At 47.1% G+C, this 138,957-nt stretch overlaps 8 protein-coding genes and 1 long non-coding RNA gene across 18 annotated transcripts; 3 read left to right on the plus strand and 6 right to left on the minus strand.

The window, feature by feature from the left end:
• The first annotated feature begins 1,913 nt into the window (after positions 1–1,913).
• Positions 1,914–17,680, plus strand: BTBD18 (BTB domain containing 18). Its single transcript, XM_074231469.1, has 3 exons — positions 1,914–2,010; positions 4,273–4,453; positions 15,801–17,680. The coding sequence occupies exons 2-3, from the start codon at positions 4,330–4,332 to the stop codon at positions 17,603–17,605; spliced, it is 1,929 nt and encodes a 642-aa protein (XP_074087570.1). The 5' UTR covers positions 1,914–2,010; positions 4,273–4,329; the 3' UTR covers positions 17,606–17,680.
• A 62-nt stretch (positions 17,681–17,742) lies between these two features.
• Positions 17,743–18,545, minus strand: SELENOH (selenoprotein H). Its single transcript, XM_074231470.1, has 3 exons — positions 18,350–18,545; positions 18,083–18,228; positions 17,743–17,946 (listed from the first exon to the last, which is right to left on the minus strand). The coding sequence occupies exons 1-3, from the start codon at positions 18,469–18,471 to the stop codon at positions 17,849–17,851; spliced, it is 366 nt and encodes a 121-aa protein (XP_074087571.1). The 5' UTR covers positions 18,472–18,545; the 3' UTR covers positions 17,743–17,848.
• Positions 18,546–18,934: 389 nt separating this feature from the next.
• TMX2 (thioredoxin related transmembrane protein 2) lies at positions 18,935–24,151 on the minus strand. Of its 2 annotated transcripts, none has more exons than XM_074231479.1 (8): positions 23,586–24,151; positions 22,376–22,436; positions 21,914–22,027; positions 21,589–21,665; positions 21,254–21,360; positions 20,966–21,031; positions 20,759–20,888; positions 18,935–19,869 (listed from the first exon to the last, which is right to left on the minus strand). In XM_074231479.1, exons 1-8 carry the CDS (start codon positions 24,075–24,077, stop codon positions 19,720–19,722), a joined length of 1,197 nt encoding a protein of 398 aa, XP_074087580.1. In that variant the 5' UTR covers positions 24,078–24,151; the 3' UTR covers positions 18,935–19,719. The 2 variants fall into 2 exon arrangements, with proteins under 2 accessions (XP_074087580.1, XP_074087581.1); XM_074231480.1 differs by having other exon boundaries at positions 23,661–24,150.
• MED19 (mediator complex subunit 19) lies at positions 24,110–33,225 on the plus strand. Its single transcript, XM_074231481.1, has 5 exons — positions 24,110–24,440; positions 29,798–30,054; positions 30,149–30,245; positions 30,730–30,824; positions 32,811–33,225. The coding sequence occupies exons 1-5, from the start codon at positions 24,134–24,136 to the stop codon at positions 32,877–32,879; spliced, it is 825 nt and encodes a 274-aa protein (XP_074087582.1). The 5' UTR covers positions 24,110–24,133; the 3' UTR covers positions 32,880–33,225.
• Positions 33,226–34,293: 1,068 nt separating this feature from the next.
• ZDHHC5 (zDHHC palmitoyltransferase 5) lies at positions 34,294–56,727 on the minus strand. 3 transcript variants are annotated; one of them, XM_074231472.1, is made up of 12 exons: positions 56,646–56,727; positions 51,240–52,434; positions 44,003–44,124; positions 42,992–43,149; positions 41,614–41,786; positions 41,361–41,463; positions 41,087–41,178; positions 40,171–40,303; positions 37,243–37,366; positions 36,738–36,847; positions 35,728–36,587; positions 34,294–35,377 (listed from the first exon to the last, which is right to left on the minus strand). In XM_074231472.1, exons 2-12 carry the CDS (start codon positions 51,341–51,343, stop codon positions 35,212–35,214), a joined length of 2,145 nt encoding a protein of 714 aa, XP_074087573.1. In that variant the 5' UTR covers positions 51,344–52,434; positions 56,646–56,727; the 3' UTR covers positions 34,294–35,211. The 3 variants fall into 3 exon arrangements, with proteins under 3 accessions (XP_074087573.1, XP_074087572.1, XP_074087574.1); XM_074231471.1 differs by lacking the exon at positions 56,646–56,727 and adding an exon at positions 54,935–55,015; XM_074231473.1 differs by lacking the exon at positions 56,646–56,727 and adding an exon at positions 53,753–54,131.
• Positions 56,728–56,738: 11 nt separating this feature from the next.
• Positions 56,739–62,598, minus strand: CLP1 (cleavage factor polyribonucleotide kinase subunit 1). 5 transcript variants are annotated; one of them, XM_074231475.1, is made up of 4 exons: positions 62,492–62,598; positions 59,163–59,793; positions 57,533–58,200; positions 56,739–56,829 (listed from the first exon to the last, which is right to left on the minus strand). In XM_074231475.1, exons 2-4 carry the CDS (start codon positions 59,766–59,768, stop codon positions 56,823–56,825), a joined length of 1,281 nt encoding a protein of 426 aa, XP_074087576.1. In that variant the 5' UTR covers positions 59,769–59,793; positions 62,492–62,598; the 3' UTR covers positions 56,739–56,822. The 5 variants fall into 5 exon arrangements, with proteins under 5 accessions (XP_074087576.1, XP_074087575.1, XP_074087578.1 ...); XM_074231474.1 differs by lacking the exon at positions 62,492–62,598 and adding an exon at positions 62,177–62,450; XM_074231477.1 differs by lacking the exon at positions 62,492–62,598 and adding an exon at positions 61,607–61,969.
• Positions 62,599–75,790: 13,192 nt separating this feature from the next.
• YPEL4 (yippee like 4) lies at positions 75,791–81,412 on the plus strand. 2 transcript variants are annotated; one of them, XM_074231483.1, is made up of 5 exons: positions 75,839–76,298; positions 79,042–79,366; positions 79,580–79,623; positions 80,026–80,134; positions 80,372–81,412. In XM_074231483.1, the coding sequence occupies exons 2-5, from the start codon at positions 79,226–79,228 to the stop codon at positions 80,459–80,461; spliced, it is 384 nt and encodes a 127-aa protein (XP_074087584.1). In that variant the 5' UTR covers positions 75,839–76,298; positions 79,042–79,225; the 3' UTR covers positions 80,462–81,412. The 2 variants fall into 2 exon arrangements, with proteins under 2 accessions (XP_074087583.1, XP_074087584.1); XM_074231482.1 differs by lacking the exon at positions 80,372–81,412 and having other exon boundaries at positions 75,791–76,298; positions 80,026–80,278.
• A 2,687-nt stretch (positions 81,413–84,099) lies between these two features.
• LOC141519028 (uncharacterized) lies at positions 84,100–86,888 on the minus strand. The gene is made up of 2 exons (XR_012477340.1): positions 86,840–86,888; positions 84,100–85,821 (listed from the first exon to the last, which is right to left on the minus strand). It is a non-coding gene; the product is annotated as an uncharacterized LOC141519028 (long non-coding RNA).
• Positions 86,889–99,923: 13,035 nt separating this feature from the next.
• Positions 99,924–114,728, minus strand: SERPING1 (serpin family G member 1). Of its 2 annotated transcripts, none has more exons than XM_074231484.1 (7): positions 114,628–114,728; positions 112,775–113,327; positions 108,883–109,017; positions 107,533–107,736; positions 106,268–106,410; positions 103,746–103,965; positions 99,924–100,366 (listed from the first exon to the last, which is right to left on the minus strand). In XM_074231484.1, the coding sequence occupies exons 1-7, from the start codon at positions 114,688–114,690 to the stop codon at positions 100,113–100,115; spliced, it is 1,572 nt and encodes a 523-aa protein (XP_074087585.1). In that variant the 5' UTR covers positions 114,691–114,728; the 3' UTR covers positions 99,924–100,112. The 2 variants fall into 2 exon arrangements, with proteins under 2 accessions (XP_074087585.1, XP_074087586.1); XM_074231485.1 differs by lacking the exon at positions 114,628–114,728 and adding an exon at positions 114,163–114,303.
• Between the last annotated feature and the right edge of the window lie 24,229 nt (positions 114,729–138,957).

Raw genomic sequence — 138,957 nt, forward strand, 5'->3', positions numbered from 1 at the left:
GAGGATGGGAGCAAGGTGGGGCCAGCCAAGTTCATGGCTAAGATAGAGAAGGGGAATGGCCCTGGATGCAGGGGGAAGCTCCTGGAGGGCAGAGACCACCTTGTTTGCTTCTACCTGCATCTCCATCCTCATCTTAAAGTGCAAATTCAATTTTCTTCCCCTTGGAGTAAGCTGCCTCTAACTGACACTTTCAAATCCTCCTATTTCCATCTTATTGTGGCTTCAAATCTATGCCTTTCTCAACCACTTGTTCCAATGCTGTATCACTCACTTTCTATTTGTCTTCCTGCTTCCGGACCTGCTCTGTCTCTGGAGATCTTCCTTTAGGATGAGTTCTCTGGGCCTGAAACTGCACCCCTGGCCATCACGGAATTGGACCTGTTTGGGCTTTAACTTTACTGAATTAGACAGAATCACAGAATGTCAGACCTGAGGGCATCCTGGAGTCAGAGGGCCAGCTATTAAGGATGCCAGACTGTGGGAGCTCAGAAATCAGCCGCCAACTGGAAAACTGCTAGAGACTGGCGCGGACTGTGAAAATCCAGAAAGGCCATCTGCCTGATCACAAAGACCAAGGCCAGATCGATTGCCCAGCGGACTCCCTTACCTTAGAAAGAGGCCAATCTTTTCCCTTCCCTCAGGGCTGAAGGAAGGGAGGGAGAAATCCTGGGGAGGGGGAATGGTTGGAGGATGGGGTCTGCCAAGGGGTGGGGGGGATGGGGGGCAGAAAAATGCAAAGCTTATACATTTGCAAATGGGTCAATGTTGAAAAACTTCCCTAGCATGTGGGAAAATAAAATATCAATGAAAAATATCCATTAAAATAATAAAACATGCGTTACACATAAAATCAATTTATTTTTAAAAAGGGATCTAATACAACCCCCTCATTTTACAGGAGGCAAACTGGTAAGAGGCACAGTGGTAACCGAAATAATCGTCATAATGCAATAATCATCTTGAGCAATAGATGCACAAGGACCTCCTCAGTTTGCAGCACAACCATCCCAGGAGGGGCACACTATTTGTTATTTTTGTTATTATTATTATTATTATTATTAATAATAATTCCAATTTTCGGAAGTCAAACAGTCCCCGTGCCTCGTGAGGTGGGCCGCATCTACTGCGTCTTGTAACAAGGATGATCCCTTTGGGCCGTGGGGGTCAAGGGGCTGGCAGGTGAGGGGCAGGATTTGCGGTCCAGTGTGGCGCGCCCCCGCTGCCCGAGACCAAGGCCCGGCCCGGCCCATCTCCCACTAAGCCCCCCAGGAGGCGGTCATCTTCCCAGAGCCCGGCGGTGGTTTGGGGGCTTCCAAGCCCTCACCCCGGGGGCGGGCCTCTGGGTCTGGCTTCCCAGCCCCTCCCCCCATGGACTAGGCCACGGAGGCCCCGGGTACAGCCCGCGCTGACCCCGCGGCGACGCCCCTGACGCCGTCCCGCCGCGGCCACTCGCCTCGAAGGCCTGAGAAACGGAGCCTCCTTCCTCCCGCCCAAACCTGCTCTCCTCTCGCGATTGGGCCTTGGCGAGCCCCCGAGCCAATGGAAACGGCGTTGCCGGGCAGACTGGGAGGGGGCGGGTCTCGACGGAAGCCCCGCGAAGACTATTGGGTAGCGCCACTCCGGTCCCCGCTCCAATCGAGTGGCGAGGCGTCGGCGGCGGCGGCGGGGAGAGGGGGGAGGAAGGCACGTGGCCACCCCGAGCCGCGTGGCCCGCCCCCCCCCCGGCCTGCAGCCCCCCCCGCCCCCCCGCCCCCCCGCCGCCCCTGCACCATGTGAGCCGGCCCACGTGGCCGCGACGCCCCGCCCCGCCCCCGGCCGCGCCCGCACCATGTGAGCGCCCCCCGGCCGCGACGCCGCCGAGCGCCCGCCCCCGCCGGCCTCCCAGGCGCCCCCGCGCGCCGGGGCCGCGCTCCCTACCGCGCCCGGCGTGGCTCCCGGGCCCCGCGGCGCCCCGGGGCGGCAGGCGGAGCGCGAGCGGCGCCCCAGGAGGAGCGGGCCCGGGCCCTCGAGGTGAAGCGCCCGCCGGACCGGGGGAGGGAGCTGGGGGAGCGCGAGGCGGCCGGGGCCCGGGGGGGGGGCGGGGGCGGCGCCCGGAGGCCCGGCGGAGGCCTCGCGCCCCAGGGACGGGGCAGCAGCGCGGGCGGGGCCGGGGGGGCGGGGTGAGCAGCGCCGGGAGGTGCCGAGCCGCCTGTGGAGCAGGGGCTGCCCCCGCGGGCGTGCGCCCCACCGACGTGCGCCCCACCGACGTGCACCCCCCCACACAGACGTGCACCCACACACACAGACGTGCACCCCCACACACAGACGTGCACCCCCCCACACAGACGTGCACCCCCCCACACAGACGTGCACCCACACACACAGACGTGCACCCCCCCACACAGACGTGCACCCCCGCTCAGTGCGCCCCCGCTCACGTGCGCCCCCACAGACGTGCACCCCCGCTCACGTGCACCTCACACACAGACGTGCACCCCTGCTCAGTGCACCCCCCGCTCACGTGCGCCCCCACAGATGTGCACCCCCGCTCACGTGCACCTCACACACAGATGTGCACCCCCGCTCAGTGCACCCCCGCTCACGTGCGCCCCCGCTCACGTGCGCCCCCACAGACGTGCACCCCCACTCACGTGCACCCCACCGACATGCACCCCAGAGAGCACACATGCACCCCAGAGACCAGACTTGCACCCCCACACACAGACATGCACCCCAGAGACCAGATGTGCACCCACACACACACAGACATGCACCCCAGAGACCAGAGTGCACCCCCACTCACATGCACCCCCACAGACATGTACCCCCACTCACATGCATCCCACCGACATGCACCCCAGAAAGCACACATGCACCCGAGACCAGACATGCACCCCCCACAGAATGCACCCCCACAGGTACGCCCCCAGCACATAGACACGCAGTCACACCCCCACGTGACACCCCCCCAGAAGCTCATGCTCAAACTCACATGGGGACACCCCACCTAGACACCCAGACTCATCCAGGCCCTACCCAAAGGCGGCCCCCCATCCCGTCACCCACAGCCCTCTGGCCTCTGGGGAGCAGCTGCGCCTTTTCATTCCGTCCCCCAACAAGCCTCTGGAACTTAGATGTCAGTTGGCACGGGCCCCCTGGGGGGTGGAGGTGCCAATAGAAGAGTCGGGGACACTTGGGAGGTCTGTGTCTATGACTGTCTGGGTGTGAGGGAGACGGGACCTGAGCCTGGTATACAGTAAGTGCATAATGTCTGAGTGGCCTCCCGAGCTAGAGCAGAATGGGGACGTTGGAGACTGGCACTGGACAGTGACTTCTTAAGTGGAGAACCAGTCAAGAGGACGGTGGGCAGAGCAGCCTCTTTGCTGTCGGCCCGTGGGGAGCAGCCCCGTTCCTTCCTGGCAGGGTCTTAGCTGTTTCTGTGCCTCAGAGCAGGCCGGGGAAGCCTCGGGATGAACCTCTTCCCAGAAGAATGGCTTTAAATGCCCCAAATGAGAGACATGGGATTCTAAAGTTATTAGTGAAATACAGTGATCAAATATCGTATCTAAGCAGATGTGTGGACCCTGGATAAAGATTGGTGCCCGCTAACATTCCAGGTGACTCCTCCTGGGACTTGCTTGGCTTGGCCCAAACACCCTGCACCCCCTGCTGGCTCGTGCAGACATGCCAGGCTGAACCCACCCAAGGGCAGGGCTGGCTCTTAGGACAATTCAAGTGGCCTTTCCAAAGATTCCTTTAAGGTCCATTTGTTTGGAAAGGCTGCCGGGTACCCAGGGACTTCTTTGTGAAGGATGAGGTGGTCGAAGCCCAGGGTGGTCAGATCGGGAGTTGAGTTTATTTCCTGCCGTGTATGTTGGTGAGGGGCATCTCCGGCAGCTGGACCCAATCCCACTGATTGTAGACCACCAAGCAATCTCTTATCTTTAGAGGCCATTGGAATTAGTGGAGTTCGGATTCAGGAGAGAAACCCTGATTCGATTCCCGGGTTGGGGGGGGGGGCAGAGGACAAAACTTTTATCTGATATCTGACTGGGTTGTTGTAGGGGAACAGCAGTACATTGCGAGTTGTTTTCTCCCCTCAGTGCTTCTTAATTAAAAAAAAATAGATGAAGCCTAACCAAATCTCTGAAGTACCATGTGTGGGAACAATATAAAGACTGACAAATTGCCTTCTGTTGGGGGTGGGGGAAGGGAAGTAAGAATACGGGGAAAATGGTAAAACTCAAAAACTGAAAATAAATAAAATCTGAAGTACCGTGTCTTATTCACCAGGTACTTGATTTGTGAACAGAGACAAACAGACAGACACGTGTGCTTGGGGTTATCACCATGTGCTCTCTTGAGAATCCCAAAATCCTCTACAGGAACCCCAGGCTCCTCCGCTTAGCTTTTCTGCAACTCCATCACCAGCAGAGGAGTGGTATTTTCTGTGATGTTCTTTTGCAAGCAGAAGGTAAGAGGCTGGTTGGTAGGGTAGAAAAACCCTTTGGGGATGAACTTTGGGCAAAGGAGGACTCTGGGCAAAATCACTGAATTGGAAAGTTGGAAGGGACCTCAGTGGCCATCTAGTTTGTCTTGTATCTGAAGATGCTTGGCACATGACCCCTAAAGACCTCTAGTGAGAGGCACCCACACTTCCTGAGGCAGCCCATTTCATTTGGGGTTAGCTCTAATTATTACAATGTTTTTTCTAGTTTTCTTCCCAGCTTCTACCTAGTTCTAATTTGGCCCTTGGGGTCAAGCAGAACAAGTGATACCTGTAGATGACTTTTGTACCTGCCCATCCAGCCCCCTAAACGCCCCATTTTTTTTTCCTCTTCTAGATAAGCATCCTTGTTTCTTCCACTGATCTTCATTAGATTAAGTTGAGCTTGAGTAGAGCCCTGAGATTTAGATATAAAAACAAAGATAGTCCTGGTCCTTAAACCACATTTTACATTTTAATGGGAAAGAGATCCCTTTGTCCACAGTTAGAGAATAGGGAATGAGGGGCGGCTAGGTGACGAAGTGGATAAAAAAAAAGAGAGAGAGAGAGAATAGGGAATGGTGCCATAGGAGAATAGGTTACCACACTCTCTCCAGGGAACAGTTTTGATCCTGGATCTAGAACCAGTGGGGGAAAAAAAGAAAGGCTCAGAATATGGAGAGGAGGCCTTGGCCGGAGATGAAAGAGTCAGCGGCTAGGTGGCATAGTGGATAAAGCACCGGCCCTGGAGTCAGGAGTACCTGAGTTCAAATCTGGCCTCAGACACTTAATAATTACCTAGCTGTGTGGCCTTGGGCAAGCCACTTAACCCCATTTGCCTTGCAAAAAAATCTAAAAAAAAAGTGAATCATGGGGCAGCTAGGTGGCATAGTGAATAGAGAACTGGCCTTGGAATCAGGAGTTCAAATCAGACACTTAGTAATTACCTAACTGTGTGACCTTGGGCAAGTCACTTAGCTCCATTGCTTTGTTAATGAAGAAAATCTGCCCTTATACAGATCTGTAGTTGGAAAAGGGAGTATTTTAATAGGCAGATCATATCTTAACATTTATTATAAAAATACTTTTGAAATTAGCACCCTTTCCCCCCGCCAGGGTTTTTTGAACCCTTGAAAGAGGTCCACCAACCATGCTGCTCTAGGGGATGGTCTAACTAATGGGCTGTGAGTCTGACCCAAGCTGCATCCAGTGGGGCTGACCCCTTCCTGGAGGCCACACTCAAGTAGCCCAAGATAGCCTTAGCACTTTGGACTGCCACATCACCCTGCTGACTCAGCCTCAGCTTGTGGTCCACTAAAATCCTCAGATCTTCCGTAGAACAATTGCTGCCTAATTACATATCTTCCTCCCCTTGGACTTGTGAAATTGGTTTATTGAATCCAATTATGAGAGTTTCCATTGAATTTCACCTTATTAGAGCCACCTGAAGACTCTAGCCTATTAAAAATCATTTTTGAGCTTGACTTTTAGCTGTGTTAATTTTCCCAGCTTTGTTGTTATCTACAAGTTTGAAAAGGCATGCTATCTTGCCTTTATCCATGGCATTAATAAGTATGTTCAACATCCCAGGGTATGGCAGAATGGAACAAATTGAGGATTGGAATCAGAAAATCTGGCTTTAAATCCTAGCTCTGCTACTCAATGCCTTTAAGCTTTCTCTAATAGCTTAGCCTAAACTAAGATTTTGGGACACTCTGAATATGAAATGAAGGGCCTAGCAAAGACGACCCACAGCACTCCACTGGAGACCTCTTGCCAAGAGACACCAAACCATCAACTGTTGTGATTCTTTGATTCCAGTCATTCAATCAATTACAGGTCTGCCACAAGAATCAGATGAAATATTTTATCAAATGCATTGCTCAGTACAATGGACGAACTGGGATTTGGAGTCAAGAAAACCTGAGTTCAAATCCAGTCTGAGACCCTCATAGATTAATAAAACCTTAAACACCACCTTCATCTGTAAGAGAATATTCATAGCCCCTTTCTCCCTAGATTGGTGGGAGGATAAAATGAGATGCCATTGGACCAGCCCTGTAGAAATGTTAGTGAGAGGGGCGGCTAGGTGGCATAGTGGATAGAGCACCAGCCTTGGAGTCAGGCATACCTGGGTTCATATCTGACCTCAGACACTTAATAATTATCTAGCTGTGTGGCCTTGGGCAAGCCAGTTAACCCCACTGTCTTGAAAAATCTTAAAAAAAAATGAAAAAAGAAGAAATGTTAGTGAGAGCTACAAAATCTAGGTAAAGGCCAGTTCTAGCATTCTTTTGTTTTCCTAGTCCTGACAGAAAAGGGAAGATGGTGAACATAACATAGTTTGTTCTTAATGAAGCCCTGCTGGCTCTTTGGATCTGCCCATTCCTTTTGCAGATGCTCATTAACCATCTCTTTAATGACCCTTTCTAGAATATTCCCAGGACTCAAAGTCAAGTCACTGACCTCGAGTTTGTTGGCTGTTCTCTTCTCTGTTTTGAAGAGACCGTTGCCCTTCTCCAGGACTTCAGTTTCTCCATTCTCACCAGTCTTTCAGAGATTACTGACATTGGCTCAGGAATTATATGACTTTCCTGAGTTTCAATTCCCTCTTAGACGTGTTTGTTCCTTCCTCTCCAATCTAGAGGTCATTCATTCTCCTTCGCAGAGAAAAACAAGCAAAATCTTCATTTTGTCTTTCTTGCTATCAGGTAGCATCTTTGCACCCATCCCAAGCAGCTCAGCTATCTCTTCTCTCTCTTTCATGACAGCTCAAAAACAACAACAAAACCCCTTTTTGTTTTTGTCAGTACTCAAACTGGCAACCTCAATTCTTTCTGCGCTTTAGCACCCTAGAGACTATTGACAGAACCTTTTGTGTGCATTCTCTGGGACCTTTCCTTACTTCTTTCCTCTAAACAGCCATTTTCAAAAGTTAATTTTTTAAACTAATTAATTTTGGAAATTGTTAAGTGGATATGTTCCCAGTATTTTTACATTGGTCTCTTCACACAGCTCCTAATTTTCCTCCTTATTTGAATTTTTTTCCCTTTCTATCCACAGAATTTCCTAATCTTCCTTCCCAGGCTGACTATAAAATTTGAGTCCTTGGGATGCTACCTATATTTGCCCTGAAAACTGCTAGCAGATTTTGCTGGTAGAGTATGGCTATCTTTCTTCTCCTTCCTCGTCAGCTCTAGGGAAAAAAAGTGGTCAGGTAGTTTCCTAAGGTTCCCACATCTCCACCTCCTTAAATCTAAACAGCCCTGATTGAACACCAAATCCAGAGTAGAATTTTCCTTTTGGTGAACCCTCTACTTTTGAAGACAGGCTAAGAAAGGTGGCCTGCTAAAAACTGATATCCTATTGTCTGATTCTTGCTATCTCTTATACTTTATGTTTCTTCCTTAAGGATATGATTTCTCTCTCATCACATTCAGTTTGGATCAATGTATACCATGGAAACAATGTAAAGACTGACAAATTGCCTTCTGTGGGGGAGGGAAGTAAGATTAGGGGAAAACTCAAAATAAATAAAATCTTCAAGCAAACAAAAAAAAAAGAAGAAAGGTAGCCTGCTTTTCGTAGAGAGAGAGATGTCTGGATAAGTAAAGTCACCCATAGCTCAACTTGAGGCCAGACTTCTCTTCTTTCTCTATGTGTGTATGTGTGTCTAGGATGCCTGTAGCTTGCTTTAAAGATAAAATTGCCAGTTTCTTCAATCTGATGATCATTGACAAATGTTTTATTTTTGTTGTTTGCAAATTGCTGACTTTCTCTGATTCCCTCCCCCAATAGTAACAGCAACAATAATAATGATAATGTTATCTAGTGTTTTAAGGTTTATAAAGAAGTTCATCTTTTCTCATTTGATACTCAACAATCCTGTGAGAAAAGTTATATATTTTGTTCATTTTTACAGATGAGGAAACTGAGTTACCAAAAAATTAAATGCTTTCCTAGGGCCTCTCAGCTAATAAGCATCTTAAGTCATGAGTTGACCTCAGGTCTCCCTTTCTCCAAGCCCAGCCCCCCATCCATTAAAACACAAATTATATCATTTCAGTTTGCCCCTACATTCATTTTAAAGCAATTTTATTTTTAAAACTTTTAATATAAAAACCAAAACAAGCATTTCCATGTACATAACAACACAAAAATATCCCATTTCATTTTGCTTCTTTTTTAAAAGTATGTCCATACCAACTTTCAAAACTATCCTGTTTGTCTGTTTCCTTCTGAACTTTGTTCTATTCTATCCATTTAAGAAATGTTTACTGTTTGTTGTTTTGATATTGAACAAATCCAATTCCCCCTTGTTCCCTTATTCCCATTTCATTGCCCCCACTTCAGCATGCCCACCCCTCCCTTTGTGTTCTCTGGAAAGACTGCTTCCTAAATAAGAAACTTGTTTTTATCTTAACCCTTTTCCTTTCTCACAGAGTCCATCTTCTTGTCCTCATGGACATTTGGGGCCCTCTTGATAGAGCATCATTGGTCCTCCTTTGCTGCACTGATCCCCTTTCAGGCTCCCTGATGATATTCAAGATGGCAACATCAGATGCTCCTTGCTCCCCTTTGCCATGTCCCTCTACACTCTTCCTTTACCAACATTAACCTGTCCTGGGAAGCTTATTCAGTCCATATATATATATATAGGTGACCGTGGGCAAGTCACTTAACCCCACTGCCTTGCAAAAACTAAAAAAACCAAACCCTAAAACACATGAAACTAGACTCATTGTAAAATAAATACCCCTAAATCATGGAAGAGTGGTGGGTTTTCAGCATTAAAAGTATCTGTCTTTTAAAAGTCAATTTATAAAATTACCAAACTGTATGTATTAACAGGAACCCACATATATATATATATATATGGACTGAATAAGCTTGATATATATATATATATATATCACCCAATTAAGAGTCTAAGATTCTTAGACCTCTTACCTACCAACCTACTAGACATTTTCCTTCCTCAGTGAGTTCATCTTTTTGTCTTTTCCTCACTTCCTACTCTCAGACTGAAGGACTTCAAAATACAAGTTTATAAACATCCAAACTCTTGAATTTGATGTAATTCTACATCATCCTGTTTACATTTTATGTAAGACTGAGGTTACAGCTCATGTTCACTCTCTTCCCATTCCTTCCTCCATACTTTTTAGACTTTTTCCCATACACCCCAGTTAGGAGAAATGTCAGGTACTACCTTATTTCTCCTTTTTGAAGTAGTGTATTCCTTTTATTCACCCTTTTCTTTCTCCTTTTCAGAACAGAACCAACCCTCCATCTCTCCTTCCCAGGTCCTCTGTTCTTCAGATTTTACTTTCTCAATACCCTTTTAAAGACTCCAAAGTTCTAAAGTTTCTTTTCCCCATTCCAGTCTTAGCATTATGTTCTGTAACGCCCTTTTTGATGCTCCAGTTACTTTCCCTTTCTAGATTCCTTCAGACTTTCTGTTTGGGTTTCAGAATGCTACTTTTCTTGAGAAAGTTCTCTATTCCAAAGGGCATTTCCTGTGTATGGAGAATTATATTTAATTCTGCAGGTTAAGTTAGAAAATAACCTGTAAGCTTGTCTCTTGCCTTTTAAAACATTGTACTTACAACATCTCTCTTTTTTAAAGTGGGAGCTGCCAGGTTTCATGATGGCCCTGCCTAGCTCCTTGATTCTAGAACTGTTGACTTCTGGCTGCTGAGAGCTCTGGATTTTGGCAGGGAGGTCTCTTTCAGGCGGTGATGAGTGGGTTCCTTTGCTCTGTTTCTGATCCATCTAGGCAGTTTTCAGATGTGGTTTCTTGGATTAGAATCTCAGTTTTTCTTTTAAGATGATGCATGGCTTTTAGGAAGAATATTGATTCATAAATTATTTCCTTTTGATCTTTTTTTTAGGTCACCTTTTTTAATATCAGTTATTTTACTTTTTCTTTTTTCACTCACTTAGTTTAATTCCAATATTTCTTGCTGTCGCTGGAGTGGATAATTTCCTGTTTAACACTTGGTTTTCAGGGAGTCCATCCATCACTTGGCTAAAGTTTACCACTTTTTCTTCTAAGCTATTTGTTTTTTATCTCTCACTTCTTTTGGATATTAATTGTTAAAATTAATTATTTTACTCTACTGTTATAACAGAATTGTTTATTTTTATTTTTATAGAATTTTTAGATTTTTGCAGTCTTTGGTTTACTTACCTCTCAAGTTTTCTGGTTTTGTAGAAGGCAGGCTTTGCCTCATGTGTACTTTTGGATAGAATGGTTGATCCTCCTTGGTCTTATTCTAGTTACCCAACCTCTGAACAGGGACCTTAGAGCCCTGGGGTCATCTGTTCTGACCCGGAGTACTGATTGGTACTATTCCCTGAGACTTCAGAAAGAGAACCTTGCAGCCCTGAAATGTTTCTGCTCTTGCTCTGGGAGGCCGTGCTTGCCTAAGCCGACTCTAGGCTTATGTTCCCCTTCCCTCTTCCCTATTGCCCAGGGGTTGCTAGTTGATTTTTTTTCTCAAGTTCTTGGGGAGACATACTCACTTGGAATAGTTGTGAATTTAACAATCAACAAGAAATTGATAAACGCTTCAGTATATAAAGAACAATAAAGAAGTATAAAAGACTGTGGGTTCCTGTTAATACATACAATTTGGTAATTTTATAAATTGACTTTTAAAAGACAGATACTTTTAATGCTGAAAACCCACCACTCTTCCATGATTTAGGGGTATTTATTTTACAATGAGTCTAGTTTCATGTGTTTTAGGGTTTGGTTTTTTTAGTTTTTGCAAGGTAATGGGGTTAAGTGACTTGCCCACAGTCAGCCAGCTAAGTATTAAGTGTCAGTGGCTGAATTTGAACTCAAATCCTCCAGACTCAAGGACCTATGCTCCATCCACCATGCCCCTTAGCTGTCCCATCTAGTTTCATATGTTAAGATGAAAACTTAAACTTTAGTGAATAGTAACATACAGTTACACAAATGCCTTCCCTCAAGTCTGCATGTACCTTTGCTCTTTTTTTAAGAATTTTTTTTTAATTTCATGAAGATTATACCTTCTTTTCCTCCTTCCACATTGAAAAAGTAAGAAAAACAATACCCTGGTTACATACATTTCACTGGATTTCTTGATTATTATTTGGTGTGGATTTTGCTGGAGTAGGTCTGTGGGAACCTAGTTGACCAAACCCCATTCAGGCTGCCATTTTGGCTGGAATTGCCTACCTCATTAATCTCTAGTCAGTTATTCGCACTATTCTTATTCCTTTAATTCTAAAATTTTCCCTCATGTGATCATAAGATCATAGATCTTGGGTTGAAAGGGACTTCAGAGATGATCTTGTCTAACCCCCTTATTTTACATATAAGGAAACTAAGGCCTAGGGAAGTTAAATGAGTTGCCCAAGGTTACAAAAGTACTAAGTGTTGGAGATGAGATTCCACTGAATCACAGAATATGATGATTGGAAAGAACTTCAGGGGCCATCTCATCCAACCTACAACCATTTTCATATCCAACTTATTATTCAATCATTTTTCAGATGTATCTAACCCTCTGTGACCCCGCTTGGGTTTTCTTGGCAAAGATATTGGAGTGGTTGACTATTTTCTTCTCCAGCTCATTTGACAGATGAGGAAACTGAGGCAAAGAGGGTGAAGTGACTTGTCCAGAGTCACACAGCTAGGAAGTGAAGCTGAATTTGAACTCAGGAATCCGCAGTCTTCCCAACTCTCTAGGCCTGGTGTTTTGTGCTCTCTGCCACCACCTGGTGGCCACAACTTCTAATTCCTGAGCTGCTACAGACCTCTCTCCAGTGACTGGAACCTTCCATCTCGGGAGGCATCATTCCACTTTTGGATAGCTCCAGGAGTTTAAATGATTGGACCACTAACCAAATTTTCTTCTCCATTTTCTACCTTAATTGTTCCTCATTCTGCCTACTGGGGCCATGTGGAATAGATCTCATGCTTCTTTTTCATGAACACAATGAAATATCCCCCCAATTCTTCCCTTGTTCTTCATAAAATGAGGTTGAGCCTTCATTTTCTTGGTTACCCTTCAAATGTAGAACCAAGGTATCTCCTCCAAGCTTAGATCCTTGACCTTAGTTTATCTTCTAGTGCTGGCCTACTCTCTTCCTTTTATGCTATCCTCCAGTACCATACCTTAGTTATGGGCATCATCATACCATGCCTCAATGAGACCTTTGAGGGCAAAATTCCTTTTCTTGCTTTAGGGCTTTTAGTTCCTTGTAGTGATTGCCCAAACTTTGTGCATTTATGTACTGATACTGGAGGCCAGGGATTTTTCTACTAGTTTCTTTCTTAAATTTTATCTCCTGCAAACTTCTGGGGATCTCAATGTTCTTCTTTTGTTATAATTACTTTTTTTGTGGTAGATATGTATACATATGTATGGTTTTCTCCTGATCCATCTTTTTTTTGCTTAAAACCTTTCTGCTTATATTTGTAGGATACCAGACAAATGTTCTTACCAACTCTTTCTAGGTCCCTCCATCCCTGGACAGAAACCTTTTTTGATGTGTTAAGCCATGATCCAGAAATCCACATCCCTTTGTCATACACCATCATCTTAGCCAACTGTTCACTTTACAAATAAGTTTTCCTCTTCTTTATCTCTTGCTTTCAGTAGCCAGAAGTGAGGTAAACACCACCTGTGTCCCCTGTGGTCCCCAGTTTCTTGCCCAAGACTTTGTAATCTTTATGATCATTTGTGCCCACAAGAATCACCAGGGGTGGGGAATAGTCACGTTTGTACAAGTCTTGGAAAGTTCTCTATTATGACGTAGATGAGTGCCCCAGGAAGACAACAGACTTCTCAGTTGTTCTTATGTCAATAGATGATTGTTTGAGTTTCCTTCAGTAGGTAGTCACCAACCAGATTTCTTTTTTTTACCTGACAGCTTCTGCAGCTCATCATTCATAGGAGTAAAAGTTGCTGCTTCTTCATCCATTTCCCTCCTCTTCAGGAAGAGGGTTCAATTTTATTTTTTAAGATATGAGGTATATAGTTATCTCTTCCAGTTTGCAACTTTCTCCATTGGGCCAGTATAAAAAATTAAATGGGAATTTTTTGGAAATCTTATAGAAGCCCTGGATGACACATGAAGCCCAGTACACAGCACAGAAGTTTAGAAACTCAGAACTGCATAAAATATATGATATCATACAGCTGTAAGGAGTTCCTACTTCGTATAGGTTAATGACTAATAATGATAGTTGATGTTTCTGTATCCCTTTAAAGTTGACAGAGAACTTCAGCTTTCAATCTCATTTGATCCCCTGGTAGGTCTTTGAAGTTGTCCCACAGCTAATTTGTGAAGCAGATTTCAAATCCAGATCTTCTGACTTTACACAGACACTGAGGATACTGCATTGCCTATTTTTACATTAAATTATATATATATATATATATACACACATATATATATTATTTAGCCTCACTATATTAATTACATTTCAAAATAATGTTGTAATGAAAGAAACATAAGCCTACGAGGCAAGAGTTTCAAATTTGGGTCAAAGTGAAGTCCTTTTTGAGTGACCTCACTGACCATCTATCTAGTCCAATCCATAGCCCAAGAATCCTCTCTAAAGCCTATTGCAATGGCTGTTTACCCATTGTTTTTATTTGTTTAATTTCAGTTTTTTATTGAACAAAATTTTTATTTTCTCTCCTTTCTGTTTCCATTCCTGTTCATTGGCAAAAATGAAAAAGAAAATTCTTATAATAAATAAGCAGTCAAGTAAAACAAATTCCTCATTTTGATGATCTTCCTATACTTGCAAGACAGATCAACTTCCTTAAGTCCTTCAGGTAAATTTTGGGGGGGGATATTTCTCTTTTTAGTTTTTGCAAGGCAAGAGGTTGTGATTTTCCCAGGGTCACAGAGTCAGGTAATTATTAAGTGTCTGAGACAGGATTTGAACCCCAGTCCTCCAAGATTGATATCCACTGCGCCACCTAGCTGCCCCTGGGGGGACATTTCTTTAAGCAACCTCTCATTACATGAGCTCAGGGCAGGTCACTGTCCAGGTCACCCTCCTCAGGATGTGCTCTAACTTGTCAATGACCTTTCTAAAACATGGCTGGGACTGTACACTACTCCAGGTGTGATCTGAGCCGGGTAAAGTCCATCCTCCCATCTGGATACTGGACCTGTCAGTACACCCTTTCTTAATCACCTATTAACAGACAAGCTTTTCACAGAGGTAGTCAGATTTGAGTTTGTGTCAGGCCTTCAAACTCTCCTAGGACCCTGGGCAGGGCACTGGACCTGTCACCTGTACAGTGGAGGTGATGATAATAATAGAACCACTCTCCCTGGGTTCTTGGCAGCTCCTTTATAAATGGGCTGCTCTCTCACCAAGTTGCCCCCATCCATTCCTTGGGAAGCTTGTGTTTGAATCCAGATTTAAGACTTACATTTTTCAGGGAGGAAGAGAAGCAGAAAAGAGGTGGAGTAGAAGGTATCTGGTAGGAAGTAGATAGATGAGTTAGTAATAAGTAAGGAGTCTTGGCAAGTAGAATTATTTATTTATACACATATTTATTATCTTGAGTTACAGTGAATAACAACAAAAGTCTCATAAGCATGCATGGTTCAGCAAAAACTTGTCTGAAAACGTCTGTCCTGTTAAACTGGTCATCCCTCTGGCAGGAAGTGAGTGGTGGTTCTCCAAGTTCTCGGCTTGGCATTTGTCCTTGAATTGACAGTCTTTCAAAAACTATTTTTCCCTTTATTACTGTTACATCACATAAGGTGTTCTTAGTTCTGCTCACTTCCCTGTTTCAGTTTGTACATCTGCTGAGTTTCCTCTGAACCCCTTTTGTCATTTTCTTTAGCTCAATAATATTCCATTATGTTCATCGTACCGTAATTTAAATGGTCCCAGAGAAAGCCCCTAAGTTCCCATTTTCTACTACTTTGAAAACAGATGTTAACAATATTTTTTGTTGACATGTGGGTGGGCTCTACTTTCTTTGATGTCATGGGGGTGGGCTCACAGTGGATGGGTTTTCCTGAGAGTTGTGTCTCTAAACAGCCTGGTCATGACTGGAGAGATGGTCTTGGGTGGTTCTCTCTGACCTCGGTGGTCCAGTTTTGTTCTGTTTGGCTCAGGGCTTTCCTTAGAAGGTTTGGGATGTGATGGGAGTGCTGGCCAGGAGTCAGCCAACCCGGGGCCCCACAAGTGTGCCTCCCTTCCAGCAGTGCAGGTCCTAGTGACTCCAGCGCCCCTTCCGCTTAAGACTCGTGGATGGGGTGTGTGCTGCCCACTGGCCAGCCCCGGCCCGGTGACACTGACCTGTCGCTTCCCCTGCAGGTGAGGCGGTCCCGGCTCACTGCTGCATCCTCTCGGCCTGCAGCCCCTTCTTCACCGAGCGCCTGCAGCGGGAGTGGCCGGCCCAGGGCCAGAAGGTGGTGTTGGAGCTGGGGGGCCTCAAGATCGCGACGCTGCGGAAGCTGGTGGACTTCCTCTACACCTCGGAGATGGAGGTCTCCCGGGAAGAAGCCCAGGACGTCCTCCTGGCCGCCCGCCAGCTCCGCGTGTCGGAGCTGGAGTCGCTGCAGCTGGAAGGTGGGAAGCTGGTTCGAGCGGCGCAGGGGCGACGCTTAAATCGGGAATGCTTGCAGCCTCCCGCCGGCGCCCCGATCTCTGCCCGGGTGGTGGGGCCCAGCCCCCCGCCCCGAACTCCGCAGCCCCCTCCCCAGGCAGCTCCTGCCCCCGGGGCTGGAAAGCCGAAGCTCCTGGGGAAAGAGGAGGGTCCTCGGGAGAAGAGCAGAGTGCAGGCCGCGGAGCCCGGGGCAGCGGCAGCGGGCCCTCTGGTCAAGGCGAAGGCCAGGATCTGCCCCCCACCCCAAGCCCAAAGCGCCTCGCCAAAGAGCCAGGCCCCCGGCCCCAAAGAGAACAGGCCGCCGGGCCCCGTGGCGGCCGAGCTGTTGCCGGCCAGCCCGCCGGTGGACGAGCCTCTGCTGCCCAGGAAGATCAGGCTGAGTCGCCCCAGGCTGTCCCCCGACGTGTGTCCGGCCCGGCCCCTGGGCGCCCTGCCCAGCGCGGCCCCCGCCGGCCGGCGTCTCTGGCGGCAGAAGACCTTCAACAAGGAGGCGGCGGAGGAGGAGCGGGGCCCGGGGAGAGCCGGCCTGGCGGCGGGGGTCCGCAGCCCTCCCCTGCCCCCCCAGAAGCGGAGCCCCGAGGCCCGGGCCCCCGGCCCGGACGCCGCCGAGGAGGGCCAGGTGGGCCGCGTCAAGCTGCGCAAGATCGTCAACGGGAGCTGCTGGGAGGTGGTGCAGGAGTGTCCGTCCCGGGCCGCCCTCGGGGGCCAGCGGGCCGCGGGGCCGGGCTGCGGACAGGACACAAGGGCCGCCGCGGACACGGACGCGGCCCCCGGCCCGCCGGCCGCCCCCGCGCCCCCGGAGCCGCAGCCCCCCGCCGGGGAGGGGTCGGGGCCCGCGCCGGGCCCGGGCCCCGGGGGGCCCTACGAGCCCCTGCCCCCGCTGCTGGGCGCGCCCCGAGAGCCCGAGGAGTCGGAGGAGTACCGGCTGAGCGGCGCCGCCGCGGCCAGCGAGCTGGAGGAGATCCTGGACTTCATGCTGTGCGGCTCGGACATGGGCCCCGCCGCGGGCTCCCTCGGGAGCACCCCCAGCTACGGCCTGCCGGGCACCGACAAGAGCTGGGCCGAAGCGGACGAGTGGTGCCTGCCCGACCTGCAGCTCTGGCCCGCCGACAAGGACCCGGGCCTCAGCCCCCTGGCGGCGCCCCGCGCGGCCGGGCCCCCCGCGTGGGCCTCGGGGCCCGGGGCCGGCAGCCCCCCGCCGGGCGGCCGGGGGGACACGCTGCTCTGCCCGCCGTCCCCCGGCTGTTTCCACGCGCCTTACGGGGGCCTGTCGCCCCCCTGCCCCGCCTGGGGGGACCCCGGCTACGAGAAGCCCCCCGTCCTGGCGGACGCGCCGTCCCCGGAGCCCGACGGCTCGGAGCAGCCGGGCCCTTCCCCCCGGAGCCCCGAGGAAGAGGGGGACATCGACGTGGGGGACTGGGCGGCCCAGGTGGAGCGGGCGCCCTGGCGCGGGCCCTCGGTGCGCCCCGATCCGTCCTCGGAGTCGGAGACGGAGGTGGACGTGCTGACGTAGCGGGGCCCCGGACCGGGGGGCTCGGGGGGCCCCGCTGCGGGGGGGCTGGCTTCAATAAACCCTGCGCGCCCCAGCCCTGTGCCTCGTCCTTGGGGGGGGGGGGTCGGGGCCCCAAAGAACCACGCGCTCACACCGGACCGAGGGGAAAGCCTTTATTGGCGCCGGGGCGGGGCGGGGGCTTCGGGGCCGCGGCGGGGCTTGGGCCGCGGCCCGTCATGGGCGCCCCGGGCCGGCGGGGCCCCCTCAGCCCAGGCGGGACAGCTCCTCCAGCACGCGGCCCGGCTCCGGGAACTTGAGCTTCCGCGGGGGGCCCTTGTGGAGGCCGCTCCACAGCTCCGCGCCTGCGGGGAGAGAGAGGGGCAAGAGTGGGGGCGCGCCGGCCCGGACCCCCCGGCCCCAGCCCCGCCCCGCGCCCAAGCCTAGCCCCGCCCCGAGCCCGGCCCGGACCCCCCCCCCCCCCCCCCCCGCCCCACTCACGGCTGCCGTCCGGCCGCTGCAGCGTCACCTCGAAGCTGCCCCTCCGGGGCGGGCCGGGGTTCAGCAGCACCGCCAGCCGCGGCCGGGCCTGGCTCAGCGCCTGGCTCAGCGCCTCGGCGTGGCGGGCGTACACGCGTCAGCTGCGGCTGCGGGGAGCGGGGCGTGAGCCGGGCCGGGGCCGTGGCCGTGGCCGTGACCGCGCCCCCGCCCGCCGCCCGCCCCGCGCCCCCCGCCCGCCCCGCGCCCCCGCCCGCCCCCCGCGCGCACCAGTGCTCGATGACCACGCGGGCCTCCGCCTCGCCGGCCCGGGCCGCCTTCTCGGGCCCCGCCGCCTCCGCCTCCCCCTCCGCCGCCGCGGCGGCCTTGCGCTTCCTCCCGCGAGGAGCCATGACACGTGCAGGCGGCCGGGCCGGGACGCGGCGCGCGCTCGGGGCCTCGCGGTCCGGGCCGCTGTGCGCAGGCTCCGGCCCCGCCTCCCCGGGCCAGGGGGCGGGCCTTCCGGGCGCTACCACCTCGTGCGGAGCGCGGGGGCCGAGCCGGCCCCACCGCTTGTGTCCCCCCACGGACATGGCACGGGCGGGGGCCGCGGGCGGGCGCGCGCTGCACGCTGGGAGCGCGGCGGGGCGGGGCGGGGCCGGCGGCAGGGCGCAGGCGCGGGCCCCTTTGGAGCCGCTCTTGGAGCGACGGGACCCCCACAGACTGTGCGGAGCCGAGCCGAGGCCGCCCTTCCGGTGCTGTAGCTGTGGAAGACCAGGCGCTCTGGCCCCCCCGCGACAAACCCCGCAGCCCCCCTCGCAGACGAGGCCCACATTCTCAGCCCAAGATCGGAACTCGATAGACTGGGCCCAGGAGTGAAGTCTTGACGTTTGTTTTTATTTACTCAGTATTGGGACGCGTGGTACAGATGGGTTTTGGGGGGAGGAAAAAAATAAAGTTGATCAAGAACTAAAGACATCAGTAGAACGTGCCAAGGGAACGCTTGTACCGCCCCAACCTCTAATACAGAAACGCCCTACACTCTCGGTTCTCCTTGGCTCACAGCCATCTGTACCCCGTCTTTCCACACTTCCCTAAGGCAGACCTGTTGCACATGGATTTAAAACGAGTCCCCCAATCAAAGTTAAGCTTCAACTCTTTATGAAATGTTAATTAGCAGTAAGAGAGGCCAGAGAGACCTAAGGGAAGTAGAGTCAACGATCCTGAAGATGTTAGTCGTGGTGCCTCTGACCTGAAGGGTTCTCTCTCTTATTTGCCCCCTGGAAGGAGTATTGAAAATTACAGGATGGGGAAAACGGGTAATTTCTGAATTAACCCATTCTCTGTTCTTCCAGGCCCCCAGTCAGGATAAAATCATTCACATTCAGAAGGAAAGCTCCTCCTTCACAAAAATAAGAAATTGGATTTTTTTCCCTTGGTGAAATGGTTCACCAAATTGGGGACAAGCGCTTGGCCACAAAGGTCATTTTTGTGTGTGCCATTGTTAATTCCTCCCATTCAGCCTTGGGCCAGCTCTATTCCAAATGAGGAATAAATATAACTACTAAAAGGCAGCAGTCTATCAAGTCCCTCAGTCACCATAAGGGCTGGGCCTGGAAAGGCAAGCTTGAGGAACAGAGAGCTTGGGGAGAGCAGCACTCCTATTTGTCCTTCTTGCTTTCCTTGCTTTCCTCCTGCAGGTGAGGAGCTTCGGACTCTGGAGGCTCCTCAGGGATGGTGTCTCGGGTCTTGGTCTGCTTCTTGGCACGCTGGTACAGCTCATTCAGGCTGAACTCCCGGATCACGTTCTCCTAGGAAAGGAGATGGACACATTCAACCACACACCAATTCAGATTAGGTGAGAAAAGATTATCAAATAGCCAATCAGTGGGGAGATTCGGGTTTTTTTTTCCCTTTCCCATCTCCTCATTCTCCACTGGGTCAAGTCAGCATCAGAAGGATACTGCTGATAAAAATGACTGGATTTAACCTTTTCCTGAGTCTTGTTCGAATCCCATCCAAGTGGTTAAGCCTGAGATGTTCCTCTCAGGCTTGGGTGGGAGGTAGATCCCTTGTCTAGAATGCTGGGGTCCAGGCTGGAGTTGGATCAAGGAGACAGAATGATCCGAGTCATGTCCCCCAGCCCCTCATTAAAATGAGTCTGCCTCTCCCACTCTTCTTATTGTTATCCAATCAGTCAATTGCCAGCCTCAGGAACTCCAACTCTTTTCCAAGGACATATAAACCCTAGGGTGGGTTCCACAGAGGGTCTTTGGCATTTGGTAGTGCCAGTGTGCCAGTGACCCTATTATCTGCTAGCATAATCAATAAAATGATTAATTACTCAGAAGCTATGTTAATTGAAATTTTTATATATCACGCTTGTATTTGGACAGTGCTTAAAGAAAGAATGTAGGGGTGGCTAGGTAGCACAGTGGATAGAGCACTGGCCTCGGAGTCAGGAGTACCTGGGTTCAAATCCAGCCTCAGACACTTAATAATTACGTAGCTGTGTGGCCTTGGGTAAGTCATTTAACCACATTGCCTTCAAAAATCTTAAAAAAGAAAGAATGTAGAAGTCTCAAAAACTGTTTCAGATGAAAATTGTGGAAATGAAAGATCTTCGCCTCTTCTACCCTTCTTAAGTATCAAAAGAGACAGCTCTTCTTCCCCTCCAGCACCCTCATCCCTACTTAGTACCTCAGAGAAAGTCCACGAGACAGCTCGACTTTTCTTGTCAATCTGGGGTCTCCGCATCACCTCTTTCCCCCCCTGGAACAGGATCAGGGTGGGAAGCTGCTTGGTGAGAGGCGAGGTGCTCACTTTGTACCTGGAAGGGAAATAATGGGTTTGTGAGCTCATCTCCAGCCACGTCATCTTCATTCCTTTGTTGAGAGCACCATATACCTCGTGCTGACGTCAGGATAGCGTCCGACGTCCACCTTCCCAAAGTTCAGTCCTGTGCAGTTGTACCTGGCAGGGGGACAGCATTAACATACTGAGAAAGACACAAAGAAAACAGACTCCAGGGTGGGAAGGGTAGGGACAAAAGGAAGGGCCCTCTGTAAGTTTTCATGTTCAATCTACTTTCCTAATTCAAGGGCTTTGGATGGAGCAGCATGTGCATCACTCAAGGCTAAAAAACTGTGAGGAGGGGCAAGCTGTTTCCACAGACCCTCCTGCTGTGCTACTCACTTGAGGGAAAGGTCAGCATAGATAGGAGCAAATGACTGGCACTCATTAGACCAATTGGCAAAGAACTCCACGATCCAAGTGACTCGCTTGTCCCGCTCCAGCTCTTCCTGCCGTATACAAAGTATGTCAGACCCTCCCTCAGGGGTCTCAGACCCCAATGCCTAGTTTCTCAACCTCTTTGCCATACAAACACACAGCCCCATCACACATCTCTGATTCAGTGACACAAGTCCCCAAACATACTTGTTCCTCCTGGAAAAAATAAGGAAACTGCAGATTTCACCCCTCCTTCTTAACCACTCCCACCTCGGCGTAAAGAAAGAAGGATAACTCACGTCGATTGTCTTGTCGTTAAAGTATTTGATATATTCAGGGCCCATGTAGAGGGGGGGTTTGCAAGTCATGAGGAATACTAAATACAAAAAGAGAGTGGAAAAACAACTAGAACTTCTCTGGGGACCTTAGAGCCCTTGTGCTCTCCAAACACCCAGGCATTTTGCTTTAGGGCTCAGCTTGAGTCAACTGAAGGGCTCAAAGAATTAGGGCAAAGAAAGGGAAATCTGGTTTTTGATTAGGACTAGGTCCCCAGAGTCAAGTCCATGCCCAACCCAAAAGAAATCTGCCCATTTCCCCAGAGTTTTAAAAAGCCAGGACCCTCACCGATGCACAGCGTGATGTAGAGTAGGCCCATACGAATGTCCAGTCGGAAAAAGAGGATGGCGTTGGCAACTTTACTGAACATGAAGATGTTACCAATATGCTGCTCCACGGTGACTGAAATGCAGGTGTCAAAGGTCAGGCTGGAGCTGAAGGAGCCCTGACCACTTTCCCTGTCCCTATCCCCCAAACAACTTGAGGCCACTTTGGAAAGCTTCTTCCATAAGGCCTCAGGTCCAAGGAGCTGGGCTCCACCCCAGCAAGCAGTGCTCTTCCAATAGAAGAAAGTAAATAGAGAGAAAACAGTAACTTAAACCATATAATCCCAGTTGGAAGAGTTCTTGACCCACAATGAAATCACTGGGTTTTCCCCAATGGCTCTTGAGGCAGGCAAGGCAAGAAGGAGAAACGGGCGCTAAGAGTGAATGAGCCCGACTCCCCCCACCCCCCAGACTCAACACTCACTTGATCTCCGGTTCTTCATCATTACAATGGCACTGAGGAACATTAAGATCTCCACCTCTCTCTGAAAGAGAAGCAAGTGACTGCGTATGAAAAGCCAAGGCAGAGTGGCCAAGAAATCCCAAATGGTAGAAAAACTGATACAACAGAAATTAATTCATAGGTATATATATTTAAACCACATTATCTTTCTCCCTCATATAGTAATAGAGTGTTTCTCGCAGGTTTGCAAAGCAAAGTAGTACCTTTTCCTGTGCCTGTGTGTGTGTGTGTGTGTGTGTGTGTGTGTGTGTGTGTGTAATTTGCCAGTGTTTCATGCTATAATCCCCTTCAGTTATTTCCTAGGAGTTTGGGGAGATCATGAGTCTGTTTGCTGACTAATATGTTTCAAAGATTTGGGAAACTGAGAAACTGTCTATGAATCCCGTCAGTACCATCTCCTCAACAAAAGGTACTCAACTATTTTATATGGAGGCCCTTAGCCTCTTTGAATAGTTGAACACCAGGCATCACTAAATTGCCAGCAGTCCATCCAGGATGAATTCTAAAAAGATACTTTGACACTAAAACACAATTCAGTTTCATTATAGGGAAACCAAGTCGTTCTAGCATGAGGAATGAGCATTTTCCCAGGGCACCTTATTATCCTGCCTCTTTTAGGATCAGCAGAGTAGTATTCAACTTAAGTCACTTAGAGATGAGCAAATGATCCCACCCAACCTGCACCACACCAGGAAGGCATGGCCTTCACTGTGCACGAACACACTGCATTTTTGCCCCAATTCCCCATCATCCACGAAGGCAGAAACCAGAAGAGGCCTGGGTGTGGGCCCGCCATCTCCTATGTACCCGGGCGAGCGTGCTCGGGCTGGGGCACAAAGCAAGGTCAAAGTCTCCCGGGGTGGGGGTGGGGTGCAGGAAAAAGCGAGGCGGGGCGGGGACGGGCCTGGGGCTCCGGCTCGGGGGTCGCGGCGGCCGCGGCCCCTCTTCTGCCTCCGGGCGCTTGTGGGGCGGGAGAGCTGCGCGGGGAACTGGGCGCCTCGCCGAGGGCACGGTGCCCCCGTGCCCCCCGTGCCCCGGGCAGGGCCTTCCCGCGGGGCGGCCCGGAACCCGCTAGAGGCCTGGCTTCTGGGCCGCGGAGGGGCCGGTTTTCTCCGAGACGCCGCGCGGGCAGGGCCCGGGGGAAGAGCCCGGGCCGCGCCGCGCCGCTCACCCAGTCGAAGTCGCAGGGGTTGCCGTCCTCGCGCTGCGTGGGGAGGCCGAGGCACAGCGGCGGCAGCTTCCTCACCAGCAGGAAGGCCGCCGACAGCAGCGCCGACAGCAGGTAGTAGGGCCTGGCCAGCCAGCGCGACAGCCGCGGCACCGAGTACAGCAGCGCCAGCAGCGGGGCCAGCACCGCCATCTTGCCCGGCCCGAGTCCCCGCCGGCCGCCGGCCGGGCCCTCGGCCTCCGGCCGCCCGGGCCTCCCGATTGGGCCGCGCCTCTGTCGCTCCGGAATCTGCGCCGGGGGCTGAGTGGCGATTGGACGGAGCCGAAGGAAGGGCCTTCCGGAGAGGCCGGCCTCCGGCGACTTCCCTCGACGATTGGATGCCGTGAGCGGGGGAGGCGGGGGAAACGGGGGTTGGCCGGGGCCCGAGCGACGCTTCCTCCCCGCCACGCCATCTCCGAGCGACGGAAGTCCTTCGTCCGGCGGAGCCAGACGCATCCAATAAGGAGAGGCTCCGGGGAGAGGAGGGAGGGGCCGCGCGAGAAGCCTGTCCAATGGGAGGCCGCGGCGGCGCCAGACTCCGAGGGGGCGGAGGCGGCAGCGGCGGCGGCAGCGGCGGCGGCGGCACAGGGCTCGACGCGATGGAGAACTTCACGGCGCTCTTCGGTGCCCAGACCGAGCCGCCGCCGCCGCCCCCGAGCGCGCTGGGCTTCGGGCCGGGCAAGCCGCCCCCTCCGCCGCCTCCTCCTCCGGGCGGCGGCCCCGGCCCCGTGCCGCCGCCCGCCGCGGCCCCGGCCGCCCCCGGCGCGGACAAGGCCGCCGCCGGCTGCGGGCCCTTCTACCTGATGCGGGAGCTCCCGGGTGAGTCCGAGGCTCCCGGGAAGCGGCCAATCCCCTCCCAGGGGCGGTGAGGGGCCGGGCTGTGGGCCAATGAGCGGCCGCGGCGGGGCCTGCCGGGGGGCGGGGCCGGGGGGCGGCTCGGCCAATGAGCGGCCCGGGAGCCCGGACCCGGGTTCGACCCTCGCTCCTGGCGGCGCCCGGCGCGGAATAGCGGCGGGGCAGCTGAGGGGTCAGGGGTCGGGGGTCGGGGGTCGGGGGTCCCGGGTCCCGGCGGCGCGCAGCCTGTGCCCGCCTCAGGGGACGCGGCAGGCGGAACGGAGCTAGAGGCGCCCCCAGAGGGCGAGCCCCGAGGTGGCCTGGGCCCCCGAGGTGGACTGGGCCCCGCGGGCAGGGCGAGCCCCGAGGTGGCCTGGGCCCCCGAGGTGGACTGGGCCCCGCGGGCAGGGCGAGCCCCGAGGTGGACTGGGCCCCGAGGTGGACTGAGCCCGGCGGGCAGGGCGAGCCCCGAGGTGGACTGGGCCCCGCGGCAGGGCGAGCCCCGAGGTGGACTGGGCCCCGGCAGGACGAGCCCCGAGGTGGACTGAGCCCCGAGGTGGACTGGGCCCCGAGGTGGACTGAGCCCGGCGGGCAGGGCGAGCCCCGAGGTGGACTGAGCCCGGCGGGCAGGGCGAGCCCCGAGGTGGACTGGGCCCCGGCAGGGCGAGCCCCGAGGTGGACTGGGCCCCGGCAGGGCGAGCCCCGAGGTGGACTGAGCCCCGGCAGGGCGAGCCCCGAGGTGGACTGGGCCCCGCGGCAGGGCGAGCCCCGAGGTGGACTGGGCCCCGGCAGGGTGAGCCCCGAGGTGGACTGGGCCCCGCGGCAGGGCGAGCCCCGAGGTGGACTGGGCCCCGGCAGGGCGAGCCCCGAGGTGGACTGGGCCCCGAGGTGGACTGGGCCCTGGGGTGGACTGGGCCCCGCGGCGGGGCTGCCTCTGGAACTTAAGGAGGCGGAGCACGTGCTCAGAACCGCTCTCGAAAGTAGTGGGGGGCGCTGGGGGCGCAGTGGGAGGGCCCAGACACTTCATAATGACCTAACGGGTCACCGCCTCACAGCCTCCCAAAAGTCACGGGAACCGTTTGCAACCATATGAACCATTACACTTCACTAACTCAGTAAACGAGAGAATGCACACCAAAACCATCCTGAGGAGCCTCGTACCCTGAAAAGAGGCGGGGGTCCCCGCCGGTGCTTGGGGAAGCAGTGGGAAGTCACGCTGGTGCGGGTGCCTTGTACCCCAATACGGTTATTGATCAGAGGCGGCTGGGTGGCACAGTGGATAGAGCCCCGGCCCTGCAGTCAGGAGGACCCGGGTTCAAGGTCGGCCTCAGACACTTCATGACCTAGCTGTGTGGCCTTGGGCAAGCCGCTTAACCCCATTGCCTTGCAAAAACCTAGCAAAAGAAAGATTATTGATAAGAAGAAAGCCCCTTATATACCAAAATATTTATAGTAATTTTTGTGATAGCAAAGAATTAGAAACCAATGACATACCTATTCATTGGCAAAATGCCTAAACAAAACTGGTACGTGAATATACCACAATATAAGGCTGTAAGAAGCGAGGACTATGAAAAACAGAAGCATAGAAAAATCTACAGGAATTAGTGCAGAATGTAAGCAGAAGCACAGAAACTGGTATGTCCACAGTGACCGGAGCAATATAAACAGAACTGTCACCAAACAATTCAAAACTGAATGTTGCAAAATTATAAAGAAGTGTGGCGTGGAAGAAGAGATAGAAGAAACACTCCCACCTCATCCCATAGATAGACTATGTATATACTGTCAAACTTTTTCAAGGTATTGATCTTTTGTACAGATTTTTTCCGTGAATTTTTTCTTTTAAAAATGCTAATTGTTATATGGCTTGGCTTTCTGAGGGAAGAAGGAGAAGAGGAATACTGGGGGAAATGATGGTGATGTAAAAAGAAGGGATAGGGAAAGTGAATGGAATCAGCATTTAAATAATGCCTACTATATGTGCATGGATGGCACTGTACTTTTTCTTTAATTATCTCATTTGATCCTCACAATAACTCTGAGATAGATGCTATTATTGTCCTCATTACAGTTGAAGAAACTAAAGTAAGCAGAGGTTAAATGACTCACCTAGGGACACACAGCTAGTAATTGTCTGAAGCTAAACTATTGATTCTAAAAAGTTATTTTTACTTTTACAAAAATTACAAAGAAAAAAAAATGTTGAACTTACATAGAGCAGAGGGACCAGGGAAAACTGTCGAGCTGTAAGTTGGAGTTGGAGACATAACTGAGGTTTGGAGATAGGATGTGCCCATCATTCTCTGAGGTGATAGTAGAAACAAAGCTGTCGAAACAAATAAGATCTCCAGGGGAAAAGGAGAAAATCAGAGGCTAAGACCTGAAGTCTGATGTGAATACCTTGAGTCACATCCAGCAGGTGGATAAAATGGACTAGAGAAATAAGAAGGGAACTAGGATGGCAAGGGGTTACGGAGGCCAATAGAGAGAAATCCTGAAGGGCAGAAAAGTCAAGGAGGGGGGCAGCTAGGTGGTGCAGTGGATAGAGCACCAGCCTTGGAGTCAGGAGGACCTGAGTTCAAATCCACCCTCAGACGCTTAATAATTACCTAGCTGTGTGGCCTTGGGCAAGCCACTTAACCCCATTGCCTTGCAAAAACATAAAAAAAAAAAGTCAAGGAAGAAGAAAAAAGCAGTTTATAATGTCTCAGAAAAAGGACTTTGGAGACTAGTGGCCAGCCCAAGCTTGGGCAGTGGAGCTTTTCAGGTAGGCTTTTGTTGCATTGAGTTGTTTTTCAGTCATGTTTTTGTGACCCCTTCTGAGGTTTTCTTGGCAAAGATACTGGAGGACTTGGCCAATTCCTTCTCCAGCTCATTTTAGAGATGAGGAAACTGAGGCAGGCAGGGTGGAGCGACTTGATAGTGCCTGTCTTAAAACTAGGGTCTTACTGGTCCAGAGCCACTGTTCCCTCCACTGTGTCACCCAGCCAATTTTCTCTCTGATCGATTAAGGTAAAGAGAGGTTAGGGGCCTTGCTCAGGGTCATTCAGCTGGAGAGTATCTATCTAAGGTCAGATTTGAACTCAGGTCTTCCTGACTTTGCCCTTCACTCTATCCATCGAGCCACCTTTGTGCTACTGCTGTGTGTCCTACTTTTTGTGCCCTTATTTGGGATTTTCTTCACAAGATACAGGAGTGGTTTTTGCCATTTCCTTCTCCCACTCATTTTACAGAGGAAAAACTGAGGCAGTCAGAGTTAAGGGACTTGCCCGGGGTCCTACAGTTAGTGGTCAGGTGTCTGAGGCCAGATTTCATCTCAAATAAGTCTTCCCGTTTCCAAGCCCAGAACTCTGTCTATACTTCACCACTTAGCTGCCCCCAGGTATCCATAAGAAGACAGTATTTAGTATGCAGTGAAGTGGGGGGGGGGGGGAATATTGCATTATTTGGAATTAAGATTAAGAAGTTACTGGTGAGCTTTGAAAAAACTGAAGTCAATATAGAGTCTTGGCTGAAGAGAGTTGCCTGGGAATTGTAGGAAATGGACCTGTTTGACCTTAAAAGGAAGGAAAAAATACCCAGAGGAATTCAGACTAAATAATGCCTGTAAACTCCTTTGGAAGTTTCAGATGAAAGGCCCGTGTGGTAGCGCACTCTATTGACCTATGGTACTCTTGTCTCAAGTTATCTGATCACACACAATCAGAACTGTAGCTAACCATCCCCACCTCTGTCAGCATTCGAATAAGTGACCCACTTTTGAGGAAGAACTCAGAGACGACACAGGAGTCAGAGCACAGTGGTGACTGGACATCCTCTTAAAAACGACATGTCCAGAATGGAACTCATTCTCTTCCCCGCAAAAACCTCCTCTAACTTCCCTGTTGCTCTCAGGCCCACTGTCCTGCCAGTCCCCCGACTCACAGCCTGGCTGCAATCCTGGCTCCTCACTCTCACTCACTGCCCAGTTGACAGACCCGTCCAAATGACCTTCCCAACACCTCTGGTTTGCACCCTCCTTTCTCATCTGACGAAGCCCCGGCTTGCTGCAGGAGCCGCCGGTGGGACTGCGTGACCCATGTCTGCCCACCACTGACTGCCTTGGACCAGAGTGGCAAAAAGTGAGCTTCCCAAAGCACGGGTCTGACCGGCCCTCCGCCACCCAGCAGCCTGCAGTAGCTCTCTTTTACCACCAGGGTCACATATGGAAACCTCTCTGGATTTAAAGACCCTTCATAACTTGATAACTCTCACCCCCACTTTTCCCAGTGCAGTGACTTCCCTAAGGGCAGATATTGTGGTGCTGACAGCAAAGTCAGGAAAATCATCATACCACTGATCTTTTTACAATGCCAGAGCCTCTGGTACCCACTGATAAAAGGCAGTCCCACCCCCAAAGAAACTGAAAATGAACTTGGTGAAATGTTTGTTGTTTCTTAGTCTTGAATAAGAAGCTGAAAGTTCCTCAGGAAGTAAACCAAGAGTAGAGAAGCTTTAAATTCAGCCTTTAGGTCCATTGCTAGACTCGGTGGGTTGCTTTGCTTAATACAGTGAGAATAAAGCCTTATTCTAAAGGTTTCTCAGAGCAACTGAAGAGCCGCACAGTGTTAATAAAGGTCGAGACTTCAGGGTTGCTAACCCTGAAGCCCACTGCCCAAGGGCAGCTGTGTGCAGACCTCTGACCTCCAAGACTCTCTCAGCCTTCTTGGCTTCTTCCCAGCAGGCATCCCTCCCATCTCTCTCTCTCTCTCTTGTACTTGGATCTCCTCATTCTTCTCTTGGGTCTGTCTTCCCATTGGAACCAGACCATGACATGGAAACTGGTTTGAAGTTCCATGAAGATGAAGGCATTTTTTTTATTTTTTTTAAAAAAATGGGTGTGGCTAGGTGGATAGAGCACTGGCCCTGGAGTCAGGAGTACCTGAGTTCAAATCCGGCCTCAGTCACTTAATAATTACCTAGCTGTGTGGCCTTGGGCAAGCCACTTAACCCCATTGCCTTGCAAAAACTAAAAAAAAAAATAAAAATAAAAAAAATTTAAAAAGTCTGCTGCTCTAGTTAGGAATTGTATCATTTGAGAGTTAGTACAGTAGAGTTTACCTACTCTAACCTTTTATTTAAGAAACTGAGGCTAAGAGGGACAAGGGACTGCAGGGTAGTTTGCTGAGCTGAAACTCATTCTTGGGCTTTGTGGTCTCCCCTCCTCATTTACAAATGGGTGAATTCAACATTTTATGTTTCTCTTAAGGAAGCAAACAGGCGGAGTAGCTCACGCTCCTCATCCGGCCTGCCTGGAAGCTGCAGCCCTTGAATCCTCCTCCCTTGCCCTTTCTCTGCAGGCAGCACAGAACTGACAGGTAGCACCAATTTGATCACACACTACAACTTGGAGCACGCCTACAATAAATTCTGTGGGAAGAAGGTGAAGGAGAAGCTGAGTAATTTCCTGCCCGACTTGCCCGGGATGATCGACCTGCCTGGCTCCCACGACAACAGCGGCCTCCGTTCTCTCATTGAGAAGCCCCCCATCCTCGGGGGCTCTTTCAATCCCATCACCGGCACCATGCTGGCGGGCTTCCGCCTGCACGCTGGCCCGGTGAGTCCTGCGACCGGGGTTGAGGGGAGGGGGACTGGCGACGGGGGGCACGGCCTCCACCTCTACTCATGGCACCTCTGGGCCCTTCTTCCAGCTGCCGGAGCAGTGTCGACTGATGCATATCCAGCCCCCCAAGAAGAAGAATAAGCACAAGCACAAACAGAGCCGAACCCAGGACCCCGTCCCCCCAGGTAAGAAGCTGCTCCTGAAGGCCAGAAAGCTTTCTCATCTTCTGCATCTGATTCTTGCTGCCCTCCAGCAGTCTGAAACCAGTAGGCACTCACATTCCTCGAACGAGCGCTGTCCTCACACCACCCCGTAGTAAGTTAGCTAGCGCCAGGAGGACAATCCCTGTTTTATAGCGGAGAAGGAAAGTGACTTGCCCAAGGCCACACAGCCAGGAAGCCTCTGAGTCGGGATTTGAACTCAGGTTTCCCGATTCCAAGTCTAGGGCTTTTTTTCACTGTACCAGGCTGGCCATTCTCTTAACACAAAGCTCCTGCCGAGTCCAGGAAGAACCAGTGCCCTGGGGGGTACTTGATACGGAGTCCCTGGTAGAGCCTGAGGCCCCTTTCAAGCCACTTGGAAAGTAACAGTTGTCCTTGACTCAGTTTTCATGTTGGCTTTTGAGTTCATAAGCAGTAGGAACTCTACAGGTGATACTGTCTCCTATAGAAACTCCATCCGATTCGGATCACAAGAAAAAGAAAAAGAAAAAGGAAGAAGATCCTGAGCGGAAAAGGAAGAAGAAAGAAAAGAAGAAGAAGAAGGTAGGATAGTGGTCTCTTCCTGTAACCCAGTGAGGTCCTGTGTATCTTGTTTTTATCTTAAGGCGAATCCAAGTCCTTTCCCTCAGGTGGTGGACCTGCGGCTGGAACCCCCTGGGATCGTAGGCCACTCACATTTGTGTAGGGCTCTAAGGGTCACCCACCGCTTTCCTCACAGCAGCCCTGGCACCTAGTGTTAGGGAGAGTGTTGATATGCCCGTTTGACAGTTGAGGGGCCTGCCTGTGGCGGCAGCGGCAGACTTCTCTCAAGTCTCCTGCCCTCCTCCTTCCCCGCTTGCTCTCAGAGAGGACTTTGCGTCCTCCTTTCCTGAGGACACTGAGGCAGTCTGTCCCTCAGAACCCTGCTGCCTTAGGCCTCCTTCCTTCCTTGCTCGTGTCTCTGCCAGAGAGGGCCCATCTCTTTGCCAAGGCTGCCCCCTCCTCGGGCCCCCAGCCCCACCTTGGAGCTCTCCTGTCTCTCTTCTTCATCTCCAGCCTCTCCTCGGTTGCCCAGAGATAAGGCCCCGGTCGCCCCCAGCCTCAGGAAACCTGTACTCGATCAGCTCCCCATCTCTCTTCCTTTTCACAGTCAGACTCCAAGCAGAGGCCGTCTTCCTTCGTGGCCTCCACTTCCTCCCCGCTTCCCAGGCCCCGGCGGCCTGCCTTGTGACCCTGCACTCAGTTCAAGTCGTGCTCTTTTGGTCCCCAGCCAGCTCTTAAATGCCGGGGCTGGAGGCCTCCGCTCTGTCCCCTTCCTGGGGTTCTCCCACCTGCTTGGCTAGTCCTCGGCCTCCTTTGCCAGGCTTTGTCTGCCCTGCTTCCTCCTCCAAGACCGCCCCTTCTCTCTTTCCACCCTTTCTCACGGGTTCAATGAGCATCCTGAGGGAGACAGCTCCCTCCTCTATCCAGCCGTGATCTCTCTGAGCTCCCGACCAGCCTCTTCTCTCCCTGGATGTCCCTTCAGCCTCTCGACCGTGGCATCTCGTGACCTTCCTCTCTGACACCGCCCCTGGTGCAGACTGCCCTGCTTTCTGTAGCTGGCACTGCCATCCTTTAGCCATCCCTGTGGTTGTGGCCCTTGGCTCTACCATCTCCACTCCTCACATCTGGTCAGCAGTTGAGTCTTGTCATTCTGCCTCCACTTCTCTCCCATCCATCCCTTCTCTCTGCTCATAGTCACGACCGACGTCCGGGCCCGGGCCCCCGTCGCCTCTTGTCCGAACGGCCGGGATCCCGGCTTCTCTCCTCTGCACCGTCTTCCTCACCTACCACAATAGTTTAAATGCACAGGTAGGTCCACGCCTCGTGTCCGATTCCTTGATCGGAAACCTACAGTGGGAGAAGACAAGCTTCTCAGCTCGGCCTCTCTTTGTAGACTTCTCCCCCGCGCTCCCCTTCCCACACGAGCTGCCTCTCAGCCTCTTGAGGGTCCCCACGCTCGGCTTTCCCGGTTCGGCGGCCTCGACGGAGTCTGGCCGTGCCTCGAATCCTCTCCTTCCCACTTTCGCCTCGGAGAATCCTTAGCTCGCTCCCCGCGAGGCTCAGCTTCGGTTCGACCTCCTCCAGGAAGCGCTTTCTCATCAGAGCGGTTCAGGCTTTCTCCCTCTTCCAGTTACACTGTACTTGTTCCCATCCCCGTAGAATGGAAGCTCCTCGAGGGCAGGGCCTGTTTTCTTTGTTTCCAGCATCCAGCAGAGTGCCTCGCTCAGAGCTGGCCCTTGCCACATGCTGGTGAGGCGAGGCGAGGCTCAGAAGTGAAGGGAGGCCACAGGGCTACAGGAGCTAGTGAGCGGCCGAGCAGGGAGACACAGACCCAGCCTCCTGAGGCCCAGGCCAGGCCTCAGCCACTCTACCCACGCTGCCTCTCTCTAGCCTCTTGCCTACTTGTCCTTTAAGGTGGGACAAGACAGGTGGGGTAGTTTACCACCTGTGGTGAGCTTCCCGAGAACTGAGATGGCCTCCCTCCATTTGCTTCTGTTTTTTCCCCAGAACCGCCACAGTCCAGAGCACCCCGGTATGGGCAGCTCCCAGGCCAGCAGCAGCAGTAGCCTCCGCTAAGACCAGTGGACAACGGACGGGCCGGGGGAGCTCTCTTCTCCTGCACTGAACTTGGCCACCGAAGCGGCTCTGGAGGCTAGAGGACACGCTGCCCTTGAAGCGTTCCCCTGTGATGGGGGAGAATGCGGGCCAGGCCAGCTCCGGCTGGGGACGAATGAGGCGGATTCATTAGGGGTGGGAAGGGCAGTGCCTGGGAAAGGCGCCCAACTGGCTCTCCCGGTGGAGCCGCTTTTTCCCTTCCCAAGGAGCCTTCTCTCCGTGTGTTTTTGTACAGTTTGTCTGCTTTAAGATTTGGATTGGTTTATTAGGACTTGGTTTCTTTTTTAAAACTTCACATTATACCAAACTGGCTGAATTGTGACACTAGGGTATCGGGAACCAATGAGATTCTTTCCTCGAAGGACAGGTTTGAACATCCTGCTGTTACTGTCTTTTTTTTTTTTCCCTTTTCATCAGGAAGCAGCTAGAATGATACTGGGCGAGGTTACTGAGGCAAAGGTACCCCCCCCCAATGCCACCCCCCAAATACTGACATTGCTAAACCTCCTATTCCCACTGATGGAAAACCCAGGCAGGGGTCAGGTCTGGCAACAAGACAGAGCATCCTGCGAAGGACCTAAGGCATCCTTCCCACCAGCTAAATGATGAGCCTAGCCCCAAAGAGGGTCCCCTGTATCCCAGTTTCTTCAGCTGAGGAAAAAAGCTCAGGGAGGTTGTCTAATGTCACACAGGAGAAACAACCTTGCTATTGGGGGGGGGGTCACCAGTTCTAATTCAGATGGAGATAGCTGCAGCCAGAGAGATCTCTGGCTACTCTAGACTTGGGTTCCAGTAGAAACCAGGATGGGGCCTGGAGTAGAGAGCTTTTGAGGGTGAGGCAGGTTAAAGCTGGCCCAGGGCAGCAGGTGGTACTCGGCCACACTTGACAAGGTGGGGGGGTGTCTCCCTTGGCTGCTGTTGCCCCCACCTCCTTTCCAAAGGCATAATCAACACAGCCCCCTAACAACACTTGGCCTATGGCTTACCCTGGTTTTCAGCTGACTTCACCCAGCTCTTTGGGCCCCCTCTATCTATCTAATCCCGCTGCCCATACAGGCTGGCCTGAAGGCCAGGGCCTCCCACGAGGTCAAAGGTAGAACTGCAGCTTGGCCTGAGACAAGCAAAGAACACAAATCCAGGGGAGCAGATTAGATCAGGATTTCATTTTATTCCTTGTTGGTTTAAAATGGCTAATCAGAATAAAAAATAAAAGGGTCTCTGCCAAGAGGGAGGTGGGTCCCCCTTACAGAGGCCAGGACCCAGGCATCCCCTGCCACCCAGAAGAGTTGGGCTAAAGGTAATCCCCCAAGGAAGCTGGAGAGGCTGGGACCAAGGTCTGCCCCTCTCACTGTTTTTTGGCATGTGATGAGAAATATTGCTTTTTGGATTCTTCTCTCCTGGCCTTGAATTTGAAAACTCAACTGTGAGAGTTAGGGGGAGGCACTGAGGGGCTGCTTGTCTCCGGCCCCCTCGGGGGTTGGTTGGGAGCCAATGGTGTGATGGTTGGGTCAGGCCAACTCCCTTCCTGGGGGTAGGCAGCGGCAGGGCCTGGCCCACTGAGAAATCAAGTGCCAATGAGACTAGAAAACTAACTGCATCATCCCCCAAGCCCTCCCTTCCTTTGACCAAGGCCGGTGGAGAGTGGCTGCACTCTCCTCTCCTCTCCTCTCCCCTCCCCAGGCTCCCAGCCACAACTGAGGGGGAGGAAAGAGGAGAAGCCCCAGGGAAGGGCAGAGCATGAGTTAGAACCTCTCATGCCTCAACCCTTTTCCTGTTGGTCTGAGGAGCAGGAACAAGTGGGGCTGGGGGAGCTCCCCTTTCTCTCCTGATGCTCTCCCCTCTCCTCCCCTTTCCCCATCCCAGGGTAGATATAGAATTTCTTTGATATTTATAATATATATATAATATATATATATATATATATATGTACACACACACCTGGTAACGCAGAAGAGGAAAAAAATAGAATCCGTAACAATAATAAAAAAAATTATTTCTGGTTTAAAAACGATCCGGTTCCCTCCAGGGCAAGCAATTGCACAAATGTCCACTGAGTCTGGCCCAGGGGTGGGGAGGGCTGGGGAGGGAGGAGGATTCGCAGAGAGGGGTTAGTGCCATAGTTGGTAGGGGCCAGCTCTCCCCCACATCCCCGGCCTCCAATAGGGTGGTTTTAAAAAGCTCATCCTCTTGGGCTCTGTGGTTTGAAAAGTGTCCATGCGGGGGAGGGGAGCCCCTTGGGGGAGCCAGGGAGCCCCTTGGGGCCCTTTGGTGTAGGCACGGAGGGGCCGAGGGCTCACACCGAGATCTCGTAGGTGGTGCCCCCCACCCCCGACACCTTCTTGACTCCTCCTCGGGTGGGACTGCTGAGTGGGGGCTGGCCCGGCCCCGGGGAGGCAGAACCCAGGGTCTTGGGCTGCCCGTTGGATTTGCTGTAGGCAATCTTCAGCTGCACCTCATCTCTGGGGAAGGAAGGAAGGACAGATGGGGATCAGAAAAGGAGGCTGGGGTGGCACAAGACAGAAGCGGACTAGAAGGGATGGGGGCAAGGCACACAATCCCCTCTCCCTTTTCTCTCCTGGCTCTTCGGCCCCTCAAAATGCAATGGGCTCCCCGACAACCCAACCCAACCTTTATCTCTCTTGACCACTCACTTCCTCTGGCCCCCCCCCAAAGCAATCCTACTACTTCCTGAGAAAAAAGATGGACAGGCGCTAGGGCTGGCTAGACAGGGCCAGGAGAAAATTACAACTCCAATCTCCTGGGTTCCCTCCGGCTAGAAGGTGCCAGATTGAGGCACTCCCATACTCACTTGGGTGCCAGTAACGGCTGCAAGGCAACTTCCTCTGTCTCGGGGACACCAGATGGGGCTTTTTGGCTGCTATACGACATGGATCGGCCCAGGTAAGGGGCGGGGGGGGCTGGCTCAGGGGACCCTAGTCCCCGGCCCCGAAGCCCTTCTGGCTTGCCAAAACGAGGGGCGGCCGGTCGGCCCAGTGGGGTCTTGCCCAAGGGCGAGCGCTTCGAATCGTCCGAAGATGAGCTGGTTCGGGGGGCGTGGCCAGAGCCTGGGGTTGACTGGATGCCCGAGTCTCCCAGTCCGGGCTCCTCTTCCCGACCAGAAATAGGAGGTGACTGGCGCAGCAGCTTCTCCCGCTCCTGAAGGGAAGCCACAATGTGGCGCGACAGATTGTCGTAGCGTACGGGCGAGGGCTCACGCGGCGGAGGGCCGGCCGGCACCAGGCGTGGGTGCCTGTCGGCTTCCCGCTGCTGGGCCAGCCGGGCTGACAGGAAGGGAGAGGTGTAGCCCAAGGGGGGGTCTGGCTCTGGCCCGGCCTGCACCGACTCAAAATCGGGGCTATCAGAAGGGGTGAGCAGGCTGTCGTAGGAGAGGCTCCCGTTGCGCGTCTGGTTGGCCAGACTCTTGTAGGAGGTGGACGTCGTGCCCTCCGAACGGATCGACTGCAGCTGGCCCATCTCAAAGCCCGTGCCTTGGGCCGACTTGAGGCTGGAGGACCGGGAGCCGCTCGACAGAGGGTCAAAGTGAAAGCTCTTGCCGAAAGTGGGGGAGCGGAAGCTCTCCGGTTCCAGGCTGGGCTCCGAGCGGTAGCTGGGCTGGCGGCTGCTCTCAGCAATCGAGGCAGGCTCCTTCAGGCTGTCCCCTCGACTCAACTGAGGAAAGAAGCCCAAGAGCATATCGAGCCCTGGCCCAGGGGTAGCCCAACGTGGGACCCTCCAGAGTCACCGCCCTTCCCTCTCACCGGGTCCTCAGGCCTCTCTGGGCCAGGGTCCCTCCCATCCCCGTGGGGGCAGGTCCGGTACCTTAGCGCTTGAGGAGTGAGGGATGGCAGCGGAGGCGCTGCTGCTGCTGTAGCCGGGCCTGTACTTGTACATGGTGGGCGTGGGGGGGTTGTCCTTGCTCACCAGACTATCTGCAAAGAGGAAATGCATAAGCACAATCACACACACAAACTTTTAGGGTTACAGAGCCCATTTCCTAATTATCCCGGTTGAGTCTCACAGTAGGAAGGGAGAATTAGGTAACCATGCCCAGGTCAAGACTGGTACACACCCCACTGTGCCACCCACTGCTATTCCCTCTCTGAAAGACCTGAGGATCTGAAGATCACTGAGTAAAAGAGAGGAGGCCACCGTCTCAGACAAGGGCACGACTCCACCACCTGGCATGGCAGGAGGATGCAGAGAACAATAGGGGTCCCCATTTCAAGGGAGCCTTGGGGCCCCTACAGCCAACCTCATCTCGAATCTCCCTCACTTATAGAAGCTTCTCCCCCCCCCCCCCCCATGGCTCTCTGCCAGCTCTTACCCTCAGTGGTGGCCAGGCTGAGGTGGGTCCGGAGGCCCGTGTAGCGACTCAGGTCTGGCTTCGGAGGTGGTGGAGGCTCGGCATCTGCAGACTGGCTCTCTGTTACCTCGAGGCTTCCTTTGGACTAAAATTTGCAGAAAGGAAGAGGTTTTGTAAAACTGAAGGTTATCTGGGAAGAGGCAGAAGCAAAAGTCACAACCGATATCTTTCTACACAGGGGTGATCCAAAAAGCTCACCCGTCCTAGAGGTCAAAAATTGAATACTAATTCCTTCCCCCCCCCCACTTCTTTTTTCTCTTACTGAACATCAGTCCTGCCTATGCCCCCCCCACTGCTGCCAGTCCCCCAAAATGTGTGTGGTCTTCAGGAGCCACTATCAGCAGAGCAGCAGGCCATCTACCCCGTGGCTCTGAGCAGGGGATAAATTCTTTTTTTTTTTAGGTTGTTTTTTTTTGCAAGGCAAACAGGGTTAAGTGTCTTGCCCAAGGCCACACAGCTAGATAATTATTAGGTGTCTGAGACCGGATTTGAACCCAGGTACTCCTGAGTCCAAGGCTGGTGCTTTATCCACTAGGCCACCTAGCCGCCCCCAGGGGATAAATTCTTAACAAAGATCGAGGCAGTTACAAAAAAAAGAAAAGTCCATTGTGATTACATGGAACTAAAAAGCTTCCATACAAACAATGTCTCCACTACAAAAAGGTAAGGAAGCCATTAACTAGGTACAAAACTCTGCTGTCAAATATCTCTGAATAGGTTTCCTATGGAAGATACACAGACAACACAAATGTAAGCCTCAAATCCATTCCTTAACAGAAGTGGGTGGGTCAAAGATAGGAATGGGGGGGGGGGCAGCTAGATGGTGCAGCAGATAGAGCATGTGCCCTGGTGCCAGGAGGACCTGAGTTCAAATTCGGCCTCAGACACTTAATAACTGCCTAGCTGTGTGGCCTTGGGCAAGCCACTTAACCCCATTTACCTTGCAAAAAAAAAAAAATTCCACCAAAGATATGAACAGGTAGTTAGGTGAAGCACTGAGTTCTAATCTGGTCTCAGATTCTTACTAATTGTGACCCTCTATTTCACCCTGTTTGCCTCAGTTTCCTCATCCGTCAAATGAGCTGGAGAAGGCAATGGCAAACCACTCCAGTATCATGGCCAAGAAAACCCCAAATGAGGTCACAAAGAGTCAACTGTGGGGGCAACTAGGTATCAGGAGGACCTGAGTTCAAATCCGGCCTCAGACACTTAATAAATGCCTGTGAACTTGAGGAAGTCACAATTCCATTGCCTTAAATAAAACTTGGGGTCTTGCAGGGGCTTTTTTAAGAGTCAAATGTCTGAAAATTATTGAACAACAAAAAGATACTAGTTTTCAAAAGCATTACTAATAATTAATAACCATATTTAACAGAAAAAATGCTACAAACCACCTAGAATGAGGAAAAAGCAAATCAAAACAATCCAGTTTTCCCCTCTTAGCCGACAAACTGATAAAGATGAAGAGATGCCAAGAATCACCATCAGAGGGGCAGCAAAGGTGGTACAGTGGATAGAGCACCAGTCCTGGAGTCAAGAGGACCCCAGTTCAAATCTGGCCTCGGACACTTAATAACTGCCTAATTGTGTGACCTTGGGCAAGTCACTTAACCCCACTGCCTTAAAATAAAAAAAAAAGAATCACCATCAGAGATGTTAGGAGGTGGCACACTGCTTGTAGACACATGAAATGGAACAACTCATTGAAAAGCAATCTGGAATTATATGCAAATAAAGTACTAAATGAAATGTGCCTCTCCTCTGATCCAGAGATTCTCCTGCTAGGCTGCTACTACCAAGGAGGTCACTGTCAAAAAGAAATCTTTTGCCAGCTGCACTTTCTGTGGGTAGCAAAGAACCAGAAACACAGTAGAGGCCCTCTGGGCACCAGCCAGACAAACTGGTATGGGAATCACAGAGGATCCCAGAGCTTGAAAAAAAAACACACTAAAATGAGCCTCCCACCTTGTTTGCAGAAGTTGGGGGGTGGGGAGCAATTGGGGGGATTTGGACTTTTCTGGATTTTTTTTCTTTTTAAAAATTTTTTTTTAATAAATTCGAAATACAATTCTCTGGGAAGAGTGCAAGGGAAAGACAGAAAGAAAAATCTAGATAAAAAAAGATCAATAAAACTAGATATATATAATTTCCCCCTCCCTGCCAAGGTCAGCTACTTTAAGGTAGCAGCTGTCTCAATGGCCTGGCATCTGACAGTGCCCAACAATGACAGAGTGCCGTCAAAAGCTTTCATGGAAACCACAGATATACAGACCTCCCCACCCCACACCAGGGCACCACTGGCTGCTACCTTCCTGCTCCAACTCAAGCTTCACAAACCTGCCATCATTCTCACTGGCTCATCATTCAGAGGCATGCTGACTGTTTGACATTCAAGATCACCCACCATCAGGCATCAGTTGCCAACCTTGCAGAAGACTAACCATATAGCACTCTAGTCTCCAGCCAACTTGGACTATATCTCCCATCTCTAAAACACTTTTCCTTTGGCTGCCAGAAATTGACTTAAGCAATTATGCTTAAAATATTAATATTAAATATAAAACCAAGTATTTCTAGTTATCCTTTTAAAATCTTTTGTTTCTTTTTCAAAGAACCTAAACATAAACACTCATGATAAAAGAACTGACTGTCTTCATCCACTGTGCCAACCAGGTGCATGAGCTGAGAAGGGTTCTTCTCTACGTTTCACCACAAGGGGTCCAAGACACACAAAAATGGTTTTTAGGAACTTCTTGTCTAGCCTTAGAGCTAACATAAAGGGAGTCGGGTAATTTTAGAACAGCAGAAAGTGACAAGACATAGAAGGGACAGGCCAAGGACATGACAAACATTTTTCCTCATCACTTGCCCCCCTCCCCAACCCCTCACCTTGGTTCTCTTAAGCTCCCCTTGGATACCATTGTCCATAATTTTCACAGCAATCTGTCCATCTGATATTTCTGGTCGAAGAAAAGGAGGCCGAATCACAATTGTCTGCTCTCGTTTTGGTCTCCCCAAGTACCTGGTAGTCAAAGCAAGGGCAACTCTTTAGTCAACGGATCCTTTCTGAGCACTCCCCATGAGGACAAGGCCCGGGGCCTCCAAAGAAGCACTAGAAACCAGTGTTGTTTCAGAATGAAGGACTAATAGGAGTTCTTCATTCTCAGAAAAGTGGGAAGATGGAGCCCCTGAAGGTGAACCCCAGCTCAGTCACTAAAGGTGAAAGCTGACTCCTCGACAGAAAAAAACAGATCCATCCAAGTGACCATTTATTGATTAGGCACTAACTACTGTGACAACAGATCAAAATCCAACAGTCCTGGCCCGAAGGATTCAAATAAAATGACACTACTGGGTCGGGGAAGAAAATGCAGAGGGGAAGTGGGAGGGTCTTGGAGGTCTAGGGGGTGGCCCGACCTAGGCCCAGCAGAGTGACAGTCTGCACATAATCTGAAGTGGGGTGGGCTCAGGCTGTGGAGGACTTGCAAAGCCCAAAAGAAGAGCTTCTACTTGCTTTTTTTACAGGTAACAGAAAAGCACCAGAGTTGAGGGAGTGAGGCAGTGATATGGTCAGACCCACTGTCACCACCAGGGCTTGGGTGGATCTGAGAGGAGAGACTTGAGGCAGAGACCACTTAGAGCCCCAAGTCCATGGGGGCAGCCCCTTTGGCTTACATATACTCCAGGCAGGCATCTCTCCTCCCCTGACAGCCCCTTCTGAATTCTATCTCCACCATCACTAGCCTCCACCCAACCAGAATGAACTCTCAGAAGCCCCAGGCTGGAGCCAGGGGCCCGGATTTACCGAGGAGCCGAAGAGCTGCAGAGCACACGGCTGACGTTGTTGCAGCAGCCATTGGTGAAAGGGTTGACGCCGCCTCGGAATTTACCCGTAACCTGCAGAGAGGAGACCACGGTGAGCAGATGGACGGAAGGGCTGCTGTGGAACAGGCCATGATCCCAAAAGACAAGGTATCCCCCAGGGTCAGGAGAGCCCTTTATCAATAGGATTAAACTAAAGAACCCTGCCCCACTGGCCTTCAGCAACCCTCCCTCGTGGCCTCCCCATGTCTTCATACCTGTTCATTAGTTGTGCGACCCCTGGCCACCAACACTACGTGAAATCCTGTGAGACCGGCTACAGGAATGAAGAACAAGCCGGCCACACACATTACTGCCAGGCTGCAGCCTCAGAGTCAAGGAAACCACGAGAGTGACATGACCTAAGGTACCAGGCCCACCGAAAGGGGATTCCTCCTCTCGCCTCCCCAGCCCCCAGCCTCAGTCCCTCGGGGTCAGTTCTCCCCAACCCTGAGCAGTCTGGAAGGATACGTGACAGCCATGCAGACCCCTGAGAGTTCCTCCATGTGATAGAGGACATAGAGCAGGCCAAAGCCAAACACCCCCATGATGTGGGCAGTGAGGGAGAGGAGGAAGAGGAAGAAGTAGCGATAGTTCCGTCTCCCAATGCAGTTGTTCACCCAGGGGCAGTGGTGGTCAAATTCCTAGAGGAAAAGAGAGAAAGCCTCAAACCTGTCATCAGCCTTCTCCTATCAAGAGCAAAAGGGAACAACCCCAAGTTTGGCCTTTGCTTTTGTCCTGGTACCTGTCTCAGATAACAGAGAGGACTTCAGGAAGACCCATTAAAGGGAAACTTTCCTTCCAGAAGCTCAAGAAGCGGGGCAGCTGGGTGGTGCAGTGGATAGAGCACCAGCCCTGCAGTCAGGAGTACCTAAGTTCAAATCTGGCCTCAGACACTTCATAATTACCTAGCTGTGTGGCCTTGGGCAAGCCACTTAACCCCACTGCCTTGCAAAAACATTAAAAAAAAAAAAAAGAAAAAAAAAAGAAACACAAGCTCAAGAAGCCCCATAGAGTCCTGTGCTCCTTCTCAAGGAGCTGAGGGGGCTTTCTCTACTGCAATGGTTGTCTCAGCCTCACCTACTATGGGGCTCAGAACCCCTGGGATCAGCCTGTTCCCTTCTGCAGAAAGGAAAGGAGGCTCAGATGAAATCAGAGCCCGAGGGGGAAAATGGAGGAATTAGGAGGCAACAGTTAAGGAGAGAAAGACAGCAAACAGGAGGCATCATGTAATTGGAATCAGAGAACCTAAGCAGGATACAGGCTTGAGATGATGAAATGGGAACAAGAGGTAATTTAGAAATGGGCAGGAGACAAAAAAAAAAAGTGAGGAGGGAGGAGGATGGAGTTCAGAATCTCCATCCTAGTGAGCCTGGGATCCAGTCAGTGTTTCTTTTCTGAGGGTGTGTGTGTGTGGTGCTATAGGGGTATGAACTACAGTAGAAGAAACAATGAATGGGACATGGGAGAGGCCTGAGTTCAGATCTCAGTTCTGACACTTACTAGGTTCAGTGACTATGGGCAAGTCACAATCTTTTTGAGCCTTGGTTTGCTCAACTGTAAAATGAAGACAATCAAACCCATAGCATCTACTTGACAGGCTGACTGTGAGGGGGGATAAAACATGGATACACAATGATTTGTAAACCTTAAAACCTGATATAAATGTCATTTACTATTATGGCCTCTGATACGCAACTGGAATACCCAGCAGACATCCTCAAGCTCCAGGATGGAGCCAGGAAGGCACAAAGACCCCTGGAGCTGCTCTGATCACAGCCCCTTATCCAAGTCCAGAAGGCTGGAGCCTTGTGGCCTGCTGCTCTGGCCTAGGCGGAACCTTACTTACCTCCACACAGTTGTCACAGACACTGCAGTGTGAGCATCGAGGGGGACGGTAGAAGCGGCAGGTGGCACACCATTTCATTCGAACCTGGATCCCTTTAATTTCTACAGTTTTATAAAGGGGGGCTCGGAAGTCATCCTCCTTATCCTCATCCTCTTCAGCTGTAGCAGGAGGAAAAATAGTCAGGAGGACTTGAACCCCGACAAATTTGTGCACAATGGGGGAGACTGCCTTTCCCTTTCCAGTCCTGTTCCTAGCCTGTTCAGTGCCCTTTACACAGTCAAGCTGAAGTTTTTTCCATTCTACAAACAAGTTTTGTTCTCTTTTTCCAACTCTTTGCTCACACTGTTTCTTCAATATAGAATCACCTCACTATCCCATGAATGAAAAGCCTAGCCACCTTTCAAGAGTTAACTCAAAAGCCATGTCCTTCAAGCATCCCTAAGCCCCTGAGTAAGATGATCTCTCCCTTTGCTGAATTCCTAGGGCACGCTCCACATATATCTTTGTGATGACACACAAATAACTATAACACAAGGGAGAAGCAAGCACGTGCCTTGTTTGTCCTAGTAGCCTAAATGTTCTAAGGGGAAATGGGTTTTAAAAAATCTTTATACTCTCAACATCGACTAGCGGTGTCTCATAGGTAGCTGACCCTCATCAAAGAATAAAGGAATTCATGAACAACCCTCCTGCCGCAGTCCAAAGACTCAATTCCTTCTACCATTTATTAAGAAACCAGTTAAAGGGGTGGGGAAGGGTGTGGCAAGGAAGTGACCTTTGCCAATACAAAGAATCACTGGATTTACAGTGTCTTCTGTCACAAAGGAAGGTCAGGAGAATACAGTTCTCGTCAATCCTGAACTAAGAGCTACACCAACCTGAGAATACTTTTCCATGGAGACCTGAGACCCAACCCTATTTCTAGTCCATAAATAAATCCCCTAATTCCCAAACCCCTAAGGCCTAGGGATGAACTGTGTTTGCTGCCCAAAGGGAAGAGGGAGGTCTTACCTCGAGGGAAAATGCCTGGGTCCATGAAGGTGGCCATGCTGAAGTTGGCCAGCACAAAGAGGAAGATGACAGCATTATAGATGGGCACTGCAGGTGATACATAGAGGCTCAACCCTGGGCACCTGTGCAGAGACGAGGAAAAGGGAATAATAAGAGAAGCGCCCCCCCAGGGGCAGACTTAGCAGCCACATTCTGTAGAGTACAACAAAGCTTCTCAGAGACCCGGCTGATGGTCCTTGTCTACCACCTGTAGGCTGGTAGCCTGGGAGATAACTACTGAGGCTCAGGGCTTCTCCTTGCCATTTCTCCGGGAGGAGAACCAGGAGACACAGAGCTTCTTTGGCTCAGCACCCAGAATCACACACAAGGCAGCAGGTTCTCCTGACATTCTCAAAGCCCTGTTCCTATTTCTTGACCTCTGGGTGAGTGAGGATAATTTCCCATAGGGTAACAAAAGACTTAGAGAAGCACTCCCACATCAGAAACACTAAAGGGCAAATTCCTTTTGAGGACCAGTGGAACATTCTGGACCCTTCCCTCCCTCCTGTCCAAGCAGAAGTGAGCACCAAAACCAGACTGGGTTACCCACACCAACCACATCCCTTTCCAGAGCTGCCTAAAGATTCTGGATCCCCGACAGGTCCCCCCGATTTGCACATTGGTTCAAAGCAGTGACACCAGCTGCTTCTCCTCCTCCTCCTCGCCCCCACTCCCAGGTGACTGAGCCCAAGGGCTATGCTTCCCACTCTATTCTCAGGGGCCCACAGTTTCTTCAAGGACTGAACTGAGTTTTCTTCCAGAGGTTGACAAAACAGCAAAGAATTACCCCCCCCCCGACTCTTCAGGCCTAAAAATGAATCAGAGCAAATGGGGCTTAGACTAAAGAACCCCTAATTGAATAATGACAGGGAGAAGGAAACTAGAAAAACCTACCCAGCCAACTCACAACAGAATTAAAATATCTGCCAGAAGGGAATGGTCTGGCTTAAGACCGAGCCGGGGTACCCAGCTCAGTTCCTTCCTTGAGGACAGCCTTTCCTCTACACTCCGTGCAGCTGAGAGCTCAGGGGGCTGCGCAGGCTACTACTTTCTGGGCGGCAGAATACGCAAGTTCCAATTCAGCCTCAGACACTTAGCAGTATGATCCTGGATGACTCACTGAACTTCTCTCTAACCTGGTTTCTTCAACTGTAAAATGAAGATAATCACAGTGCCCACCTTGTAGGGATGTGGTGAGGATCAAGGAGTTCATTTGTAAAAGCAAGAAGCACAACATCTGGCCCTCAGTATGATGCTCATTCCCGTCCCTTCCCCCTTCCCTTCTGACCGTCTCAGCAGCAGGAGTGGGCTCTGAACCCAGCTTTGACTTCTCTGCAGCAAAGAGAAGGGCCTCCCCCTACTCAGTTCAAGGGGTCTTCCCTGACACTGCACTAATCTACTTTGTGGCTAAAAACTTAATCCCCAAACTAGGGCAGTATGTGTCCTTGTCCCCTTTTCCTAGCCTAGTCTGAAGTAGAGAACGAAGAAGCCAGAGAACAAGGTGCCAGATGGCCTCAGGGGATTAGTCCGAAGCAGCCAAGGATTCCATCGTAAGGGAAGGCTTCTCAGTGGGCAAGGGAGGCCCCCCAAGAAAAGCATCCCAGAGGACCTGAAGGAAGGAGGCTCTGCTGAGGCCTGGGAGCAGAGTTGTCCAAGTCCCTGGGACCAATGAGAGAATAACCTCTGGCTCACTCTCTAGGGCCTTCTGCCCTCACCATACCTGAGATGGCAAGAGGGCCCCCTACACCAGAAGTGCAGAGTTCCCTGCTCCTCTGGGAAGGCACCGGCACTCTACTCTCGGGGGGCCTGGGGTTTTCCAAGGCAAGAATAAGGAGTGAGGAGGGATGGGAAAACCAGTCAAAGGAGAGCCCTGAAGGCTGGCCTTCTCCATTAGCTGGAGGGAGGGAGGAAGAAGTCAGTCCCCCACGTTGGAACCTGTCCCCAGCAGTGCTCGGTCTCTTCTGTTTCTGGGGAAAGAAGGTGACTCACTAGACTCATGCTGCGTATTCCTATAGCCTCTTCCTAAGGAAGAACACTGAAAAGGCAGGGGGTAAAAATCAATCAACTCCCATGGATTTCATGGGAGACAACCAAGTTTAAAAAAAAGGAAAGTCGTTTCTCAGGAGAGACGAGACCTTCTTAATTTTCTGTTTTTGGTAAAAGAAACAAGGGTTTCCCTCAAGTTCATGGGAAGTTATTAAATAAGCCCCCATGGGTTTGTGCCAATTTTCCTAATCCCTTTCATTACTGGATTTCCTTATTCCTGGACCAAAGTAATTCATTCACTTCTCAAACCTCTTAAGGACCCCTTTTCCAGATGATGAACTTTATTCTCCTCAGAATATTTTTGAATTTAACGTTTCTCTAGTCAAAGTGTATGGGGCTAAATCCTAATCTAGCATCAAGAGAAACCACCCTCTCACAGTGACTGGCTCTAGGGAGCTGATACCAATAACCCTCCTTCACCAAAGCAAGGATTCCTGCTTCCAGATTGCAAAGATCCCCAGCTGCCAAAATACTCTCCAAAGGAGAGGCCTGCGAGCAGCGTCGACGCCTGCCTCCCTGCATCTTCTTCCTGGTCTGGGGAGGGGCTGGGTTGCTATGGTGTCCAACAGGGTTGCTGGGTGATCACCCTAAGCAGCCTGTCTGAATCTGCTCCCTTGGACAGAGGGAGGGAGGCAGGAGCTGGGAGAGGAGTTGTTAGGACTCGCTCTGCTCTCAGCCCGTGGCAATGAGCTCTAGAGGTCTGGGGAGTGGCCTAAGCCCAGAAGGTTGGCTGACTCACCGACAGGACTCCTCGACCTGCACCACCCTGGGAAAAACAGGTTCCTCTGCCCACTCTGTCAAGCAAGGCCAAATGGGACGAGTGGGTGGAGGATGGGTTCTGATGCCCACTTTCCTCAAGTCTTATGAGAGGCCAGACAAAGGAGCAGACAGTAAATTGAACGGGGCCCCAGGAGGATCTGGGGGAGTCAACCCATCACTGCCTGGCTACATGGCCCTGGTGAGTTAAGTCACTGAACCTCTCCCATGCTTTGGTGTTTCTTCAGCTGTTAATCTAGTCTAAGAATGAATAAGAGAATGTTTACAAAGATCTTGGAATTCTTCTTAAAAGCACCTGCCCAACACTGAACACTCATTGGCTAAAAGGAACAAGAAAACATTATTATCCACCATCATCATTATTAATTATCATTCCAGTCCGTTCATATCCAATTCCACTCTTCCTGTCTGAGGTTCCAAGGACCAAAGGCTTCTGGTAAGCAGGAGAGCACACTTCAAGAGAATAAGGGTTGGGCTCTTCAGGACATTCCACCAATGCCTGGCATAACAGAAGCGTCGGATTCCCTGTGTTAGGTAGCAGTGGGAGAAGCCTGTGATGAAGGCACTTCCCGCACCCCCTGGGAGCTGCTCATGTCCTCTGCTCTCCAAAACCTCTTCCCCCTTCCTTGGTGCAGCTCTCCTTTTCCCTTTCCAAAAGGCCAGAAGAAAAGCAGTTTCATTTCTTTGAGGAAGTCACCCTCTTGCCTCCAAACTTGATTGATTTGTGCTCCTTCCTTGCAAACTCAGACTTCAAAGAGTTGCCTTTTAGCCAGAACACCTCTACAGAACCCAGGTATTCTGTCAGGAATAGGTGCAATGGGGGAGGGGGGACCAACTATTACTCAATCAGTCAGATAAAGGGGAACCCTAACCTCTGCATAGATAAGAAAGACACCAAGGGACCAGGAACACACAGAACCATCTGACTTCCCAACTGTTTCCTGGGCTGACAACTGCGACAATGGCCCTTGGCTATCCCTTAGAAGAACAAGGAAGCAGAGATGGGTCTCTTCCCACTTGATTTTACAAATGGCTAGCTGAGCAATTTACAAATGGGCTTTGGAGCCTAAAAGGGACCTGGGAGCCAACCCTTTCATTTGAAAGGTAACTGAGGTCCAAACCAGGTGTGCCAACTCGTCCAGAGCTGGCCAGCTTGTTGGGGCAGAGTTGAGACAGGAAGCCTGCTCCGATTACCTGACTTCTGACCTTGGACCAGCACTCTCTCCACTACTACATGGTCTCTTTGCTCAGGGATATTAGAATTCATTCTAATTCTTTAGAATCGATTAACATTAGAACTCAGGCCTCCTGCAGTAAGAAAGCAGAAGAGGAGTCCATTCTTCTACCAGGCAGGTTCCCTTTGGTAAAGTGTAGAAAGTAAAACAGGCTCAAATTTCTAACACAACCACTTGGCTTCAGAATGTGAGAAAACACGGTGTGGGAAAAGGGCAGAAGAGACAGAGGAGTGGGAAGAATGGCACTTATAGCCCAGCTCCCAGTGGGCCGGAGGGGCTTCTAAATCCACCCCATCTTTTACCCCAGGACAGATCAGTGCTTTATATTCATGGCATCTCCTTGCTTGATGAAGCAAATGAAAGGGAAAATTATTTCTAATAAGTTGAAACCCACATGCTTCTGCCAATTAAATCTGTTTGTTAAAAAGGCTTCTTCCTCCCACTCCCATCCCCCTAGGTCCCACAAATGGGTCTTATACAGTAGGAATATAAAGAACAGACTTAAGATTGGAGGGGAGGGGGGAAGGGAATTAAAAGCAAAGATGACTACGGTCAAGATAAAACTAAGGAAAGGGTTGGTCAGCTTTGATCTCCCCTTCCTGCTTTTCAAACCATGAAATGTTCTCTTTGGTTTCATAGTGGACTTGAGAGGAGTTTGGGGATGGGAAGAAAAACTTGTGGAGAACAGTAATTCTAGAATATTGATGGCTTGGTTCATTATCTAGTGTCTGTAGGGGAAATGCTATGGTCAGATGACCAAGAGATGAGAGTTACTGATGAACAACGAGATGGGTAACCAGGGGAAGAGAAATAGGGAGGAATGCCTCTCTAAAATTTGAAGAAAGGAGATAAAAAGTTAAGACACTAGCCCTATGGTAGTAGCCTTTCATTGCAAATTAAGGCAATCTCGCCTGCCCAAAGTTTCTGCTCCTAGACTAAAAGTGCCTCCAGTGTCAACTAAGATTATTTTCCAAAGCTCATCCTTTCTCTGTCTAAGGAAGAGGAAATTATGGACCACTAAGGGTCCCTATATTGCTGGTACTAAGGAAAGGAGAAAGTTTTAACAGAATGTAGGAAAGTAGGTTAAACAGTTTCAACCATCAGTTGAGGAAACGCCTATCTCAGAACATTTCTGTTCTGGGTAAACTGGTGTAACCAGGCAAACCCTTCACTGGTTCCTGGTGAGCATGTCAGGAAATGGGAGAGATGGAGCTTCTTGCTCAGTCTAGCTCAACAACAGTCTGATTCCAGAGAATACACACACACACACACACACACACACACACACACACACACACACACACACCCTTGCTCCTTGATATCTCTGCTTCTATGTCTGTTCAAGGATGCCATGATGGATTGTCCCATTACTGCTGTTAATGCTGCTGCTAGCATGCATATTCAGATTTCCATATTAAGATCTCTGGGTCAAAGGATGACTCTACACACTGGATGAAGCAGCAGAAACTACAAGGAGTTCTTTCACTGTGGCCCCAGCCCTCTTTCCTGGTGGCCAGTGCATGAAGAACAACATTTGCAGACTACAGAGAGCTCATATAGGAGGTGAAGGCTAAGCAGACCCCACTACTTTCTAGAGAACACTGGGTCCCCCCCTCCCCAACTCTCCTCTCCTCTCCGGTGGGGCCTCACTGTCCTGCTAAGGCTGCTGAGCTGGGACCCCAATAAGTAGATCAATTCCGTCCTCACTTGATTCTCCCACTTTTCAGACAGAAACAATGCAAACAGGAGAGGACTCTACAACTCTATCAACTTAAAAATAACTCATGTTATAAAAAGCATTTTAAGGTTTAAGAAAAAGGGGGGAGGGGGAGGCAGCAGGAGGTGGTGAGAAAAATGATGGAGCAGGAGGAAGGAAGAGCCCAGATGAGAAATCACCCAGCTTGGAGCCTTAGGCTCCTCAGTCTTATCTCAGATGGGTTTCACGGGCTTGGGTGGAGTGTGTTCTCACACCCACAAATCCCGGTAACACAACACCTTGACACCCCAAAGAGGCTGGGATGACAGGCTGGGGAGGGGCTCAGCAGAGCTAGGGGCCTCCCTGGAGCCCTGGGATTTAAGCCTCTAGACTAGTCACTTTTAGGTGGCAGTTTCTTTACTGGCATCCCTCTCTCCCCACCAAACAAAGGCTCCAGAGGAAAGTTAAACCAAGATTCCTCCACTGTCTTCAAAAACAGTCTCTCCCATTTTTACTCTCTATCTCTTTATCTAGTTCAAGATACTCCTTATTTCTCTTCCAGGAAGCATCTTACTGTGGAAAAGAGTTCCGCATATTTCATTGGTTTGGTTCAGTGAGGGACAAACAAACAAGCAGGGCAAAGAGCAGCTCTCAGAGAGCTCATATCTTCAGTGGGAGCTGGGTAGTGGGCAGGAACATACTGGGCACAAGGAAGGGCTGGTTCCTGTGGTCTCCTGGATCCCAGCAACAGAACAAGAAGCAAGTTAACACTCCACAGCCCAACTTTCCAAACTGAACCCAAGAGGAGCATGATGCCAACCCCTCTCAGGGCAGTTCTACTGGAGTCCTCTTCTCTGAGACAGAAGCCTTTCCAACACCCTCTCAGACATCTTGAGTCTAAGAACTGGACCATCAGAGTGACAGTAGGTGAAACACTTAGCAAAACCTGACTCTGTGGTTGTGGTACAAAACCAATCGATTTGGAAAACTCACAGTCTGACCCCGCCCCAGTCCAAGGACTCAAGATATGGGGCAAGAGACGTTCCCATTTATGGTCTCAGAGAGCCCCAAGCTCCCTGGTTCCCTCACACAGCTATCTCTATTCACAACTAACTACTTCAATCTCTTCAGGTCTCTGACAGATTCTTTCCATAGGCCAAGCCCTTGGCCCTTCCTGGATTATCTAATGATGGGACTCTCTGGCATAATAGAAAGACATAAAGGATTCCATGGAATGGGATCGAACTATGGAATGGTTTGAAAGGCACTGGAAAGTCAGACAAAAGACAAGATGCCAGCTGTAATTCCACTTATTCCCTCCTTTTATCCCCTTCTCTCTGGGGACCTAATGGCCCCCATTACTGCTAGCAAACATTCCCAGCCTAACTACACAGAAGGCCCACCGCCCTGCTTCCCTTTAAGAACACCATTGGGTCAAACTCACGTGAAGGCAAAGAAGAGTGTGGTGGCTCCCACTAGGAAGATGGCAGCTGCCGAGACGGGTACATACTTGCTGGGTTTGAATCTCTTTCCAGACTCTGCGGGCATGTTGGAGCTTTGGTGGGAGATCTGCCTTGCCGCATAGCCCAGGCCCACACAGTGGCAGAACGGGTAAGAAAATGGGATGTGGAGCCAATGGGGACAGGGAAGGAGAGAGCACAGAAGGAAACCTGGGGACTAGAGTTTACAACTACCACCCTTCCCCCTCCCAAAGAAAAGTAAAGGTCAGAGGATTTCAAAAGAAACAAAAAGCATGGGAGGGGGAAAGGAGAAACCAACAGGTAAATAACCCCCTCCCCAGGATGAGACAGGAGGGGGGGATTAAGCAGCACAATTTATACAGTTCAAAAGGTAAAAAGGACTTGGAGACTGTATACATGCAAATGGCTGCAGGCTGAGGACTGGGGCAGGCAGACAGAGCAGAGTGGAGCTCATGGGTGGAGACGGATCTCAGAAGGTAAAAAGAACAGAAGCGGGCAGAAAGGTCCCCAGGACAGGGGGGAAGAGCTGCTGACAGGGCTCCTTTCAGGAGCCCCAAACGCCCCTTCAACTGATACCAAGTCTATCACTTCCAAACGTGTGCGCGCGACCTATTCAGATTATGTCTTGCTCAACTTTAATCCAAAGGAGAAATTTCAGGTGGGTCCCCTCTTCCAACTTCAAAGAGAGTCTGTTTCCATGGCAAGCTCTGCCCCTCTTGAGTAGTCTCCTCGGTGCCACATCCCCCACACCTCAACTTCACCAGGACTGGCGGTCTGGCAATGGTGCTTTAATTTTATTTATTTCCCTCTTGGCGGCTAAAGCTGAGCAACAGCTGCTGCAAGGTTGAGCTGTAAATCCTTCCCTTTGAGGGGGTTGGGGGAAGGGAACAGGGAGGGAGAGCCTATCTATCCCAGGTCTCTTTCTTAGATTCCAAAGCCCGTCAAGGGCCACCGTTTCTATAGCGTTCATGTAAAACAAAGAGTAAATCTGAAATCCCAGAAGCCATACTCTCCACTTGGTCAAAGGAGTTGGTTTCTACTCGACCGTTTTGGCAGATAACGCTGGATGCGGGAGGTTCAGTACTTCTTCGGTAGCGGGGCTCTCTCCTCTTCCCACTTTGGCTCTTGGGGAAGTCCAGCCGGGTCACTGGCAGTCACCTAGAGAACACAAGTGGCTGGGTCAGAAAGATTCCCAAGACAGGGTAGTAGCACTCAGACTGACAGGCTGCTCTCTGAGGGAGAACTCTGTGCTTCACACAGACGCAAAGAGAAGAGGAAGAGACTTTTCCTGTCTCCAGCCCCTAACTACGATCCAGATGGGAGGGGAATGGGCTTGTTCCCCAGCTCACTGAGCAGAAATAATTAGCCCTGGAGAGGGACTGCCAAGTCCAACCAGATACAAATGGGCAGGCACAGACTTCATGGATGTAAACTCCCAAATCCACCCAAGGGCCTACCAGACAGAAAGGAATTAACCTTTAAGCTAACAGCTAATTGCTATTATTACTGCTACAATGGACAAAGAAAATAACCAGCTCCAAATGAAAATAAGACACTCCAACCTCCATTTCTTTTATTTCATCGATTTATTTATATTTTTTGCTTTTGAGTAGCCTCTCTAAAGGGTTAATTACCTTAGAAAAGCCAGAGTCTTCTAGTTGGGAAACCAGAACTTTGTATTGAAAAGTGACAAAGGAATTCAGGATTCTAAATTAATTTGAACTGAAACAAACTTCAACAGTTCTTCCTTAAAAAAACGACCCATTAGGAAGTAAACTTGGCTCCACCTAGTTAATTGTGATTAACAGTAACAATTATTACTGTTTATGACAGCAGCAATGTAACATTAGCCCTCCAGAGTTTATAGGATGCTTTTCATCTGGTGATCTCAAAGCACTTTACTCACATTAGGTGATGACACACTGCCTCCCTCCCTACTCCGTCAAAGTTAAACCTAGAGAGGTGCTTGAGGCCATTTCATGAGTCACTGGATCAGAACCTGGGAGTATACACACTCCCTGACCTCCCACAAATACATACATAGTCTTCTTCATTCACCACTCGATCAGATAGGGGAGAACAATTCTGGAATCATCACGGGTCAAGAATTTGACTTCTTCAAGTCCAGGATTGCTAAGGAGGTTCTCATTTCCTTCCGAAAGCCAGAGCCCTCCTTTATCACCCCAGAGATCCAAAGATAATGGCAACTAGGTCACCAACTGGAATCTACACTTCCTCTCCCACCTCAAGAGGCGGGAAGAGGCCCTCCAGGGTCAATTCCTACTACTTCCAGGAGTTACTACCTAAACTAGGAGTCGACTTGTTTTTAAACTTAAAAGGTTTATTTAGCTTTCCACTGAAAGATGAGTTTAAAAATAAATAGCAATTAAAACAGGCCCACACTTCAAGGAAAACGGTCTTGGCTACTGTGAATCTCCAAGTTTTTCAGCTAACTGATGATCTGATGAAAATCTACCTTTCTCAGGTCTAGGAACATCCATGAAGAAGAGGGATAGGAGTTGGGATGTCACCGATGAAGAGAACCGGAAAACTCCCCCCTCCAAAGCAGACTGGGCACTTCTTGGCAATTTAGAGTCTTCAAGATTTGCCCGCAGCATCGAGAGGTTAATAGCCTTGCCCAGAGTCACAAAGTCAGTATGTGTCGGAGGCAGGACTTGAACCCAGAGCTCACTGACCCCAAAGTCAGCTCTCATTTCCCTCCAACAAGCTATGCCAAGCTAGTCCTGACTGGCCCCCTTTCAGCACCTCTCCCTCACCTTCGGAGGAAATGGCTGAAAGATCCATGGCCCCGGGATTGGAAACAGAGGCCGGGCTTCTGGGGAGGAAGCAATGGCATTGGCGGCGCAGGTGGTGGGGCTGGGGGCAGAGGGGGCCAGGGGCCAAGTCTGGCCTTGTCATGTCCAGGAGGACCCGCGCCGCACGGACCCCGGCCTGGGGGGCCCGGTCTGGGGCCCGGCGTCAGGGTGTCCGTGCGGGCCCCAGACCAGGGTCCGTGCGGACGCGGGACCCCCAGACCGGGAACCGTGCGGGCCCCAGACCCCCAGAACAGGGTCTGTGTGGACGCGGGACCCCCAGATCAGGGTCCGTGTGGACGCGGGACCCCCAGGCCAGGGTCCCTGCGGGCGCCGGACCCCCAGCCCAGGACCCCCAGGCCGGGGTCGGTGCGGACCCGGACCCCAGGCCAGGACCCCCAGGCCCGGCGCTGCCGGGGGCCGTGACCGTGACCGTGGCCGGAGCGGCTCCGAGCGGGCGCTCCACGGCCGGTCCCCCGAGCTCCTCGGGGGGCTCTGGGGGTGCCGGGGCCGGGCCAGACCGCTGCGCCCGGATGGGAGCGAGTGGCCCCCGCGGCTGGGCCGGCGGCCCCGGGCCCCGGCTGCCCCCCGCCCCTCGGGGCCCCGCGGTGCCCGGCTCCGGGCCCGGGCGGGACGTGCCCGGCCGAGGGCCCGAGGGGCGGCGGTGCCCGCTCCCCCTGCCCGGCCCCGCCCGCCTCAGCGCCCTCCCCGCCGGGCAGCCCGGGGTGGCAGCGGGCCGGGGGGGGGGCTCGGCCCCGGGGTGGGGGGGGCCCTGCCCCGGAGGTCACCCGCCCCCCCCTCCCGGCACTTCCGGTTCCGCAGGGGCCGGTGTCTCCGGTACTCACCCCGTGCGCCGTGCCCGCCGCCGTGCCCGCCGCCGCCCCCCGGCCGCGCCGCCCGCCGGCCAGGCCGTCCGTCCGCCCGTCCGCCCGGGCAGTGAGAGGCAGCGCGCGGCCCCCGCACGCTCCACGCCCGCCCCGCTCCGCTCCGCGCGGCCCCCGCTCCCCGCGCGCTCCCGAGCCCGGCGCCGCTCCTTGTCGGCCGCAGGCGCGCGGCCGTTGGCCCTCGGAGGCGGGTCCCGAGCCTCGCCGCGTTCCCATTGGCTGCCCGAGCCGCGGCGCGCGCCGGGCGTCGCGCGGGGCGCGTCTCGCCCATTCATGCGGCTCGCACCGCCCGCCCGCCCGCCCACTTTCCCATTCACTGACCGCCCTCCGCTCGCCCCCGCCCACCTCGCTCTCAGGCGCGCGCGCGCACGCACGGTCCTCTCCCCTTCCTCCCGCCCCGCCCCCAGGGGTCGCGGCTCCCTCGCTTCCCGATTGGCCGCCAGGGCAGAGCGCCGCGCGCGCATGCGCCCAGGCTCCCGCAGCCGACTGGGGAGGGTGCGCAGACCGCGCAGGTGTTGGGGAAGCAGGAAGTGGCGCGGGCGGCTGCCCTCGGGCCCGGCTCCGGCTCCGGCTCCGGCACCGTCCGTCCGTCCGTCCGTCCGCGCCCGCCCAGCTCTCAGCCCCCAGCCCCCGAAGCGACCTTCCGCCGCAGGAACCTTGGGCAGGAGCCGCGGCCCCGCCCGAAGGGGACGTTCGGGGTCACTGCTGCCCCTGGGGAAGCCCCCTCGGGGGCCGGGGCCGCGCCGCCCCGCCAGCCTGCCAGCTCCACGGAAAGCCGAGTGCCCAAGTGCCGGGCACGTCGCGCTTCGGAAGGCGTCCCGCCCCCCGAGCCCGGTACAGGTCCCCCATTTCTGTGATTCTCTGCCGCTTGTAGGCTCAAGCCCCGAGGGGAAGAGGGAGGGCTGCATTCGGGATGGAAGTGACAGAAACAAGAAGCGCCCTAAGGGTGTAAGCGCTCGCACCCCCTCCGCTCCTCACTTTTCTGTGAGTGCCGAGGCGCACATCTTCAGGCCAGACGGAAAAACGAGTCCAATTCGCCCCCCAGCCCAGAGCCAAGATTCCCTGAGGACACCGAGCCCCCGGGGTACACACCCGAGCCCTCGGGAGGATGGCTAGCGGCTCAGTGTTAGAGGGCCTAAAGGGAATGACCGGCTTAATGACCGAAATGGCTACGGGAAAAAAATCCTCCGCCAAAATTTATTGAGCACCAGTTAGGTAGCTAGCATGGAAAGTTTACTCACAGTAGTTCATAAATAACCTGTAAACTTCTAGCAGCCTCGGGGGGGGTATGGACACGCCACAAATGTTATGAAATATTCTAGAGATGAGTCTAGGCTTCAGCCTTACATTTTAACCTAAGTAGCAAAGCAATCCAATGATCCTTGAACTAAGTAGCAACTTTGTTACAAGGGCATCAAAGAATAATGCTGTACAACACACTTTATATTGTGCTTTCAAAGTGCATTCCCTCACAACCATGTACGGCAAGGTCCGGACCCCTCTGACATCAAGGGGTGGGGAACTGTAGGGATGACCAAGGCGTGCCTACATATGATTTCGGGTTTGAGGGAATAGCATCACTTGTCGACTTGTCTGTCCTACCTAGGAACGAAGCTGTCTCTCCGAGGGGAATGGGCTGCCTGGCTCTTTGCCACACTAAGGCTTAAATTACCTTGAAGTCTGAAGCAAGGATTGGCTCCAAGTATCAAGATAGGCAACAGGGGAGATAGTTTGTTTACTCTCCTCTGCAGCTCTCTCTTGAAGATGATGGACACATCTGACACTTTGCCCCCACATTTATTGCCTGCCTCTTGAATTGTCCTCGGTAAGGCTGGTGTCGACAGCAGATTCAGCGCCTGGCCAAGTGCAAAGGAAAAGAGAACCAACACAATAAACTCACCAACCAGACTCCAAGGGGATCTACAGGTCCAAAGCTAAGAGCTTCTGTGCCCAGAAGGCAGAGAATCAGGTCTCTTGCAGGACCTTCCCATGTCTCTTGCTATTAGTTCTGAGCTGTTACAATCTTAACCAAATAGACACATACCCTCTTATCTTTTTGCCCCTCTCAAGAACTTAAGAATCAATCACACACTCTGGGGTGAAGGGCTGCAAAAATATTTATTAAAACTAGAAAAATCTTTTGTTAAAAGCTCGAACTCCCCTGAAAGATGTCTCTCAATTTGTATTCCCACCATGGACAAAGATTAAAGGATAGTGTGTGAAGTATAAGTTAAGGATAAAAAGCCAAAAGGAAGAAAATAAGTGGACCACCTAGTGACATAGTGAAACAGGGTCAGTTTCCCAGGGTCTCTGAAAAATCCTAGCTGGCATCCCAAATCTACTCTGAGGTCAAGACACCTGTCAGGAACCAAGAGGAAAACACAATTTCAAAGGGTCAGGTTACCATCAGTTCTCCAAGGTGGCCTTTCTGCTTCCCACTAAACCCATTTTAGCCAGGAGTTTCCGGCCACCAGAGCCTCTAACCCTCTAACCACCTGTGCCCCCCCCCCCCCCCCGGATGTATGTGGAGGGTCCCTGTGACACATGCAGAATCCCTACTTGAGATCCATGAAGCGGATGTCCATGATGAGGAGGATGTTCTTAGGCAGTGGGCGAGGGGCTGGAGAGAGCACAGTAAAAAAATGGTGCTCCAGGTTCACACTAGTCACCACAATGAAGCCAGCCACACTGGTCTCAGAGATGTTCTCCTCTGTGCCCTCCGCCGTGCTGACACTAAGGAGGTGGTGAACCATGTCTCGCCCAGGGGTGACAGGCACCAGCTTCAGCTGATTGTCCTCCTGCGACATGCCCAAAGGGAGACAGGAGTCTGGGATGGTGGGAGCCCCCACCTTGTAGATTTTGACATCGGAGAACTTGACATCGAAGGCATGAGGATAGAAACAACCCCGGAAACCATAGAAATACTCCCGGATGCGCTCGTCCCTATATTCCCGGCGGAAGTCCTTGGACCGCTCCACCACTCCTCCCGACTTGGGGAGGAGCACTGTACGCACAAAGTGGGGCAGGTCCCGCTTCAACTCATTGTAGAGGCGCTCCTGGTCCAGCACCACCACCACGTCCACCTCAAAGGCAGAAGCGGCATGCACCAAGGCCTGGTAACCCGAGCCCTTGACCCACCCACAGGTGTTAATGACACAGCCGCTGACAGAGGCACGGCGGTTCACCTCACAACGTTGATTGAAGACGTCGGCTAGGCGTGACGTAATCTGTAGAAGAAAGGATCACTGTGAGAAGTGGAACAGGGTGTTGATAATATTTTTCTGTTTTTATTTCAATCTAGTTCAGATCCCATCCAATGTGTTTGACATCTCTACTCTAGCCCAACTGGTACACTGAGAGCTTTCTGTAACTGCTTTCTCCCTGTCCTGCTGTAATCTTCCATCTGCAAGGAAACTCAGCCCCAAATACCTTAAGACTTAGCACAAGTATTCCATGAAAGAGCTAAGAGTCAAACATTGTCTCCTATTTGATACCCAGTGTCCTTTCTACCCTTCATCAAGTCTTGGAATCCATGATTTTACTGGTATGGGAACACTGCCTTCACTGGCCATGTTCTAATAATTTGACATTCCCGAGGCCTGCCTCCTCATCTCTCAAAACCTGACTCTGACTGGACCTCAGACAAGAGACAAATTGTGCATTTATAAGCACACCCCCTCTTCTCTTCCCATCTCCCCCCCCCCACCTCAAGCCTATTCTTAAAGGCATTCTAGATTGGTAAGAACATGCCAGAGCATTCAAAAAGCCCAGGATGCTTCCATGCAATGATAATGTGGCACCAGAGTGTGGTTTTTACAAGAGTATTATAAAAAATGTAAAAAATTGACTATTAATTTCTCTGCAGTAATAGTCTGGGTTAATTATTACATATATAGTTGGAAATCAAGGTATTTTATGAATTATTCTCTGGTTTCTCCACTCCAAAGTTTTATCTGTGTAAAAACTATCAATCAACAAAATATGCTTATTAAAACTTTCAGCAAAATTCTGATGTATATGAACATACACATCTGTTCATACATTGTGCAAATAGGTACAGATAATAAAATGTAAACTAAATAGCAATAATGGAAGCAATGGAATGATAGCAGGTTTTAACCAGCCTGAAAACACCCCTCGTTTTCTCCCCAAACAGCAGCCCCTTTCTCTATTCCAACCTAGATCTTACCTTATTGTATAGCTTGATGTTGGTACCAGGTGTAGTGGAGCCAAAATGATAGACAAGTGGGGCCTGGATAGAGAAACCCTCTTCTACGTCAGCCGGTCGCTCAATATAAAGGGCTCCCATAGTTCCAGGAATGGACACAGAGCCTTGGCCGACATCCAGCTCCACATAGGTGGGTCTCCGGCCTAGTCGTACAGCATAGTTGAGTAAAAGGCGGCATACTGTGGATTTGCCCACATCTGTAGGGCCAACTACCATCACTCGAGGACCTCGCTCTTCCTCTCGCTCTGCTTGCCGTCTCATTTGTTCCAGGGCTGTGTGAGTGTTAAGATAAAGGAGCATGGGAGTGTCCTTGGAGACATAAGCTACCTCAGTTCGACCACTCAGCTGGAGTGAACAGCCATGCCAAGTGAAGACAGCAACTTTGGCACCTGCATCAAAAGTGAATTTTTTGTTTCGAGTCAGTTCTGTGCCAAAGATCTCTGCCATTCCAGCCAGTAGTTCCAACTGGGCTGACTGGGAAGCCTCTACCTCAAAACGTAGTTCCGTCTCCCTTTCTAACTCGAACTTAGCCAGTGGCTTCTTCTCATCATTGGATTCTTCTGTCATCTTCTCTTCTTCGTGGACACTATCTCTGAAGCACGAAAGTTATAAAGATGAGAGAACAAGGAAAAAACCGTCATTTATTTTGGGAAAAAAAAGTTATTAAGCACCTATGCATGTAAACTATTATGCTAGGTTCTGGGGAAGAAATAAATTTTACTTAAGATGTGGTCTCTGCCCTCATAAAATTCAGTCAAGTAGAGGGAAACAAACAGATAAATTATAAACATAATCTTTCATATTTTTATTTTACAGTTGTCAAACAAGGTTCTGTGGGATCCAAAGTTGAATGTCATTACTGAGAGCAGTAATTAGGGAAATTTGTTTTAGAGATGGTGACAAATATTATTTGGATTTTAAAGGTGAATAGGAATTCAGCAGGATAGAAAAGAAAGGACATTCTGGCCAAGGGAAGAATGTGAGTAAAGTCCTAACAGCAGGAAAATTGTAAACACTAGAGGTAAAGCTCTCAGTGTACCAGTGTAGCTAGAGCAGAGATGTCAAACACGCTGGGTGGGGGCTGAACTAGATTGAAATAGAAATGGAAAAAATTTATCAAAATAATAAAGAACAAAGATAATGTTAATTGTGGTTTTCTAAGTCAATATGCACCCTCAGAGATCATTAAGTATGGTTTAGTGGCCTGGGCTAGAGCAGAGAATGCACAGAATGTACTGAGATAAAGCAGGAAAGGCAAATTGAGGCCAAACTATTAGAGGGCCTTACAGTCCAGGAAAAGGGTCTGAACTAGACTGAAATTAATAAAGATTTCAGTGCCTGCTATCTGCAAAGCTCCAGTTTACAAAGGGCTTAGGAAACTGGGTGTCAAGAAAGTCCAGAGTTCAAATTCTAACTCAGATATTTACTGTGTGATCCTGGACAAGTCACTGGAGTGACTGCTGGAGTCTTAGTTTCCTCCATCTGTAAATTTTGGATAATAATATTATCTACTTCATAATGGTGTTGGAAGGATCAAATCACCTGTGCCAAATACTGTGTAAATCTCAAAATGCCACATAAATGTTAGCTATGGTTATTAAAGCAGAAGAGAAGGAAACAAGGGCCAGTTCTGGAATTGGGAACACTTGGCTTCAGAAATCTGACTCTTGACACTTATTAGCTGTGGAACCTGAGTAAGTCCCATAAATTTTCTCTGGATCAGTTTCTTCATCTGTAAAATAGATGATAATGATGATGATTATTCTAATAACCTTACATGTCTGTTTTGAAGATCCAATTAGATCAAAGGAAACAGCTTTGTTAGCCCTAAGTCATCATACAAATTTTGGTGGCAGTGATGGTGACGGTTATCTTTCTCATGCACAACCTACCATGTATACACTTCCTTGTGTACTTGTCTTATTTTCCATTACAGAATGTGAGCTCATGGAGAAGGCCTACATAATTCTCCATCTTTGTCTACACAAAACGGGACTGTTTCAAAGGAAATGTCACAGAATTGAAAACTGTGAGAATGAGAAGAAATCTTAAGAGAATGAACCCTCTCATTTTATGGCTGAGTGACTTATGAAGATGAAGTGACTTCCCCAAAATTATACAGAAAGTTATAACTAGATCCCCAGACTTCCACTACGGGACATTCCACCGCTATCATCGAAAGATTCAAAGCTATGAAGATACGTCGGCTGAGGCCTGAAAAGATGAGATGACTTAAAAAGTTATATAGTCTGAGGCAGAATTTGAACTTAGGTCTTCCTGACCACAATTCTGGCCCCGCACTGGCACAATTCCGATTCAAACACAGTTCCCTAATCTGAACTAGTGTTTTTCCCACCCCATGAGCAATGACATTAATAAAGGGGTCTCTCAATTCTGACAGTTACCTCAGAACTCCCGAGGGCAGGAAGGAGTAGGCATGGTACCTCTCGGTAGAAGTTCCCGGAGCGGGCACCCAGGGAGGGGTCCGGGTTCTCCCACAAGTGCGGCTCACTGCTAACTTTCCTCCCCCAGGACTTCGAGATCCCTTTTAGAGAGGAGGCTCTCCAGTGGGAAGCCCTGCGGCCCGCGATCAAACCCCGCCGCGGCCTCCCCGGCCGCACGGCAGCGCTGCGGACACTGACCTCAACTCTCTCTCGTTCCTCACTAGTAAAACGGGGGGCAGCTCCTCGCGGGGCACCCCGCCTGCGCCTGGGGGAACACAGCGCAGAGCTGCCTCTGTCCGTGCGGGCCGGCCGGCTCCATTCTGGCATTTGCGGTGGGGGGCGGCCGCCCCGCGCCCCTTCCACCCCTCCCCCAAGGCGAGGGCCGGGTCAGAAGCCAAACGGATGGGCCGCTCCCCGGCCCGGCCCCGCTCCCCGCCCCGCTCCCCGCCCCGGCCCCGCTCCCCGCCCCGCTCCCCGGCCCGGCCCGGCCCCGCTCCCCGGCCCCGCTCCCCGGCCCGGCCCGCCGCTCACCTGGCCACGGCTCCGGGCCTCAGTGCCGCATCTGCCGGGGCCCTGGGCCGGTCCCTCTCGAGCCCCGAAGCTCTAGGCCAGGCCCGTCCCCGGGCCCGCCCGCCCGGCAGATCCCCGCGTCCCCGGGGGGGGGTGGGGGCGGGGATCACGTGACAGTCAGTGCTCACGTGAGCACGCAGGAGCCCCCTCCTCCTCCCGGGAGCTGCCGCTCACTGGCGCACGGAGCCGTCCTTCTCCGCTGCCCCCGGCGTCCCCACCACCTCCGGCCTCTGCCCCACCGGAAGAACCCTATGCGCCCGAGGGGAAGCCACTTACCAGGCGCCCCGCCGGAAACCGGAGCCCTCGCGGCCCTTCCGAGGGAAGAGGAAGTCGGGCCGGGCGGAGGACCAAGCGCTTCCGGGCGTCCGCGCGGAGCCTCCTGGGAAAGGGCCGCCTCCGGCCGCGGCCTCGAGGGGCGGGCGGGGCACGTGACGGGGCGGGGCCCATGCCCCGGTCCCGATTGGCCGCCGTGGCCGGGCCCCCCGCGCCCCGCCCCCGCCTGAGGCCCCGCCTGTGTGCTTGCAGCCCCGGGCCGCCGCGCCTGGCTCCCCGGTTCTCCGGCCGCGGGGCCGAGCCCGGGGGGCCACTGCGCAGGCGCCGAGCCCGCAGCCTCGGACGAGCCGGGCAGCGGCGCTTCCTCAAGGGCGCGGAGCCCAGGGCGGCTTCGCCCGCGAGTGAACAAGCTCGGGCCGCCGGCGACGAGCGGCCTTGCGCGGCCGGAGCCCTCGCCCCCGAAGCGCACCGGCCGGGACGTGCCCGCAGCCCCGCTTCAGAAGGCGGGGCGCGGCCAGGCGGCGCGGTGCAGTCAGCGGGGCCCGAGTTCAGATCCGCCCGGCTGGGCCCGGGCCTGGCAAAACATGAAGAAGTGCATTGCAGAGGATCGTTAAGAGGGTGAAGCAAAGGACGTGAAATCCTAGCTCCCACCCCTGCCGTCCACTCCGGAATCGGGCAGATCGCTCCACCGCGGGGCCTCGGTGTCTTCCTCTGCAAAACGATCCAAAAAGAGGAGCTAATATTTGCGGGGTGTTGACTGCGGAGCGAGAACACGCCTCGTCCACACAGCCTGGCCCCCCACGAGGGAGATGGGCGCCGCCACCTGCTTCTTACACGCGAGAGCAAACGCGCGGCATCTGGGGCCGGATGCCCCCGACTCCGGGCCCGGCCCTTTGCCCACTCTGCCCCCTCCGCCCCTGCCCGATGGGGCGGGCGCGCTGGGCCGGCTGAGCACGCTGCCCCTCCCCCCAGACTGTTCTTCAGGCACCTTCTATTTGGTCTGTTTGATGCTTCCCCCTGTTGGGGCCCTTAGCCGATCAGTCACCTTGGGCTGAAGGGGCTCTCCTGTATGGAAGGGGTGGAGGAGAGGCGGAGAGGAATTGAGGACTGCTGAGCACCCGTGTGGGAAGGACCCCGGCGGGGCTGGGTCCATGGATCAAAGTCTAAGAAAACCGGGACATTTCTGAATGTCTCAAGACACTGATCGCTTTAGAAAAATACGGCTTGCCATAAACATTAGTCTCTGAGATTTTCAGAGGAAGCATCTCATACCTTTTTATTTTGGCATTAGAAAATAAACTGAAATGTCCCCAGGCAGATGAAAGAGGGAAAGGATCCCTTATGTACAGAAATATTATACCAGCTCATCACTGCCTATCCTTTCAATAACCATCGATCCAGTGACACTGACTCATTGCTGTTCCTGGACCAAAATTCTATTTCCAAACCCCAGGTATTTTCACTGGCTCTCCCCCCCCATGCCTCAGCTCCACCCTCTGGCTACCCTTGCTTCCTTCAAATCCCAACTAAGCATTCCATTTTCTACAAGAAGCCATTCCTGGAATTACCCCGAATTCTCTCTTCCTTCTATTGTTTACTCCCTATTTATCCTCTATATAGATTAAATATAATTGTTTGTATGAAGTCTCTTCCATTAGACAAAAGTCTTGAGAGCAGAGATTTCTTTGTTTGCCCACTTAACGTAGAATCTGGCACATAATAGAAGATTAATAAAATTGTATTGACTGACTAGAAACTGAGGAGATGTCCATCAACTGGGGAATGGATGAACAAATTATGACATATGATTATAATGGAAAGTTACTCTGCTGCAAGAAATGAGAAAAGGGATTATTTCAGAGAATCCTGGGAAGATTGGGCCAAACCTGCTAAATGAAATGGGCAGAATTAGGAGAATAATTTAAACAATAAAAACCTTATAAAGAAAAACAACTTTGAAAGGTAAAGATTTATAAGCAATGCAGGGACTGACCAGGATTCCAGTTATCAATGATGAAACATGCTACTTACCTCCTGAGTGCCTCCAAGCTTTCTTTTTTCTTAAGGTTTTGCAAGGCAAATGGGGTTAAGTGGCTTGCCCAAGGCCACACAGCTAGGTCATTATTAAGTGTCTGAGGTCAGATTTGAACTCAGGTACTCCTGACTCTAGAGCCAGTGCTCTATCCACTGCACCACCTAGCCACCCCCTCCATAGCTTTCTTAACAACTATAGGTGCTTTCTAAGTGTTTATTGACTGATGGACTCATGATATAGGGCATAGCCAAGTGGGAATTTTCTTTTGTTCCACCATGCATATTTGTTATGGTGATTTAGTTCTTGTTTTTATTTTCTCAATGACAGTGCAGAAAGATGGGAGAAAAAGTAGATTTTTGTTCATTCTTAGAAAATAATAGTAGTATTTTATTTTTTCCAATTATATGTAATGACAATTTTTAGCATTCATTTTTACAAGATTTTAAGTTCCAAATTTTTCTCCATCCCTTTTCCTAAAATAAGCAATTTGATATATATTATTATGTGTAATCATACAAAATATATTTCCATACTAGTCACAGTTGTGAAAGAAACAGACCAAAAGGGGAAAAATAAGGCAAATAAAAATAGTCTACTTTAAAGATTCTATCAATTCTTCCTCTGGAAATGGATGGCATCTACTTTTTTTTTGCAAGGCAAATGGGGTTAAGTGGCTTGCCCAAGGCCACACAGCTGTGTCTGAGACCAGATTTGAACCGAGGTACTCCTGACTCCAGGGCCAGTGCTTTATCCGCTGCACCACCTAGCCACCCCTTGGATCAAATTTTCTTTCATGAGTCCTTTGTGATTATCTTGGATCCTTGTAATGCTGAGAAAAGTTAAATCATTGACAGTTGGTCATCACACAATGTTTCTGTAACTGTATACAATTAGTGCTGTTTATTAAATATATCTTTTTTTAAAAAGGTCAGGGAAACTGAGGCTCAAAGAAAGCATTTTATCTTTAAATTTCACTTGATGATACAAAGCCAGGTATAATACAGTATAATAGAATTGAAGTCAGAGATGTGGAATTGGAATCCTGTCACTTTTTCATCACCTTGGTCAAGTCGCTTCCTCTCTGAACTCTCATAAAGGAGTTCAGACTAGATAAGGCTTGGGTGCTTTCCAAATCACCATTCTGTAATGCCATTCTCTCTGTCACTCTCACTATTTTGTGGGATGGCTTTGCTAGAGACAAAACATAGTAACATTGATGTCACTTGTAAATTTTTCCCAATTGTAGGAGGAAACCTGGCATGGTAGATAGAGAGCAGATCTCCAAACTAGGAAAAAGACACTAAACCTTTTTGTACTCTATGTATAACTTGTGTTGGTAAAGGGAATTTCCTCACCTGAATTTTCTATACTTCATTCCATATTCTTTAAAGTGATTGGACTGGAATTAGAATGAACTGGATTTGAATCATGCCTGAGGATGTTTGTTAGCTGTATGCCCCTGATAATCTCTCTGTTCATCAGAAATCTCATCTGTAAAAGGAAGAGATAGGACTAGATGGCTTCTAAAATCTATTTTAGGTTTAATCAGTGATACTATGATCTTATTGTAGCTATATAACAACCTTTTTTTTATCAAGGTACTACAGGTATTATAACTTTTTCCTTTTTTCTTTTTGGTTAAGTGACTTGCTCAAGGTCACACAGGTAGTATCAAGTGTCTGAGACTAGATTTGAACTCAGGTCCTCGTAACCCCAGGGGATTCTGGTCCTCCTGACTGTGTACCTAGCTGCCCTGCTATTATTACTTTTATTGGAACCTGAGCAGCCGAACATGCTTCATCATAAACAAAAATCTAACTGTTGAAGGGACTTTGAATAGTTCATTCAGAATCCCTCTTCTGACCTCACACCTCCATTTACAAATGATGAAAAAAAAAAATCCAGAATAAAGAAGAGACTTGCCCAAGGCCCCTCAGGAAACTAAAGTGCAGAATTACTGGAATTTGAACCCAGTTTTCCTGACTTCACAACCAATACCCTTATCTGACTTAACCAATACTCTGCCTCTCAAACCTTCCTGAGCTCTTTACACCCAAGTATGAAGGAGTCAATTTTCAGTCTACTGGATATGTCATGTTTAAAGAATCCAGAATCTTCACTCTCATTATGTTTGGAATAGAATTGAATTAAACTCTGACTTTGGTTTCTGAGGTAGCATTCCATCATCTACAAGACCCAATTTCCAATACTACTTTGTTGTTATTTGTCCTTTGTTCTGGAAGAGGACACTGGCAAGGTGTTATCATGACATGCATGTGACTTGGATTTAAGTGAGGTAGGCATGTGCAAAGTCACTAGTCCTCAAAAGTAACCTCCTCAACTTGGAAGGTTATTGTGAAGATGAAGCGACATAATATTTTAAAGAAAGTAGGTGGCATAGCACCTGGGAAAATGGAAGGTGGATTTAAATGCTTATTCCCTTCCCTTCCTTTCCCACCATCTGTGCCTCCATTTTAGGGCAATAGGGAAAAGGAGTAGGAACAAATTTGATACCCTAGGAGCAACTAGGAGATGTAAACCACAAATGTATGCTTATTGGAAGAAGAGTATTCCAATTACTAAACCCATTTCAAGAGGGGAGTGCAAGGAAAAGCTGTCTGTGCTGTTTTTCAAAGATTTGGCCAGCAAATTCATATCTAGACTGTTTGACCTTCAAGTTTCTTCCACACCGATTTGATCTTTGACTTGAAGCTATCTAGAAGCTATCAGAAGCAACAAAAATAACCTTCAGGCTCCTATCAGAAAATTTCAAAGACTTTTACAGGAAAACAGGCAAAGGTCCTTGTCTCTTGGACACAGAAGAGAGCAACATTTTCTCCTTTCTATACAGTAATTGATAAATGCTCTAAACCCTGCACACTAGGGGGAAAAAGAAATTCACTTTGATTGCAGACTCAGGTACCAGGAAAAGTGGTTCTTACTCAGGGAGAGCAGGTTCTAGGCATTCTCCAACATGATCTTCTAATATAACTCCTTCTGAGGATGGTCCAAGAGACCCCACTCCTCCTAGAGGGAAGTCTACAGTCATATCCTTGAATGTCACCAAATCCTAAACTGTTTAACTGTCATAGGATCTATAACTGAAAGATACTTCAGAATTAAATTGTCTAAGAGAAATGATTATTTCTCTCTTACAATTATTCAATTAGGGCTAAGGTTTTTTCCCCCCTTTTTAAATTCTCCATTCAAGAATCAGCCCCTGTAGGTTTCAGGCAGCTTTTTGAAGTGTTAATGAGAGGGAAAACTCAGATATTTTCAAAAGGTAAAGAAATTTTAGTTAGGTGAATTGAGAATTGTGATCCATTGTGTTTTTACTTAAGTCTGGGAAAAGGTGGATTCTCCCTTTTGTCCTAAATACCTTAGGCAGGGTGATATGGCATAGACTAAGTTTCTTTGACCAAGACTGAGTGATCAGTCAGGTTTCCCATTCCTTTGTTAGAATAAATCCTCAGCTCATTATAATATCCATTCATCTAATATTACCTCTATGTCCTTGGACAAAGAACATTTCCATCTCCAAGCATCAGTTTCCCTCTCAGCAAAATGATCTCTGAAGGTCTTAGAGAGGAAGTTCTTAATCTGGGGCCTATGAACTTTTTAAAAACTAGTTTGGTGGGGCAGCTGTGTAGCATAGTAGATAAAGCACTGGCCTTGGAGTCAGGAGTACCTGGGTTCAAATCCGGTCTCAGACACTTAATAATTACCTAGCTGTGTGGCCTTGGGCAAGCCACTTAACCCCATTTGCCTTGCAAAAACCTAAAAAAAAAACCCAAAACTTTTTTGATAATTTTTTTTACAATATATTTGCTTTCCTTTGCCATCCTGTGTCTTTAATATATCTTAAAACATTTTTCTAAGGAGGGATCCATAGGGTTCCCCAGACTGCCAAAAGAATTCATGAAACAAAAAAGGTTAAGAACGCCTGTCTTGGGTGATGTCCAAGTCCTTCTCTAATCCCAACGATATATAATTACAGCATCTTTTCTTTAAGTATCTCACCAATTCTGTGAAAAACTCAATTCTAATATCTTCACCTCTATAATCAAATTAAATCCAGCAGTTTGTTCAGTGCCTACTAAGTATTAAGTGACATGATAGACCTTGGGAAGGCAAAGGCAAAGATGAAACCATCCTTGTCTTCTAGAAGCTTACATTTGATTATGGGGATAGAAAAATACAAAGTAAGGAAAAAAAATTCAAGGAGAAAATAGCAAGATTGGGGAAATTAGTGAAAGCACTGGAACTGAGTTTGAAGGAAGCTTGGCAGATTATGAGTCAGAGGGGAGACCGGGGGAGCCAGTTTGTGTAAAAGAAGAGAGGGATGAAATAACATATTACATGAAGGAAATTGCTACCAGCCTAGTTTGGAATAGAGAGCCAATGAGGTCAGGTTCTATAAGGAAGGCTACAAAGAGGTGGGAGTCAGAGGTTGGGGAGAGCTTTAAAGACCTGATTTTTCTTTTGTTTTGGAACAAATACAGAGCCATTGATCCCTCAGTAGGAGGGTAATATGAGCAGGTCTGTGTTTGAGGAATCTGAATTTTTTAGCCTTGTGGAGATGGATCCTTGAGAGAAGAGACTAAGAGATTAAGAAATTAGTGGGCTTGAGGTCCAATCTCAGATTTAAAGTCTCATGACTTTCAATATCACTTCCTAATTTTTATCCATCAGATTTATTTTCCTCACCTATCAAATGTGGGTAAAAAATCTGACATTGATTATTTTATGGGGTGTTTGGCTAATAATGTATGTGACCTACCTTATAGTCTTGTGACTTTGGGCAAGTAAGTTCACTTCTTCGGGCCTCAGTTTCCTCCTCAGGGAAAATGAGTGGATTGGACTAGAAATATCATTAATGTAGGGCCTTTATTTTCTTTAATACCTCTTCTCTTGCTTCCTTGGTCTAGAAAAGGGGAACTGATAAATTAGTCCGTTGGGCAGCTAGGTGGCTCAGCCAATAGAATGATGATGTTAAAGTCAGGAAGACCCTTCTTCCCGAGTTCAAATGTGGCTTCAGACACTAGCTACATGATCCTGAGCAAACCATTTAACATCTTGTTTACCTCAGTTTTTTCATCTATAAAATGAACTGAAGAAGGAAATAGCAAACCATTCTAATATTCTGCCAAAAGAAAAAAAAACAAACCCAAATGGGGTCAGAAAGAGTAGGACAAGAATAAATGACAAACAAATTTAATCTTGAGTTTCCTTTAAGGTTCCTTCCTTTGGGAAGACTTCTGTCTGCAGATTATCTTGAATTTTCTTATTTGTGTAAACGTATTCTCTTCTGTAGAATGAAAGCTCCTCAATGGCATAAACTGCTGTTTTTGTATTTTCTTTGCAGACCTACTGAGATGCCTTGCAAAAATAATATTAATAGTTAATAATGCTAGCATATAGTGTTTTAAAATTTGTGAAGCATTTGACTGATATCCTGATTTTTTTTGAACCTTGCAACAAAATTATAAGGTAAGCACTACAGAGACTAACATCCCTCTTTTGTGAGAGACGATGGGACTGCAGTTCAATGACTTTCCTATAGATGTGTGATCTCATCAATCTGGGAATTCCCTTCAATGAAACAGAGCAAATCCCCTCCTCCTCATATTTTCCCAAAAGTTTGCTGTAAGGGGTGCAGTCAACATGTCAAAAGACCTTTTCAATTTCTCCTCAGGTGCAGGGTCCCAGGGAAGCACTTTGGTCATTCATTTGTCACCCTTATACTTCACTTATGAACAGACCATCCTTCCAATGCTTCCTTGACATCCCTTGCTCCTAGTTGCAGAGTTCCTCGATGCTTTGGTGTTGCCGCCATCATATACCTGCCAAATTCCTTTCTGTTGATTGTAATAATCTTTCATTCTTCAAGGACAGTGATGTTTCTTATACAATGATGTTGCCAGATAGCAACACAAATGGAAATATTGATATCGAAGAGAAGGACCTTTGCTTTGGGGAAACTTGGGGTCAGTAAAAGAATTAAGCAGTCTAGCCCATCTTCATCCTTTTAACTCTGACACCAGCTCGTTTTCCAACCATTCTCTATCCCAGACAGATATGCAGTTGGGGTCCAACCAAATACATATTGAAATCTGGGCAAAAAACATTTTTCCTTCATTTTTTCCCCACAAAGCTAATGATGATTACAGTTGCTTGAATCCAGGTTATCCTGTCTCTTTTTCTTGCACTCTATCTACTGTACCACTAAAGTGAATGAAGCCTTAGTAATCACAAATTCATCTAGCTATTGTAATTGGAGGGGGTACATTTCAGAACTCCACAACATATAGAGTTTGTTTTTATTTTTTTCTTTTATCAAACCACCACTAGTTTTTTTTAATTTTTAATTTAATTTTAAATTTTATTTCCTTACTTGCAAAAGAAATTTTATTCAGACAGAACAAAATCACTTAATTAAGCACACGATGTAACTAGATCATCTTGTTAGAATTTGTCAGTTATATTAAAGAAAATATTAATATGAATGCTGTCTTTAGGCTCAAGACTGACAGAAGCAATTTTATTTAATATTCATCTGTATTCAAGCCAGTTCTAGTTTAGAAAAACTGGCATAGCTTCTCATGCCCTTCAACATGACTCTTTACCAAAAGATGATTTCAGATAACATTTTTAAGAATCTTGAAGAAGAAAAAGTGATATTAAAATAACATCTGAGTTAATATTCAAAAAGGGAAGGAGTCTCTAGGAAAAGAAAAAAAACAACAAATAACTATTCCATGTACATATTTTTCTGGACTAAGTACTTTACAAATATCTCATTTTATCTTTTTTTGGTAAGAAAAAAAGAAATTTTAATTCATAAGTTACTGCAAAAGTTTACAGGTGACTACAAAAAGTTCACAAGTTACTACATAACGTTGACAGTTCTTTGGAGAAGCAGCAAGATGTTGAGTTTCAGTAGAAGGACTGGAGTTAAGTAAAAAATAAACAGCCACAAACTGGACTGGTGAAAACATCAAGGACAGCTAAGAGGGAGAGAAATGTGTGAGAGGTTTTGGTGGGGATCACACTCCCCCAGAGCAGCCTGCCTTCCCAAGAAGACAGGCAAGCATGGAATAAGTAGTAGAAAAGGACAAAGAGGTGGGGGATCACACTTCCCCAGAGGGGGCTGTCCTCCAAAGGGAGAGGAACAGCATATCTCATTTTAACTTCACAGGGATCCTGTGATGTTGATACTATTGTTACATGTTACAGTTGAGGAAACTGGGGCAAAGAGAAGTTAAGCGATTTGCCCAGAACACACAACTAATAAGTATCTTAGTATATATATCTATATATCTCAGATACTTTAGTATCAAATCCAAGTATCTTGGATTTGAAGTCAGAGCTTCCTGATTCCAGACCCGGCACTCTTCTATACTATTTGATAACTCTAAAGAACAGGCAATATTTGAAGGGTGTGTGTTATATGCATGTAGTATAGTATGTGGTACCTGTGTTGCATATATGTATCTATGGTGTATATGGTAGTAAATATATGTATAGATGTGTGCACACATGTCCATATTTATATAAGTGTGTATTTCAATAATTTGAGCAATAGCAAATTGCTATTTGAACAATAATGAATTGCTATCACAATCCTCTTGGACCACTTCTTTCAAATCAATGGATTTCTTCTCAGAGAATCTAAACTAAATGTGAGAGGGGATCTCTCTTTCCATGGAAGAGAACTTTTCCTTGAGTGGGTCCTAGAATCAATAACTTCAAGATTGGAGAAGGCATTATTCATCTTATTCAGACAAGAGTTAAATTTGGTTGCTCAGCTCGGTCATCTTTAATTCATTTTCCCAAGAGAGGCCATTAGATTTGGTACTGCCTGCTTTCAAAAGAGAAAAGTTTAGAGTTTTAAAAATTATATTTCTTAGCATTTCTAGAGAAATTTAAAAATGAGTTTTTACATTTATTATTCTCCTATCTTCTTCATTTCTCTGCCTGAACATGAAAAGATACCCCAATATACATTTTTGCACCCTTCTTTTCACTTCTAATCTCTTGACAAGCTTTGTTGCTATTCCTTACTCTGAAAAACTTCCTTTTCACTGTCTCCCCTCAGCTAATTAAGTCCATAATTATTTCCCTTCTGTGTAGCTCAGACTTTTTGATTGAACTTCTCAGCCCTTCAGGAAGAAGACATTTTTATTCTTGGTCCCTTTGATAGATTCATCCTCTAGTTTAAGCTTTTTTGGTGACTTCTTAATCTATTCCTCAGTCTGTGATGGTTCCTGGAGTCCTTCCTCCTCCAGGCTCTCAACTTCCGCCACTGTTCTTTGGCACTATTTCTCATCACCTTCTTAATCCATTTCTTCTTCTACCAACTCCATATCAAGTTATCTTCTGCTTGTTTGTTTGGGGTTTTTTTTTGGGGGGGGGGGTTGGCAAGTAAAAACTGGACCTTCAATTTCTTGAATTTAAGGAATTTCCAGATGAGGAAACTCCTATTAGTAATGCAGGTCAGCACCCTCTTTGCAATTTATAATAATCTTAAAGACTATTTTAAAAATTGTGTGTGTGTGTGTGTGTGTGTGTGTGTGTGTGTGTGTGTGTGTGTGTGGTAGACTCCTTTGGAAGACTGTTGAAGTTTAAGGAATAGGGTTTTTAAATGTTTCATATACATAGAATTAAAAAGGAAGTTGTTCAGTTTTTTCAGTCCTGCCCAACCCTACAGAACCCCATTTGGAGTTTTCTAGAATTGTTTGCCATTAACTTCTCCAAGTTGTCTTACAGAGGAGGAAACTGAGATATACAGGGATAAATCAGGGTCACACAATTTAAGTGTCTGAGGTCAGATTTGAACTCAAGAAGAAGAGTCTTTCAGCCTTCAGGGTTGAGATTCTATCCACAACATCATATATTAAAATATAATTATTAAAACATTTGAAAACAGGTTTACTAACCCAGGTTAAGAACCCTGTTTTAGAAGGATGTTTAAAATACAGAGAGATGGGGCAGCTAGTCATGCAGTGGATAGAGCACTGGCCCTGGAGTCAGGAGTACCTGAGTTCAAATCCAGCCTCAGACTTAATAATTATGTAGCTCTGTGGCCTTGGGCAAGTCACTTAACCCCATTGCCTTGCAAAAAAACAAAACAAAACAAAACAAAAATATATAGAGAGAGAGAGAGAGAGAGAGAGAGAGAGAGAGAGAGAGAGAGAGAGAGAGAGAGAGAGAGAAAGGTTAAATCATTTGTCCAGGGTCATGCACTTAGTATGTGTTAAAGGAGGGACTTGAATCCAGTTCTTCCAAGTTCCAGGACCAGCTCTTAGGATCCCTCCTTATTGTTAGCATTTAGCTTCTTCTTCTCTTGGGGTCACTTTCCAAATAAAATGATCAAAATTGGGATCTTTTTTGTTTGTTTTATTACTCCTAGGGAGTCATGCTTCATATTACTTCTACCTTCCCCCTACCTGAAAATTTTTCAGTACTCCATGTGGGAAGAGAAAAAAAATGAAACCACCTACAAGCAATCTTCTCTGTACAGTGTCATTTTCAGAATGTAATCTCCTCTTCAAGGGCAGGGTCTGGCTTTGGTGCTGACTTCTATATAACACTTACTATATTTAGTGAAATGCATTGGAGGGCACTTAATGAGAAATCCTCTGACCCAGGACTGGCTGAGATAGGCTCTGAGATGAGTGGGGTGTCATTGTTCTCCTGGATTGGATATGCACTAAGCATTCAATCCAACAAACTTCATTAAACTCAAATTATAGTCCAGATACTATAAATTCAAAGACCAAAATGAAAAACCATCCCTGCCTTCCAAAAACTTACGTTCTACTTGGGGAGGGGAAGGGATACAGAATATAAACAAAGAGATTTGACAATCTGAGAAGAAATGGACATTAACAACTAGCAGAGGGGAAATAGGTTTTCATGGAGAAGGTGACCCCTGAGCTGAGACTGAAGGAACTAAGAGAATCCAAGGAGGTGAAGAGAAGAAGAAGCAGATTCCAGGCATAGGGAAGCTGCTTATGCAAAGGCCTATGGGCAAATAGATGGATTACTGAATTCTGAGAATGGCAAAGTAGGCCAATTTGGCCTGAAAATATTGAAAAGTATGTAATAAAGAGTAACATATCTATGTATCTATATCTATAGGTATATTATATATAACTGAAAAGTATGTAATAAGAGTAATATATCTATGTATATCTATAGGTATATTATATATAACTGAAAAGTATGTAATAAGAGTAATATATCTATGTATATCTATAGGTATATTATATATAACTGAAAAGTATGTAATAAGAGTAATATATCTATATATCTATAGGTGTATATATATTTATACATATATACATATATATATATTTATACACATATACAAATATATCTGGGTCCAAAGTTTTATACACACATGATGATGATGATGATGATGATGATGTTTTGTCCTTCATTCTCTTTTCTTTTTCTTTTTTTTAAAGGTTTTTGCAAGGCAATGGGGTTAAATGGCTTGCCCAAGGCCACACAGCTAGGTAATTATTAAGTGTCTGAGGCTGGATTTGAACTCAGGTCCTCCTGACTCCAGGGCTGGTCCTCTATCCACTATGCTACCCAGCCGCCCCTTGTCCTTCATTCGCGAAGAAGACTAGGGCATCAGGGAGGTAATGTCATGACAAGCACACCCCTCACTAAATCCTCACTTTCCTCCTCTGAGCCATCTGGGCCCAGTGGCCAGATATGAATCAGGATGACTGGAGCTGGCCCTGGATGCCGGGCAATCAAGGTTAAGTGACTTGCCCAAGGTCATACAGCTAGTAAATGCCACATGTCTGAGATCGGATTTGAACTCAGGTTCTCCTAACTCTGGGACTGGTGTTCTATGCACTGGCTCATCTAGATGCATACAATCATACAAATACACATTTGTAGAGTGATATATGGGTGTATACGTTTGCATACATGCCTATAGAATGATATACACACATACACAGCTATAGAGCGATATGGATGCGTGGCTATAACATACATAAGCCGATGGAGCGGTATGTGTCCGTCTGTCTGTCTAGCTAGCTATCTGGAGATGGAGGTGGAGGGGGGGAGTTCTGAGACTGCCTTGCGGTTCTGTCTCATCAGATCCTCTTTTCTCAGTGGCTGGCTCGAACTTTCGGATGTACACAACTCTCTTCGTGGTCTTGGGTGGCTCGGGTGGGAGAGCTGGCCGAAGGTCCACCGGGAGGGCGGAAAGGACGCGGGCCGGGGATGTCCGAGGCGGCCGTGTGGGAGCGGAGCCTAGGGGTGGGCTCGGGCCGGGCAGCGGCGCGGGCTGGCGGGGGGTCCCGGTGCGGGGCGCCATCCGGGAGCCCGCCCTGCTTTTTGCCCTGCGTCAGGGCGGCTGTGTGGCCGCGGACCAGCGCGAGTCCGCATCCTCCCTGCCTCCGCCCGCCTGTCTGTCTCCGCCGTCCCTTTGTCTCCCGGGCCCCGGCCGGGGCGCCCCGCCTCGGCCCCCCGCCTCCCCGCCGGCCCGCCCCCTGTGTCTCCCAGCCCTGCTCTGACGTGGGAGGGGGGGGCTGGGGGCCGGATGACTCACAGTGTTATGAGGCAGCTCCACAACACCCAGCCACATTCACCCCCAGACACAGCCGAGCCGGAGAGCCCCCCGGCCCGCCCCCGGCCCGGGCCCTCGGGACGCGCATCCCTCCCGACCGCAGGCGGCGGAGCCCCCAGCCCGGAGCAAGAGAGAAGAGCGCGAGCGGGCACACGGAGATCTCTGGAGCCGACCTCAAGGTGAGGGCAGCTCCGATCCGATGGTGTCGCTGGTTCTTCCCCGGGCGCCTGGCTCCTCTGGGCGAGGGCATTATCCGGCCGGCCGCCCTTTGTCCTCCTCTGCCCGCCCCGGGCATCTTGGCACCCGGGTCCGGCTCCGCATCCTCCCCGGGCTGGCTCTCCCCCGCCTCCCCGCCCCCCGCCAACTTTGGCTGCGGGGGTGATCGCGATGCTTATTGTTTGGTAGAGGAGATGCTGGCCAGCGCGGGGGGGGGGGGGCCTCCAGATCCTGCCCCCCCCCCCCCCCAGCCTGGACCGCACTTCCAGGGATGGGGGAGGGAACGGCTTCAAGCTCCAGAATGCAGCCCGGTTGGGGGGGGACCGGGGGTGCTGACGACAGGCTACATTGTGCGCTCTCTGCCCCCCCCCCCCCCGCTTTTTTCCTTCCCCAGTGAGGCACGGGATGAGCATCTGGTCCTAGAACGGTCCCGCAAGGCTATGGGGCGGTTGGCTGGGGGCCCTTCTCCCCCCCCCCCTTCTCCGCACGTCCTCCAGTCAGATTAGGGCAGAAAACCCTTCTTCCCAACGCTTGGCTTGCTCCCTTGTTGTTTCCAACCTGCTTTTTTTTTTTTTTTTGCTGTTATTTGAGAGGGGGAATGAGAGATGCAGTCGCCTCCCCATCCCTATTCTTGTCACTTTTTCCATGATCCTCTGATGTTCGGTGCTGTCTCCACCTTCCCGGGGGCGGGGGTTATGCCCAAAGGGAGAAGGTCTGGGCACTCCGAAGTGCCTGCAGGTTGGTGATGTGGAGGCCGGAGAACAGTGGGCCGTCCAACTGAGGCCAAGAAGGGGAAGGGGACATGGAAAAGTGCAGCCAAAAGGGGGGCCGAAGCCTAAGGCTCCGAGGACTATTGGGAGTCCAATGTCACCCTGAATACCAAAGAGGACCTTCCTACCTGGATCATGTGCAGTGAGAGGAGTCCTAATAGTCTGGCTCTACCAGCCGGTAAGGGAAAAAGAAACCTTTCAGAGGCAATCTGAAGGCGCTAGAGGTGGGAGGCACTATGCAAGGTAGGGAGTCTTCTCTCTGCATCAAAGACCTACCTGTAACCCCCCAAACAACTGGCACCTCCACTCTGGCCCACAGTCGGGTCATCTGAAATGAGCACAGAAGAGACTATTGAGGCACAAGGCCACGATTTGCCCTCTGATGAGAACAGAGAGGATGCACCTTATTTCCTACAACGTGGAGACCTGGAAGCCAGTGTCATCTTCACAATCCCTCATCAGAACCCTTCTGTATTCAAGGAGATCTCCCCTTTCCCACAATGTCATTCTGCTTACCCCTGTTTCACTACTTCAGAGAGCAGTCAGTTTGTTGCTGTTCCAACTGCCAGTGTGTGTCCAGAGCCCCCTATAAGCTAGTGGCCTGTCTTTAAGGATTTCTGTAACCAAAAATGCCATCATCCGGTGGTTAACTTGTGCTTCCTGAACCATGGACCAAAGTCACAGGTCTCTCACCGGGGCCACACTCCGAGTCTCTCCAATTTGGCAGAGCCTGTCAAAGCTTGTATTCAGGAGGCCCCAGGACACCATCCAGACCAAGATGGCCCATGGAAGGAGGGCTTTGGATGGAAGTGGTCTAACTTCACAACTTTTAAAAGGATGAGACCCTCTCAACTTGCTTCCCAAACAATCCTTCCTAGAACAAGAGATCTGGAACCATCAACTTGTTATGAAGGCTTCATTTACCCTTCCCAGTTTTCCATGCACCTGTTTGTGTGTGTGTCTCTGGTAGGAATGGCAGGGGGCGGGGAGAGAAGGTAAAGAGGTTGTGGGGGCTGACCAGGGAGGAGAAAATCTTTCCAGTTTTCTCAATCACTTAAATCAAAAAGAATGATACTTTTGAACAGAATATTCCAGTAGCAGAAATTACAGGGCAAACTATACATCCTTCACTAAGAGTGCTGTGCAAGCCTGGAATGGGCAGCTACCAGGGGTGCTGCTTGCTATTCCCCCTCCCCCTCCAGAGGTGAGCCTTGCTTCTGAGGAACCCGAGAACTCCAAGTTCTTCCTCCTAGTGGTGAAAGAAGGACTCAGCAATATGGAAGAGGGGGAAAGTACGAAAGCTCTGTTTATTTGTGTGTTTATGTATGTATTTGGCAGTGAGCTCTGTACCAGCACCACCCCTTCCCCCCCCCCCCACACGTCCCATCTTCTCAAAGTCTCCGCGCCACCTTTCCACCCTCATTCGGAAATGGTATTTTGTTTTTGTTGGGGAATGTTGTGAATTGAAGATCGGAGGATGGGATCCAAGAAAAGAAATGAAAACATCTCAACTTGCAAAAGGCCTGTCTGTACTTGGATGCAGCAATGATTTAGAGCCACACAGATGAATGGACAACCGAGAAGATACTCGCGAATGATGGGACTCCAAAGCATCCTTCATCTTATCGTAAAGCTCTCAGTGAGAAATGATGGAGGCTGCTTCTACCCTCCCGATCCCCGCCCCAAATACTGACTCCCTGACTCATGCCAGGAGACTGGAATTGCTGCTGGGCTTGCCAGAGCAGAATTAGAATCAAGGGGATGGGGGAAAAAAATCTCTCCTAGAAAAAAGGCTAGTCTTGGAAGCAGAAGGAGACAGCAAGAGAGGGGGAATAGGGACCAGGGAACCAGAGTAGCGGAATTTCCCCCTGCTATCCCAGGAGAAGCTCTTACCTGCCTCAGTTCTCCCCTTACACACTCCTTCCCCTCTTCCCAGGTGACCCTCATTTCTACCTGGTTCTCGTCTGGGGGGGCCCTGGTTGGGCAGCCCCCCCACATTTCTCCTGTCCTGAAACACGGCTCTAGCCAACCTGCTTCGCTGCTTCACCTGCGATCGTCTGTGTGGGGGCTGCACAGCGCCAGCCCCCCCAGCCCGTCAGGGCATTGCCCTCCAGCCAGTCATGCCCAGTTGTGAGCCTGGCCCAGGCCCTGCCTGCCTCCCCACCAAGACCTTCCGCAGCTACCTGCCTCGTTGTCATCGTACATACAGCTGTGTTCACTGCCGAGCACACCTGGCCAAGCACGATGAGCTCATCTCCAAGGTACGGCCGAGAACGACCCAAATTTCTCCTCTCCCCTATAAACAGTGAGGGAGTTTTTCCCCAGCCAGGACCCTGCTTCTATGAACATCACCAGGTGTGAGCTGACCGGTCCTGCTCAAACAGTCCTTCCTCCCTCCTTTGTGGCTTTGAGGGGGAACAGGTGGTGGGGCCATGGGGTCCCTGGTGGTCACTCTCTATCCTGTGTCTCCACAGTCCTTCCAGGGGAGCCATGGCCGGGCCTACCTGTTTAACTCTGTGTGAGTCTCCCTCTTTCCTTGTTTTTTCCCTGTGGAGCAAGGGGCTTCAGGGTCAAGTCCCCCTTATTAATCAGAGGGAAGCAAACAGGTTGTTGCAATTCCCTCACCTAGCTGTAGGACAAAGAACTTTCTTTGTGCCCTCTTAACAGAGGCACGTGGCCTGTGGTCAGCCCACGGGGAGGGCTGAGATGCTAAAGGTGCATCACTGGAGAAAGTCATTCCCAGGGATCAACCAAAAAGGGGGGGGGGGGAGTGGGTGGGTCTCAAAAGATAGTTATTTCCAGATTTCTGGGGTCAGATCCTTCTAGAGAGGATCCCTATGGGTTGGTCAGGGGGCTGACCTGAGTAACACATCCTCCCCCTTTGTGTGGCTGTGCTGGGCCCTCCTGTTTCCTGAGACAGGGTCAACGTGGGTTGTGGGCCAGCTGAACAGCGCCTCTTGCTCACTGGCCTCCACTCTGTGGCTGATATCTTCTGTGAGAGCTGCAAAACCACCCTGGGCTGGAAATATGTGAGTATTCTGGGAACAGGATACCTATCCCCTGAGGTGAGCCCTCCATCCCATTCACACTCGCCAAGGGCCCCATTGCCCTCCAAGCCACAGAGACTGCTGTTTGAGGTTCTGGATGGTCCAGGGAAGTAGCTGCTGCCACAGGGCTGAAGGTGCTGGGAAGGGATCATGAGGTGCTAATGGGACCTGGAGGGAATGCTGAGACTGCCTTCCATTCATTGGGCCCTTCTCCACTAGGAACAAGCCTTTGAGACAAGCCAGAAGTACAAGGAAGGGAAGTACATCATTGAAATGTCGCACATGGTGAAGGACAACGGCTGGGACTGAGGGGCTCAGGCAGGACGCCCCCTTCGCATGCCCCACACCCTGCCCCCATACCTTGCCCCTGACCTCGACATGCTGTCCAGCCTAGCACCGGTACTGTCCCACCCTGACCCCCTGGGGAGAACCCGGCTCTGTCTGATCCCTCCACCCCACCACATCCCCATGGAGGCCCCCTTTGTGAGAGGGGTCAGGGCTGGTCTGGGCTATCCTGGGGGGAGATGCTCAAGGGACAGGAATAGTGGATGGCAATGGGGGGTGATGGTTCTGGCTCCAGAGTCAAAGAATTCAGATCTTTCTGCCCTGGGGCTGCTTTAGAGTTGGGAAGTGGCAGGGCAGAACCCCTTCTTCCAACCCCTAGGGGTTCACATATGGCATGACCTCCATATGCTTGGGCAAAGAACTCTGCTGGCAAGACCCGCAGAGCCTGGCCTGTAATGACGGGAGGCCCCAGGCCACCAGCAGGTAGTAAGAGATAGCCTCAGGGGTCGGAGCGGTCCTCCATCTCTGGGGGCTAGGGCCTTCAGAGTGGGCTTGAAGCAGAAAGGCCTCCCCCAGGGGGGCCAGAAAACCTCAATCCCAAGTCCTTGGCAGAAACAGAAGGATCACTGGGATTTCCATTTCATGTGGCACCAATGAGGCACTTTTGCATCTATAACCTTTGCCATTGGGTTGGGTGGGGGAGGCTGCCCCCCGTGACTTCCCTCCCCAGCTGACTTTGTCACCAGGGGGCCACCCTGGCTTCGGCCACTGCTTCCTGGGACTCAGACAACTGGGAAAGAGGGGGGACAGCAGGCCCACGGGCCGGACTTTCCTGTGGCTGCCACCAGCGCACGAGACTTTTGTATTAAAGTGTTGGAGTTTATTTTTAATAAAAATGGGGGAAAGGCCCAACATGCGAGTGCAGAGGTGTGCCCTGTCTTCTACCTGTAGCACCCACCTCCAAGGCAGGCTGCTCCTCTAGTGGGGGGGGGGGGGGGGACAAATCACTTGGCAGTGAGCTCGGCACTGTTTCCCTTGACACCCACCAGGGGGAAGCAGAGCGCCTTTGCTAGGGGCTTCCATCTTTGGTCTTTGACTGGCCCAAGGGTTTTTAGGGGAAACCTTGCCTACAAGGCTGTGATGTACTTCATGTGTGTTGGTCAGCATGGAGTCCTGGAAGTCTCTGCTGGAGGTGGGGCTGACTTCCTGCAGCTAGGGATGCTTGACTTCAAGTCTGGCCCTAGGATGTGATCTGAGCTTTGGGATCTTTGATCCCATTGGACTCTCAAGATAGGGATGATATGCTCTCAGTTCTGTAGAGTCAACCCGTTACACACAGTACCTCATTTTATCCTCATAGCAATCTTGGGAGGGAAGTTCTATTATTCCATTTGTATAGAGATGAGGAAACTGAGGTACAGAGAAATTAAATAACTTGCCCAACATTGCACCGCTAGTGGGGTCGTATGCCCTCTTTGAACTTGGGTCTTATCCACTGCCTCTAATAATTCCACAGATACTACTTCAGATTTTTAAAAAAATCTCTACAACTAACTGAAATTGGAAGTGGTTCAAAGTTGTAGTATCACTGGGGCTCCACAGCCATGGGTGGCTATTGGTCAGTTTTGACTCATTTCATCACTGGGTACTCCTCAGTCCTTGGAGTGCTGTGGTGGGGGGAGAATGTTCCATGAAATCTGAATGAGTTGGAAGTCATCTCATTTAATTCCTACCTCAAACATAAATCTTAAGTATTTCACCAAAGCCAGGCATTGTGTTCTAAGAGCTGGAGATTCAGGGAAAGGCAAAAAATGTCCCTGCTCTCAACCTCGAAGTCTTCATCAGTGGACATTCTTTGACAAACCAAATGAGCCCAGACCCATTCTTTTTATTCAATACTTAAGAGTGAGGAAGAAGAGAAGTGGAGGGAGGTGAGGGCTGGCCAGATTATAGCAGACAGGAGCATGTAGCATGTCTGAGAGATATTGCTCCTGAGACAACACCTAGTTAAGTCAATCCAGCTAGCCCCCACACTGCCCAAGTGGGCATTGTGAATGGCAGCAAATGAGGGATGTGATGGAAGCACTTGGGCAGGAAGGGCATAGTACCCTACTGAACCTCCAGGATCTATGGAGAATTCTCTAGTGCCTTGTATTCTGCCTGCCCAGGGGGCTGAGGGCATAGGGAAGGGAGAAGGCTTTTGCCTCAGTTTCCTCAACTCTAAAGCAAGATGGAGATGCCTTTGAAAGTTCATCTATTTGCTGAACTTTGTGAATTTTACTTCTTGCCATTGAGGTTTCTGGTCCATATGACCTAACTGTATCTGTTCTAAGCTGTCTTTGCAGAGCACATCCAAGCTGCTGCCATCATGAAAATCATGTTTCAATGAATGAATTTTAATTCAAATATGTAATCCGTGCAGCACCTGCCTACACGATTCATCCTATACTGCCAGCTTTGAGATTCAGGAATAGAATTTGGTGGGGTTCCTGCCCTCAAGGTGCTTACAGCCTAGCAGCATTGGGCACCCTCTGGATAGCCCTGTCCTGTTTGATCATGGGAGATTTGATCAGGGCCGCGGGTAACCCTCTGAACATTTCTGAGGCCAAAAAGGGATGGGGGAAGGGAGGCATCATTCTAGGAGGATCCATCCCTTACGATTACCACTAACCTGTGTCTGAGGGGTTTCCTGAATCAAATTACTCTCCAATGCTGTTTGCAAGGGCACTGACTGTGGAGCTAGGGAATGAGTTTGAATCCTGACCTCATACTCTCCAGCTTGGTGACCTGGGTTTTTTCATCTATCCAATGAGGAGGCTAGTGTTTCCTACCTATGGAGGTCTTCAATGGTAAAGACTGAATGACTACTAGTTGGGTATGCTGTGGAGACATGTCCACAAACAGGTTGGCTAGATGACTCTGAGGGTCCCTTCTAATTCTGAAGCCTTGAGAATAGATGATCTCTTAAGGTCTCCTTTAATCTAAGAACCTCTGGTTGGGGACAAGGGAATGGTGACTACTTCCTTCCCTCTCTCCTCCTCCTCTAAACTCACACAGGGAAGGAACAGCTGGTGTGGGCTGACGGGTGAGCGAACATACTTTCTTCTCTGCTTTTCCCCCTCCCTGTCCCAAACAAGGGGCTCTTTTTACTCTATTGTTCTTCTCTATCTCTATCCCTCCAATCCCACTCTGGGTTTCCTATAAAAGAAAATGGGAGGTCAGATCACCATTTTCTTCCCCTCAAGTGAAAAGTTCCAGAACAATTCCTTGTATAGGAGGTACCTCTTCCACCAAAGTCTTTGACCCTTAGATCACCACAGATGGTCTAGCTATCTCCCTTGCCCTTTCCATCCCCAATAGCAAACCCACGAGTTGTTGTTTGAAGCGTCCACCCAAATCATTCCAGGCAGAGTGGTTCCAAGGTGGCATCAGTCTCAGGGTGATGCCTTCGCCATGCTAAATGGATGCAGATTCCAACACCAAAATCAGTCAAGGAAGGGTCTAAGGAAAGAAGCCACCTTGGTGCTGGTTGGTACTGCCCAGCCGATGCCCTTTTTACATTGCACTGCTAATGACAGGTGCAGACAGTAGCACAATGTGAAAAGAGCCTCGGCCAGGAGTGGCAAGTTCTCTTGGTTCTGGTGGGCATCTCCTCTCTTCTCCTTCTGTGTCTTCATCTCTTCCATCTCATTGAATTCACCACCCTCCCCTCCTCTCACCTTCTTCTCTGTTCCTTTCTTTCTTTGGTCTCCCTCACCTTACGTCTTTTGGCTCTATTTTCAATTTCCTCCCTTCCACAATTCTCTGTTTTCTTCATCTCTTCAAGCCCTACTCCCAGCCTCGAGAAGTCAGGGTCCTTTTGCTCAAAGCTGAGATGACATATCTCCATAGATTGAGGGGGACAGCTGAGAAAATGCCCAGATACTGACTCTTAGCTTTGGTTTGTTTGGGGGAGACGGACAGTCCAAAACTCCGTGAGTGGATATGAAGGGTGCTGTGGTATGCTAATCAAGTCTTCTTTCTTAAATTTCAAAGCCCCCCTCTCCTAACTTTCTGGCTTTGCCTTGAAATAAAGTTATACTTGAACAGAAAGCCCCTCCTGGGCTCTGCTCTCTATCCCTTCCATCCCAGGGGAACAGAGCTCTTCATACCTCAGCCTCATAGAGATAGGGCCTGGGGGATGGGGTGGGCAATAGGGAGACAGAGGGGGAGTACATAGGCAACAGGGAACAGCTACTTAGGTAGACTGGCTTCGAGTTTGCTGCCATTGACCCCTGGGGCTTCTGTTTAAGAATTGCAAAACACTGTGTGGGTACAAGGTTGAGCAATAGATGGAGGGTACCTCTCTTTGATGCAGAATCACAGTAGTGAAAAAACTTGTGTGCCCCAACTCTTGCCTGTGGGAGTCTATTCTTGGGCCTAGAAGAGTGAATGAGCTGCACACTTGAAAACAAAACCCCCCTTTTTTGGGCATCCTTTCCTGACCTTTGAGGACTTTACCTTCTCCAGAGCAAATTTGACAATTGGTGAAGGGCCAAGGGTGAGAGGTAGCTAAGAGAAGCTAGGAGAATATCCAGTTGTTCAGCCGTGGATACCAGCAGCCCAAGGGACAGGCTGTTCCCAGTGTGGGCTGGGAAATCCCTGCCTCCCACTGGAAACAGGTTTAAGTCTCAAGGACAAGACCCTCCCAAGAGCTGGTGCAGGGGAGAAAAGACAAGAGTTGGTCCCTGGGGGTTGGGGGAGCCCTCCACCATGGAGGGCCGTGTGTGTGTGTGTGTGTGTGTGTGTGTGTGTGTGTGTGTGTGTGTGTGTGTGTTGGGGGAATGGGACCTCCCACCTCAGCCCAAAGGCCAGCCTGCCTCTCTTGTTTGCACACCAGGTTCCACCTCCTAGCTTCGACAGGGCACTTGGTTGCATTGATCTTTAAACACAGCCCCCCCTTTGCAGAGAGTCCTGGTGGAGGGAGGCCAGGCCCGGCTTGGGGTCAGTCACCGGGGCTGGATCTTGACCTCTGCCCCCGGGGGCTAGGCAAGCCCAGCCAGAGCCAGCAAATGGATCACAGCAGCGAGGGACAAAGGGGGGCAAGGCTGCTCAGCTGGAGCCAGGCAGGCCTTCCCAGCCCAAGAGGGGCCTGGGCTGGAGGGGAGGGGAGGGGAGGGGGAGGGGAACTCCAGCTGCCCCCAGCCCTCTCCTCCGTTTCATCCCCAAAGAGGAAAAGCCCTGGGACTCACCCGGTCTGGAGCGGCCCCTCCCCCACGTCGGGCCCGGGGGCCCGGCGTTCCTCGAAGTTCTGCCCAAGACCACCGTGTGGAAATGGGGGGAGGGGCGGGATCCGAGTCCCCGGACTGTGGGCCGCGGCTGGCCTTGGCCTTCCAGCCCCGGAGCTGCAGGAGGAGTGGCAGCAAGGCCTTAGGAGCTGAGAGAAAAGGGCAGGTGGAGGGGGAGCCGGGAGCAGCAGGGGCCGGGGGGCTCAGGAGAGGGGTGGGCCGCGGCCATTGCCCCTCCCACCCCCTCCCTGCAGCCATGGAGACCAAAGGAGGAGCCCAGGAGGGGCCTGAAGAGCCAAGTTATGTGAATGGGATAAGAGGAGAGGGCAGCTGGGGAGGGGGGAGGGGGAGAAAGCCCCCCCAGCCCCACCGCCAGCACCCGACTGCGCCTCCCGCACGCCTCCCAGCCCAGACCACACACGCACGCACACATGCACACACATGCACACACATGCACACACGCACACACATGCACGCACACACACAGTCACACACAGTCACACGCACTCTCTCTCTCTCTCTCTCTCTCTCTCAGACAAACTGCACTCAGCTCTCCACACGGTGCGGGATCCCTCGGCACAAATGCCCCCAAGACAACTCTTAGCCACACCTCAGGCCCAGACAACACAACACACTCGGGCCATTCACACTCTCCGGATCGGCGTGCTCCCCACCTCTTCAGGGACCTCCCCCCCCCCCCAGCATCTCGGGGAATCCCCCCCTCTACACACACACACACACACACATGCACACACATACATACACACATACAAACATACACACATACATACACACATACACACACACAGGCCACAGCTCCAAAGAACGCCCCCCCCCCCAGTCCTCAGCCCTTCCACGGCTTTGCAGACCCCCTCCCCAACCGAGCAGTTGGAGACGACAGTGAAACAAACCGAAGCCAAGACCCTCCGGGGGCTGCAGAAGTGTTCCTTCGTGTCGGGGTTGCTGGTGTGGAGGCAAATGAGGAGGGAGGCGAGAAGATGCCCACGAGTGAAGCAGGGGAAGGAGGCGGACAAAAAGGAGGGAAAGGGAAGAAGAAAGGGGGGGGTCTAGAGACCAGAAGACCCCGACCCCTGAAGGCGGAGCAAAGAGAAAAGGAGAAAATCCGGAGCTTTACCCTTGCAGACTTCTCTTCTTTCTGGCCAAGGTCCTGCCCCGGGCCCGGGCTCTGGCCTTCCTCCTCCTCCTCTCCCTCCTCCCTCGCCCGCTCCCCCCCCGCCCCCTCCCCGAGTCTCGGCCCGGAGCGCCTGGCGCCGGGCGGGCAGCGGCGGGCAGCGGCGGGCAGCGGCCCCGGGCGCCCCCTCGCCCGTCCTCGCCTCCTTTTTCCCTTTCCACACTCCCTGCCGTCCATCTTGAATACTTGGGATTCTTGAATGGAGCGAGCAGGAGCGCTCCCCCCGGCGCCCATTGGCTGCACGTTAACCCTTTTGAAACGAGATCCCGCTCGCCATTGGCCGCCGGCTCCCCCCGGCCCCCTCCCCCGCCGCCCCCTCCCCTCCCCACAGAGCATGATGTCATGGCGCTCCCCGGGCACCCCCTCCCCTGGCCCCTCGCCCCTCCGCCCCTCCCTGCCGAATTCCCCACTCCCCGCGCTTCCTGTTACACTTCCCCCGAGGATTCCGCGGCGCCCCACCCCCACGCCGCCCCTCCATGCGGCCCCAGCCGAGCCAGTGCCGAGACGTAGCGAGCCGAGGTAGTGCAGCCTCTGCCCGGGCACCTAAAGAGCCGCGACCGCGCTCGGACTCTGGGGCCCCCGCTTGCGCTGGGAGACCCCAGCCAGCCCGAGCACGGGAGCGCACAGTCCCACCCGGGCCCGGCCAGCCCCCGGGGAGGCCCCCAGCCCCGGCCCGGCCAGCCCCCGGGGAGCCCCCCAGCCCCGGCCCGGCCAGCCCCCGGGGAGCCCCCTCGCCCCATCGGGGAGCCCCGGCCCGTCTGGCTCCTGAGATCCTCGAGGCTGGGGCCTCCCTGCGGACCGCAGGCTCTGCAAAGGAGTCCCCAAAGGGTAGGACTTGATCCAGCCAGGCCAGGGAGTGGGGAAAGAATGGAGGCCTGGGACCTTTTCCCTACCTGGGATTCAACGCCCTCCCTCCTTCCTCCATTCGCTTCTTTCCTTCCAGTCTCCTGAAGGGACATGCAGTCTCACTCGGCAAACAGAACAAGGGAGCAGCATGGAAAGGCAAGGCGAGAGAGAAGGGAGCCTTCCCATTCACTGCCAGAAATAAGCGAGCTAACTCACACGCGTGCATTTGCTCCGTGCTGATTGTCTGTAGAATGAGCAGGGAAAGCCTTTTCTTTTCTTTTTGCTAGGGGAGGCCAAAGAGATCCCTTTGTCCTTGCAGCTCCCCCAAATGTCCCGGACAGAAAGTAAGAAAATGGAACTCTGGCTCTCTGTCTGTCTCACTGTCTGTCCCTCCCTCCCTTCTCCTAGCATTGGAAAACCAGAATGGGAGAACAGTCCTCTCATTTCACCCATGACAAAGCGGGAAAACCGAAGTGGTTTTTGTGAGGCGACACCGTATGTAGCACACACTTTTATCCGCACATATTCATATAACTATGGAGCCACACTTCCAAGAACAACACTCAGCTGCTGATTGCTTGATTGATGTTCTTATTCGGTTCCTCCATGGGTCCAGATCACTGAGATGACACAGTCTGATTCTAGAAGGAGATAGATGACAGTATCTCCTATCTTAGGAATCTTGGGTTTGGTTGGGGGTGCTGCATTTGAGGAAGAACATATACCTAATGGAGTTTGCTCAAAGGAGAGATTCAAGGACGGTGAAGACAATGGGAACCAAGCTCAGAAGGAAAGGTTGGAAGAACTGGAAGTGTTTAGTCTGCAGAAGAGAAAACTTGAGGAGGGTGTGTTGGGAACAAAAGCTATCTTCAAATAAGAAGTGCCATGATTGAAAGGAGAGACTTCCTTCAAATTTGATATGAAGGCTTGGGATGAGCGGATGGGAACCTTCAAAGACACTAAAGATTGCCTTACAGAAGAGGAATCAACTTGGCTAGAGATAGTTCTTAGCTTGTTACAGTGAAACTTTCTGCCCACCAAGGCAGTCCCAAAGTGAAATGGGCTACCCTGTAAGGTAATGAGTTCCCCATTCCTCAAGGGCTTCAGGTGGAAATGATTCCCACTTCAGGTACAGATTAGACCTTTTAGCAAAATCTATTGTTCTTTGGTTCCATGAACTTTGCAGTCCTTTCTAAACCAGTAGAGATGTTACTAAAGCATCTTTGGGAGACCAGAAAAGGGATCAGAATGGGTTGAATGGAGAATTCACATTGGGGAGCATTAATCAGTTCCATGGAGGGTAGTGTCCACTGATTTAACAGACAAATGGCATCACCACAGCTCATTAGCTGCCTCTACTAGCCCAGGATTTCAAATATGTGTGGGTCAGACATAGTGCATTCATTGGATCCATAGTGGAGATACCAGCAAACCAAGGGGATAGGATGGCACCCATGCCTAGCCTAAAGAAGAGGGCAAAGAGAAGCACTGAGGAAGGAGAGAAAGCCCCAAACCTATCTGTCAAAAAGCAGAAGGAGGTATTGTTTGGGGCAGCTCCAGACCAACTGGGGTAGGGACATTGGCCAAGACTCTTGGGTTTGCCAAACTGGAACCTTCTTTCATGTTCATATGGTGGACAAGATGGGGATAGGAACCCAGCCAAGCAATACGAAAAGCCTTCCTGAAGTAACAGGAGTTAGAGGTGAGAGGGAAAACCCAGATTACAGTGCCTGCATCACCCTGAGATCAGGGGTGAATATCTTTTGTTCTAAAGTCCTTTCCTGGGCTTTGCCTTGTCCCATTTCTTCCTCCCATTTGCCCCTCACTTTACCCACTTTGCCTCCCCCTCACTCATTTCTCCAAGTACCTTAACTCTGCTGGCTCTTTTCCCACCTTCCACTCTTAACAGATGTTCCTTTCCGCCCCCTGCCCCAGGCAGTTACCCCTCCATTTCCTGCCATAGAACTAGATATAGCTAATGAGAGACATGCTCCCCTCTAGCTTCAGCTTGGGAATCTGACCTCCTGAAGATGTGGGGCGGTCAGAGGTGGCAGGGACAGGGGAGGATGAAAGTCCTGATGCTGAGCAAGTCATGACTCCCACACCTGCTCAGAAACTTGGAATCAGAGGCACAGAATTTTCAGGCTGGGAGATAGCTTGGAATACAGAAGGTCATATCTGGGAGGGACAATGGAAGATAGAAAATAATAATGATGGCTCATAATCCTGTAGCCCTCTCCAATTCACAAAATGTTGTTCTGGCAACAAATGTTGTTCTGGCATAAATAGTGCAAGCATTTTTAGTGTCATTTCAGAGAGGAGGAAACTGAGGCTCTAAAGAGATTAATTATCAAATAGGCATTAAGTTTCAGAACCATAGGATGCCTGATAGAATGTCTGAATCAAAAGAAACCTTAGAACCAAAGATGTCAGAGCTAGAATGAGTTTTTTACTGGGTAACTGATGTATCAAAACAGAAGGGACATGAGAATAGAGAATATTAGACAGAAAAGGGAACTCTGATGTGATTTTATTCAGACTAATTTTAGTCTTAACTATCCCCTCAAGACCCTATCCCTTTTGGGGGAGTTAGTAAATGGGACATCTAGGAGCATTTAGACATCACACAATTCATTGTGGAAAATTAAAAAAAAATCACATGTGCAAGTCATTCAGAGTTTCTATTTTGAAATTAATCTGGGAATGGTTGGGGAGCACTTGTAATTTCTGTTCTTTGTTGTCTCTGAAGCATAATTCATGTGGTATTGAAGAAATTCCCCTTTTCCTAGAAAGCGGCCCACACACATGCCTGAACTTCCTGCTCAAAGAGCAAGGTCAAGGTTGAAGATAAAGATTGAAAATCATCTTCAAGTTGTCAAGATGGTGGAGATCTCGAAGAATTGGGGCGCTGGGATGGGGCTGGAAGTCCAAAACCTCTCTGAGAACCCCCTCTAAAATGTCTACCACAGGCCAAGATGGCAACATGAAGGGATCGAGTCTTAAGAGCTCTCTGATAAAAACTGACAAACTAAGGACTCTAACTAAACTTTCGAGACACAGAACCCACAAAGGGACCCAGTGAGGCAGTTCTCCTACTCAAGGTAACCTGGAAAAGAGCAGAAAGGCTCTGCTCCCTGGGGTCGGAGGGGCAGCCCGCCAGAGGGGTGGCCTGCCAGAGCCAAAGAACTTCAGCCTCCTGGAGGCAGACTCAGGGGGCTGGGAGCCCTGGCTCACAGCAGCAGGGGAGTCTCCTGAGTTGCACCCCGGGGAGCATCGGGCACAAAGTGGGGGAACAGTGGGGGACCTCTGCCAGAGCGAGCAGGTGGAGCCTAGCCCTCAAGGCACACAGCAAGCAGCTTGGTCTTTAGGCAGCCTAGACCTGGAAACAGAAGCAGACGGAGCAGGAGCCCCCAGGGCATGAGCCCATTGAGCTGAGGGAGTGGAGTGAAGAGAGAGAGACTGCCCAAGCTCTTTCCTCTGCCCCTGGAACAGGACTCTGGGGCTCTGAACATATTCAGATTCTGATCCCAATCTAGGCCCCCCCATCTCGGCCCTGTGGCAGAGGGGGGTGCTTATGGTCATTCACAGACCAGGAGGGAGGACAGAACCTCACACATTGAGACCCTTGTGGGAGTGTCCCAAAAGCTCAGGAAGCACCCCAAAAAACAGGCTTAGGCTGGGAAAATGAACAAGCAAAGAAACAAGAGGAAGACCATTGAGAAATATTTTGCAAATGAGCCCAAGAAGGATCAAAATACTCAGTCTGAAGATGAGGAAGCACAAGCTCCTGCATCTAAAGACTCCAAGAAAAAACAGAAATGGGGCTCAGGCTATGACAGAGCTCAAAAAAGACTGAAAATCAAATGAGGGAGTTGGAAGAAAAACTGGGAAAAGAAAGGAGAGAGATGCAGGAAAAACATGAAAATGAAGTCAGCAGCCTAGTCAAGGAAATCCAAAAAAAATGCTGAAGAAAATAGCATGCTTAGGTAAAATGGATAAAACAGTTCAAAAAGTTATTGAGGAGAAGAATGCTTTAAAAAGCAAAATTGGCCAGATGGAAAAAGAGATAAGAAACTCTCTGAGGACAACAAATCCTTCAGACAAAGAAGAGAATTCAGGGAGATTGATGAATTTACCAGAAATCAGGAATCAATACTTCAAAACCAAAAAAATGAAAAATTAGAAGAAAAATGTGAAATATCTCATTGAAAAAACAACTGATATGGCAAACAGACTTAGGAAAGATAAATTGAAAATTATTGGAATACCTGAAAGTCATGATCAGGAAAAGAGCCTTGACATCATTTTCAAAGAATTACTACAGGAAAATTTCCCTGATATTCTAGAAGCAGAGGGCAAAATAGAAATGGAGAGAATCCACTGATCCCCCTGAGAAAGAGATCCCAAAAACCATCCCCCCCAGGAATATTATAGCCAAGTTCCAGAACTCCCAAGTCAAAGAGAAAATATTACAAGCAGCCAGAAGGACACAGTTCAAATATTGTGGAGCTGCAGTCAGGATCACACAGGACTTAGCAGCAACTACAGTGGAAGCTCATAGGGCTTGGAATACAATATACCGGAAGGCAAAAGAGCTTAGAATGCAGCCAAGAATGAACTACCCAGCAAGGCTGAATGTCCTCTTCCAGGGAAAAAAGGTGGACTTTCAATGAACCAGGGGAATTTCAAAGGTTCCTTTTGGAATGGACAGAGCTGAACAGAAGGTTTGATCTTCAGATACAGGACTCAGGTGAAGCATGGAGATTGGAGGAGAGGGGGGAAATATGAGGGACTTAATGAGGATGAACTGCATGTATAGAAAAATGACACTGATAATATTCATATGAACCATCTCAGTTAATAGAGCAGGTAGAGGGAGCTATTATAGTTGAAGCACAGGAGAAAGCTGAATTCGAAGATAAAATATGGTGTAAAAATGGAGTCAATAGGAAAAAAAGGGAAATGGAATGGGAGAAAGAAAAAGGAGAGGGGGAATAGGCAAAGATATTTCACATAATAAGATTTTTTTTAATTACAATGAGCTATTACAATGATATGGAAGGGGGGGAGGCAAGGGGGAATGAGGGAACCTTTGCTCTCATCAGAGGTGGCTAGGAGAGGAAACAGCATATATACTCAATGGGGTATAGACAACTGGAGTAAGAAGGAGGGGGGAGCAGGGGGAAGGGGTGGGGATGTGAATAAAGGAGGAGAGGATGGACCATGGGGGGAGAGTGGTCAGATATAACACATTTTCTTTTTTGCTTCTTGCAAGGGGCTGGGATTGGATGGCCTGTCCAGGACCATGGGGCCAGGTGGATTCTGGGCCTAAGGGGTGGTATGGGGGCTCAGGACTTCTTGGCCCCAGGACCAGGGATCTGTCTGCTGCGCCACTCAGCGACCCTACAGCAGAGTCAGAGTGAAAGGAGAGAGAAAATATAGTACATGGTAGTGGAGAAATAAGAAAGGAGGGAGTTGCGATCAGCAATGGCAATGTTGGAAAAATATGGAAGTAACTTTTGCGATGGACTTATCATAAAGAATGTGATCCACCCACGACAGAGTTGATGGTGTTGGAACAAAGACTGAAGCACATTTTTTGTTATTATTATTTGGGGGAGGGTGCAGGGCAAGTGGGGCTGGGTGGCCTGCCTGGGGCCACATAGCAGGGTGATCTTTGGGTGTCTGGGGCCGGATTTGGACCCAGGTGCTCCTGGCTCAAGGGCCAATGCTCTGTCTGCCACCCAGCCACCCCTACTATTATTGCTATTTTAAATTATTTGGGGTCTTTTTTTTTCTTCTTTTTGGTTTTTGCAGGGCAGTGGGGATCGGGTGGCTTGCATGTCACATGGCTGGGTGATTATTGGGTTTACAAGGCTGGATATGGACTCAGGTGCTCGTGGCTCCAGGGCTGGTGCTTCGTCCATTGTGCCACCTGGCCATACCTTCAATTATTACTATTTTTTTTTTAATTTTAATTTTTTTCTCTCCCCTTTACTTTTTCGCCCAAGCAAGTCTATCTATATTCATGGTGGGAGGGGTATTTTGTTTACTTGTAAACAAGCGTATTTTATTAATGTAAAAAAAATTTGTACAAAATGAGAATAAAAAATAAATTAAAAAAATGTCTACCACATGTATTCATGCAGCTCTCTTGAGATAAACCCACTTCCTTCTGAGGCAGCCTATTCTACATTTGGATGGCACAGAACAGCTAAGAAGGGTCACTTTGTGTTAAACTTAAAATGCTTCTTTGCTACTTCTTTCCATCCGTTCTAGTTTGTCTTTTGGAGCCAAGCAAACCCAACATTCCACTTCCATAGAACAGTTTGGAATATACTTGAAGGGCGCAGTCCTAGGTCCTAGAATATTCTTTTCTTCAGACTGAGCATTCTCATTTCCTTTCCCTAAATGCATGCCATCATGTGAAGATCCTTCACTATCCTGATCCCTTCTTCAGGACATGCTCTAGCTTCATCTGCCCAGAACTGAACCAGATACTAGAGATGGGGCCTGATCAGGATAGTTTAGAGTGGGACAATGAATGAATGAATGAATGAATGCATTTCTTAGGGCACTAGATTGTGGGTGACTAGGAAGCTGAATTAGTTAGGAAATCTTGAGTTTAAATCCCATATGGCCCACTTGTTGGTTGTACAACTCTAAGCAAGGCACCAAGCCTTTCTCAGACTCAGTTTCCTTATATTTAGCCTAGAAATAATAATAGCATCTACCTTTCAGGGATTTTGTGTGATGAGAGGACAGGTATAAGGCCCTTTGTAAACTTTAAAGTGCTGTTATAATCATTCATGCCAAGAACTGGACTTTGTTGAAAAAAATATTCTAATCATGTTGTGGGTGCCTGACTGTTCGCTTGATCTGAGGTTCTTTTTTTAAAGGAAGGTAGGAAAAAAAGCATTTATTAGTATTCTAGGTACTATGTTAAACACTTTATAAACATTCTCTCATTTGATCCTCAAAATAGCATTGAAAGATAGGTGCTATTGTTATTCCCATTTTACAGTTGAGGAAACTGAGACAGAGGTTGAATGTCTTACTCAGGGTCACACAGCTAAGAAGTGTCTGAGACAGATTTGAATCTGGTTATTACTGACTCTGGGCACTGTACTCCCTACAAAGGGCAGCGCTCTGGTCAGACATAGAAGATAGCCCTGGACGTTAGAATACCTAGCACTATCACTTCCTCAGACTAGCACATACTATTCCTTGTTTAATACACCCCACGACTGATTCTGCTTTCTTGACTACTCTATCACTGCCTCTTCCTGTTGGGCTTGCAAAATGTATCCAAAACCTTATATCTCCAGAGTAGAAAGTGTAGTTGAAGAAAAAGAAAAGAATGATGATTGAGCCTTGCATATGTACTCACATTTTACTGGTCCATGATTATATTAGACCTTCCCAGAAAGATTTTACAAAGAGGCAAGAGGGGAGGGATAGAAAGACAAGGGAGAACAGGGCCAGATACACCTTGGAAGATGAGAGGAAGAAATCTTTTGCTATTAAGCAACCAGACCCTCTATCTCCCAATCCCCTGGGGTCCAACTCATTGCACTCTTATCAGGGGGTAGATGGACTTGAAGAGGGGAGCCAGGACTGAGTGACTTTCAATGGAAACTTTGTGCTACACACCTAGTGAGAAGAATCCAGGAAGAAAAGGTTGAGCATCTTAGGTCTCTAAAAATAGGAGCCTTAGAGTTTGTCTAGCCAGATTCCAAAGCAAACTATCCCCACAGAGGAAATTCAAAGCAACAGGCAGGTTTTAATCAGAGAAGACCTTTGTCTGTTCCAGAGCACAGATGCCTTTAGGGATGTCCTAGGTATTTGTTTCACTTAAGAATTATTCACATTTTCCTTCAAAGAGAAAGGACTCGGATATCACCAGCAGAGTTAATAACTAGTATTTTTTCCTCTACTGAGGACAAAAGTTATTGAGGAAAATGGGAAAGTGATAAATACAATTGTATGTTCATAGATGGGCTTGGACCATATTTCTTTTCTATCAGTTATGCCAATGAGAAACTTCTCCAGTGTCTACCCATCCCCTTTGAAGGGAAAGAACTATATAAGACCATGAGATGTGAGGATGGTGGATTCTGGACCAATGAAGAGATGAAACCCCACCCATCCCAAGTTGGGACAGATCCTTGAATGCCTTATTCTTTTTCAGGGTCCACTTCTCCTTTCCCATCCCCTTAGAAGGTGCAAAACAATTTTAAGATGCTGAGATTTAAAAATGATGGAATCTGGACCAACAAAGAGACAAAAAAAAAAATGCTCCCCTCCCTCATTGAGTTGGCCTTCTAGGACAAATCCTTGACTGCCTTACCCTAGTTGCAGTTCTGATTACCAGATAATCGGTTTTTGGCTTCTCCTTAGAATGAGGATCACATGTTCAGTCTGTGTATGTTCCACATCAAGGGAATATCTTGTGGAAGAGCCTATATACCAATCCAAGGGCATCTAACCTCGCACCATGAACATCATCCTACCTAGAACCTCAGCCAGAGGAGTTGCTTCTTGTTTGGAGTGCTGCCTCTGCTTTCTTCAACTTTCCAGGCAAACTTTTTATAATATTCTTTCAGAGCTGGCTACTCACTGAGCCTTCTGGGGCCTGAATAGACACTGAACTTCTTCCTTCTGTCAGGTAGGACAACCTAACTCATTTTTTCTGAATACTTGAGCTTTTTCTTCTCTTCCCAATCTAGCCTGGTCGATAATGTCTGTGATAATGTCTGTTCCTCTATCACTTTTCCTGACTGAGAGAACTCCACATTTTGAGATTTGAATCCTGCTTTTTTCTTACCGTATAGGATGATCTTAAGCAATTCACTTTCCCCCTCTCTAGTCCTCCATTTCACCACTTATAAAATAAGGGAACTAGACTAGATGGATCCTTTCTTCTCATAGTGCTTTGTATTAGTTTCCCAACAGGGATCTGGGAAGGCTCTGAGCTTTTTCCTTCAATTCTGGTTATTGAAAATGGATATTTTATTTTGAACTTCTTGCCTTCTTCAACTTAGGAAGATTTGAAATGGGTTCCTTCTAGAAACTCTTGGGCATGTCCTTGGCCTGGGATCCTCCTTATCACCACTGACAATCTGACATTGATCCTCTAGGAAACAGACTCTCTGTTTGGAAAAGGATTTTCATTTCCATCAGCTCTAGGAGTTTCTTTTCTTCAAGAGAATAAGATATGCCCATGGTCTCAATCTTATTCTCAACACTTCTATGCTAACCCACTCACATCAATTGGCACTGGTAAGACCTTGAGGCTTCTTTCCTTTTTCTACCATTCTTACCACTCCCCCCCCCCTCATATTGAGTTGGGCTCTTTGGTGGGTGCAACACAAATGAATGTTTACAAAGCAAAGATTTTTTCCCTATGGATCTTCTGATAGTGGAAATTCCATCTTCAAGAACCCATTCTGTCCCATACAATGCCCTATCTTCCTCATAGTAGGATCTATTTGCCATTGGCCTGTACCTTGGAGTGGGGTGCTAAGGAAGGAAAGTCAAATCTAGCACTGAAAGACCTGGGTTTACTTTGAAAGAGTAAAGAATTTTGATCAATGCAATGATCAGTCATGATTCCAGAGGTTCAGTGATGATGAAAGATGTCACCCATCTCTCTTGACTGGGGGGTGGCCTCAGGGTTTGAAGGAATTCTATAGGAATTTGTTTTTGCTTGACTATACATACTTATCCCAAGAATTTTATTTTTCATTATCTTTTTTTTTCCCCCCAGTGGAGGGATGGAGGAGATGGGAGGTGATAAGATGAATTTTGATCCTTAAAAAGAAAATAAAAAGATTTAAAAAGTCAGAGTTGAAACCCTACCTCTGCCTCTTGTTTTCTAGGTGACCTTAGGCCACTGAATTCCCTTTTCTCTCTTAGTTTCCTCTATCCATAAAATAACCTAAACTGACTCTAGATTATCTCCAAGGTATTTTACAGCTCCAACTCCATGCACAGATGAACTCTCCCAAGGTCCTTGACTAGCAAGAACTTTCTCTGATACTCAGGTCATCTTTCTTCTTCCTTCTTGCCCCTTCCCAGAGGTTGGAGGTTCCTTTGCATCTCATGTTTAGTTTGGAGCTCATGTGCTGTTTTTATTCTTTATAAAGGCCAATGTCAATCAAGGTAACAGAAAACTGAACTTATGGGTTGGATTCACAGCTCTTCTGCACTAAGATGATACCAGCACCATGGAAGAACTTGGGAAAAAAAACTAGGTCTAACAAGGAGGATGAAGGGTCTATAGTGAAAACACTGGTCTTTTCTGGACCCCCAGAAGCCATCAATTCAATGGGTCACTTTAATCTACTGTAGGATATTTTGAGAAATTGGAATCAACAATGCCCTATACTGATTGGTGTCTATGCTACCTTCTTATTGAGTAGTCACACCTCAGGACCCAGGTAGAGTATCTTATGGGTTGAGGAAGTAGGAAGCTACATAGGCAAATGACTTCTAGAGAGGTGATCAATAAGTCCCTAGACTGATTCTGGTATTTCATACTCTATATGCCAAGACAGGTGACACAGTGGAAAGATCTCTGGGAAGACCTGAGTTAAAATCCAGCCCCATACAGTTCTGTCACTTCATCTCTGACAATAGAGAAAAACACTCAATTTTCTCCACCAAAAATGAGGAATAAAGGGATAATATTTGTAAAGTCCTTTGCATGGTGCCTTAACCTCAGTAGGTGCTTAATAAAGGGTATTCTCTTGCTTTCTCAACTCCACCTCTGGTGTTCTGCACTTTATGTGTTATGGTTCCTTCAAGCACTGACATTCTATGCTCTATAGCAGGTATCAACAGATCATGGAAAGGGTTGACTTTTGGAGTCAGATGGCCTAGATCTGAATTCCTGTTTGAATCCCAACTTTGGACAAATCATGCCATCTCCCTAAACCTGTTTTCTCCTCTATCCAATCAAAGTCCTTCCTCAAAATCTCATGACCCAGAAAGTAAAGGAAGAGTCTGTGTCCGTCACACTAACTGGAAGGAGTGTGAGTGTCCTTGGATATGAGTGAGGTAGTTGAGAAGAGAGGGACCTGGAGAACCATAGTAAAGAGAAAGTGATAGCTGGAGATAAGAGAGGCAGAAATACGGCACTAAGAGATAAGAGATAGATTATCTTTGAGAGATAAGAGGAAGAGATAGTAGGGGATAAGAGACCTGGAGAATGGAGAACAGAGAAAGGAGAAAACCTTTGGGGACAAAGCAACAACATTACAGAGGAAAAAACAGTCCCCAGCAGGAAAGTGCTGAGTCAATATCAATTGGTCAATAGGTTCCTTGGGAATCACATGCCTCAGGAATCAGCCTAAGAACCTTATTATCCAAATTACTGATGGATAGAACCCTAAAATCCCAAGTTCAAATTACCCATTTATTTATAGGCAAGTCACTAAACCTGTTTCAGCCTCAGTTTCCTCATCTGTAAAATGAAGATAAAAGACCCATCTCATGAATTTATTATGAGACTTAAGTGAGACTTTGCAAACCTTAAAATTTTACATGAGTATTATCTACCCTAAGAGGAAGAATAATTTAAAAGAAAAAAAGCCCCAAATGTGGAGTCAGAGAACCTCATTTCTGGTTCTGCTTCTTAATACTCAGATGATTTTGGATAAGTCACTAACCTTGATAGTTTTCTTATCTGTGGAACCAAGGATTTGAACCAGATCAGGTTTCTTAATCGTTTTTTTCTGTTCAAAGGCTATAATTGGCAGACTGGGATAATCTTATGGATCTCTTTTCAAACTTTTATATACATATATATATATATATATATATAGATAGATAGATAGTATGTATGTATGTATGTATATTGTGTATATATGTGCATGTGTATATATACATGTGTCTACATGTATATGCATAAATATGTTATTGAAGGAAATGCATAATTTTAGCTAGAGTTTACTGGAAATAAAAATGTATTTTTTTCCTATTCAAATTCACAGACTTGCAGAATTCCATCCACAGACCTCCTTGGGAGGTCCTTGGATTCCAGGTTAAGGCCCTCTGGATGAGAGGATCTCTAAGGTCCTTCTATCTGTAGAAGCATAATAAGTGATTCATAGTGAAATCAATCTCCCCTGTAGTTTCCTATCCAAACCCTGATGGGGATAAATAAGAGTCCAAAAAAGTATCTGCCCTGCCAATTTTATTAGTGAAAGAGGGGCTCACATGGGCCCAAAAAGTTGGAGTTGGCTGCTTGAGGCTGGGAAAGGGGAAAAGGTGGCCAGGGCTGGCCTAGGGTGCTCTGCAAAACTTGAAGGTAGAAGCAAAGGCTGAGGCATCAGGAGCTGGTCCTGCCCAAGGATCCTCCCAAAACTTAGGAGCTGGGGTTGTATATACGTCCCATGAAGAGAGGGAACTTGTACTTCTGGTGCCACAACAGGAAGATGAAGGGTTGCCTCACCTCGAAGATAGACATGGTACGGGCTAGGGAGATGGAAGAGGCCGCTGTCGCCTCTACCCCGGATTCATTCAGCTCTAGCATGGTCTGGTGACGGGCAGCAGATACTTGTATCTCTGGATCATCAGTCAGCCCACACAGGTTGAGGTCATAGGCAAAGTCAAAGAACTCTGGGTCGAAGATTCCAAGGGAGAAAAAATCAGCATCAGTGATAGATGGGAGACCCAGGGGCATCCCTACCCACAGATGGGGACAGACATTGCCTTATGCTCTCAGTCCTGGAGAATGAAGCCACTCCTGCATTCCCACCTCCCAACCCTAGGAAGTGAGCTCATGAAGGCTGTCTCCAACCTCCCTCTCCCAACCTCATTTACATTCCAATCTAATTGGACTGCTACCTATTTTCAGAATTTGATGTTCTACCTCCTTCCATTTTATGCTCCCAAAGAGGAGGTTGAACCCCTCTTGCCTAGAAAGCCCTCCTTCCTCAGTTAGCCCTGATTCTTTTTCTTCAAGGACCAACCCAGGTGCCACCTCCTCCCTTAAACCTTCATGAATGCCCATGGTTTGAAGTGTTCTTTCTTCCTGGAATGGCCCTGGAACACTTGGTCCAAGCTTCTTCATATCCCCTGTCACATTCTAGCCATATTATGCCACTCTGAACTTTATATAACCCACAAAAGAATGCTGATTCATTTTAAGAACTATCATATTTTTTATCTTTTTATCACTAGTGCCTTTACCTAGTGGGCTGTTAAGGAATGTTTGTTTTCTTGAATTGATTTGAAGTTAGATCACAAATGCTAATTTCTTGAGTACCTTCCAAGACTATTTTAAGTGACTGCTTCTTACTGAATTTCTTCCCAGCCTTTAAAGTCCAATGCCAACCCAATCACTTCCACTGTGAAGCCCCTGGTTCTCATTGAACCTCATGGAGCATTTTGTTAGACTGTAGAACATATCCTTGAGAGCAGAAATTAGGTGTTTCTCTCTCCCACTTTATTTAATTTTTCAATGAACAAACACATTTTTTTCCTCTCTCCCATTCACCTCAAATGAGATAATATTTGTCAAATTACTTAGTATCATATCTGTTGCTTAAATGTTCATTTCCTTCTTTCTATCCCCAATTGAAAAGCAAAAAAAAGAAAAAATATAGAAACTGTTTCATTCTTTTATTTATAACCCCAGTGTCTAGCACACATGATGTCTGGTATATCATAAGTGCTTAATAAATGCTCATGATTGATTGATTAATAACTCTATTACATTTAATACTGTGATTTCTAGTCAGCTAACTTGAGAACAGTGTCTTTATCTAAATTTTGTGTCTCCCTCAGCACAATGGAGAGCAGTCTGTACACAGGAGACATTTAATAAATGTCTCTCAGTTGTATATGCTGTGTTCTCCTCTTCTAATACACCCCAATTCCAGCTTCTTGTGCCTCACTTACTCCTGTCATTGTGACATCTCTCCTTATGGTCTTCAAACATTCCTATCTCTTTTTCCCAGAAAAAAAGTCTTCACTTTATCCTTCTCTCTCCTCCTTCCTTGCTTTTTTTTCCTGGAAAAAAAGATGCCTATGGGGCAGCCAGGTGGTGCAATGCTAGAGCACTGGTCATGGAGTCAGGAGGACTTGAGTTCAAATCCAGACTCAGACACTTAATAGTTGCCTAGCTATGTAGCCTTGGACAAGTCACTTAATCCCACTGCCTTACATAAAAGAAAAGAAAAAGAAAAAAAGAAAAAGATGCCTATAGTCCTTGCATCTTCCCTCACTCACTTAACTCTTTGCAAAATGAATCCATTTCAATGAAAGTATTCCCTCCACTGATGGCTTAATTATTCAACTCAATGTTCTTTTGTCAATCCTTAAGCTTCTTGTTGATCATCTTGTTCACCTGGACTCTCTTTTTCCCCTAGGTTGGGGTGAACTTCACTTTTCTAGAATTCCTCTTTGTCCTTTCTTTCTCAGGTTATTTTGCTGGTTCAGATAAGCCAAGTGCCTCAACTGTGAGTACACCTCAACACTGTCAGAAGACTTACTCTCTTCTGCATCTCTCCTGAAAATTTCCACACAGATGATTCTCTATATCCTGATCTGTTCTCTTTCCTGGGTTCCATCCATGAATTTCCAATTACTCACTGAACTTTTCAAACTTTTAGATATCTTAAATACAACATCTTTAATATTCAGCTTTAATAGTCATCTCATGGTATCCTTTCTCCAAATCCAAATTGTCTATTTTTCCCAAACGCTTTCTCATCTTCCCATTCTTTCAGGTTTGCAACCTTAGCCTTCCAATTATTTGTCTTATCTTGCCACTTCTACCTCCACAATCTTTCACATTCATCTGGTTCTCACTGGCCATACAGCCCCTCTTCATTTCTCCCATGGATTACTACTATAACCTTTTCAATGGTCTCTGTATTGTGCCTCTCCTTTCTCCATTCCATCTGCCAATGTGATTTTCCTCATGTAGTGATTGTTTCTCCCCATTATAGTGGCTCCCTATTGCCTCTAGGATAAAATATTGACTTCTTTGCTTGACTTCTGAAGGTTTTTATAACCGGAACCCAATAGTACTATAAATGACTCTCCTTTCCACAATATGCTGTCTAGACAAACAAAACTTTCTGCTGTTTCTCATGAATGATGCTACATCTTATTCCTTTGTGCATGGACTATGGGCTTTGTAACTCCAGTGTCTAGCACAATGTCTGGCTCATAATAGACTTTTTTTTTTTTGCAAGGTAAAGGGGTTAAGTAGTTTGCCCAAAGCCACACAGCTAGGTAATTATTAAGTATCTGAGTCCAGATTTGAACTCAGGTACTCCTGACTCCAGAGCTGGTGCTTTATCCACTGCACCACCTAGCCACCCCCTAATAGACTTATTTTTTGGAGGCAATCAGGATTAAGTGATTTGTGTGGGGTCACACAGCCAGTAAATATCTCCACTCAGGTCCTCCTGACCATAGAGCTAGGTATTGTATCCTCTGTGCCACCTGGTTGTCCCTCATAATAGACTTCTAATAGCTTACCATGTGAAAAGGGATTCTCTGATATCCCTTCCATTCTCTACCCCACTCCCCTGCCCTCTAAGCAAGGCTATACTTTTTTCACAGGACTAGTTTCAGGCCTGAAAGGCAAAGTCTGGATTTGTCCACAACCATCCATTCTTCCCAGTGTCTTCAGCACAGTGAAATGGAAAGAGCTCTGGGACTGGAAACTAAGAGCCATAACTTCTAGGTCTGGCTCTGGCATTAATGTGCTACATGACCTTGAACAGGTCACTGACATTCCCAATTCCTTACCTGTCAAATGGCATCATTGGATCAGAGATTTAGAACTGAAGACACCTCAGTGCTCTCTCCACTCTGCTATGTTGCCCATCTCAGGGAATTGTTAATGAGGGGCACATGAAACAATGAGTGGCAAAGTATTTAGGAGAGTCCCAAGGCCTATCTGGATGCCCAACAATCTAATTCCCTTGTTATCCTCATTCCACTCTATATGGAGAGAGAACAATAAAATTCCAGAGCTTACCCATCTTCTCCAAAATCTCGAGCAGGTCCTGACTGGTGTCCACATTGAGTCGAGGCATGGACAGCAAGGTTGGTTGGCTCTTGCTTTTCCCCAGTTTCTCCAAGATGGCACTGAGGATTTGGCTGTTGAGTCCCATTTCAATCTCAGCAAGCTGAATGCCCAAGTGCTGGGGCAGCAGGATCACCAAGCTCAAGTCATCAGAGAGCTGCAGAAGACCTACCTGGGGACCAAGAGATGGAACCCCTCAGTCTTCCTGTTGACTGCTAGATTTGGGAGCTGAACCCCAGGGAAGGTTCCCACTTGTCTTGGGAGTAACAGGGTCATTGGATGAGAAAGCCAGTGCCAGAAGGGACCTCAGAGATCATCTGTAAACTGAGGTCCAGGAAATTTAAGTGATTTCCCAAAGGTCACAGAAAATGACAGGGAAAGATCTCAGGGTCTTTAACTTCAAATGGATAGAAGTTCCTCCGAGGATGGAAAATATTTACTCTAATGCTTCTGAAGAATTCTGGGGAGAAACAACACGGAATTTGGCATGCTGCCATTGGGGGCACAGGGCCCAAGAGTATGTGACATAGATGGATGTAGGAGAGTCTATTCCTAGGATTAATTAGCTATTTGGCTACCTTATGTCACTGAATCTTAATTTCCTCGGCTATAAAATGGAGATGTTACCTGCCTTACTGGGCTAGAGGGAAGAAAGTGCTTTGTAAACCTTAAAAAATTTGTATGAGCCTGAAAGACCCCGTCTGGAGATGGAGACACCAGGGTATACATCTGAAAGTGGTAAATAAGCCAGGACCCCAAGCAGCCACTTCTCTCACTCCACAGGAAGCACAATCATTTGTTAAGGCTCAATGTTTGACATCATTCTTGGTCATTCTTCAAAATCCACCTATAATGGCCCCTACTTCAGAAAATCGCCTTCTATGATTGTCACCCCTCCCCCCCCAACATCCCTCTCCCATTGCTCCACTGAGACTCTTTCCTATATTTACAGGCTCCTTTTCCCTGTCCCAGCATTTTATCCCACTTTAAATGTTTCCCCACTTATAGGCATTGGGTGGTGATAAATCGACCTTGGCATCTGAAAACTTGTATTTGGTCTAAGCTCCAACTTTGACTATTTACATGACCATGAGCACTTCTCTGGGCCTCAGTTTCCTCATATGCAAAATGGGATAATAATGCAGTCTATTTCAACTGGTATAGTGAAGTGTAGTACAAAGGGAAATACTCTCGACTTGGGAGTCAGAAAACCTGGTTTTGAATTTTTAACTCCTGTACTTCCTGCCAAGTATGACCTTGGGCAAGCCTCTTTACTTTCTGGGCTTCTGTTTCTTCATTTGTTAAATGAAGGATTTGGATGAGATGGCTTTGAAGGTCCTTTCCGGCTCTGGATGTTGATTATCCACAGGATTTGTCCAGTTGACCTGTAAAATGTACACTATCTTCTTGTTCTCTATTCATGTATGCACCTCTTATTTCCCCAAGGGGATGGTAAGCTCCTCAAGGGGACAGGATTTTGTCTCCTGATAGCCTGAATAGTATTTGGGACAGATGATGGACAACAGGAAGTAATGAAACATAACCCTTCAGGTTTTGAAGTATGTCTCACCTCACTTCCCCCGTATTTAGGTCAGGGTCACATTCACTTTGTCCCTTTTAATCCCTTTTTGAGGTTCTGATAATCACTGTGTGTCTGTGGGCAAGTGACTTCAGTTTTCTCATCTGCAAAATGGGGATAATAATCTTTGCATTTCATAGAGGAACGGGCTATTTTGAAAGTGTAAACTGTTCTTGCTAATCTCATTCTGTTGAAGAATTGAGAGTAGCACACATGTGGACACACACACACACACATATATGTGCCATGTAGACACATAGTTTTCTCAGTCTTTTGAATTCCCTCATAGTTTGACCAGAAAGGAAAACTGAGTCTCAATATGACTCATGTGAACTCAGTTGGAGAGGTGAAGGATTCTTGCCTTTTCCAGGCAAATACTAGAGAAGACAGTGATTAAAAATAGAGTAGAAAGAACGGAAGGAGGGGAGTTCAGAGGATGAGTGAGAAATTTGGTCTTGAAGGGACAGTGGTTGGAGAAGAAAGATTCTTCCATGTCTATGAAAACATGATTTTTTGTCCTTCATTCTCAAAGAAGACCATGGTATCAGGGAGGTGATGCCATGCACATGAGCTGGATTTGAGTAAGGGGGGCTGTGCTAAATCACCAGCCTCACTTTCTCCTCCAGAGCCATCTGGGTCCAGTGGTCAGGTAGGAATCAGGACAACTGGATGTGAGGCAACCAGAGTTAAGTGACTTGCTTAAGGTCATACAGCTAATAAGTATTAAGTGTCTGAGTCTGAATTTGAACTCCCATCCTCTGATTCCAAAGCCAATGTTTTGTCCACTGAACCACCCACCCAATCTTTCCCTTATAAAAAAACAGGAAATACATAAAGGACCTCAGAAAGTGAGTTTAGAATTGAGATGGCTGGAGGCAAGACCCTTTGTTCTCACCCTGGTTTTCAAGTTGGAGTCTGTGAAGTGAGTCACTGGGTACTTCTCACTCTTCATCATGGGCACTTTCACCTTCACCTTGGATTTTGGGTAAAAGGTCTCCAGGGAAGTTTTTTGGGGGTCAAATGTCTTCTTCCATTTGGCTGAAGGAAAGAAAATAGAGAGAGAGAAGACAGAGGCATGAAGACATGGACCTTAGTCTAACTCATTTCAGCATTAGGAAACTGAGGCCCAAGAGGTGTACTCTCATGAGTTTGGGATTTGGGGGGGGGGGTGTTTGGCTAGTTTCAGAGTTTTTTCCACTTCAGTGAAATTTTTTTTAGGATAGGGGAAGAATGTACCTGCCTAGGGAAAAAACTTTCTATGAACTCACATTAGTATTCCACTTTCAACTTTTCAAGTGTCTTCATCATATTGATAAAGTGCAAATTGTTAAATTAATAGAAGAAGGAATAATTAATTAAAATTATTAAGTAACTTTTAAAAGTCAAGCTAAATAATTTATTGGTCAATTCAATTATCGACTAAACAAATCAAATCAATTGAATAATTGGTTTAAATAGGTATTCTACTGATAGATGACTGGGGTCTGCAAGGTTGGAAATAATATATCCCTGAGTTCAAAGCTTTACCATAATTTAAACATGGGGAAGTTAAGGATCATAAAAATCAAGTGACTTGTTCATAGCCACACAGCTTACAAGTAAAAGAGTGGGGTCTACTGAGACCAAAATCTCTAGATTCCAAATCTCATGCTGTTTATAGCATATCCAAATGCCTCTGAGAGCGGTATCTTTCAGGTTTTCTAGAGGGTTTGGTAGTAAGTGAGCTGTTAGTTCTGAGAAAAAGTGTGGAAAATCTTGAGGGGAGGATGAACCTGAGGAGAAGTTCTGGGACAGGGTTCCAGTTCATTCTAAACTTCCAGGGAGTCAGCAATACAAGGTTATAAAAAGACCCAAAGTTTGGGGATTTCATTGGCATAGAGAACTTTTGGTATGAATACTGGGTCACAGATCCAGATGTCCACCCTTTGATGATTAAGAATAAGTGGAAATGAAATGACTTGCCCAGGATCACTCAACTAGGAGGAATCAGAAGAGGTATTTGAACCCAGGTCTTGGGATCTCCAAGTCCAGGAGTCCAGGAAGCAAAACAGATTGTCACATGATCTTTTATAGCAGGCAAAAGCAGGAATTAGTATTTAAATCATGTTTTGAATCTCATCATGAGTTTTACATGAGACTTCCTCAGATTTGATCCCTTACCTTTAAGATAGATAGAGTTGACTAGGACAAATCTGATATCTGACGGTAGGCTCTTCAGGAGGTTGATGATCTTGTTATTGGTCTGGTTAGCCACCCAAGAGTTGATCAAGGCCAAGTTTGCTTCACTGTCATTGCTCAGAGTCATGGGCTGGTTGCCATACAGGGTCTGGGAGGCATTCATGAAGTTCTCCTTTAGAATCAGGTCTGAGAGAATGATAATGGGCAGGCCATGGTGAGAGGGGAAGAGGGAACCTCCTTAGCTCCTTGCCAGGGCAACCTTCAGCTGGGTGTGGGCCAGCTTCAGAGAATTATAGAAGTTGGTAAGGAACCTTAGTCTAACTCTTTCATTTCAGCATTAAGGAAACTGAGAACCAAGGGTTTGTCCGAGTGAATCAGGAGCAGAGCTGGGATGGCAATAACAACAAGAATAACATCCTTTTCTTATAAAGGAGGCAACTTGGACTCAGGGACAGGCATTCTGCATGGGCTGGATCTGATTGGAGCTCTTCCTCCATCTAAGACTAACCTTAATCCTTTTTTTTTTCCTGTCCCCCCCACCACCACCACTTCAACCCTCCCGGTCTCTGAGTCAACTTCATGTTTCATCAAAGCTTCAAAGTTTGCATTATATATGTAATGATTGCATACACACACACACACACACACACACACATCCTCTTATTCTCTGCCTTTTCTACTCCCTAGGGTTCACACCCAGTCTTCCTAATGTAAACTGTGAGCACCCTGGTAATTTTCCTGCCTTGATGTGATGATGCTTCCAAACTGCATCTCCAGAAACCCACTAGGTTCTGGATCTCCCTTCCCATGATTGATGAGAGCCTACTCTATCTAGATGGTAGATCCAATCATGTTTCTTTCCATCCATCTTACTGCTATGCTGTGATCTGTACCTGGTTCCTATCCCTTCCTCCTCTTACTCTGGGAATGGCAACCAAATGAACACTCTCAATGCTTCTAAAAATGAGTATGGATGTCAACTGTGATTTCCTGGGTCAACGTTCACAGTGACCACTCCCCTATATGCTTTACTTTCCACCATTATCGTAGAAGCTCCTCAACGGGTAGTTCTCTTTTCTATTTCTATTAGTAGTCCTTGACACAATGTTTAAAACATAGGAGACACTTAAGGAGTGATTATTCATTCATTCATACATACACAGTTCTTCAAAAGTCCTATACTCTGGTTTAATCATTCTTATCATGTCTACACTTCCCTATCTTTTCTACTTCTGGAATCTTAACATGCACTCAGACCAACTAAGAACCCTTAGGGCTCTCTTAAATGGTAGGGAGCAGCTGACTCATCTACCCTTGCCAGTGACCTCTCACCAGGACTGTGGAAGATCTGAGAGGCCGAGATGAAACCACTGGTTGACAGGTTCTTCAGGGCCTGATGGACACAGTCAGAGTCCTTGGGGTAAGAGAGGATTTCTTCCAGGTTTCCCTTGGTGGTGTTTCCAGCCCCTAGGGTAGATGAGAACAGGGTTGAAGGTTAGGAACTGAGTCTGTAGCCAAGACTGGAACAGGCCATAAAGAGGGTCTATTTTCATGATATGAAGGCTTCTTGAGAAGCCCTGGAAAGGGTCAGAAGTTGAGACCTCTCCCTTCCCAGCAAAGTTCTGTCCTAGACATTCTTCCTTTTACTCTCCCATTTGGTGAACACTCCAGCCTGAGCCCTAACCTCTGAGCAGATGACTTCCCCAATCCAGATTTTTAGACTCTATCTCTTTCCAGTGCCCCAATGACACACTTCCATGTAGCTATTGAAGATTCCCAGGTGAATGCTCTGCTGAGATGTCAAACTCAACTTGTCTAAGCTCATCATCTTTTTGCTTCTAACTCTTCCAGTCCTTTGAAGCATACTGTCATCCTTCCAATGACCTAGAATTACAACTTCACAATCACCTCTGACTCTCTTTTCCCCTTCAACCTTGTATCTAGCTAGCTACTGAGAAGACTCATTCCTATCTTGGCAATATCTCTTGCATCCAGCCCTTTCTCTTGTATCCACCCTAGCTTAAACATATACTCATGTTTTCTTGTTTAGACTGCCATTTCCCAGACCTCCAACCTCTTTTCTTTCCAACCTATCTTCCATATTGCTGCCCAAATAATCTTTTTCATTTAAGCAGTGCTAGGATCATGTTACTCCTCTACTCAGAAGCCTTCAGTGGCTCCCCATTAACTAACAAATAAAATAGAAATGTTTGATCCTATCATTCAAGGCCCTCTATGAATTAGCTACAGCCTCTACTGCTTTCTTCAAATCTTATTTTCTCATAAGTCTTTCCTGAGAGCCCCCAGATGCTAGTGCTTTTTCTTCAAAATCACCTTTTATTTTGTATAAGCCTTGCTATGGACAAGTCACTTACCCAGCTAAATTGGAAGTTTCTTGAGGGCAGAGACATCTTTCCATTTTATCTTCATATTGTCAGTACCTAGGACAGTGCTTGGCATAACTACAGTAGTAAAGCTTGAAGATCTATCCCATATTACTCAAATCAGAATCCCAGTCAAACTGAACTGTTTTCTCAGACTCAGTAGGAGTCACTTTTATAACCAAAAAAAAGTAGAGAAAGTAAAATGAAAGAACTAGCCATATAAACAAATATGTGTCACTCCAAACCTAGGATACATGACCTCTCTGCTAAGAAGCAGATGAGTTTCTCCAGCATTTGTCTGAAATATAAATTGAGCTATTCTCCATTCTCCATACTCATTTTGCCGTCTGCATGGTTTTGCTCGCACTAGCTATCTCTCAAGACCAGAATGAACTCCTATCTCTTCATCTCTTTATCTGTTAAAGTCCCTCCCTTTCTTTAAAGTCCAATTCAGATGCCACCTACCCCATGAAACCTTCCTCGATAGTCATCTTGGTCTCATTCTCAAATTTCTGAACTTTTTTCTTTCTGAACAAATTTTATCCCTTCATTAGCTTATAAACTCCTTAAAGGCAGGTTCTATAGAGTTTCTTACCTCTGTATCTCCAATATCAAGTCCAGTATCTTACAAACAGTGGGTAAATAACAAAAGCTTGACTTTTAAAAAATCAAAATGAAATGGAGTTTAGCTATAATTGCCAAGCATGGCTCCAAAAAAGAGAAATGAGATGGGGTCCTATGGATGTGGAACACCTTAAATGTCAGGTTTGTTTTGATGAATCACTCTTCTCCGCCCCCACCTCTCTCTCTCTCTCTCTCTCTCTCTCTCTCTCTCTCTCTCACACACACACACACACACACACACACATACAAAAACATTATTTTTTTTTATTCTTATAAGAAAATGAATTTCTGGATGGGGAAGAGAAAGGGGTGTATTGAGAAATGAAGGGAAGCAATCTCTCACTGGAAATTAAAAAAAAAAGACTCCTGGATTGAATTACTTTCCCAGCTATTTGACCCTGAGGAGGAAGGGGGGAGGAGGAAAAGATGATCATGGTATCTGCAGCCTATGGAAGGATTATGTCTAGTTTACCCTTTTGATTTGTCCTCCATAACAGCTCTCCCACAATTCATCTCTTCCTCTCCACTCACAGAGTCCAAACCCAAGTTGAAGCCCTCTTCAATTTTCTCTTTCCTTCACATAAAATAAGATTCAATGGATCTAATTGTTTCATCTTAATCTCACTGACAGACAGCTTAACATGGATAAAAGATGATTTCTGCAGAAGAACAGAGGGTTAAAATGCTATCTCTAGATATATACTGGTTGTGTGACCCAGGACAAGATATCTCGCTTCTCCTGGCCTCTTGAAAGTGACTCTCTAAGACATTATGTGGCAAATCAAGGACCAACCTGGATTGGAAAAGGAGATTCCTCACTAAGAGTTCCTTGCACCCATGAACAGTACAGTAAATACACACACACACACACACACACACACACACACACACACACACACACATTTTTGCATGCTCAAGAACTTCAAAACCATCCATTGAGCGAAGTCTACTTATCACCTCTTACTGAGGCTGTAGAAATAGGCTCCTAATTGTTCTTTTGGACTCTCCTGTTTTGCCCTTTCTGACCCTTCTTTCACTGAATCACAGAATCTGAGTTGGAGCAGGATGGATCTTAGAGGCACCTCATCTAAGTCACACCTCCAGAAGAGTCATCAACATCATTCTCAAAGTGGTCATCTAGCCCCTGGTTGGGGACCTCTAAATGGTAGGAATGAATGAATGAAGCCCTTATTAGCAGTAATAGCCCTGCCACCTCCCCCTTCCACTTTTTGGTCAGGAGGAACCACCGTTCTCCTTTCTGGAGGAAGAGTGTTGTTGATTCTATAGTCCTTGAGAAGAGTGGAGAGAAGAGGCAGCATTTGTTTTGTGCTTCTCTCTGTTGAGAGCACTGGCAAGCCACAAAGGAAGCCACAAACCAATCAAAATGATTGGTTTCTTTTGTAATCCTAAATACTTTATTTTCTACATTTAAGAACATGTTTTTGAGAAGGGTCCATAGGCTTTGCCACATTGGTAAAGGGGGTCCAGAAACAAAAAAATATTTGTTCTAAAAGGACTTTCCTTTTAGATTCCAGGCCTACAATTTGGGTAAGCTGCTGCCAAATGGGTTGTGGTGACCTTAGACACAAGGATGAGTATAAAAGAATTAGTTTTTCCCCAAGCCTGGAATATCATAGCAAAAGCTGTTTCCTAGGATAACTGGAGAGAACTGGAGCAAAGACCCCAGTATATTGATTTGGCCTCTTGGGCCAAACTTGTGAATGAGGGTGATACAAAATGGGCAGGCATGGATGGGTCACTATCTTCATCATTGGAGTGATTAATCCCATTGATGAAATCACCCAACTGGTGGGTTGGAATAACCTTAACTTTTTGGGTTAGCAACTCACCTTTCTATGAAGTAGCTAGATCTCCCTTTTAAAGAGGAGGAAATTGAGGTATGAAGTGATTTGCCTATAATCAATCAAAAATTAACAAAGCTAGTGGGTTTCTTAAGGTCAAGGATAACATCTTGGGCATCTTGGTATCACTTGAAACTCCTAAAACAGAGCCACACACCCAGGTGGTGATCAAGAAACTAGCTGGAGGAATAAAGGGATGAGCCGGAATAGATTAGCATCTGATGCAATCACTATTGTTTAGAAGACTTTTCTCGGAGTCATATGATATAATCCCATACAGCGTGGCTGTGATTGGGGCAGCCATGGGGATACCAGGGACAGATATAATGGGGGGGTCTCCAGGTGGGCCCTTACCCAATAGGATGTTGGTGAGAAGGCTTGCAATGCTGAATGGGGAAAAGACCATGTTGGAGTCTACTTGCTTCACTGAGGAGAAGGCCTTGTAAAGTTTCAGGGAGAAGTCTGTCAGGGCTGTCCCCAACATGGTCTTGGCTTCTTGAGTCTTGATCTCAGAGCAGGAAGTATCAGGAGCCAGGCAGACAGGTTCAGGAGGCGCCTGAGTGGTTGGCTGGGTAGTTGGTAGAGTAGAGGGCTCTGTAGGGGATTGAGTAGTTGGTTGGGTGGTAAGCTTTGCGTGATCTTCTGTTGGTAGGTGAGTTGAGGAGTTAGGAAGCTTTGTGGCATTTTCTGTGAGGGGCTCTGAAGTAGCTTGTGCAGGGAGATCCATAGATGATATTGAGTGGAGGTCCACAATCCTCTCTCCAGGATTTTTATTTTTTACCACTTTCTGGATTGTGATGCCTTCTTTAGATTTATCCTGAGCAGCCTGTGATTCATTCTTTCCAATTGACAGGATCAATAATATACCATACTTTTTTGTCTTCTCCTTTCTGCTACCATGGTCCACCTTCAAATGCCCAGAAGAAAGGGAGAAACTGAGTCTGAAGGCCAGAGGCCAGAAAATCAGGTCACTTAAGACTATCTAAACTAAAGCCATGAAAATGCTTCTACAGTCAGTATTGGAGCTGGAAAGAACTTCTGAGACTATCTAGAGCAATTCATATCTAAACAGGAAATCCCATAAGACACAAGACAGCTCAAAAGTGGGAGCCTTTGTTTGAGGATTTCAAATGAGGAATGACCCACTGTCTTCCTTCAGAGGTGACCCATTCCTCTATGAGACTACTTTTCTTGTTAGAAATGTAGTCCTGTCATCAAAAAGCTTACCATAGGGTAGAAAGCACAGACTCTGGCATCAGACAACATGAATTCAAGTCCCAGATCTGCCACCTGTGTGACCTTGACCAAGTCACTTACCTCTCTGGGTCTTAGAATCCTCCACTCTGTGAAATGGAAGTGGGGTGGCCTCTGTGATCCCCTTCATTTGGAAGTCCATAATCCTCTGCCTATTATCTTTCTATAACTTCCAAGGAGGAATGAGAGGAAAGACTCAACACTGAGGTTACTGTCTCTCAAACTCTGGAGGCCTGAAAGGAAACCTGGGTCCTACTTTAGGTAGGATTCCTAAATCAACCTGACCTTACAGGAGGGGGAAACTGAGAGTGATGGATCTTCCCATGCCGTCTATCCTATGGGAGTTAGATGGAAAGCAACTTCAAAGAAACCGTTTTCTTCCACGAAACGTTAAACTTTGCTTTCAGGGTCCCTACTGTCTAGGGCCGAATCTCTGACCCATGGTCCTGTTTCACCCCATCCCCCCTTCACCTCTCACCCCTGCCTACCTGCTGCATTAGGAAAGGTCTGAAACCACGTCTAGGCCCTTATTTTAAATGTTTCCTGAGCTTCCAGAGCATAGCCTTCGCTTGTTTTTGCTTTGCTTTGTTTGCCTTTTTCTCCCCAGCGCCACAAGGGACTTGTCCAGGGTCACACAGCTAGTCGTGGCAGAGCCAAGCTTGAACCCAGAGCCTTCAAAGGAAGAGCAAGAGCGTAGGGAGGAGTGGAAAGAGGATCAGGTTTGCTGGCCCAAGGGCTGGGTTCGAATCCGCCCTCCACGCCCAACGGCCTGCGTGACTGGCTGAGTCTCCTCGCCTCTCCCCTGGAGGACGAGAGGGCCAGACGGGCTGGTCCGGCAGCCTCGGCCAGCCCGGGGCCCCGGACCCAGGGCGGCCCTTGGCCGGCGCCCCGGGGGCACACAAGGAGGTGACGGCGCCCACCCCCCGGGGGGAGTGTGGGGAGGGGGCACTCACGTCGGCCCGGGCCGCGAGCACGAGCAGCAGGAGGGGCAGCAGGAGGGTCAGCCGGGCTGCCATCTGGCCGTCGCTGTCCGCCGCGACCTGCTGAACCAGCGCCGGGGGCCGGTCAGGCCGGGCGCCGCAGCCCTCCTTCCCCCTTTCTCCCCCTCTCCCCGGGCCGGCCCCTTGGGGCCCCTCCCCCGGTTTTGTTTTCCTGTAATCTCCCCCATTTCCCAGCACAGCCGGCCCTCCCCCACCCCCACGGCGCCCCGCCCCGCGCCCGCTCCCCTCCTCCTCTGGCCCAGGCCCGGCTCTCCGTCCGTCTGGTCAGCGGCGGGGCGGGGGGGGCCGGGCCGGGCCGGGCCGGGGTCCGGGAGAGCCGAGGGGCCTGAGGGCGCAGGAGAGCGGGGCCGGGCCGGGGGCTCCGGACTTCGGGGCCCTGCCACCGCGCTCGGCTCCGAACCTGCTGCCCGGGTCCTGATCGGTGGGCAGCTGCAGAGGGCAGTGAGCCCAGAGTCCAGGCGGGGCGGGGAGCGCCGAGCCCGGCTGTGGGGCTGGCCCCGGGCGCCGGCCTGACCTGTTAAAGATTAAGGATGATTGATTCTGCGGTGACTTCCTGGAAATCTTCAGGGGGAGCCCCAGAGGATAAGCCCCCCTGGGGCTGCGCGGGGTCAGAGGCTGCACGTGGCAGGATCCCTAGCCCCACATTTTGCAGCTTGATTTTCGCACTAGAAATTCAGTGAGTAGGAAGAAAACTGGATTTGAGGTTGGGAATGATTCTGAGTTAAAATCCTACCGTGGCTTCCTACGACCCATGTTCAGCCTGCTTGGTTCTGTTTCTGAGTTTGGAAAACAAGATGGTTGGGCTAAATAATCTCTTGTCTTCCCCTCTTCATTCTGCGATTTACTCATCCTCATTGTAAAGGGAAACGGCCAAAGACCTGGAGCGAGTTTGTTTGTGGCAAACCAACTACTCAAAATGGGAATTCTGACTCTAGCTACCTCTCAGACTCGGGAGGAGATGCAAACAGAATGATTGGGTCCCCAAGATCACCCACAGAATGGGTCTCAGTATCAGTGAATGAGCAAGGGGGGCGGCTGAGTTCCAGGGAGATGATCCATGCCTCCAGAAAGACATCTGCTCTGATGGCCCCGCTGCCCTTCATCTAGTCTGTGGGCATCTCAGTATTCACCAACATTTGAATGGGAACCCCCATATGGGAATATGGTCTATTAGGGATCAATGAGTCCTCCAGATCGGTAGCCAGCCCAACAAAGGTTGCACCGATAGTTTTTAATCAACTGTATTGATTAATGCCTTTGAGATCTGTCATACTCAATGACCACTACTCATTCCTGGTGATTCTCATGGGGGACAAATGATATTATTGGGAGGAACATAGAAATTATTGCTGAGGATTGTGAGGTTTGGGACTAAAAACCAAACACCTCAGGGAAAATGGTGGCTTCTTTCATCACTGTTGATGGTTCAGAATAGGAAAGTTGACTTGGGAAGTGAAAAGGAAGTTGAGAAGGTGGTTACAGATAGTTTAAAATACAGGAATAATAAGTATTTGACCTAGGATGGAGTAGACCCAGAAATGGTCTGTCAAAATATTTATCAGAACATTTTCTAAACTGATCAAGAGAATTTTTCGTGGAAAGGGGGGAGGGAGAAAACTACCTCCAAAAATCTCCCAAGCCCGGTACCAGAGAGAGGAGCAGGTATAACACAGGAAGGAGAGGTCCTGTAATTCACAGAGGGACAGTATCTAAGATGAGTACCAGCAATTCCTGAGTGACTTTGGGCAAGTTATGTCTCTCTTCCCTAGGTTTCAATGACCTCATCTGTAAAAATGAAAGGGTTGGACTAGATGATCCCCTGTGGGCTTTCCTAGCTTCAGATCTAAGTTCCTATGATAATATGAGATCGTTTGCCTTATTCATTTCAGGTGCTGACATATACATGTACAAATGCTTAGGGAACTGGGTGAATGAGAGATCTCAATACAAGGAGGCAATGTTGTTTATAAGCATCATTGAGCCTTGTTGGGAAGGGACTCAACTAGAATATTACTCTGGAAGGATATCCCTGATCATGGGGAAATAGACCAGATAAAAGGGTCGGGGGGAAAATAGCATTACATATGAAGATATGAGGAAAACCAAAAGTCAGCACAGAGAATAATTTTTTTTTGGGGGGGGGGATCAACATAGCAGAGAAACAGAAACTATATCATTAAGGGAATATGTTACAGTATGGCTAAAGAGGGAAAAATTAGAAGAGTTTGGGGAACAGTTCAGAAACTTGAATTGGAGGTGTGATAGAACAGTAATGGAGAGCTTTAATTGTCTAGGTAACCTTTAGAGCTTTCTCCTTGATGAAAGCCAAACCAAGAAGCTTAGAAATTCTTGACTTGCCCAGATTTGTTTGTCTTTAAAAAAAAAAATGAAGGAGGTGCCATGGAGAGCTATTATTCTGAATCTAATTTGACCAGTGAGGAGGAAGTAGTTCCTGGGGTAGAAATGACAGGAACTTTTGGGGAAAGTACAATTCCTTTATGAGAGGAGGAGAAAAAACCAGGCACAATCTATTATGGGATTTCAAAGGGAAGGGACAGGTAGGATCCAGTGGTTTAATAATCTGCAAAAGTCAGCCTTTTTTAATTAAAGGCTAGAAAGCTCTCCTGATTTCTTTCCTCTTTGCTTCTTTCCTCCCTTGGAGAATCTATTAAATTATACTGACTACTAGCCCCAGGATTTATAAAGAAAAGTTGACAAGTACCACTAATGAAAGGTAAACTCAGCAGCAGGTTAAGAAGGTTGACAAGACAACAGAACCAACCCTTTCTGATGATTATCAGCATAATAACTCACATTTTTTTTAAAGGACTTTAAGGGGAAGTGACTTGCCTAATATTACACAACTGATAATTATCTGAGCTGGGATTTGAATCCTGGTAGAATCAGGATTCACATTCACCTTCACATCCATATTCATTTTAAAGTAGTACTACAGAGAGTCCAGAAAACCCAGGAACCTCCTAGACTCCAACCAAATGGAGTCTCTTTCCCTGCTAGGTTCCATTCTTCTTAACCTGAAGGAGTTAAGCATACCCTCCTTACATTATGAGAAAAATTAAGCCTTTCTCTTGGAGTCATGGTCTTTTCAGAAAGACATTTGTACTCTCTCTTTAATGGTCTGGTAATTATATTCCATTTTTTTATTAACCAAAAATTATTGTCTTCCCTCCATTGGGGGGGTGGGGTGGGGAGGAGATAACAGAAGGCAAAATTATTCTAACATGTCTTCAAACAAATTCTCCCATTGTCTATGTCCAAAAATATATATAGGTCTAGTTCTGCATCTTTAGTTCCTTATTTCTCTCAGGAAGTGGATAGTATGCTTGCTTCATCATCAGTCCTTTGCAATTTTGATTAGCTAATGTGCTGATCACAGTTTTTAAGTCTTTTAAAGTCATTTGTCTGTACAAGGCTGTTACTATTACTTTCCTGGTTTTGCTCACTCTGCATCAGTTCATATGTCTTCTCAGGTTTCTCTAAAATCACCCCTTTTAATGGTATAACTATTATATTCATATGTAATATTTTTTAAATTCTCCAATAGGAGAGTTTCTAGGGTTTTACCATCATAAAAATAATTAACATGAATTTTTTTGTGCAAATGGTTTAATCTTCTTTCTTTAATCTCTTTGGGGAAGTCATGATAACATTGGGTCAAAGGGCATGCACAGTTTAGTGACTTTTTGGGACATAGTTCCAGATTGATTTCCAGAGACGGTTCCAGAAACCCATTTTGCAGCAATCTCTCCAACATTTGTCTTTTTGTCATCTTTATTAATCTTATGGGTGCCAAGTCGAACATCCAAATCCTAACCCTTCCCTAATTTTTAGTGATTTGGAACAATTTTTATATGATAATTGATAGCTTGAGTTTCTTCCTTTGAGAACTTCCTGATCATAATTTTGACTTTATCAAGTAGGAAATGGCTTTTATTCTTTTAAATCTGAACCATCCCATTGTTCTGGAATTATAAAATTAAAGAGCAAAGAAGGATCTCCAAAGATCTTATAATGCAACTCCCTGCTCTCAGAAAAGATGAATGCTTAACAGGTGATGGTTTAGCTTATTTTAAAAGGTTTCCATACAAGAAGGAAGGAAGTCCAGACGCCCCCTATTCTGTGCCAGTGCTGATAGTCAAAAGTGTTTCCACAAGTCATTGAAAACTCTCTCCATTTAACTTAAGTCCATTTTTTCCCTTTTTACAAGCTTTTGTTAGTGTTTTTATTTTTAAATTCATATTTATTTTTATTTTCAAGTTCTCTCATTCCCATCTTTGTTTCCTTACCCATTGAGAGGACAAGAAAAACAAAACCTGTTACAAATATGTATTGTCAATCAAAACAAATTCCTACATTAGCTATGTCCAAAAAGAAAGAAAAAAAAAACTGTACTCTGAGTCTATTAGCTCTCTATCTGGAAACAGTGCTGGCATACAGCAGGTGATTACTAATGATTTTATGGTTTTTCTTTTTTTTTCAAGGCAAATGGGGTTAAGTGGCTTGCCCAAGGTCACACAGCTAGGTAATTATTAAGTGTCTGAGGTCAAATTTGAACTCAGGGACTCCTGACTCCAGGGCTGGTACTCTATCCACTGCACCACCTAGCCTCCCCTACTAATAATTTTATGATTGATTGGATAGTTTACTGTATCATGAATGCTTTAGATTGTAGTTGGTCATTGTATTGATCAAAGTAAGTCTTTCAACATTAGCTTTTCAATATTGTTGCTGTTGTATACATTTTTCACCTAGGTTGCTCACTTCACTTTGCATCTATTCATACAAGTCTTCCCAGGTTTCCCTAAAAGCATGCCCTTCATCATTTCTTTCAGCATAATTATTTGTTTTGTCATTCCCTAGTTGATTAAATACCATTTGCCCTTATCCAGGACTTGGTGGAGACCAAAGTAGGCGCCTGGGCTTATTGCCATTATAGATACAGTATGCTGTAGTGGACAGAGAGCCTGGAAGACTTAGATTTAAATTTGACCTTATTTACTTATTAATTAGGCAACTCTGGGTCCCAGTTCCTGAAGCTCAGTGAGTATTTATTAGGCATCTACTATATACTAAGCACTGTGTGAGACATTGGGAATACAGCTCCAAAGAGTTAAGCAAGCCCTGATCTAAAGGAGCTTTTCTTCAAATAGGAAAGAAAACAAATAGGCACAAAATATATACAGCACAAACATAAAATGAATAATACAAATTCTTGAAAGAAAGTATAAATTACTTAAGTTTCTAAGTAAATAAATTAAGGATAAGGAATTTGGGGGAAGAGGGCACTATCAATTGGGAGATAAAGAAAATCTTTGTGCATAAGATGACAATAGCTAGAATTCATATAGTACTTTCCAAATATGTTCTCATTTTATTCTCACAACCCTAAGAGGCATTGCCACTATTGTTTCTATTTTACCAATTTTACCGATGAGGAATCTGAGGCAGATAAAGGTTAAATGACTTGCCAAGGGTCACGCAGCTGATGAACAGATGAGGCTGGATTTGAATATGGATCCTATTAACTTCATGTTCAGCCTTCAGCTTAGTCTTACAGGAAAAGAGAAACTCTATGAAGTGGAGATAAGGAAAAAAAAATCCATTCCAGGCAGGTAGAACCTCTAAGATCCTTTATAATTCCCTCATATTCCATCTTGTGCCTAAAGATGTATAACAGTTTCCTTAAGCTTTCTCTTCCTCAACTTAAATAACCTCAAATTCTTTCTCCAGTCCATTTAGAATCTATTTTTCATTTATTATCACTTTGTTCTTCTCTCAATCTTCTCCATTTTTTTATTTAAAAATGTGGCATTCTACATATTTCTATACACAGATTGTATACAGTGCTCTAATAAAATTTTGACTAATGACAAATGTAGTGGAAGGTTCATTCCTGGCTCTTATCCTTCATATTTTTGAGTCTCTTGGAGAATCTGGAAGAATAATGATTCAAGAATACTACCACTTGATGCAGTATTGCCTTTTAAGAACTTCAATCTGATTTCTAAAACATTTCAGTCATTTCAAATCATCAAAATGCCTTCCTTGAAACTGACAGAACAGAATTCATTTTGCCCATCCCAGCAATCAGGTAGGGAACTCTTATAATGCCGTAGATTGGAAGAGTCTGGAAAGTGGGTCAATAATGTAAAAGAAGAGTGTAAATGGTGGCTATGCTGAGCCTCTGTAGAGTGATTTGTTTGAGATGAAGACATGCTTAGAGGGATGTTTTTCACAGTACAGGGAAGACCATTGAAATCATGTTTATTTTACAACTAACTTCTTAGTCATGTATGAGAGTCAGAAGGGAGCTAATTGCCACTAGAAATGGTCTTTAGATCATGAATTAGATATACCTCTGTAGGCAGGGACCCACAGACAACTTTTTTCAATCTGTGTCTTGATGTGTTCAGCAACTTCAGCTCTCTGACCCAAGCCATCCTCATATTCAGAACATATGTATATTTCTCAGTTGTTTGAAATCTCTGGTGCCTTTAGGAGGTTGGAATTGAGGCTGGGGTTCTATTACACTGAGAACCCTTACAGGATTTTTTCCTAGTGTAGCTTCTCTGATATTTGATGAGATCTGATCAATGAACAAAGCTTATCCCTCAGGTAGGGCATGTACAGTGAGTTCTGCTATAATGCAAAAATATCCCTTCCTAAAAATAATCACACTATACAAAATTGTGTAATAAAAGTCACAGGGCTATGGAGAAAATAGGGTTAGAGGTACAACTCTAGAAAACATCATCAACGAACTTCATCAGGGAACTTATTTAAAATGTTAGCATGCCCAAGCAAGTCTATATTTATGGGGGTAGGGGTATTTTGTTTACTCTTAAACAAGAATATTTTATTAATGTAAAAAAAAATTTGTACAAAATGAGAATTAAAAAATAAAATTAAATTAAAAAACAAAACAAAACAAAACAAAACATTAGCATGGTTTTTACATATGTCAGGTTGTTGAGAAATACATAAATACCACAATAGATGATAATGGTGTCCACAGCCTTGTGTGGGTGACTGCTGAGGCTGTTATGTACCTCATTTTCCACTGGTGCCAGAACTGAAGGCCACAGTACATGGGTTTAGACCAGCCTTTTTCTGCCCATAGTTCTGCATCAATATGGGAAAGATATGAAGTTTTCTTGCAGAAGGGGTCTTTTGAAGGGTTGCAGCTTGGAAGTTACTGTGAAGTGGTAGAAGAGGGTTTATCTGAATCTGGAGAGAAAGTTGTAACACCAGATGTGGATGGGTGTGGCTCGTAGTCCCCTAGGTGTTTCTTCCGTATTAGCTTAAAATAGATATCCAGTTTTTGCTGCTTTGCTAACCTCCTTCTTTCATACAGAAGCTGCCTATAGGGTTCCAGATTCGTTCGGATACCGTGTACTACTACTCTACTCTGTTCAGCATTGTAGTCATTATCTTCAAACCATTGCAACTGTTTTTCAATGACACTTAAAATATCTGATAATGGTGAGGTGTGGAGCTGTCTTGGTGTAGCCTTTAGGCTTTCCTCCTCCTCCTCCTCCTCCTCCTCCTCATCCTCATCTCCAGCCTCCAGGTGCCCATCAGCAAGGTGTTGTAAGTCTTCTGTGGTCAGATCATTCGAGCGAGGTCCTAGAAGCTGTTCGATATCGTCGTCTTCCATCTCCTCAAATCCAACTTGCTTTGCCAGATCAACACAGCTTGCTTTGATCTTTTTTAATTGCTCTGAAGGTTTAAATTCTTCAAAATCATGAATCAAGTTAGGGAGCTTTTTCTTCCACGAACGATGCAAAGTCTCTTTGGAGACATCGTTCCAGGCTTCCACAATGATATCGATGGCCATTTTGATGTTAAATCTCCTTCAGAATTCTACAGCAGTTTCAGCATTCTCACCTCCAGTAGCTGCAATGAGCATCTTAAATGTTCTCTTCAGATAGTAGGCCTTAAACAGAGCAATCACACCTAGTTCAAGGGGCTGGATCAGAGATGTGGTTTCTTGAGGCAAAAAGATGAATTTGACTTTGGGATTGAGTTCGGCTATTGTCAGGGGATGACTTGGTGCATTATCAATAATTATAAGAATTTTAAAAGCCAAGTTCTTTTTCTTGCAATAATACTCTATGATAGGGAAGAATTCAGCAAAAATATCAATGCAGATCTGGGCAGACATCCTACCTTTCTTACTATAGCAGTACTGGACCCCAAGACTAGCTTTGATGACGCCTTTTAAGGCTTGTGGGTTGTCAGAGAGATAAACCACCACTGGCTTCAGCTTCAAATCTCCACTGGCATTGGCTCCGAACATCACAGTTAAGCGATCTTTGGAAGACATATCCAGAGGAGTGTTTTGCCACCTTTGAGAAATAGGTCCTTCGAGGCATACGTTTATAATACATGATTGTTTGGTCGAAATTGAAAATTTGATCCAATGTATAGCCTTCTTTTTTAATTAATTTCTGTATCATAGCTGGAAATTCGTTGGCGGCTTTCTGCTCCACACGAGCAGCTTCACTAGAGAACTGAAGGCTCTGGAAATTGTAGCGATGTTTGAAACCACTGAACCAGCCACATCTAGCCCTAAAAGGTGCCACTTCGGCAGGATTTGGTGATTTCCGCTTCAGATCTGTGTATATTAGATAGGGCTTTCCCCTTGATGGTGAGAAAGGTTGTTCTCGATTTTTTCCCTTTTATCCATATGCTCAGCAATCTTTCCATTTCTGCTATTTCTTTAGGCCTTATTCTTACTGACTTTGCAGAAATTGTAATGACTCCAGATAACGACGTTTCTTTGGTTTTCACAGCATTGTCTTGGATGGCCTGCAGTGTGGATTCTTTTATACCTGTTGCTCTAGAGATATCACATGTTCTTTCATTTCTTTCAAAACACTTTATTATTTCCAGTTTCTCCTCTATACTGAAAGTTTTCCTTTTGCATGCATGGCCTGATGGTTTTGCACCAGGAAGCTTAGACATGTTTGTAATGTTGAATGAATTTTTTTTTTTTGCAAGGCAAATGGGGTTAAGTGGCTTGCCGAAAGCCACACAGCTAGGTAATTATTAAGTGTATGAGACCGGATTTGAACCCAGGTACTCCTGACTCCAGGGCCGGTGTTTTATCCACTAGGCCACCTAGCTGCCCCTAGAATGAACGTTTTTATAGGTATATACATATATAGATAGAAAAATTCACAAATTAAAAAAATATATACAGCCAAACCCAACCTTATAGGATAACACACAGTGAACTGAAGTAGCTAGTTAATATTTATGGTGTGCTTTGTTCCTCTGGCTCAGTTCAGTTGACTGCAGATTTCTGCATTCTAGATGTTTCTTTCAGATGAAATTGCAAATAACTAAAATGATCATTATGCTCAAATTGTCACCTAACATAAAAATCATAGTGGAACAAATTCCCATTTTCAAAACAAGAGTTATAGCAGAACTGACTGTATATGGTTTTTCTCCAGTGTGGGTCCTTTGACATTTAATCAGTAGTGTTGGATGATGAGTAAAGCTTTTCCCACACTAGGGGTATTTATAGAATATCTCTCCTGTGTGGATTCTTTGGTGTTATCCACCAAAGGAGGGATGATTTCACATTGAACCAGTTACCACACTCAGTGCAAGATAGAAAGCAGGATTTCTCTCCCTCTTTGGATTTTTTTGATAATGGAGTTCTCACTAAAGGTTCTCCTGCTCTCACAGTTTTTATGGGCTTTGGGGTATTTTCCCCCTCCTCTCCTGGCAGGGATTCTGATATGTTGACTATACAAGTAGCTGAAATCAAACCCTTTCCCACAATCCACACATTTGTAGCATTTTTCCCCGAATAGATTTTGGGGGAACTTTTTAGGATTGGAATGCTAACTGAAGATTTCCCACTTTCACTAAAGATAGAGACTTTCTTAAAAACTTGGTCTAGTTTTAGGATCGATTATAATAAGGTTCCCCCCGTCCCTTCTCTTGGGGATGGATTTTTTTTCCTGCCTGTTCCCTAATGCTTTTTCCTGCTGCTTTTCTGAAGTGCACCGACTCACATGGGTTCTTCCAATAATCCAGGAATTTTCTTCTCTTGGGACCTTCCTCTGCACATTTCTTGAGAGGACTCATACATGAGACATTTCAGCTGATAACCCTCCTCATTTTTCTCCAATCTTCATCTGGAATAAAGAGATAAATGAAATTGAGACATGTAAATTCATAAAGGCCATTAAATAATTGCTGAGGCAGGAAATATACCCCCCCCAAAATAACAAATCTCCTCTCCTTTTCAGAACCTCGTAAAATACAGAATTGTAAGTACAATATACTAAGTAGGTATAGTAAGAATGCCTGGAAAAGTGATATATTTAGAGTCTGAGGATTTGAGTTTTCTAACTGATGTAACATTGGGAAAGTCCTTACCTTCTCTGCATCTCAGTTATCTCATCTGCAAATGAAGGAGGGTAGATTAGATGGTTTCTAAAGTCTTTTGCAGCCAATAACTTATGATCATATGATCAGAATAGTTACTAATTTCCCTAGGCTTGCTTAATCTAAATGCAGAACTGCCAAGACACTTAAAATGTTTTTAACTATTTAAAAAAATCAATGCTCCTTTCCCAACTATGTCTATCATAGTAGAGTTTGGCAAAATCAAATCAACCTATCGGTCATGTCAGAGAATGTATTTCTCTTTCTGTACCACTATTCCACCAATGCTTTGTGAAAAGGTATATGGTACATTTTGGGGGACAGAGGTCTGATTGCTTTCAAAGTTGCTTTTCCTTGTCATTTTTATGGTCATCACATACATTGTTCTCCTAGGTCTGCTCATTTCACTCAGCATCAATTCATGCATATCTTTCCATATTTCTCTGAATTCAACATATCTATCATTTCCTATGGCATACTAAAACCCTATTATGTTCATCTATACTTTAATTTGTTGAGGCATTCCCTAATTGATGGGCATCTATTTTGTTTCCAGTTTTTGATTATAATGAAAAGTGCTATGTTATTTTTTATTTTTTTAATTTAGTATTTTATTTTTCCCACGTAATTAATATTCTTAGACATGTCCACCTCCGTCATCAACTTTCCTGAGGGATATAGTTACTATCTCTGTTGCTCGGTCAAAGGGTTTAGATAGTTTAGTGGCTTCTGGGGTATGGTGGAAAAGTGATTTCCAGGGTAGTTGAAACAATTCATAGTTCCATTTGAACTTGGAATTCTTAACTTTTCTGTCTTCACATTTACCTTGAATTCCTTCAAGTTTCAGTTAAAATGCTGCCTATTGCAAGAAATTTTTCTTAATCAGCCCTTACTTCTAGTGTCTTCTCCCTGAGATTATCTAAAATTTGTCCTTTATCTTGTATATAGTGGTTTGCATATTGCCTCCTCCATTATATTATGGACTCCTTAAGGGCAATGACTACCTTTTGCCTTTTTTGTATCTCCATCACTTAGCACAGGATCCAGCATGATACAAGCTTAATAAATGTTTATTGACTTGACAGTTCATTAGTGTCCTCCTATAGTCTCCCCAATAATTACCATTTTTCTTCTTTTTATCAGCTTTGACGATCTGATGGGTGTGAGGTGGAACTTCCTAGCTGCTCTGATATATATATATATTTCTCTTATTCTTAGTGATAGAATTGTTTTCATCTGGTTGTTGATAGCTCAGATTTCCTCCCTGAGAACTGCCTTTGCATAGCCTTTGATCATGTTATCTATCAGAAGATAATGCTTATTCTTTTATATCCTGAGTTCTTTTCCTGGTCTCCATCCAAGGATGAATTCATTCTCCCTATTTCTTAGACATCTAATCTTGGTGCTCTATGATGTCAATGCTTCAATTTTGAATTCTCTCTTGTTTTCAGGTTTGTGTTCTGTTTGTGTGTGATGTCCAGAGCAAGCTTAACTCTCTCAGTTAATAAACCTATAGGGTGCAGGGATACTCTGTTGATTGGTCTATCTATCTAACTATATAGCTATCCTCTATGTATATATGCATCATCTGTTCTTTCATTCATCTTATTTTTACCACCTGGCTTTTTTTACAATTGATTATAGAACAGATGATGGTTAGAGTGAGAAAGGGTTTTAAAGACTGATAATGGGCAGCTAGGTGGCGCAGTGGATAGAGCACTGGCCCTGGAGTCAGGAGTACCTGAGTTCAAATCCAGCCTCAGACACTTAATAATGACCTAGCTGTGTGACCTTGGGCAAGCCACTAAACCCCATAAAAAAAAGAAACTAACAAAGATTGATAACAGATAATCAGGAGAGGAGTATAGAAGTCATCTAGTTCAGCCTCTTGTTTTTACAGATGAGGAAACTAAGTCCAGAGAGGGGCAGAAATATGTTAATAACACATGGGTGTGATCTTTGATAATGCTGAACTTCTCTAAGTAGAGCACAAAACTTATTGATTGTATAGAGGTGTAAATTTGACTCCTGTTAGATTGTGAGCTCCTTGAGGATAGGGAGTGCTGTTTGCATCTCTTTGTATCCCTCATTGATCAGCACAGCATTGCTAAAGTGCTTAATAAATACATATTTATTACATGGAGAGGATATCCTCTAACAGAGGATAGTTTCAAATGGATGTTTGGATATTCAAGAAGATATTACAAATGGAGAGTTCACTCTAACAGAGGAGACAGCACATACATGTCTTGTATAGACATGTATAGAATCAATGAAGGTGATCTGAAAAGAGAGGGCATTTTGGGGAGGATTTAGAAAGGCTTCCTGCAGAAAAGGAGCTTTGAGTTGAGTCTTCAAGGAATCTAGGGAAACCAAGAGGCAGAGAATATGGGGAAGGGTATTCCAGGTACAGTTAGTGCAAAGGCATGGAGGCTGGAGATAGAATGTCATGTTTGAGGAATTACCAATAAACCCAAAATGTATGGGAAGGAGTATGTAAAAAGATGGGAAAGGAAGGAATGAGTCAATTTATAAAGAGTTTTAAGTGTCAAAGAGATGAGTTCAGATTCTATCCAATGCTGCTCTTTGATTAGGGAAATGATGTGATTATATTTATACTTTAGAAAATGCACCTTGGCAATTATATAGAGGTTGGATTGTAATGGAAAGGACATATGGAAGGGAGACTAAGCAGAAAGCAATTACTGTATTCTGGTTGAGAAGTAATAAGGGCCTGAATGAGTGCTGTGGCTACATGAGAGGAGAGAATAGGATGTGTATGAGAGAGATGTTGTGATGATAGAAAGAATAAGATTGGCAATGTATTGTCTGTGAGATCAGAGTGAGGAATCAAAAATCATGCTAATGTTGCCTTCATAGGTAAATGGGAAGATGGTGACATTCTTAATAATAAAAAGAAAGTTTAGAAAAGGGAAAAGTTTGAAGGAAAAATAATGAAATCTAGTTTGTACAATATTTCATTTAAGATAATTAGAGGACATCCAAGACAAGATGTTTAAGAGGAGATGTATGACTATAGTTCAACAGAAAGACTAGGGCTAGATGTATAGACTGGAAATCATCTAACCAGAGATACTAATTAAACCAATGGGAGCTGATAAGATCATATATCAAAATAATACAGAATAAAAAGATAAGGGGGACTATGACAGGACCTTGGGTGATGCCTATGTTCAGCGGATGTGAGATGAAAGGAGAAACTTTGAATGATCCTTATCAGTACCCTCCCTATAATGTGTTACTGGGAAATGAATGACTTAGAATAGGATACTCCCCTGCTTCATCCTAACCCTGCTGAAGGTCCAGATTATATCATCCTCCATAGGTAAAAAAGCTATTAATCTTGCTTGAATTTAATGGAAAAGTTTTCGAATGGGAGGATCTTTGCAATAGTCTAGGTCATAGAGAATCTGAGATAATCATGTATAACCACAGGTGGAAGTAAAACCCAGAAGGAAATACTCAGGGATTTACTAGGACTCACCTAGTCTCCCAAGTTCTGTTCCAGCTGGGGAGTCCCTTGGGATCTTTTGTTTTTTTGGCACCTTCCCAATTCCATGTTCTTTCGACTTTCTCCATTTGAGTGATGAAGTCTGGTTTGGGAAGAGAGATATCTACAAATAGGAGGAATAAACTATTAAAAATAAGAACAACACTATTCTAGAAAGCAATTTGGAATTATGCAAGTAAAGTGACTAAAATGTCTATACTTTTTGTCCCAGAGATTCCACTGCTTGGTATATACTCCAAGGACATCAAAGTAAAAAAAAAAAAAAGGTTCAATTATATACCAAAATATTTTTAGCTTCACTTTTTTTTGTGGCACAAAGTATATGCTTATTTATTGTGGAATGGTCAAACCAATTGTGGTACCTGAATATCATGGAATATTAGTATGCAATAAGAAATGATGAATGTGATAATACAGGAAAGCACAGAAAGACGGACATGAACTGATGCAAAATGAGGTAAGAAGACAAAGGAAAACCACATACATGATGACTACAATAATGGCAATATAAAGAACCACAACCACAAATTTGAAATGATTACTGGAAAATTAATTTGAATTTTAAAATTGAAATGAATATTTAAAAAATTCATTTGAACTTTTAAAAAGAAATGAATAATTGAAAATTCATTTGAAATTTTAAATGGCAATGAACACTGAAAAGTGTATTTGAATTTTTTAATTAAAGATGAAATTTTGACTAAAAATGAACGTTGTGAAATTATAAGGAACAATCTTGGCCCCAAAGAAGAGATATGAGAAGAGACTTCCTGCTTTTTTGTAAAGGGGGGGAGATAGATAGTGGGCATGGATTATTGCTTGTGATGACAGTTTGTATTGCTGTTTGGTGATTTTACTGAATTTTCTTTTTTCTTCCTATTTAAAAAAAATGTTGTAAAGGGTGGTTTTTTGGCTATAACAGGAACAAGCTGCCTTTGCAGGTAGATCACCTAAATCTAGGACTCTTAACATTTTTGTGTGTCATGAATCCTTTTGGCAGTCAAATCAAGCCTATGGACACTCAATAAACATTTATTATACCCCTACAATGTACCAGATAAATGCTAAGGATACCAAAAAGGCAAAAGACACTCCCAGCCCTCCAGGAACTCAGTCTGATGGGAAAGAAAACAAGCAAACACTTATATACAAACAAGCTATATGTGTTTCTGTGATGGTATAACTATATATGAAATAAATAGGAAATAATTAATTAAAGAAAGGTATCAGAATGAAAGATATTGGGAATGGCTTCTTGATGAGGTGGGATTTTAGTCGGGACTTAATAGAAGCCAGGGAAACCAGGAGGTGGAGATGAGAAGGGAGAGTACTCCAGGGTGGGGAACAATAGCTAGAGAAAATGCTGGGAGTTGAGAGATGGAATGTCTTGTTCCCGAAATAGCAAGGAGGCCAAGGTCACTTGATCGAAGAGAGTTGTTGAAGCACATGACGTGTAAGAAGACTGGAAAAATGATGGTGGTGGTGGTGATGGGGGGAGGGGCAGGGTGAGATTATATAAAGGTCAAAGAAATGATTGTGGATGTGATCCTGGAGGTGAAAGGGAACCACTGGAGTCAGATCTGTGTTTCCAGAAAAATCACTTTAGGAGAATGATTTGGAATGGGAAGAGACTTGGGATAGACAGACTCAGTAGCAGACTATAGCAGCTGTCCAAGTATAAATAATCTTTTAAGATGTGGAATATTACAAACAACATCAATTATACTGAAATACATTTATCATTTTTTTTTAGAAAATAAGCTCATTGTTCGGAGGCTTAGAACTCTTGCCCTAGAGGCTGGCTATGTTTTCCAAGAAGTTCTTTCTGTAATTCCAGTAGCTGTCACCACGTAGACAACAGGGTCTCTTAGTTTCCTCCCCAACATCAATTAATCAATCAGCAAGTATCAATCCTATAGGCCAGGAACACTGCCAGGAGCTGGGGATACAGGAATAAAAAAACCAAAGAACCCCCACTTACAATGAGCTTGTATATTTAAGAGGCATGTGAGAGAACATCCCGGATGAAACCATTTGATTAAGCCTTTTCTAGAGAAATAAATACTAGCTTTATGAGAATAAAAATGTGAATATTAATTAAATACTAATTACCTACATTTACATCTAAAGTATAAGATGAAAGAAATTTTAAGAAATAAAATAGAGTCATAGATAAAGATAGCTACCTCCACTTTAATTACAACAATTCTCTTGAATTCAGTCTTTTCTTAACTCATTCTACAGACAGTGGGTTTGTTTTCAAAGTTAAGCAGTAGCTCGCTTCCTTTGAAGTCAACCAGAATCATTTCTTATGGTCAGATGTTTGTTCAGATAAAGGTTTCTCCTTGAAGTTCTAGCCATGGTTCCAGGCTCTGGATACACTCTGGCAACATTTCCTTTCAAAATTTGCCTCTTCAGCTTGTTCTGTTCCTGCCTTCAAAACTTGAACAAGCAATATTCTTTTGCTTTGTCTTCTGCTTCTCCCCCCAACAAAGGTATCTGCCTTTGTTTGCTATTTCTAATTATCTGTCCATAAAATTCAGTTATCTACTGCCTGACTAGGTTTCTAAATTGTTTCTTTAACTTTGATCTTTCTTTCTAGCCAGAACAGAGAGGGTGGGGAAACCCATGCTAGGTCTCATTCTCTCTGATCTGTAATGGTTTCTTATAGTTAGAATGGTAATAGGTGGCCACTGCTGGCCTATTCACCCTCTATTGAAGCTTCACAGAAAGTTTAAAACTCATTCACACACACACACACACACACACACATACTCATATATGATTGCTCATTAACTCATCTTTGCAGTTGCTGCCATTTTATAAGTTGTGTGGATCCCTCTGCTTTAAAGGGGCTTCCTAGTATGACCCCAATTTTTTCTTCCTTAATGCTTTCAAACATTTGGTGGATAACAGATCAGATTCTTAAACCTAGTTTTACATCAATTTTTTCATAGACTGTTTTAGGAAATTGCCCCCTTAGGAGAAAAGAAAGGCTCTTCTATAGGAAATTATCTGATGGGTAACCAGTATAGACCAGCCTCCTCCCTGATCTATTTTTGGTGTTTGCATCTGTTTCCTTAGAGAATACAGATCTTATGAAAGATTGGGTTGAGGGAAGGGAGACCATTGCTCTTATCTGCCCCTCCATTACGTTAGTGGAAATGTTAAAAATTGAGTTCCATTACCAGAGGAAAACACCACCTCACCCAAACACAGCAAGTTTTACTAATTCTCCTGCATAACATCCCTGTAGAAGTTTCTTTAAATAGTGATCTGTTGTTGCCATTCCTCCTGGGAGAGGTACACAGCTATATTCTCAGATGTTTGCATCGTCAGGGACGAGTGAGCCTGTTACCTAGGGAAGGGCAGAGAAAAAGGTAGTGGTAAATGAATTAGGGTCAAGGGGAGAGCAAGGGAGGATGAGGGAGCCAGAAAAGAAGAGAGAAAAAAAGATTATGATGAGAGAGAAGAAAAGAATGATCTCCAAGGAGACAACATGGGGAAGGGGATGTGGATGGCCACAAGTTGTCTGGAGAGGACACCAACCGGATTAGGAGTCCAAGGATCTGGCTTCAGCTCCTGACACAATTCACCTAAGAAACATTTATTGAGAACCTGTTCCATGGAAAACAATGAGACTAGACAATTTTTAATGGCCCTTTAGTTGATGTTAGGGTTTTTAAAATTGGTATCCAGATAGAAAGGGTCATGTTACCAGTGTCAATCTTTTATATTTACATAGGACTTTTTACAATTCAATATACTGTCACATTTACATTTTGATTTTGCCTTTTCAATCACTAGAAAAGTATCATGGTTCCCATTTTATAGATGGGAAGACTGAGGCATAGAGAAATTAAATGACTTCTTCAAGGCTATTCCAATTAGTGGAAACACTACCTAGACATCCTAATTCAGAATCAATAAGAATCCAATGCTTTTGAGAGAGAAATTATACCATGTCAAAAAAAGAAGTATTTCATTGAAGCATCAGACAGCTCATCATTGTTCAGGTATGTCTAATTCTTCATGACTTCCTTTGGGACTTTCTTGGCCAAAAAAAATTAGTTTGCCATTTCCTTCTCTAGTTCATTTGCAGATGAAGAAATTAAGGCAAATAGGGTAAACTGACTTGCCCAAGGTCATACAGCTAGTGTCTGAGGTCAAATTTGAACTCAGGCTTCCTGACTCCAGGCTTAGTACTCTATCCTCTGTATCACCACCCATTAGACCCCTGTCAGGCTATTTGGGTTCAAATCCTAGCTCTAATGCTTATTTAGTTCTTTGGCCTGAACAAATCACTTCTTTCTGAGCCTTAAGTTTTCTAATTGTAAAATGAGGAGGTTAAACTTTCTTTTTTCTTTTTTTCTTTTTGCAAGGCAGATGGGGTTAAAGTGGCTTGTCCAAGGCCACACAGCTAGGCAATTATTAAGTGTCTGAGATGGGATTTGAACCCAGGTACTCCTGACTCCAGGGCCAGTGCTTTATCCGCTATGCCACCTAGCCGCCCTGAGGTTAAACTTTCAATGATTTCCAAGATTCCTTCCAGTTCTGACCATTTATATTATAAGGTCCTTTCTATTAGGACATTCTGTTTTCTTTCTCTGTGTGTGTATGTGTGTGTGTGTGTGTGTGTGTGACAGATTCTGTCAACAGTTTGATCATCTTCGATCCCCTTTAGAAAATCATGCTTTTCCAATAATGGAAGGAAATGCCCAATTTCAGGTATACATTAGTGAAAATCAAGATGTGATTTTTTCCTAACCATGTTTACAGACCCCAGGAACCTATTCGCAGGGTTTTTATAGAACCCCAGTCCTACCATCTCTTCCCACTCTGTATTCATGTCCTAAAGTTTCTTTGAGTTGTAACATTTTATTCTTTAAAGTCCCATCTGGTCTATTTTCTATGATCCTTTCCCCAGCTCTGGCATTCTATGATCTGGGCCCTTTTGCACATGGATTTATTAATAAAATCGATTCTTGCATGCTTGGGTACAAGAAGGAAAGCAAGGCCCTGGGAGTCCGGAGGCCTGGGTTCCACTCTGGCATGAATTAGCTGGTGAGCTTAGGCAAATCCCTGAACAATGAAAGGGTTTGAGTCAGTGACTGGCCAGGGCCCCTCTGATGTATGATGGGCACGGCCCGCCCACCGTTGCCTTCTGTGTCTTCCTGCACAAGGACTTGTTCTCCGTACAGCCTTCCTCCTCTGCCCCTGGTCCCCACCTGCCTCAGTTCCTTCTCTGTCTGCCAGTCTCTACCCCCCCAGCTCAGAAGACACGGCTTACCACAGGAGGGTAGGGCATAAAGAGGCAGAAGCCGGGGGAGTCCTCTGATTCTGAGCCCCAGGAAGGTGATGGAGAGGATGCAAAGAGGCAGCCCCGGAGCAAGACCCGCCGGCCGATGCTGCTAGCAGGATCAGTAGCTGCAAACAGGAAATGCTCTTCTGTATCCGGTTGCCAGGGTGGCCTCTTTGGGATCTGGGGAGCAGGGGGGGAGAATGGCTGAGAGATTAACTCTGCAGCTCCCAGCAGTGAGGTCGAGGATTGGCAACTCCTGCCGACTACCCCGCGTCGTCCCTCCAGGGATACTGTTCTTCGTGGGGAGAAGCTGGGCCAGGCCAGGAGGAGAGGAGGCAGGAGCTGGTGCAGGGGGACCTGTCTTCTTCGTCTCCTGAGCAAATTATTTTCCCCTTCTTTGACATGAGTACCCTTTCCTGTGAATAGAGTAGGTGGGTCAAAATGATCATCTGGCTTTCTCTGGCTTCCTTTTTACAAAATTGAGCAATATATATCAACTGAATCTGGTAACATGTGAAATATTCCACATGTGTTGTCTTCCATTTCTCCAAAAAAGGAAACTAGGTTTATTTTCGTGTCTTCTTTTTTGTTTGTTTTTTTTGCAAGGCAATGGGGTGTTGCCCAAGGTCACAGAGCCAGGTATCTGAGACCTGATTTGAACTTAGATCCTCCTGACTCCAGGGTCAGTGCTCTAAACACCTCACCACCTAGCTGCCCCAGTCTTGTCTCTTCTTTAGGATATTTTTAAAATAGATATTTATGAACTTCCTGAGAAATGCCAGATAGGTGTTGCAGATACAGAGACATAAACTGTTCCTGCCCTCCAGGAGCTTTCATTCTACTCAGGTGTGCAATGTGGAACAGTTTTGAAAGGAGGAAATAAAAGTTCTCAATAATCATATTAAAAACAGATCTGAATCACCAATAAAGAAGAGAAATGCAGATTAAAACATTTCTGAGGTTCTTCCCTGTACCCATCAGTTTGGTGAAGTTAAGTCATCAATAAAGAAGAGAAACACAGATTAAAATATTCCTGAGGTTTTTCCTTCTATCCATCCATTTGGTGAAGTTGACAAAAGAGGGAAATCACAAAGGATGACTGGGCTGTGGGAAAACTGACACATTAATGTTGGTTGGCGAAGTTGAGAACTGGGCCAGTCCTTCTGGAAAGCAATGTGGAATGATATTCAAAAGATTACTAACCTTGTGAAGCATATGCTTTGACCCAGTAATACACAATACTAGCTCTAGAATCCAAAGAGATCAAAGAACTAGAAAGGAATCCTATATATTAAAAAATATTTATAATAGTTCAATTAAGGTGGCAGGAGCTAGGAATTGATAGGATGGTCATCAATTGTGGAATGGATGAGTAGATTGTGTTTCATGCCTGTAATGGAATAGGATCTTCATCATAAGAAATGATGAGGGGGTTAGTTTCAGAGAAATATGGGAAATGCCATAACTATACTAGTTAAATTATTATACTTTATTGCATGACAACAAAAGATTTCAGAACTCTGAATACAATGGTTCCAGAGCAATGATGTGCATTAGCCACCTCCACCAGAAAGATGAAGGACTAATATTCAGAATGAGACATACACTTTGAGGCATGATCAACGTGGATTTGACTCTGCATATTTGCTTCAAGGATATTCCTTTCCCTTTCTTTATCAGTTGGAAGAGGAAGAGAAAAGAAATCCTTTTTAATTTGGCAAAACAAAACATAAACAAAACTGGTATTTTTTTTTTAAAGCAAAGAAAGTGTCGGATTCACAGAATTGAAGCCTTGCTCTTCTTACTCTGCCAGTGGTTTCAAATTCCAAGCCCACAGGAAGACAGATCTCAAGTCATTTTTCTCCAGATCCTCAATTTCCTCAAGGAATAAGGACATTGTTCTTTATTTCCTTTGAGTTCTCTTCCATCTCTAACTCTGGGACAGGAAGCATACTATTTAATATTCCTATTGTACAGATGAAAAAAACTTGAGACTGAGGGACTGCGTGAGCACAGTCACAGTTAAGTGTCAGCAGTCTCATTTTAACCTTTCATTCCGTGGTAAATTCTTTGCAAAGCACTTGTCTCAGTGTAGTGCTATGCAGAGAACAGTAGCTGCTGGGATCAAGACCTAGCTTCACATCCTTTGCTGACATGTTCTATCTAGCTGGATGACTGCAGGAGAATTATGCAACTCCCTTAGACCTAGAGTCGAAGTCCCAGATTCCTCATTTGGGAGAGATGGCGTGCTTTCCTACCTTGAATTATTGGCCAGGGTTCCCAATTTGAGCTTGTGGGAAATTTGCCCAATAACTGCTTGGGGGGTAGACTGGCCCTGGGATTTCACTGGTCTGAGGAGCTCCCTAATAAGGAAATCCCCTCTACACATGTGAATCAGCACCGTCTCTGCTGCTTAGAATCTGAGAGAGGGACCTGGGAAGTTAAGGAACTCACTCGTCCAGGGTCATATGGACAGTTTGTACCCAAGAAAGGACTTGGATCTAATTCTCACTATCCAATATAGCGTCTTGCCTCTAGAGATCCTTAACATACTGTTGAAATATTCCAAAAGTAGGAGTTAGTGGGGAAAGTTTAGAGATAGTCGATAGACACTTAACTTTATGATAGTAAATGTTGTTATATACCAAATGAAGTCCACTTGAATTTCTCTTTCATTTCTCATATGTATATACATGGTAAATAGTAGAATTCATTTTTTTTTTTCGATTGATTAGGGAGTACAAGAAGGTTTTGCTGAAATTCAAAGGAGTCAAGGAATAACCTTAGACATCCTTTAAAAAAATGAAATCCTTAGAAAAGAATTCTGAATGTGGAGCCCATATAGGGGTCATAGCTGGAGGCATGAAAGGGACCTCATAGGTCATCTGATCCAACACATTACAGATGAGAAAACAGCCCCTCCCTCTCCAGCTAAAGTGACTTGTGCAAGGTAACACAAGTGCTAAGTTGCAGAGTTGTGATTCAGACTTAGACTCTCTGATACCTGATTCAGTATTCCTTAGGCTTGAGTTTGAATCTTGCCTCTTTACCTATGGGACCTAAGTTAGTTACTTTATATCTCTCAGCCTCAATTTCCTCATCTGCAAAATGACATGGATAATAGCACTTATCTCACAGGACTCATGAGAGGAGCAAATGAGATAATGTGAGATATATATATATATATATATATATATATACATATATTTAGATTTTTGCAAGGCAATGGGGTTAAGTGGCTTGCCTAAGGCCACACAGCTAGGTAATTATTAAATGTCTGAGGCCGAATTTGAACCCAGGTACTCCTGACTCCAAGGCCGGTGCTCTATCCACTGTGCCACCTAGCCACCCAATGTGAGATATTTTACAAACCCTCTAAGTACCACAAGCTGTCTAAAGCATCACAGTATAATATCCAAATTACTTAACCTCTAAGGTCCATTGGAAGAATAGTGTTTGGGAAAGAGATAAAGAAATGAAAGCTATTAAAACCTCATTATCATAAGGCCCCTATGCAGTGTTAGACAGAACTTATTGTCCCTATTTTGCAGATGAGGAAACTGAGACCTGAAAAGCTTAAATGATTTGAACAAGGCTGGCAAATGCCAGAACAACTAGAATGATTTCAGAGAAGCCTGGGAAGATTTGTATGAACTGATACAGAGTGAATAGCAGCTACCAAGAGCCAGAACCAGAAGGATTTCAGAGAAATCTGGGAAGTTAAACGGTGAAATGAGCAGAATCAAGAGAACAATTTATATGATAACAACAGTATAAAGAAATATTAATGTTTTTAGTTTTTTTTTGGCAAGGAAATGGGGTTAAGTGGCTTGCCCAAGGCCACACAGCTAGGTCATTATTGTCTGAGGCTGGATTTGAACTCAGGCAACTCCTGACTCCAGGGCCAGTACTCTATCCCCTGTACCACCTAGCTGTCCCAAGAAATATTAATTTGAAAGACTTAAGAACTCTGATGTAATAAGTAACCATAATTCCAAAGTCTTAGTGATAAAGCATGCTAACCACCTTCTGACAAAGAAATGATGAATTTAAGAAGCAAAATGAGATATGCATTTTTGGCAATACCCAGTAGGAAAAACTTATTTTGCTTGGTTATGAATAATTGGTACAAAGGATTTGCTTTCCTTTCCTCACCCAAATGAAAAAAGAATAGAAGACCAGAAGGAATCAAAGATAAGCAGGACTACCTTGAAAGTTATTTGTTGACCTTATTATATACTTAAAAAGAAAAGCAAGTTATATATAACCCTACATAATAGAGAAGTGTAGTTTCATATACTATTCTTACTGTCTATTCCAAAATGGAAATAGAAATTCTAATTTTATTTTGTTGGGGTTTTTTTAGTTTTATTTTTAAAAAGCTAGTGATTTGCTCAAAGAATGTATCATCAATAGCAAATTCCTGTTATATAATCTGAAACAATTAATTTCCTGATTCTTGACCTTATTTTCCCCATTTGTAAAAAAATGAAATCCTTGACCTAGATGAACTCTGAGGATCCTTCCTGAATGGTTTGTTTCAAACCATTGACAAATGCATGTCAAATTAAAGTGACTGAGCAAGGCTCCTAGTTCAGGTTTCTCTTTGAAGACCAGCTCTCTTTCCTGTTTTTTTATTCAACAAGGAAATAAAAGTCAGCATTTATATAGCACTTTAAGTTTTCTTTTCTTTCTTTTTAGAAGTAATCTGGGTTAAATGACATACCTATGTCACACAACCAGTAAGTATCTGAGGTCTGATTTCAATTCAGGTTCCCCCTAACTCCAGAGCTCTTTTAAGGTTTTCAAAGTATCCTAAAATATACTAGCCTAGGAATGTAAGGACACAGTATTCTCAGTTCCATAGTGAGTGTCCACAATAAATGTGGGAGTCAGGATTAGTTCAGTCCAGATCCAGCCCTCAGTGGTAGAGGCTTCAATCAGTAATCCAGGTGAGAAGGCAAAACAAACAGAACAAAGATCTCAAAAAAAGGGAGGAAAGTTGAGTAGCTAAGTGGTG

This window comes from Macrotis lagotis, chromosome 3 (genome assembly GCF_037893015.1).
Source record: "Macrotis lagotis isolate mMagLag1 chromosome 3, bilby.v1.9.chrom.fasta, whole genome shotgun sequence".
In the NCBI taxonomy this organism is placed as follows: domain Eukaryota; kingdom Metazoa; phylum Chordata; class Mammalia; order Peramelemorphia; family Peramelidae; genus Macrotis; species Macrotis lagotis.

What these genes read in the sequence shown, in the direction of transcription:
- BTBD18 (XM_074231469.1), top strand. Translation starts at nt 4,330, where the DNA reads ATGTGCTCTCTTGAGAATCCCAAAATCCTCTACAGGAACCCCAGGCTC. An exon ending in TGTTCTTTTGCAAGCAGAAG is followed by an intron (nt 4,454 to 15,800) that starts GTAAGAGGCTGG and finishes CTTCCCCTGCAG; the next exon opens with GTGAGGCGGTCCCGGCTCAC.
- TMX2 (XM_074231479.1), bottom strand. Translation starts at nt 24,077, where the DNA reads ATGCGTCTGGCTCCGCCGGACGAAGGACTTCCGTCGCTCGGAGATGGC. An exon ending in TTAACGACAAGACAATCGAC is followed by an intron (nt 21,361 to 21,588) that starts GTGAGTTATCCT and finishes TGTATACGGCAG; the next exon opens with GAAGAGCTGGAGCGGGACAA. An exon ending in TATCCTGACGTCAGCACGAG is followed by an intron (nt 20,889 to 20,965) that starts GTATATGGTGCT and finishes TTTCCCTTCCAG; the next exon opens with GTACAAAGTGAGCACCTCGC.
- MED19 (XM_074231481.1), top strand. Translation starts at nt 24,134, where the DNA reads ATGGGAGGCCGCGGCGGCGCCAGACTCCGAGGGGGCGGAGGCGGCAGC. An exon ending in CCTGATGCGGGAGCTCCCGG is followed by an intron (nt 24,441 to 29,797) that starts GTGAGTCCGAGG and finishes CTTTCTCTGCAG; the next exon opens with GCAGCACAGAACTGACAGGT. An exon ending in CCAGGACCCCGTCCCCCCAG is followed by an intron (nt 30,246 to 30,729) that starts GTAAGAAGCTGC and finishes TGTCTCCTATAG; the next exon opens with AAACTCCATCCGATTCGGAT.
- ZDHHC5 (XM_074231472.1), bottom strand. Translation starts at nt 51,343, where the DNA reads ATGCCCGCAGAGTCTGGAAAGAGATTCAAACCCAGCAAGTATGTACCC. An exon ending in TCTGTGACAACTGTGTGGAG is followed by an intron (nt 41,787 to 42,991) that starts GTAAGTAAGGTT and finishes CTTTTCCTCTAG; the next exon opens with GAATTTGACCACCACTGCCC. An exon ending in CAGCCGTTACTGGCACCCAA is followed by an intron (nt 35,378 to 35,727) that starts GTGAGTATGGGA and finishes TTCCTTCCCCAG; the next exon opens with AGATGAGGTGCAGCTGAAGA.
- CLP1 (XM_074231475.1), bottom strand. Translation starts at nt 59,768, where the DNA reads ATGACAGAAGAATCCAATGATGAGAAGAAGCCACTGGCTAAGTTCGAG. An exon ending in ACATCAAGCTATACAATAAG is followed by an intron (nt 58,201 to 59,162) that starts GTAAGATCTAGG and finishes TTTCTTCTACAG; the next exon opens with ATTACGTCACGCCTAGCCGA.
- YPEL4 (XM_074231482.1), top strand. Translation starts at nt 79,226, where the DNA reads ATGCCCAGTTGTGAGCCTGGCCCAGGCCCTGCCTGCCTCCCCACCAAG. An exon ending in ACGATGAGCTCATCTCCAAG is followed by an intron (nt 79,367 to 79,579) that starts GTACGGCCGAGA and finishes GTGTCTCCACAG; the next exon opens with TCCTTCCAGGGGAGCCATGG. An exon ending in GCCTACCTGTTTAACTCTGT is followed by an intron (nt 79,624 to 80,025) that starts GTGAGTCTCCCT and finishes TTCCTGAGACAG; the next exon opens with GGTCAACGTGGGTTGTGGGC.
- SERPING1 (XM_074231484.1), bottom strand. Translation starts at nt 114,690, where the DNA reads ATGGCAGCCCGGCTGACCCTCCTGCTGCCCCTCCTGCTGCTCGTGCTC. An exon ending in TCTCACCAACATCCTATTGG is followed by an intron (nt 109,018 to 112,774) that starts GTAAGGGCCCAC and finishes CATCTACCCTAG; the next exon opens with GGGCTGGAAACACCACCAAG. An exon ending in TCAGATCTTCCACAGTCCTG is followed by an intron (nt 107,737 to 108,882) that starts GTGAGAGGTCAC and finishes TCATTCTCTCAG; the next exon opens with ACCTGATTCTAAAGGAGAAC.